Raw genomic sequence first — 105,145 nt, 5'->3', positions numbered from 1 at the left:
TTTCATGTGCCTTATCTCCCATTCATTCTTTTTTCCAGTGAAATTTTTATTTTCTATAATAGCCCTTTCCACTGTTTCTAGTCTTCTTTTACATTCTTTAAGGGCATTTTAAAAAGATCTTAATGACCCAGATAACCATGATGGTGTGATCACTCACCTAGAGCCAGACATCCTAGAATGCAAAGTCAAGTGGGCCTTAGGAAGCATCTCTATGAACAAAGCTAGCAGAGGTGATGGAATTCCAGTTGAGCTATTTCAAATCCTCAAAGATGATGCTATTAAAGTGCTACACTCAATATGCCAGCAAACCTGAGAAACTCAGCAGTGGCCACAGGACTGGAAAAGGTCAGTTTTCATTCCAATCCCAAAGAAAGGCAATGCCAAAGAATGCTCAAACTACCACACAATTGCACTCATCTCACACACCAGCAAAGTAATGCTCAAAATTCTCCAAGCAAGGCTTCAATGGTACCTGAACCAAGAACTTCCAGATGTTCAAGCTGGATTTAGAAAAGGCAGATGAACCAGAGATCAAATTGCCAACACTGGATGGATCATTAAAAAAGCAAGCGAGTTCCAGAAAAACATCTATTTCTTATTTATTGACTATGCCAAAGCCTTTGACTGTGTGGATCACAACAAACTGGAAAATTCTTCACCTGACCACCTTATGTGCCTCCTGAGAAATCTGTATGAAGGTCAAGAAGCAACAGTTAGAACTGGACATGGAACAACAGACTGGTTCCAAATTGGGAAAGGAGTACATCAAGGCTGTATATTGTCACCTCGCTTACTTAACTTATATGCAGAGTACATCACGAAAAATGCCAGGCTGGATGAAGCACAAACTGGAATCAAGACTGCCAGGAGAAATATCAACCACCTCAGATATGCAGATAACACCACCCTTATGGCAGAAAGCGAAGAGGAACTAAAGAGCCTCTTGATGAAGGTGAAAGAGGAGAGTGAAAAGCACTGGCTTAAAACTCAATATTCAAAAAACAAAGATCATAGCATCCACACCATCACTTCATGGCAAATAGATGGGGAAACAATGGAAATAGTGGCAGACTATTTTCTTGGGCTCCAAGATCACTGCAGATGGTGACTGCAGCCATGAAATTAAAAGACACTTGCTCCTTGCAAGAAAAGCTATGATCAACCTTATTAAACATAGACAGCATATTAAAAAGCAGACATTACTTTGCCAACAAAGGTCCATCTAGTCAAAGCTATGGTTTTTCCAGTAGTCATGTATGGATGTGAGAGTTGGATGATAAAGAAAGCTGAGCACCAAAGAATTGATGCTTTTGAACTGTGGTGTTGGAAAAGACTCTTGAGAGTCCCTTGGACAGCAAGGAGATCCAACCAGTTCATCCTAAAGGGAATCAGTCCTGAATATTCACTGGAAGGACTGATGCTTTAGCTGACTTTAGCCACCTGATTTGAAGAACTGACTCACTGGAAAAGACCGTGATGCTGGGAAAGATTGAAGGCGGGAGAAGGGGACGACAGAGGATGAGATGGTTGGATGGCATCACCGACTCAATGGACATGCATTTGAGCAAGCTCTAGAAGTTGGTGATGAACAGGAAAGCCTAGCGTGCTGAAGTCCATGAGGTTGCAGAGTCAGGCATGACTGAGCGACTGAACTGAACTGAAGTAAGGGCATTTTAAATAGTTTTCATATAAGTACTTCACATTTTTGGTTTAATTTACGCTTAGGTATTTTTTGTTGTTGTTACTGTAAATGGTCCCACACCCCTCCTTTTACATATCAAGAATCAATAAGGCCCTTGTGGAGAAAAGCATAATTCTGTTCTAGTTGTATGACCAAAAAAATATCATTCTGCATCTCTCTGATACCATTTCCTTATTTCCAAATGGAGATCATAACAGCATATACCTCATGGAGTGTAGTGAATATCGTAAGAGTTAATACATGTAAAACCTTTAGAACTGTGCCTTGCCCCATGACAAGCACTATGCTGGTATTAGCAGTTACAGAGATATATTTTAATATGGAATTAATTTTTTGTCCAGATCGATTTGTTTATATCTGCTCCTTTACTAAATTCCTTATATCTAGTAGTTTGTGTTGACTTAGTTTTTTGGAAATGTGTTCATAATGCATGCAGAGTGCTGCTGCAACCTCCTTTATTTACAGTCCTTCCCAGGTGGCTCAGTGGTAAAGAATCCGCCTACCAATGTAGGAGACATGGGTCTGATCCCTGGGTTAGGAAGATCCCCTGAAGAAGGAAATGGCAACCTGCTCCAGTATTCTTGACCGGAAAATCCCATGGACAGAGGAGCCTGAAGGGCTATAGTCCATGGGGTCACAAAAGAGTTGGACGTGACTTAGCGACTAAAATAATAACAGTAACAAGAAGAAATATCTCCCTACTAAGCATGATGCTGGCTTTGGGGCCTAGGTTATGTTGGGCTGTATGTTATTATGCTATGTTCCATTTTCCCCCGCACCAATAATGGGTGTTGAATTTTGACCGATGCCTTTTCAGCATCTATGGAGTTAGAAGCAAATGATTTTCCTCTCTAGGATCCCTCTCTGCTGCTGTTGCTGCTGCTGCTAAGTCGCTTCAGTCGTGTTTGACTCTGTGCGACCCCATAGACGGCAGCCCACCAGGCTCCCCCGTTCCTGGGATTCTCCAGGCAAGAACACTGGAGTGGGTTGCCATTTCCTTCTCCAATGCATGGAAGTGAAAAGTGAAAGTGAAGTCGCTCAGTCGTGTCCGACTCTTAGCGACCCCATGGACTGCAGCCTACCAGGCTCCTCCATCCATGGGATTTTCTAGGCAAAAGTACTGGAGTGGGGTGCCATTGCCTTCTCTGAGGATCCCTCTCTAGACTGAACCAAATGATTTACTTGATGCCCTAACTCATGTGGTCATGGTGTATGAGTCTATCAAACTGCTGCTGAAATCACAGTGATAATATTTTACTTAGAATTTTTGCATTAATACTTTTTTCAAGATAGCCCTTTCATTTTTCTTTGTGTCAGATCTTTCTCCTGTTTTCTTTTTTTTTTTTTTTTTTAGCTAAACAAAAAGAATTTAGAAGTCTTCTTTTCTTTCTAGGTTGTTCTCTTGCTAGGCATTAGAATTATCTGCCCTTTAAAGGTTTAGTAGTATTGCCCTGTGAAACCATGTAAGGGGGTAATTTGTTGGGGTTGGTAGCAATCTGATGATTTTTTTCTATTTCTTCTCCTATGGATATCTGTTTAGATTTTAAAACTTCAGTTTTGGTAAATTCTTTTAGAAAAGCTGCCAAATTTATCCATATGGAATTGAACAAACAGTCTTTCATTCTCCTTTTAGTTCCCTCTCTTTTTATGGCTATTTCTCCTTTATTTCTTATACTGCACATTTGCCTTTAGTACTCTCTTTTCTGTGGTTCGTATGGCCAGCACATTGTCTTTTGCCCCTGAAAACTCAGGTTGTTTTTTGTTGTTGTTGTTCTATTTGTTTTCTGCTTTCAGAAGCTGATAATCTATTTTTTGCAGCTGTAAGCAAAGGCAAAAATCCCCTTAACTATGGTGAGGATGACAACAGATAGGCACCTAGTGACAATGACTCCTTCCCTGAATGTCACAAACACTACTTACTAAAGCATATGGGGCCATAAGCACACGCAGAGATTCTCTGTGTGTCAGGGGACGGAGAATGCTACAGTCTTAAGGATTTAGAAATCTGCTTATGACTTCAGGGGGTTCCTGCATTCAACAGTCATTCAAATACAAAAAAAGTATTTCTATTGAAACTCAAATCCAGCTCATTTTTTTCCAACCATCATTTTTAAAAATCAACGTAGAATCAATCATAGGTTCCATTAATCCTTGCACCATTTAAGAAAAATAAAAATAACTGTCGGGAGAGCAAGACTGAAAAATTGGTAATTTCATCTGTATTTCCTTTTATGGCCTATTAAAGATGAATCAAGACAGGGATTTGAGTCCTGCTTTTGACACTTATACTATCCATATGACTCTGGAAAGTAATATCTTTCCTAGTGCTCAGTATGTTCATTCTCATAATAAAGAGTATTTTATTTGATAATCCTCATAAAGCCTTCCAGCTCTAACAATAGGTCGAAGTAGAATATCCCATTTGGAATCTTCTGCCCCCTGCTGGTTTTTTATCAAACTTCAGATTTTACCTTTCCAACACATAGACTCTAAGTTTTAGTTGTCTGTTTCACATATTGTGTATCTAATTTTCCTTCTTACAGTCTATTCATCTATCATCCTACTTAAAGGCCAGAGGTCTTTCTTTTAGAACCAAATATCCTCTTGAACTTTACAACAATCTTGTTACTTTTGCTGTTTAAATCTTCCTTCTCCCCTGATTTCTTTTAAAGTTTTGTTGCAATCTCCACTATTGGGATGGATTTTTGTTATTTTTTATGGTTCTATTTTTACTTTATAAAATTTGAGGCTATTTTAAATTGGTATATACAGATCAGAATTACTTTAACATTGGAATGTGAAGGACACAAAAAAGAGGAATAAACTTAACCAAGGAATCAAAAGACCTGAAAGCAGAAAACTATAAAACAGTGATAAAGGAAACTGAAGATGATTCAAAGAAATAGGAGGATATCCCATGCTCTTGGATTGTAAGAATTAATATTGTTAAAACAGCTATACTATACAAATTTAATGTGATCCCTATCAAAACACCCATGACACTTCTCACAGAACTAGAATAAATAATAGTAAAATTTATATGGAACCACAAATAACCCCAAAGTGTCAAAACGATTGTGTGGAAAAAGAACAAAGGTGGAGGCAAAATCTTTCCAGACTTCAGACAGTAATACAAAGCTACAGTAATCAAAACAGCAGGTACTGGTACAAAAACAGACATATAGATCAATGGAAAAGAACAGCCCAGAAATAAACTCACACACCTATGGTCAATTAATCTACAACAAAGGAAACAAGAAAATACAATGAGTAAAAGACAGTCTCTTCAGCAAGTGGTTGTTGGAAAAGTTGGACAGTCATATGTAAATCAAGGAAATTAGAACACTTCCTCATACCACATGCAAAAATAAAATGGTTTGCCATGACACCATAAAACTCCGATGAGATAACAAAATATTCTCAGACATAAATTGTAGCAGCATTTTCTTAGATCAGTTTCCCAAGGCAAAAGAAATAAAAGCAAAAATAAACAAATTAAAGGCTTTTGCATAGCAAAGGAAATCATTAACAAAAGACAACATACAGAATAGGAAAATATATCTGCAAACAATTAAACTGACAATAGTATCCAAAATAGATACAAACAGTAACCCAATATCAAAAAAAATCAAACCCAATTAAAAAATGCACAGAAACACTAAATAGACATTTCTCCAAAAAAGATACATAGACAGTTCTCCAAAGAAGACATATGCATGGCCAAAAGGCACATGAAAAGATACTAAACCTTGCTAATTATTAGATATGCAAATTAAAACCATAATGTGGTATCACTTCACACCAGTCAGAATAGCCATCATCAAAAAGTATACAAGTAATAAATACTGGAGGGAATGTGGAGAAGAGGAAACCCTCCTACACTGTTGGTGGAAATGTAAATTGGTATAGCCACTATGCAAAATGGTATGAAGGTTTCTTAAACAACTAAAAATAGAGCTACCAGCAACCCCACTCCTGGGCATATATCCAGAAACTATGAAAAGAGAGAGAAGCTCTATACAGTCAGCAAAAACAAGACTGCAAGCTGACTGTGGCTCAGATCATGAACTGCTTATTGCCAAATTCAGACTTAAATTGAACCAGGTAGGGAAAACCACTAGACTATTCTATTCAGGTATGACCAAAATCAAATCCCTTTTGACTACACAGTAGAAGTGACACATCGAGTCAAGGGATTAGATCTGATAGACAGAGTGCCTGAAGAACGATGGACGAAGGTTTGTGACATTTTACAGGAGGCAGGGATCAAGACCATCCCCAAGAAAAAGAAATGCAAAAAGGCAAAATGGCTGTCTGAGGAGGCCTTACAAATAGCTGTGATAAAAAGAGAAGTGAAAGGCAAAGGAGAAAAGGAAAGATATACCCATTTAAATGCAGAGTTCCAAAGAATAACAAGGAAACATAAGAAAGCTTTCCTCAGTGATCAACGCAAAGAAACAGAGGAGAACAATAGAATGGGAAAGACTAAAGATCTCTTCAAGAAAATTAGAGATACCAAAGGAACTTTTCATGTAAAGATGGGCTCAATAAAGGACAGAAATGGCATGAACCTGACAGAAGCAGAAGATATTAAGAAGAGGTGGCAAGAATACACAGAAGAATTATATAAAACAGATCTTCATGACCCAGATAATCATGATTGTGTGATCACTCACCTAGAGCTAGACATCCTGGAATGCAAAGTCAAGTGGGCCTTAGGAAGCATCACTACGAAAGAGTTAGTGGAGGTAATGGAATTCCAGTTGAGATATTTCAAATCCTAAAAGATGATGCTGTGAAAGTGCTGCACTCAATATGCCAGCACATTTGGAAAACTCAGCAGTGGCCACAGGACTGGAAAAGGTCAGTTTTCATTCCAATCCTAAAGAAAGGCAATGCCAAAGAATGTTCAAATTACTGCACAATTGGACTCATCTCACATGCAAGAAAAGAAATGCTCAAAATTTTCCAAGCCAGGGTTCAACAGAGTGAACTGTGAAATTCCAGATGTTCAAGCTGGATTTAGAAAAGGCAGAGGAACCAGAGATCAAATTACCAAAATCCTCTGGATCATCGAAAAAGCAAGAGAGTTCCAGAAATACATCTACTTCTGTTTTTTGACTATGCCAAAGCCTTTGATGGTGTGGATCACAACAAACTGTGGAAAATTCTTAAAGTGAGGGGAATACCAGACCACCTGACCTGCCTCCTAAGAAATCTGTATGCAGGTCAAGAAGCAACAGTTAGAACTGGACATTGAACAACAGACTGGTTCCAAATCGGGAAAGGAGTCCATCAAGGCTGTATATTGTCACCCTGCTTATTGCACAGTACATCATGAGAAATGCTGCACTGGATGACACACAAGCTGGAATCAAGATTGCTGGGAGAAATATCAAAAACCTCAGATATGCAGATGACACCACCCTTATGGCAGAAAGTGAAGAACTAAAGAGCCTCTTGATGAAAGTGAAAGAGAAGAGTGAAAAAGTTTGCTTAAAACTTCCCATCACTTCATGGCAAATAGATGGGGAAACAGTGGAAATAGTGACACTTTATTTTTTTGTGTTCCAAAATCACTGCAGATGGTGACTGCAGCCATGAAATTAAAAGATGCTTGCTCCTTGCAAGAAAAGTTATGACCAACTTAGACAGCTTATTAAAAAGCAGAGACATTACTTTGCCAACAAAGGTCCATGTAGTCAAAGCTATGGTTTTTCCAGTAGTCATGTATGGATATGAAAGTTGGACTATAAAGAAAGCTGAGCACCAAAGAATTGACGCTTTTGACCTGTGGTGTTGGAGAAGACTCTTGAAAGTCCCTTGGACAGCAAGGAGATCCAACCAGTTCATCCTAAAGGGAATCAGTTCTGAATATTCATTGGAAGGACTGATGTTGTATCTTTTTCTGGCCACCTGATTCAAAGAACTGACTCACTGGAAAAGACCCTGATGCTGGGAAAGATTGAAGGCAGGAAAAGAGATAAGATGGTTGGATGGCATCACCGACTCAATGGACATGAGTTTGAGTAAACTCTGGGAGTTGGTGATGGACAGGGAAGCCTTGCGTGCCGTAGTCCATGGGGTCGCAAAGAATCGGACACAACTGAGCGACTGAACTGAATTAAACTGAACTGTGAGATCCCCAGGGGTCCTTTGGCTGTCATTTCAGTATTAATAGCTTGATAACAGCCTGGGGTCGCTCATTATCCTTCAGTAGGTCATCAGTACAACCTAGCAGTAACCAGCCAATTCTGCTGCTCTCGTAGACATTGTTCTTTCCATACTTATCAAATGCCTGTCTTATTGAACTTCTACAGAATTCTTCTCCATGGGGATATTTGCCTAAGTTACCACCTATGTTGAGAGGAGCTACTCCGTGTCTGAGGTCAGGGGCGGCGGCTGAGAGTGCCAGGCTGCGACAGCACAGAACAGCCGAGTGGAGCTACCCCCGCCCGAAGCCAGGGGCAGCGGCCGGGAGGAGCAACCCCATGTCCAAGGAGCAGTGGCTGCGCGGGCGCCGGAGGGCCTAGAGGAGCTATTCCACGTTCAAGGTCAGGAGGGGCAGCGGTGAGGCGATAACCCTCGTCCAAGGTAAGGAACAGTGGCTGCGCTTTGCTGGAGCATCCATGAAGAGATACCCCACGTCCAAGGTAAGAGAAACCAAAGAAAGACGGTAGGTGTTGCAAGAGAGCATCAGAGGGCAGACACACTGAAACCATAATCACAGAAAAGTAGTCAATCTAATCACACTAGGACCACAGCCTTGTCTAACTCAATGAAACTAAGCCATGCCTTGTGGGGCCACCCAAGACGGGTGGGCATGGTGGAGAGGTCTGACAGAATGTGGTCCACTGGAGAAGGAAATGGCAAACCACTTCAGTATTCCTGCCTTGAGAACCCCATGAACAGGATGAAAAGGCAAAATGATAGGATACTGAAAGAGGAATTCCCCAGGTCGGTAGGTGCCCAATATGCTACTGGAGATCAGTGGAGAAATAACTCCAGAAAGAATGAAGGGATGGAGCCAAAGCAAAAACAATACCCAGTTGTGGATGTGACTGGTGAAAGAAGCAAGGTCTGATGCTGTAAAGAGCAATATTGCATAGGAACCTGGAATGTCACGTCCATGAATCAAGGCAAATTGGAAGTGGTCAAACGGGAGATGGCAAGAGTGAACGTCGACCTTCTAGGAATCAGCAAACTAAAAAGGACTGGAATGGGTGAATTTAACTCAGATGACCATTATATCTACTACTGCGAGCAGGAATCCCTTAGAAGAAATGGAGTAGCCATCATGGTCAACAAGAGAGTCCGAAATGCAGTACTTGGGTGCAATCTCAAAAATGACAGAACAATCTCTGTTCGTTTCCAAGGCAAACCATTCAATATCACAGTAATCCAAGTCTATGCCTCAACCAGTAATGCTGAAGAAGCTGAACAGTTCTATGGAGACCTACAAGACCTTTTAGAACTAACACCCCAAAAAAGATGTCCTTTTCATTACAGGGGACTGGAATGCAAAGTAGGAAGTCAAGAAACACCTGGAGTAACAGGCAAATTTGGCCTTGGAATACGGAATGAAGCAGGGCAAAGGCTAACAGAGTTTTACCAAGAGGACACACTGTTTATAGCAAACACCCTCTTCCAACAACACAAGAGAAGACTCTACACATGGACATCACCAGATGGTCAACACCGAAATCAGATTAATTATATTCTTTGCAGCCAAAGATGGAGAAGCTCTATACAGTCAACAAAAACAAGACCAGGAGCTGACTATGGGTCAGATCATGAACTCCTTATTGCCAAATTCAGACTGAAACTGAAGAAAGTAGGGAAAACCACTAGATCATTCAGGTATGACCTAAATCAAATCCCTTATGATTATACAGTGGAAGTGAGAAATAGATTTAAGGGCCTAGATCTGATAGATAGAGTGCCTGATGAACTATGGACTGAGGTTCGTGACATTGTACAGGAGATAGGGATCAAGACCATCCCCATGGAAAAGAAATGCAAAAATGCAAAATGGCTGTCTGGGGAGGCCTTACAAATAGCTGTGAAAAGAAGAGAAACGAAAAGCAAAGGAGAAAAGGAAAGATATAAGCATCTGAATGCAGAGTTCCAAAGAATAGCAAGAAGAGATAAGAAAGCCTTCTTCAGCGATCAATGCAAAGAAATAGAGGAAAACAACAGAATGGGGAAGACTAGAGATCTCTTCAAGAAAATTAGAGATACCAAGGGAACATTTCATGCAAAGATGGGCTCAATAAAGGACAGAAATGGTATGGACCTAACAGAAGCAGAAGATATTAAGAAGAGATGGCAAGAATACACAGAAGAACTGTACAAAAAAGATCTTCATGACCAAGATAATCAGGATGGTGTGATCACTCACCTAGAGCCAGACATCCTGGAATGTGAAGTCAAGTGGGCTTTAGAAAGCATCACTACAAACAAAGCTAGTGGAGGTGAAAGAATTGCAGTTGAGCTATTTCAAATCCTCAAAGATGATGCTGTGAAAGTGCTACACTCAATATGCCAGCACATTTGGAAAACTCAGCAGTGGCCACAGGACTGGAAAAGGTCAGTTTTCATTCCAATCCCAAAGAAAGGCAATGCCACAGAATGCTCAAACTACCACACAATTGCACTCATCTCACATGCTAGTAAAGTAATGCTCAAAATTCTCCAAGCCAGGCTTCAGCAATACGGGAACCGTGAACTTCCTGATGTTCAAACTGGTTTTAGAAAAGGCAGAGGAAGCAGAAATCAAATTGCCAACATCCTCTGGATCATCGAAAAAGCAAGAGAGTTCCAGAAAAACATCTATTTCTGCTTTATTGACTATGCCAAAGCCTTTGACTGTGTGGAACACAATAAACTGTGGAGAATTCTGAAAGAGATGGGAATACCAGACCACCTGACCTGCCTCTTGAGAAACCTATATGCAGGTTAGGAAACAAAAGTTAGAACTGGACATGGAACAACAGACTGGTTCCAAATAGGAAAAGGAGTATGTCAAGGCTGTATATTGTTGCCCTGCTTATTTAACTTCTATGCAGGGTACATCATGAGAAACGCTGGGCTGGAAGAAGCACAAGCTGGAATCAAGATTGCCGGGAGAAATATCAATAACCTCAGATATGCAGATGACACCACCCTTATGGCAGAAAGTGAAGAGGAACTCAAAAGCCTCTTGATGAAAGTGAAAGTGGAGACTGAAAAAGTTGGTTTAAAGCTCAACATTCAGAAAACGAATATCATGGCATCTGGTCCCATCACTTCATGGGAAATAGATGGGGAAACAGGGGAAACAGTGTCAGACTTCTTTGGGGGGGGCTCCAAAATCACTGCAGATGGTGACTGCAGCCATGAAATTAAAAGACACTTACTCCTTGGAAGGAAAGTTATGACCAACCTAGATATTCATATTCAAAATAGATATGCATATTCAAAAGCAGAGACATTACTTTGCCAACAGAGGTCCGTCTAGTGAAGGCTATGGTTTTTCCAGTGGTCATGTATGGATGTGAGAGTTGGACTGTGAAGAAGGCTGAGCACCGAAGAATTGATGCTTTGAACTGTGGTGTTGGAGAGGACTCTTGAGAGTCCCTTGGAGTTTAAGCAAATCCAACCAGTCCATTCTGAAGGAGATCAGCCCTGGGATTTCTTTGGAGGGAATGATGCTGAAGCAGAAACTCCAGTACTTTGGCCACCTCATGCGAAGAGCTGACTCATTGGCAAAGACTCTGATGCTGGGAGGGATTGGGGGCAGGAGAAGAAGGGGACAACAGAGGATGAGATGGCTGGGTGGCATCACGGACTCAATGGACGTGAGTTGAGTGAACTCCGGGAGTTGGTGATGGACAGGGAGGCCTGGCGTGCTGCAATTCATGGGGTCGCAAGGAGTCGGACATGACTGAGTGACTGAACTGAACTGAACTGAACTGAACCACCTATGTCTGGGGTCTCTACGAACATCCTCAGGTTAAGCAACTTGCTAGAAGTACCCACAGGACAAAGCACAGACCTGTGCTCACAACTATGATTTATTACAGAAAAAGAACACCAAGCAAATTCAGCAAAGGGAAAAGGTACATGAACAAAGTCTAGAGGAAGCCATGGAGTCACACATGAACTTAATTCCTCCAGGAAAGATGTATAATATGTATAAAATATCGTCCACCAAGGAAATTGGCCTGAGCCTGGGCATAGGAGTCCAGGGTTTTTATTGCGCCCAGCTAAGCATGCATTCTTTGCCCAACATGTACCAAAATGCATGATTCCCAAAGGAAAGCAGGCGTTCGACATAAATCCCATGTCTGTACAAACACTTCATGCAGAGTAAACCACCCTTATCAATTAAGAGAACAGGGGAACACCCATGAAATCCAAACTGCTGGACGTATGTGAACATTGCAAGCAGGCCTTGCAGATTCAAATTCAGGCCTGCTTTGACAACTCTTCTGCACACCATCTGTGACATATTTAGTAACTGATCATAACCTTGTGCCTGGGCCTATATGGACGCCACTTACCAGCCAGGTTGTCATCCTCTTCATTCTTTGGAACAGAGATGAATCAGCTCCTATTCTATTAACCAGTTTTCTTGGATCTCACTCCTGGGCTACTTGTGTTAGTCTGGATCTTCCAGGAAGCAGACACATAGACCAAGAAGGGATCAGCTATGGAACAGATTTACCAGGGGCAACACTGGTGAGGAAAAACAGTGGGGGTGCTGGGGTTGGTGGGAGGCAACCCGGCCCTGATGCAGGTAAATAAAAGAAGGAAGGTTGAGTGAAAGTGACTTAGAGACTGTAACACAATCTTAAGGGAGTCTGGCAAGACCGTCAGGTAGTCTTAAAACCAAAGTGAAGGAGTCATCTCCCTGCCAGGCTCAGTCCCTGGCTGGCAAGAGGCAGAGACTGTGCGTTAAGGCCGGGATGACCAAGTGCAGCGGCTGCAGGGCCTTTAGTCCCTTATGTTCCCTCCTGCTGAAGAGATGAGAGGTGCATTCTCCTGGCTGCTACAACCATGACTGTAGCTCTCAAAATACACCTGAAAAAGATTTATCAGACAAATATTTAGCACCAACAGCACATAATAATTTGCATTAATACTTCTCAGCTTAAAAAAAAAAAAAAAAGTTAATATTTCTCAGCTAAAAAAAAAAAGTTAATTATAAAATCCCCTAATCTAGAACACTAATTAATAATGAAAACACAAATAATCTTTTTTATTTCATGAACTGAACAATATCCTATGTAGATGAATTTTGGGGAAAAGACTTTTCCAAACTGGTGAACTGGGAGCTGACACATAGCATACAGTATTAGGACTGAATCAAAGTTACTCAATGACAAAAAAATAAAAAAGTATGTTTATATGTTCATAAAGTGACAGTGTTAGTTGCTCAGTCATGTCCGACTCTTTGAGACACCATGGACTATAGCCCTCCAGGCTCCTCTGTCCATGGAATTCTCCAGGCAAGAATACTGGAGTGGGTAGCCATTCCCTTCTCTAGGGGATATTTCCAACACAGGAATCGAAGCCGTGTCTCCCGCACTGCAGGCAGATTCTTTACTGTCTGAGCCACCAGGGAAGCCCCAAATGTTCATCATGAAGGAAATTTCTGAAATATGCTTTACATTAATTAATACTTAAGAATAAAATACCATTTTTGAGTTTTTCCTCCTGACTGACCTCAAATACCCTTGACAAAGAAATAACATTCCTACATATTTTACACCTAGTTCTTAGGTTGACTATACATGACCACATACAAACCTTGTGAGGAGCAAACTGAACAAAGTTTATAGATATGTCTAAAAATTATTAGACACAATTTAAGAACTTCTAAATTATATATGCTTAGATGATAAAATAGATGAACATCCTCTTACACAGTATCTAATTAGAAACAATTTTTTTATTATTATTATTTTTTTGGTCACACTGAATGGCATGTGGGATCTTAGGTCCCCGAGCAGGGATTGAACCCTTATACCCTGCATGGGAAGTGTGGAGTCTTAACAACTGGACCGCGAGGGAAATCCCTCATTGTCTAATTTTTATCAATGTTACCCTCAAGGACAACACTGTATATCAATTTTCTTTTTCTTTTTGCTGCACTGTGTGGCATGATGGACCCTATATCCCAGGCCACGGATCTAACTGAGCCCCTTGCACCGGGAGCATGGAAGTCTCAACCATGGACTTCACGACTCACTGACACAAATGACAGAAGCTACTGGAAATAAAGAAAAGCCTTAACATGAAAGACTTGTAAAATGTTTATTTTTAAATGAGATTAATACCATTTTAATATAGGAGAGATGCCATCTTTATTTACAGGCTAATAAAAAAATACTAAAACTCAACGCAACTACATATGGTACATTTGTCAAAAATCCTATAGATTTGAGGCCAACCCCACATGGAAAACTGGGTAGCTGGGATAGCGCATTACATAATAAGGACATCAGAAATATGCAACTTACACATGAATCAATATATTTTGTTTCTAAACATGAAAACAAAGTCTACAGTGGGGAGGGGGGGAGGGTAGAACCAGCACCAAAGAAACGCTGAGCTAACTTTTGACAACTGTTAAGTCAGCCAAAACCATTTGTTTATATTACCAAGGATCTCAAAATTTTCATGTCTTTTCAATCTGTTTTAAAGTCTCATAACCCAAATGCTGTTTACCATCAAAGTCACAGACACTTAGAACTGTAGAAGTTAAATGTAAATATATACACACATACATACAACCCTCATACTCTTGAAATTTTTTTCTCAGCTTTCTGTTTGTGTGTGCATCTGTATACTTTTTTTTTTTTTCTTTTTAACTGTAATGGCTTTGCAACAGTTCTCTCCTTATCTGGTTTTGTCCTAGAAATAAGTTTCTTTCCTACAAATGTGAAAACATAAAAACTGTTTCTCATTTAGACCTTTGGAAAGAGTCTGTAATTCTCAGTTCATCTCCCAAAGACCATATATTCTAAAAGGAACTTTTAACCAAGTACTTTCTAAACACCAGATGGGAATCTCATAGTAATCCCTGAGCAACAGTGCTCTCACATAGGCTGCAAACCAAGGTGAAGCAGGAATGAAATGGGAACTGACCTCTGTAATTTTAAACTGGAACATTTTTCATTTTGCTTATCAGCCCAAGAAGGGAGTTTCTATCATAACCATCTCATACAACCCTTTACATTACACAGCGTCCTCATAGAAATGCCAACTCAAGGCTCTTAAAAAAACTCTTTATAAACATATTAGCTCTTGAAAATCAAAAGGCTTTGGTTAATATTTCCTAAGGATTCAGTCTTAGTAGATAAAAGATACTCTCTGAAAAACTGCCAAGGCCATCCCATCCTGGATGGTCTTTTAAAAAGATAAGAATAACATAGTTTCAAGTCACAACAAAAAAGCTTTCAGATATGTGACAATGGAAATTTTTTTTGACTGAATGAATACACTGGTTAAAATCCAGTTTATAGATCTCATATCATGCATGGGGGCATGTGCTAGAGTAGGGGGAATGCATGAGGAGGAAACATTTTTCTTTTAAGAGTTCTAGCCTGTCAGGAGCAAACAATAACATGTGGCTTCCTTATTCAGTTGTACAGTTAAATACTAGTTTTTGCTCAGAGGCAATATTATGCTAAAAGGTATTTTAATATCAGTAACCACATATACTACGAAGTGCATTTCCTATTACAAATTAACGTGGTGATATACAGATGAACAAAACTACCAAAACAAACCATAAATGAGTAACAGGTAAAACATAAAATTTATAAATAGCAAAACCACCAAATAAAGTATATACATTTTGTAGATTTACCTATGAACAAATATATAGTGCATCTAGGAAAGACAAGAGAATATGTTTTGTATCACATAACATCTGAGTATTAGAAATGAGATACTGATAATACTCTAAAAGCCTTCTCCCAATTTATATTCCCTCAAATGTATATTCTTTAAAACAATGATATTGGCAAAACTATGATCTCTTCAAATGCAACGTTTCTCACTTTTCCCTGCAGGGTACAGTGGCCTGCAGAACAGCACAGAAGAGAGCAGGCACTCCAAGCTTATTCCTGGGATAAGAGAAGTAGCAAATCTAGTTTGCATATGAAAAGCACTTTAGTCAAACTTAACACTGAAAAGCCAACCAAAAAGTTATCATATCAAAACGTGTTCACTTTATCCTGCCCACCACCAGTGCCTCAGATTTATAGATTATTGGCAAATCAGTTAGTTATCAGCACTTTGAGAGAAAACTGCTGTTTGAATTAAATGTATCTCATTGATATAGTAATAAATTTGAGCTTTAACCGCCAGAAAAAAAATGTACCTTTAAGTGCTAGGACTATCACAATACAAACATGAACAACTCAAAATGTATAAAACTGCCTTTCGTGGATTCCAGAAAAAAAGCATTGGTGACTAAACATTAATAACATAATGCTCCAATACCGCGCACACAAATCAACATAATTGAGAACAGATATTTCACACTCATCTGCATTTCTTTTAAAAAACCTGAAAAGTACAATAACTGAAACTATTTCTAGTGCAGCATTGATTGATACAGGATTGCTTAAAGAAAACTATTCTGTACTGCATGAATAACATTGAAATGCAAACTCATTATAATAAATGATCATTAAGAACTGATTTAGACATCAGGAAGCACATTAAATTACAAAAAAACACTAAAACCATTCTTTCAGTTAAAAAACAAATTTAAGTCAAGCCTACATTTCTGTAATTCACTGAGTCAAGTTCTGTCCTTTGAAACATCACACTAACATTCTGGAACATACGATATGAATTCATTTATTCTCTTATATTTAAAGGCTATTCCTTGAAAAAAAAAAAAAAAATCCAGTTAGCACTGTCCTACTAAATGGAAAAGGAATCAAATAAAACAGCAGTGCTTCATTTGGTACTTCAGAGCCTAATACTATCCTTTTGGGAAACACATGCTTTGGTACTTTATAAATTTGAAGAAAATCAAAATTGCTTTTCATGCAATAGCTAATTATGGTATACTACAGAAAACAGGGAGTTTTATGCATTTAGAATTGTTCACATGAAGCCCTGAGGTACCCGCCTTTCATTTAGGCAATAAACAGCCTCCTTAAGTCTTGTATAGTCTTTGTCACCATCTTCCCTAGTGCCCCAAATTCAGAATAGTCTGATTAACAATCTTGTCTGAAGATACAGTCAATTTAATAAGACTTTTTATGATACAGACTGTGTAGATCATCTAGTTTAGAAGCATTGTCTTCTAGAGGAGTTTCACTTGAAGCTCCTAGGTCTCCATTTTCGTGTCCATCAGTAACTGCCTTCTTATTAAATCCTGAAAGAGAAAATAAGCAGATACTTCCTAATTAAAAAAAATCATACTTTTGTTGAGCAATAACAAAGTCCACTGTAACTAATAATAGTAATATGAAGCAAATAATGGGGCCCTAGATTAATCAAGACAGCAATTTCTGACAAAGGAATGCTTCCTTATAGCAGATATCAAACACTGTACAAATGTTTTTAATATTATCTACTGGACCTATCTAAAAATTATATAAAATTTCCTACCAAATTATTCATGAAATTCAGAATTGATACACACAACTGCAAGATTCAATCAGTTCTACTTAACACAAATACCTATGGAACTGTACATTTTTCTTTTACATTTTGCTTTCAAATTATTTAACTTCAGCTCACTGAGGCACATAGTAGTTTATTTACTAAATCTAACCAGTTGGTAAGACAATGTCCAGATAAAATTTAAAACTAATTTGGTCAATCTACAAAACAGATAATAGGCTTGCAAATAAATGAAAGTTGACTATGAAATCTGCTTAGTGAGCTATGAAACATGGATACATGCTAAAAAGATAACCAATGGATACATTTCTTGTGATTTGTGATCAGTTAATAGTAATGTATCCTAAGAGTATACATGTTTGGTTATTTGGGTCACATTTTAAATGGTTTGCAATTTATATAGGTGACAAGGAAACCCTTTAAAAAAGCCTCAGCTGCAAAAAGGAAGGGATAAGCCTTCTAATCCTGACCAAAAAAAAAAAAAAAAACAGAAGAAAAGGAAAAAGAAAACAAAATCAAAAGAAAAGCAGCTCAATAGTGCAAGGTTTTGGCACACTGACACAATGGTTTTGTTCAAGACGCACAGGGAGACCAAATGCGACTGCTGTCTTTGTACAGATACTTTACAACACACAAGCTCACCCAAAGGACAACAGTTCATCAGTCTACTGTAACACTCTGTGCCACAAGTTCTCAAACTTTTTGATGTCAGGATGCCTTTACGCTCTTAAGAACTGAGAACTGCAAAGAGTTTTTTTTCATGTAGGTTATTAATAGTAAGTGATGTACTGACGTTTACCACATTAGTGATTAAAACTGAGAAATCAAAAAAAAAAATACTTTGTTAAAAATGGTAATAAACTCCATAAATGTTAACATAAATATCTGTTTAGTGAAAATAATTCTAATTTCTAAAAACTTAGAGGAATGTCACAATTTTGCAAGTATCTTTAATATCTGGCTTTACATAAGACTGCTAGATTCTCATATCGGCTTTCACTCAATCAGTTAGAAGCACGTGAAGAAAGTTCACTTCACGTAGATGTGTAACTCTGAAGAGGGGAGAGTAACTTAGCCTTTTCAAGTAACTGTCAATATTCTTCTTTGATATTATACCAAATTTTACAATATAAAATCTAAAACTATATCAATGAACTTTCACACTCGGATGCATTAAAATCATTTGTCTATATTGCACTTTTGAATGGCTCTTTCACCCAAGCAGGATTCAGTAATATCACACGCTGGTCATTTCAAAAGTATTAGATCCCTGAATTATGCAACAATTGCAAAAGCTGACACATTTCATTTTACTGTATCAAAAAAATCATACTCATTAGTATCACCACCAATCTTATTAGAAAAGCTCTTTAAGTGTCAGGAAGCTGTCAAGCTCATGGTGGTTGATATGTGTTTTACAAAATTCTGATTTCCACGTGAAAGCTCACATTTTATCACTGGCAATAAATACTGTCAGTTGTTCTTGAAGTGATGGATTCACCTTGTTCATTTTAAAGAAAATGGCTACCAAATAGTCTGAACAACCATAATTTGTCATTCTTTCAAGTAAAAATTGTCATCCATGAAAAGAACGGCTAATTCAGCTAGCAAATTAATCACTTAAGTACTTTTCCTCAAGACTAGCATCTTAGTCCAGCATATAAACTCAATGCTATGCATACTTCCCACTTCATCACACAGAATAATTAAAAAGTCATATACTCGACATTTAATAAAATGAATACCTTTTACTATTTTATAGAGGATATTCTTAAGAAACTGGCATTTTCTTCTTTTTTATTCTGAGCAGATGACAAGGAAGAGCACAGTGATCCCTAGTAAAGCAGTGCTACTTGCCTTGACTCATACTAAGGCACCAACGGCTGCACCACCGTTGATTCTGTACCGTCAGTGTGAGTATCAACACACGACAACCAATGCCTTGGTAGTTATTAGTATGAAAAGCTTGCATCTCAGAACTCCCTGAAAGGTCTCAGGGTCCCCTACAGATCTATGGATCACAATTTAAGCACCACTGCTCCATATAAAAGTGCTAGAATTGTTCTTTAAAATATGTATAGATGATAGCAAAGGAACTAAACCCAACATCCTCAAGATTACATATCCTGATTCCAATAACAATCACGAGATAACAGTCTAATTACTTATTCAAATTCAGCCCGTAAAATCACTGCATTATGAGAGAAGAATGCGCATCTACTCTAAAAGGCATGTTGGCCTTTGTTTTTGTCTAGAAAACTTGAATTTTATTTATATTTCAAGGATTAGCTATAGTTTAGTAACTGCTCATATATTTGTCCAAGGTAAATCTAGAAGAACTGACATGTAAATAAAATATTGGCATAATTACTGGTGTATAATAAAGCTATAATCTAGCAAGGGAAAGCTATCTACTCTGTTAATGCTGGTTTCCCCATTATTAAAACAGTGTTACAAAGAACATCTAAGTCTTTTATATTTTTTAAGTTTATTGAGAGTAAATACATTAATTATAACGTTCACGGTGATTTTTACCTTGTAACATTTTGATTTCCCCACTTGTATCTTTACAACTAGCACCAGGATTACTACTTCCCTCTAATTCATCAAGGTACAAACGGTAACGATGTCCACTCTCATCTTCATACTCTACATTTTCATCATCAGAATCCACTTCAGGAGCCACGTAAACTACTTCAAATTCAATCTCTCCTCTCTAAAATGGGGAAAAGAAAATGAGAAAACCAAGTGACTGTAACTTTAAAAGATTTCCAAAGTCTCTGGGGTGAGAAGCAACAGTTGGGCCTCAGATGTAGCTCCTTTCAAGACAACAAATAGTGAAATTTTAGACTCTCAAGAGGTACACGTAATTTCCTTTCAGTACTACAGATCTTTCTCCTGATCAAAATATTTTCCCCAAAAGACCTAAAACAAAAAAGGATGATTATTCAATTTACAGAATTTCAGAACAAAGTGTTCAGTTTAAAAGTCATTTTGTCATTTTATACTTTACATAGTAGCAATTCAGAAAATCTATCTAATAGTCAGATATTAAAGTTGCACCTAAGGGCACCACACAAACTTTTCTTTGACTAATTCAAGAAACCTCTACACAATGATTTCTTGTTTCTTACTCAATAGGTCTCGAGCACTTCCTTAACTGTCACTGAGAGCCAGACATAGTTGTTGGTCAAGGTATTCTGTTGAGTAATAATACCAATTACTGTGTCTATTGTTCAAAATTATATCCTTCAATTCTCAGAACAACTCTATTGTAGTCCCCTGTACATGAATGAGAAACCTGAGTGAGTCCTGGAGAGGGCTGATAACTCAATAAGATGAACAAGTAAAACAGAAAAACAGAAATTGACTCCGAAGTCCTTCCTCTTTCTCCTATACTAGACTAAATGTGTAATATTTATATTTTATTCTTTAATAACAACTTCATGTTCAAGTAAAAAGTTATAGATTATTTTATATTAAAAAAATTCCGAGCTATAATTGTCACTTAATAAGAGACTACAATCACTACACAAAAGACCAGTGTTTGCAATTCTCTGAAAATTATGGCCTGCCTTTGCTCAAAAGAAAGCATGCCCTTTTTTTTTTTTTAATTGCTACCCATTAAGTCTCTTTGGTGCTCCTCTTTCCCAGCAGTTTAAGGTTATCCTTCAGAACTTTAACATGTGTTCAGCATTTCCATAAAATTTTGTATCTCATGAACTGCCTGTTTATGTCCCCTTTGCCTCAGCAGCCATTCATCCCACTCTTACACTACAGGATGCCAGCCAAGTTGGACTGAGAAAACATCAACTTAAAGAGACTAGTGCTGCATTCTTAAATCTCCCTTATCAGATAATACTTTAAAAATAACACTTGGGGAGTTGGTAAAAGCAGTGTGTTAGTCGCTCAGTCATGTCCAACTCTATACGACCCCATGGACTGTACTATCCATGGAATTCTCCAGGCAAGAGTCCTGGGGTGGGTAGCCATTTCCTTCTCCAGGGGATCTTTCCAACCCAAGAATTGAATCTGGGTCTCCCACATTGTAGTGGTCTTCAGTAAAGTTCTTTAGATGACAGAATCAGGTCTGTGGTAGCTGTCATGTAGAAAGAGATTTTAGGTTTAATATGAGGAAGAGCTTTCTAAAAATCAGCAGTCTAAAAAACAATGAAATAGACTGCATTATCACCAACAAGTCCTCCCTTTAATACTGAATACAATTATTTCCCAGGTGGCACAGTAGAAATGAATCCCCCTGCCAATGCAGGAGATGCAAGAGACGTGGGTTCGATCCCTGGGTCAGGAAGATCCCCTGACATAGGAACTGGCAACCCACTCCAGTATTCTTGCCTGGAAAATTCCATGGTCAGCGGAGTCTGGTGGGTCCATGGGGTCGCAAAGAGTCAGACACGACTGAACATGCAACACACACACATTCATTTAGTGAAACTGTAGTTATTTATGCATCAAGTAGAACTGAACTAAATGAGCTAGAAATTCACTTTCAACTCTGAAATTAAAGTCTGCTCTGGCATACTATACTGATGATCCAATGAACATCTCAATGTACTAACCAACACCTCTCTAATTCCCTTATACCTATTCTTGAAAGAAAAAACAAAACATTTTTTACATCTTAATTTTTCTGGATAACAAATATGACTCCTGTATATGAATCTCAATTCTTTAATCTATTTGTTCTGCAACCTTGAGTAAATTAATTTCTAAGCACTTTATTTCACTCATTTTAAATAAGAGGGTTGGTTAAAAGATTTCTAACAATGCTTGACTTCTAACATTCAGGACTGTAAAATCAATCTACTTCTAGCATTGTTTTTTCTATAATACTTCATATCTATATAGTGTTTTAGTCATTAACGATGTTTTGCTTTCCAAGAACCAAGTCCTGTTCTGAACACTTTATATGTATTAACATACTTAATCCTTCCAGCTCTCAGATGAGGACACTGCAGCACTAAGGACTTAAGTAACCTGCTCAAAGCTATACAGCTGTGAAGAAGAGCAAACAAAATCTTTTTCAGTAAATCTGGCTGAATGTTTTCTAAAAAAGGGTCAAGTCAAAGGAAACTAGTATCTATAGATAAACACTTTACTACCTGAGAAACCTCCTCGGGAAGTTATCATCTATTCAATAGACTCAAAAAGGAACAACGGAGAGATCCAATTTTAATTATATAAAGGGAACTTACCTGCTGGGAAAGAATGGTTACAGCTTCTTTATGCTTTGTGTCCCGTAGGTTAACTCCATTAACAGCCAGAATAGCATCTCCAACGTGCAGCCCTCCACATCTATCAGCAGGTTGCCCTGGGTGGATCTCAGAAATGAGGATTGGAACACCATGTTCCTTTCCACCCTAGTCAAAAAAAAAAAAAGCAGCGAACTAGTTTACCTTTGTATGCTGGTAAGTTGCTTCAGTCATGTCCAACTCTGTGCGACCCCATAGACGGCATAGTAGCACACTATTCTGATAAAATATTTTTCTAAAAACATTTCAATAAGCACCTATACTGTCTCTATAAATGCTGAGTGATATCCTATTTGCTACTTAGGTAATGGTAAATCAAACTATCATGAATATCAAAGAGTTACCTCTAAGTAAAATGATTAACGTATATGTGCTTTTTAAAATGCATTACAGAATTAAAAAAAAAAAGAACCCTGAAAAACCGAAAGAACAATTGGCTTAACTCTCTTAAACATAAATATTTTATGTATTAGTAGTCCATAGTATTATCAGATTTTATCAAAATCCCAATGAACCATAAGAAAAAAACCATTATTTATGTTCCACAAAAATAACTATAAGATGAATCTGAATGTCATAGATGTTAAAATGTGAAAAAATATGCAATGCAAAATTAATGAAATATAGCATTTGGTACCTTTCACTTTCTAGCTGTAATCATAATTATGTGTGTGTCTTATTTCTCTTACTAAACTTATGCTGTTTGAGGGAAGTATACTCAAAAAGGTAGGTATATTCAATAAAGATCTATTAGATAAACTTTTTATTATAAGAAACATTTCTACAGTAAATAATACAATACCAGAAAGTAAATAAACTTCTGCAGTGCCTAAGTATAAAAAGCCAGCTTATTTATTGATTTGGAACAAAGCACTGAACAGCAAAATGCTCTGCTGCTGCTGCTGCTGCTGCTAAGTCGCTTCAGTCGTGTCTGACTCTGTGTGACCCCTGAGACAGCAGCCTACCAGGCTCCCCCGTCCCTGGGATTCTCCAGGCAAGAACACTGGAGTGGGTTGCCATTTCCTTCTCCAATGCATGAAAATGAAAAGTGAAAGTGAAGTCGCTCAGTTGTGTCTGACTCTTAGCAACTCCATGGACTGCAGCCTACCAGGCTCTTCCGTCCATGGGATTTTCCAAAATGCTCTAGTTATACGTATTTCAAAATAGATTGCTCTCAAGAAGGCTGTCCAAGACAACTGTTTGTAAAGGAATCAACATTTAAAAAGAGGAATACTTGGACCTAAGAGCCAGTGAAATCTGACAGCCAAGAAATGAGACAAGAGAAAGACAGCAAATACTTTAGAGAAAAGAACAATACAATCTGGGGTCATTTAACACAGAAGAAAACAGTCCTATCCAATCCCAAAGGCTCTTATAGGCATCACAGGATGTGGTGCAGAACTATGATATGAGTCATAATAAAAATGATAAACAATGACTACTGAAAACATACTTTAAAGTAATACTTAACACTTATTAGGAAGATTTCCATACCAAAAAAAGAAAAATGTTTACACAAAAGTGCTATTACCCATGGGGATAAGTTTAGTTATTTAGAAAATATATTCAGAATACTTTATTTCCCAGTGATGTTCAACAAAGGAGTGTGATTATACTAGAGAAGTGTAGAGAAAAGGAGACTGGAAGCACTACTTCTTACTGTAATTGAAATGCCAAGGCCTTCATGATCTTCCTTAAGGAGGAGAACTTTTCTAATTGGACCAACACCTTGGCTTTTCTTTAGAGAGTCTTGATCCTTGTTGGAGGAAAAAAAAAGAAGAAAAAATTAGTAGTACTTAAACTATATACCATATAGAGTAACTTGCTTTTAGAAATGTTTATTGTTTTCCTGTAATGGATACACAGTATAATGTTAAGAAAGTAATTAACAGATAACATGAGAAAGCAAAAATAGTGGTTCTATTAATATAGTGAATGTACATGATTTTCTCACCCTCTTGTTAATTAATATTTATATATGACATTACAAAAGAAACTACTGCCATGAACTGATAAACAATATCTTTAAGAAATAAAAGGAGGTAACTTTATCTTCACTGGAAAATTGCTTTAAGATCTATACCCATTTCAACTGATTTATAGAACTGAAAAAACAAAATGTCAATTGGTCATTAACTACTTTTTCATTTCTTTGAGCTCTGGAATCTACCTCTTAATTAAAGGACCTTGCTCCACCAATAATTCTTTCTCTGGTACCTTTACTTTTTCCCTCTCTCTACAAGCTCCTTCCCCAAAATAAAAAATGTCAAGCCTCACCAAGCTATAAAACACAGACCACGTACAAACACAAAACATATAAAAACCCTTAAACCATCCACAATCTTGGTTACCTTCTATCCACCCTCCATCTTTCCTGAACCTTTACACAAAGTTAATCCTCACTGTAGTTACTTCCTTGCCTCCCATATTCCGTACTCCAACCTGTAATTAGGGTTCTGCTCCACCTGCTCCACCGAAGCTGTCTTCTCTGCAGTCACTGGTAACCAATGTGGCTGCTTCCAATGAATACTTTTTAGTCACTGCCCTTTTGAACCCTGAAGAAGTTGATACTGTTCACAGTCCCCTCCCTGAAACCTCTTTTCTTTGGTGTCCATTACACTTTGGTGTACATTACATTACATTGGGTGGACTTGGGGAGTTGGTGATGGACAGGGAGGCCTGGCATGCTGCGGTTCATGGGGTCGCAAAGAGTTGGACATGACTGAGCAACTGAACTGAACCATTACACTACTTTCCTAGAGAGCCCATATCTGACAGCTCTATCTCAGGCTTCTGTCTTTAGTGATTCATTTCCTTCCCTCACTCCTTAGTGGTTTCCTTCCATCTTCTTACTTTCTATATACTTTTCCTGGGTGACTTAAATCAATCCCATGGTTTCAAAAGACGATTTACCTAGTAATCTTCAACTCAAGAGTTCTCTCTAGAATTCTAGAGTCATATATATAATTGGATATAACCTGGCTGTCCCACTGGCACCTCAAACACTACATGTCTAAAACTGATATCATCTTTCTACCAACACCTTCCTTTCCCTATATTTGGTTTATCAATGCATGCCATCATCTCACTTGATTGCCCAAACCAAAACTCTGACTTTCCTTCTTACTCACCTACTTAACCAAAAGCAATTAGTCACTAACTCCTTTTGATTCTAATTCTCTCAAACCTGTTCCTCCTCTGATCCCTTTCTCCTCATTATCTTTCTAAATGTATTCCCCTGATTTCAACTAGGCCCTCTTCCAATATATCCTCCTCACTACCCAAAGCAACTGTCAAACAAATGCTAAATCTTATTAAGTCCACTATTTTATTTGAAAATCCCCTGACCATCAGGTTAAGATTCAAATGCCTTTATTTAGCATAAGATAACATTTATCATCTGGCCACTGCCTAGAAGTTAATGGGAACCAAGAGAACCCCAAAGAAGACAATGGCATAAGTGCTTACAGCAATCACCACTCCTCTCCCATGAACACCACATACATATCAATTCTTCTTACAATTATCTTTTCAAAGGCAACAAATAATTTTACTATTCGAGGCCAGGCTTTACCTGACACTAAAATATGTGATCCACTGGACAGGAGTTAGATATGATTTTATTATATTAAGGCTTATACCATTAGGCTGCTGTTGCAGTGAAATTTAATAAATTTTTATGTAGGTAGAAAGAAAAGCTCCTATACAGTGGTGGCTACAGAAACAAACAACTGGACACAGATCTCAAATTCCAGCTTAATCCAAAACCAAACAGCTATAAATGTTAGCTTGGAAACAATATATAAAGCTAGTTACCAAGAGTCCCCTTATAAAGAACTACCCCCCGATTTTTGCCAATTAATCAACACACTCTGCTAAGCTTAGAACTTCTGTAAACATGCCTAATCAAGATCCAGGAAAATTCTGAAATATGAGCTGAAGCAACATGCATCTGCTATCAATAGTTCAGTGTCTTCAGAAATACCATTTTTGGGGTATTAGTGTAGGAGCTATATGGGCAGCTGAAACCTTAAATATGTATCTATTTTAAAATAAGTTTAATCCCACTTTCACTTTTAAATAAAGGTTTCAAATTCTACTAGAATTCTTAAAAATGCAAAGGACTTGTGATTAAAGAAAGGACAAGACTGAGTGAGAAACAGCAGCAAAGCAAACATACGTGGCCTGGTGGAGCATGCATCGGTCGCTTCAGGTCATTGCGTCCTCTACAGGCTCTGATCACAGTTTTGTGACGATGCAAGTGTATTTCAGCTTCCAACTGGTTCCAAAGCTTATCATGAGCAGGTCCCTTCATATCTCGTCCAAGTAGCTGTATTTGTTGGACTCTTCATTTGGGAAAAGAATTAATTCAGTTAGTTTTTCATTATACATATATATGTATATATATATACACACATACATACATACACACATATACATAAATATATATAAAGTGTTCAGAAGAATTACTGAACACAAGTAGCTTTCACATAATTTAATTTAGTAATGAAACTAATACTCAGGAATTTCCTGATGTCTCTCAGATTTATAAAGACACAATAACTCTGAAAAAGACAGGTGTCTTCAAGGGAAAACTAGTTTTAAAAAAAGAATGACTATGACCTTCTTTAATCACATACCTAGTTCATATACATCTTAGAAACAATTTAGGAGGCTAATGTCAACATGTTTCATGTCTTCCCTGCAATCATACTAGTCCTCAGATGAGGCTAACTGTACAAAACATTTTTCCAATGACAGTTTCTTTTTACAAAATGATTACTTTTTTAAATGTGGTAAAATTATTAGAAATGTGTACTCTGAGATAATGTAAATTATTTTTATTTGCTCCACATCAGTTCTTAATACATTAAACCAACAAGCAGAAAATTATTTAGTAATAGTGAATCACCAGAGTTTGTGAATAATTTACCATAAAAGTTAATGAAAGCAGAACTCTATATTATGATAAAATCACTGTCATTCCAATATGTTTTTGAGGGACAAGAAAGACTGGGTTTCAATGGTCACACAAAGAATTCCTACGAAAGTCCTGCTGTACGTGGGAATATCATCTGTTATGGTGTGAAGACAGGAAATGGTGAAAAGTATAGCTCTATGAGTTGTTAGCATTTCACAGTAATTTACTAGCAGTGTGTATGTCAACCAGAAACACCTATTTAGTATGGCTAACTAAATCTGCAACATGTAATGCTATGAAGTTAACAACAGTAAGCTACAATCAACCATAAAATCACTCTTATATAAAGATTAATATATTGTTTACTAAAAGAGATAAAAGTCCACCTCTGTAACTATGCACTTAGTCACCTAAGAGCTCAAGGGTACAATGGTACCCATTTTCCACACACCTTCCTGCCAGTTCCTTATCCAAGTATTTGGCAGCCAGTCTTGCCCCATAAACTTCAGCCTGGAGAACAGCTATATGTCTGCGAAGGGCTTCATTTTCTTTTCTCAATAACTTCACTTCAGCTTCAAGTTGAGCTTCTTTCATTTTCTCTTTTTTGTTTGCTTCGAGCTCTCTCTCCTATTGCAATTTTTAAAAAAAATGCAATGAAAATACTTTCAAGACTCTCTAGCAATAGACCATGCTCCTTAAAAGACACAAAAGCACACAATCTATGATACCAACGATGAAAGCATATGATAAAAATTACCACTTTATTTCTATAAAATGGAGCACAATGATTTGGATCCAGTTTTTTTCAAAACTAATACCAGAGGTGTTAGAACCACTTCTAGGTAAGATAACATAGCTTGAGGCACCCTGATCCTGAGGATACTAAGATTAGTAGCCTTCTCTGAGCACATGTTATCATATACTAATAGTAATGGCTTCAATGGATAATTGAATCTACTCTCTACATTCAAAATTACTCTAAAACTAGACTAAAATAATCACTCTGGTGACTGTGCCCAAACATTTCATTAACTTTAATGCAGCAATTCTATAAACTATAAATTTGGTTACAAAGAGAAACATTTTTAAGCCCATTTATCTTAGAGGATTGTAAGAAACTTACAATGCTTAAATTAGAACAGATACTCCAATTTTTAAAAAACATTTTATGGTAATGGAGAAATGCTGGTAATAACTGCATTAAAAATATTTACACATTAAAAAATGTCTATACAGAGAACAGACTTATGGTTGCCAAGAGCGAGGGGGAGAATGAGAGGGACGGATGGGGAGTCTGGCGTTAGTAGATGCAAGCTATTGCATTTAGAATGGATAAACAACAAGGTCCTACTGTGCAGCACAGGGATCTTTATCTAACCTCCTGGGATAAACCACAATGGAAAAAAACATAAAAGAGTAAATATATACATGTGTATAACTGAGTCATTTTGTGGTACAGCAGAAATTAGCACAACATTGTAAATCAACTGTACTTAAATAAAAAATATAGCTTATGGGAAAACTAACTATAGATAAGTATATCCATGATGCAGATTATCACTGAACTTTGGGATCTGGAATGGATCATCTATTTGTCCAAATGTTAAAGTGACTGAAGAACTGTTTTCTGAGAAAAAATACTGGCTTCACTTGCCTACTATGAGGTTGGATAGATATCCATTTTTATCTCTCAAAAAAGGATGCTATCCTCTGCTTCACTTAGTAGATAACTCATATATATGAATTTATAGGTGTCAGCCAGAGAATATAACCTTAAGGTTTTTGCCACCAAGTTTTTATCACCAACAAGAAATAATTTTCAATATACTTTCAAAGTATAAAGTACGGTGTACCTACTCCTATACATCAAGGGTTACAAATGTAAATACCTTTGGGATCCAAGCACAGAATAGGCAGGTAGGTACAAAGGAAAGCGGAGGGGAAAACAGAAGGTAAAAATCCTGCCTAAAGACAGTCAAATTCAAATCTGAACTCACAGACATACACACAGTATGACTAAATAAACCTTTCTGAGAGTTGGATGTGGGCCCTGAGAGATCTTTTAAATGTTATTTTTGGATCAAGAGAACCATCCCAAATTTGAGTGGAAGTGTTTACTGACTTCGAGCACTATTTTCACAGATTCGTTAATTTACAGAATCTATAAATCCTGTGAAAATGTAGTTATGTTTACTGATGACATGCAGAAGACACTGCTCACTACACCATGTCCCCTTTAGGAGATTTAAATAAAGCTCCACCTCAGCACCAGGAAGAATGCTTCTCTTGAGTGAATGGCACAGGATATTGTTTCTAATATTCAAGTAGTGAATACTGTAATTATTTCCCTTTTACTATAAATAATAAACTGAGAAGAGAAGGAAATGGCAACCCACTCTAGTATTCTTGCCTGGAGAATCCCATGGACAGGAGCCTGGCAGGCTACAGTCCATGGGGTTACAAGAGTCAGATGCAACTTAAGAGACTAAACCACCAGAGAAAGACTACCCTCAATTTGGCAGCAAGTGACAACTGTCCTTAAGATTTCTTTTTTTTTTCCCCTGATAGAAAAAGAAGACACTTGGAAAATGAAAATAATAAATTTTATAATCAAATGTAAAAAAAAAATAATAAACTGAGAAACAAATGTAAGCAAACTTTTAACAATTAATGGAATATATTTTGATACTAATTTTGATGTCTGCTTTGATCTACTGTTTTAACAAAAGCATATCAATATACAATATATTTAAACATCAATATATGATATATTCAAATACAAGGCAGTGAGTACCACCATCTTAAAAACAATAAAAAAAAAATAGCCTAAAATGAATGACAATTACCAAATGTTGAATATACTTATCACTTCCTTGATTAAACTTTTGTCATTACGTATGTGATAAGAAGGAAGATTAGCATGCTTTTTCAACTTCTATAAAAAGACAAATATAACAACCAGAACACAATTGTCTAGATTTTTTCTTTTTAATTTGAAGAACTAATAATCTAGAATCCTTCTTTTACAACAACTTTGGAACTCTTAAAATCTCAATTTATTTCAGAATCTCTTTCCTAAAAGGGCAGGTTATCAGTTCCAAAAGAAACCACGGTTCGGACAACATGAACAAAGTCTTTTTAAATGACATTTATGGAGTTTAACGCTTTTGTTTCAGAAAAAAAGAGTTCCTAGAAGACCAAAAATTGTTTATGGGCTAAGTAAATTTTATGTTGAGGATTATCTACTTACAAACTTTAATGAGCTATTAATACAATATTTATGAAATACGAGAAACATATTAAGTCACTACTTTGCTTTAAAGATTTAAACTCCTAGTGAATCAGACAAACTCTCTAGCCTGAAATGAACAGATGCAAGCAAAAACAGGACTAAGAACACTGAAGTTAATCACTTTTAGATTTAAAGGAAAGAATTTTGTTTCAGTTAAGCTGTTCATCATTAGATACCAACAAAGAAGTTAATTTTGTATTTTGATATCTACATGCTATATTTCCAAATGAAGAAAAGTCATATGACTACTCAGAACCTGATTAGGCTTAGGTAGTGGGAAAAATATTAAGAATTTATCTATACTGTTATTTTCTAAGGAAAATTTAATAAAGGGTTTCAAAATTCAATTGTTTCAAAGGCCACACAATTATTCTCAAGACTGCTGAAAAGTTGTAACACATGCAGTGGATGAATAAGAAACCAACATGCACATTCTTTCTCTGGGAATAAATTCAAATAGAAAAGGAGGAAAGAGCTAGGCCTGCACAAGGAAAACCAATTCTTCTTTTGAAGCAGTGGTACAAACAAATTACAAAGCTCAGAAGTTGTCAAAAAGTGATGAGTTCTACAAATAATAGCAATAAATCACAAACAAAAGAAAAATCTTTTAATAACATGAGGTGAGAAAACAGCAATGGGCTACTGACTGAATTTTTCAGGTATTGGCACATTAAAAAATTATCATCATTAACATCACTTTCGGATACGTACAAGGTGACAACATGTACTATGCAAAAAAAGCACTAAGAACACTTCAGCATAACATATTAAAGCAAAACAGAAATGGTATACTTACCAGCTCCTCCACAGAGGGGACAGACTTAAGATATAAGAAAAAAGTTTTATAATTAGAAAAACATCAAACAAACTTATTTAGTGGTACAATCATTACAAGGAAAATTACTATATGTTGAGTATCACTTGGGTCAAGTTCATTAAAATAAATATATTTGCAAATCCATAAGCAATGCTAACCGTACAGGATTAATTTTTTTTTTGTTTTATCCAAACTGATTAACACACTTGGTTCAATGTCTTTCCACTAAAGCACCATGTTTCCAAACTAATGTTAACATGTCAGATGAATTCTATTCTAGTGAAAATGTACATTGTTTCTGAATGTTAATATCAAATATTCCAAAGCAGCAGTTATGAATCTGACTCATCTCAGTTAAACAAAACACTAACAATTTATATTAAGAAAATTTCAAAACTTAAAAGTACTTTAAGAGAATGTAAATATTCATTTAAATAAATTGTAACATATCAGTCTTAGAAACTAATCAACCAATTAGACAGAAATACCTGAAAATGAACAAAACTTTAAGCTGCACTGTTGTCATCATCACACCATCTTGTCTCATCCCTCTCCCAAGCTCTATATCTTATTTACTGCTGCGTTCCCTAGAGTACACTTAATATACATGAGGCTAAATCAAAATGAGATTTTGAAAAAATTCTCTTTAAACAACCTACACTGATTAAGAGGGCAATAGTTAATTATGCAACACTTGTAAAAATGAACATTATGCAAACATGAGAAAGCAGTGGCAGGGAAAACACTTATATTAAGAGCAAAATAAAAAATGTGCCACTGGCTGACACCCAACTCCATTTTCCTCCATTTTCTCCCTTATTAAAAGAACTCAGATTTTACTGGAGGTGGTCATGTGACCAACTAAGGGACTGATATGCAGCTAGGGAAGGCCAATGAGACAGCTAAACAATTGGCAAAAAGCTGAGGAGGATTTCATGAAAAGGTCATTAAAGAAAATGAACACAGCTAGGAAGCACCGTTTTCCCCTTAGATTTTGGAATGCAAGATCCTGGAATGCAGGTAGGAAGAAATCCTGAAGGCAGAAACCATGAGCTGAAGATGACAGAGCAGAACAAAAGGAAGCTGGATCCCTGGCATCTGTGGAGCTGCTCTACCAGCTCTGGACTGCCTATCTCAAGGCTTCTTCAACTGAGAGAAAAGACTGATAACGTGGACTATTTAAGAACAATTCTCATGTTACTTGGGAATCTGTTTTATATGTAGCTAAACTAAATCTTATCTGATACAGAAGACTGGCAAAAAAAAACCTGCTTACATGTTACAATCACAAATAACTTTTAAATATATTTATATGGATCTTTTTAAATAGGAATAAGATTCTATTCTGAGTACCAATTGGTTATTGATGTTGTCACTGGTCATCTCCAGGTAATGAGATCAAGGATGATTAAGACCATCTTCACATTTCCTATATTTTCCAAATTTCCCAGGAGCACACACCAATTTTTATAATTAAAAAGCCTCATTAAAGACTGTCCTTTTCACCCTCTAAAATGCACATAAGTATGTGTTATCCTCTAAATTACTTACCAATTTTGCCTTAATGGTACCAGAGTCAACACTTTGGCCAGTTTTAGCATGAAGCTGAAGCTGAATAGAGTGCAACTGTAAAAGTTGATCATGTACTTCTTTCTCCAATACAACTTTCTCTGCTTGGGTCTCTGTCAGTTCAGATTTCAGATCCACCAACTGTGCCTTAAAAACCAGCAACAATAGCAGAAATTAACACAGCACTGTAAATCAACTATATCTGAATTTAAAAAATTAAAAAAAAAAACAGCAACAATAGAAAACATTATGTTTAGTTTTCTTTATTTTTGATTATATTATTCAAGAATGACACAGAGAGACTACTTGCAATGAATAGATGAACACTGGAAGACCACTATTTGACCAAGCTATAGGATATCCACCTAAACTGACATAAAATCAACAGTACAAGCAAGATATTTGAGTGGAAAGAGAACCCTACCATAAACAGTATCTCTTAATAACACAATAGGCTAGTTCCATTTTACTTTGCTCACTTTAAGAAGGCTTTTCACTGTTTCACTTTTATCTGCAAAGTTTATGAAAATACACAAGTATGGGATGATTCATCATCCTATTGAGATAACATGTGCTATAGTCATTTACTAACATTAATAGTATGTTACAGGAGATGCTGAAGCTCCGATACTGTGACCACCTGATGCTAACAGTCGACTCACTAGAAAAGACCCTGATGCTGGGAAAGACTGAGGCAAAGGAGAAAAGGGTGGAAGAGGATGAGATGGTTGGATAGCATCACTGACTCAATGCACAGAGACTGAGGAAACTCTATGAAGTGAAGGACAAGGAAGCCTGGCATGCTGCAGTCCATGGGGTCACAAAGAGCTGGACACAACTTAAGTGACTGAACAACAACCAATCACCAATCAGTGGAGAGCCCAATCAGTGGTGCCGCCTTCACCTCAGTGAATATTGGTTCAAATCAGCCTAACCACCATCTAGCAGTTATTTTAGGTGCTTCTGTACAAACTACTGAGCTACAGTGGGTCCAAAGACCAGAGTTAACTGCAAGCTAGAGTTAACTGTTACAGCGTAGCAGAACCACCCATCAGAACCACTTAGCTATTCAGTCTGAAGTTTTCCATTTTTCACAACTGATACACTGTTGTACAATAGCACACAGGATATATCCCTTGTGTGTGTTTGATCTTTCCAGCTTACAAGTAGATGAAAGACCGAGGCAAGGCCTTAGTTTTCTATTTAACATAAATTTTACCACTAAGCATCTCAAAAGCCAAGAAGCATGCTGGCCCAATGAGTTAAAACTGTGGAGAATACTTTCTAAATTATAGTTGATACTTATTTATGCCCTTGAGAAGTTTTCTTATCAACTGAGGTAATAAATATGCATTTGAACCAATCAAAAAAAAATGTGGCAAATTACAGATATATTTAGAATTGGTCAGGTCCTCAGGAATTCAAAGTAAAGGAAGGTTTAAAGGTTAGTGAGGGAAAGAGAGCTTTGAAGGGCTTTGAAGTTCAAGGACAAGAACAAAATAGAAGCAATAAAGCAGACAAGAGATGAGAAGACCAGCAAGGACAGACCAAGACTAGAAGCAATACAGGTAAACTCCCTGAGCATAGAGACCAGAGGACAGGAGTCTATTTCAGTCTCCCAACTGCACCAACTAGTGCCTAGTATATAAAAGATGCCCAGTAAGTATCTTTAAGTTGAAACAAATTCTAATACTAGCCTTGTGATTTCAGATAAATCATTCTGTCTCAAGTTTCCTTGGTTTTAAAATAGTATAGTATCCACTAGGTATAAATAAATAAGATATAGGATATACTATAGAACAACAAGGAATATACACAATATTCTAACTTTAAATGGAGTATATAATCTATAAAAATGTCAAATTGCTATGCAGTAATCTGAAATTGATATAAATCAACTATACTTCAATAAAATTTTTAAGTACATAAAACAGGAATAATACCTATGCTTTGACTATTTTCATATTATTAAACGTATATATGAAAGCACTTATTACAATATGAAGACGTTATCAGTAAGATTAAGACTATTGAGTGGACTGTACATGAAAGACTGGACAAGGCTGGAGAGGAAAGCGAGGCTAGATACAACAAATGGCTTTGATTGATAAACCAAAACTGAGACTGAATCTGACAGGAAATCACAACATGTTCCTAATGACATTTTGTTTTTGTTTTTAATAGCATTTTGAGATATAATCCACATAAAATTCACTTTTTAAAAGTGTACAATTCAGTGATTTTTAGTATAATCACAGAATTATGCAGCCATCAACACCATTTAAGCCTGGAACATTTTCTCTCAATGACATTTCAGCCACATGATATTTGCAGGTAAGGAGGTGAAGACAGGGACACTAGCAATACCCTACACAGATTTATATGGAATACAGTTCTAATGTATACCTAGGAAGGAAACTTTTGGGTCACAGAGTATGACTGTGTTAAACCTCAGCGGAAAAGGCCAGTTTTCCAAATGACTGTAGTAAATGACATGCCTCCCATGTATGATAGTTTTAGAACCTTGCCTTCATTCAGTATTGTCAGTCTTCTTAATTTTAGCCATTCTGGGAGGAATGTAGTGGCATTTCATTGTGGTTTTAATGAAAACTTCTTGATTACTGCCACAGAAGCTGAACCACTTTATATTCCTACCAGCAATAAATGAGGGTTTGTTGACAGAAGTTTTGCATATTTGTTTTGTCTCATGCTTCTCCAGGGCTTCCCTTGCAATAGTTGGTAAAGAATCCGCCTGCAGTGCAGGCGACCTGGGTTCAATCCCTGGGTTGGGAAGATCCCCTGGAGAAGGAAACAGCTACTCACTCCAGTGCTCTGGCCTGGAGAATTCCAGGGACTGTATAGTCCACGGGGTCACAAAGAGCTGGACACAACTGAGCGACCTTCACATGCTTCTTCAGGGTCTCTAATTATACTAATATGAATTACTCTTTCCCTATCTTTTATATCCACAATTTCCTCTTACATTCTTTTTGTTTTCTTCTTGCTATACTTACTGTATTGCCTATTTTTTTTATGTTCCTTCCAAATTAGGCTCCATTCTAAAATAATTTTCCCCTATTTTTCCCCAAAGTTCTGCAAGTATTCTTTTTATTACTTTATTTCTGAGTTTTCCTATCTCTGAATCATTCTGGTCTATTCACAGATGAATTAACATTATTAATTTCCTTTAGTTTATATTTTACAGTTTCCAATTGATTTGTAGCCTTATCTAACATGCTTTCATTGTCTCTTGTCATATTCTATTTATTTCTATCTTTTTTGCATATAGTACATTTATATGGGGTTTACAGAAAATCCTTTTCTGTTACTCATGTTGAAATGAAATGGGTTTTCATATAGCACCTGTCAGGGAGGAGACTTCCATGTGGGGGTTTAAGGTGAGCATGGGTAGCTTTCCTAGCTTCAGGTCAGTGGGCTACCTCCCCTGGTCTTAAAGTGAACTTAAAACCATGGCCTCTGTAGCCAGAACCACTGTTTTGAAATCAGACACCTATGTATGTATTCCATCCCTAACTTGAATATAAACTCTCTTCCCTTCAGACTTCATGTTTCTGCCCTGCACAAACAGGATTCTGTTTTTTAGCAATGTTTCTTTACAATTGGACCTTCTTTCTCAAAAGCGGTTTGTGTTAGAAATTTCTGAGATTCTTCGAGTCCAGCCCAGTACTCTGTAATCTTCTTCCTGCAGCTTCTTTGTGTGTGCCCGTGGTTGTTTTGCATTCCTCTGCAATCTGGAGGCAGTTTTGCCAGTTGTTCTCAGGCCCTCTGCTCAAGTTTCCCATCCAAAGGGATGTCTTCTCCTTTGGAGCTCTGGTAGTGACTTCTGTGTCGGGGCCCCTTGCTATTCATTCCTTCTGCCACACAGGTGCTCAGTCACATGATTTGTGTGGGTCCTGTTGCCTCAACCCACCCATGTTCTGGGGCTTATGAGGACACCCTCTCCATCTAGTTTTGCTTAAGAGGCTATGACTGGATTTCTTTTTTCGTAATTCTAGTTCTTCTGTTTTTACAAAAGCTGTTTTAAAATTTAAAACTTAATTCATTGTGATCTTTCTCAGACCAGAAATCTTTATCTTACATTTTCACTGCAACAGAAAAGCTGTGATGGGCTAGATCAGTACTGCCTAAGATAAATTTAATATGAACCACATGTGTAATTTAAATTTTTCCAGTAGCCACATTTAGAAAAGTAAAATTAAACAAGTGAAATAAATTTTTATAATATAAACCTAAAGGTTTAATCAGATTTACAGTCAGCTTTCTGTATCTATGCATTCTGCATCTACAGATTCAACCAACTGTGTATTAAAAATATTTGCTGGGGGAGGGGGCGGGGGGAAACGTCAGTAAGTTCCAAAAAGTAAAACTTAATTTGCTTCATGCTGAAAACTATTTACATAGCATTCACACTGTATTAGGTATTATAGGTTAACTTAGAAATGATTTAAAATACATGGGAAGATGTATTTTATGCAAATACTGCAACATTTTATATAGGAGACTTTAGCATCCATGGATTCTGGCATCTGCAGTGGAGGGGCTGGGGAGGCCTGGAACCATCCCCTACAAATACTAATGAATCAGTTCAGTTTAATTCAGTTCAGCCGCTCAGTCGTGTCTGACTCTGCGACCCCATGAATCGCAGCACGCCAGGCCTCCCTGTCCATCACCAACTCCCGGAGTTCACTCAGACTCACGTCCATCGAGTCAGTGATGCCATCCAGCCATCTCATCCTCTGTCGTCCCCTTCTCCTCCTGCCCCCAAACCCTCCCAGCATCAGTCTTTTCCAATGAGTCAACTCTTCGCATGAGGTGGCCAAAGTACTGGAGTTTCAGCTTTAGCATCATTCCTTCCAAAGAAATCCCAGGGCTGATCTCCTTCAGAATGGGGTTGGATCTCCTTGCAGTCCAAGGACTCTCAAGAGTCTTCTCCAACACGACAGTTCAAAAGCATCAATTCTTTGGTGCTCAGCTTTCTTCACAATGGTACTTAAATGTTTGTGGCAAGAAGTACATTATGTGTTTCAACAGGTATGTATTGTCTGGTTTTCCTGTTATGATATATGTTTCAAATAAAAAACCTCATTATTTATTAAAAGCTGAGCAAAACTTCTGGCATTAATAAAGATACAAAGAGGCATAAGTGGTATTCATGAATTAATTTAGCAGGATATCTTGGGATAATGTGCATGCATGCTAAGTCACTTCAGTCGTGTCCAACTCTTCGCGACCTCATGGGACTGCAGCCCACCAGGTTTCTCTCTCCATGGGGATGCTCCAGGCAAGAATACTGGAGTGGGCTGCCATGCCCTTCTCCAGGGGATCTTACCGACCCAGGGAAAGAACGTGGGTCTCCTGCGTCTCTTGCATTGGCTGGCGGATTCTTTTCTTGCTGAGCCACCGGGGAAGCCCTAGGTTAGCAGATTAATATTCAAAAGACCTCCATACTACCCTGTTGTTCCTGTAGTATGGAGGTCTCTTGAAAGTGGCCTACTATAAACATGAACTCTTCATTAAGTGAAACAATTTCTCAAGAGACTGCTCAACTTTAAAAAAATGAAGGAAAAATTCTTTACAAAGCAAGGATGCAGTAACAAAATTCAAAGCCCAAGTTAATTTTTTTGAAACAGTGTTTCAAATTGACTCTAAATTTAGTAATATTTAAATAAGTCTTGTCTATGATATAAGCATTTTAGCTGCTAAGAAAAATTAGTGATATATTTTATGTGAGGATTATAAATTTCCATATTTTATTCAATGGCTACCCTCCTAATACAACAGGATTTTATAATCAAAGAGATCTTAGAGAACATAAAGGCTACGATTACGATGACTACTATTTAGATAACAAAACCAACGCCTATCAAAACTGATTTTCTTTCTATGGCTATCCGAACAGACAGTGGTAGAACAGCCCTTTGAACCCAATCCTTACTCCTGGGGCAAGGAAGCAGATGTGTTATCAAGCAGTTAGCTATAAGGAAAAAATGTTTCTACTGCTACAATACCTGTTTAACTTACTAACAATATTCACAGTTACCACAAAACAAGCATTTACCTACCATATGGCAGGTGTACATGCACCATGTGTCATTTGTAATTCTTATCATCATTCTTTCTCTCTCTCCTTTTTTAGTAGTTAAGGAAACTGGAAATCAGAGTTTAAGCAATTTGCCCAAGATCACACAGCTAGTAAATAAGACTCAAAACTAGCTTGACCATAAAAAAACACCTGAGCATCTTTCACATCACTAACCTTGGCCACGCAATAACCAGGAAAGAATGAAAATTAAAAAATAAATAGTTGATTTCAACCTTCAACTCTTCCATTTCTACACTGATATCTTAAAAAGTCTTTTAAAAAGCAAAATCAAAACCAGTTATATGTAAGACTACCTTACATATAGACTTTATTTGGGATTCATTCTTTTCACTTTCCTATATCCGATTTTGGACTCATTTGTGGGAGGAAAAAAAAAAGCTGACCATCAGGATATTCTTTACCTAGAACTCATAAAGAACAAAAAGACTTCACTCTAGGATGATCTCTAAGCCTTGGGTCCTTGACTTTCACTTAAAGGTCATTAAATCAACCAATGGTGAGATTTTTCTAAGGCAGTGATTCTCAAAGATAGTCCCTGGATCTCCATTATCAGCTAGAATGGAGTGGGGAGATGTATGAGCATTCTGGGCATATTCTGCAACATAGGAATGCAGTATTCTCAGGAATGAAAAAGACAGAAAGACGGTGTACCTAAATAACTTCTTAGGATTTTTTTAGGATTATCATTACCATTCATTTGTATATGTAGTCATTACTATTCTATTTCTTACCTCAAATTATTTTCCATCAAGTTAATTCCTTTCTAATTCTTAACTACTGGATTCCATTCTGTGGCACCAAAAATCGAAGCAATTTTTTATTCAGAGTTTCCTATTATTTCACACTGTCTAGACTTTAATCCTCTGTCCACACAATTCTGTAAAAATGTACAACAGCTGTATTTTTTCTTTCTAGATGTAAGCTAGTTTCTATTTAACTGTCTTATGGATAAAAAAGGCAATTACTTTACCTTAAGCATCCCCCCAAATCTCCTGTTCTGGGGAGGATTAAACTAAGACAAGAAATAAGCAAATATCCAACAGCAGGGAACTTGGATCCAGGTCATTCATTACTTTGGGCATTTTGTACAGCTCTTTTGATACAATTATACAAAGTCTAAGCTAAGAATATAAATTAAAAATCTGGTAAAACATTTTTATTTTGCACATGAAGCATTGAGGTCCAAAGAGATTAGGTGAGTTGTCCTAAATTACAAACTGTATGGGATTAAAACTCAAGACCTCCTGACATCCTTTATAATTCTGGCAGTAATAGGAAAGATGGAAAGGAAGGAGTCCATGAGTTCCAAACGAGATCAAATCCCAAATTTCAGAATTAGAGCTCTAAGCAAGAGACTACTCTGAACATACACCACGTAGCCAGCCTCACACCTCAAACATCCAGATGCATGTGCACACACACATACACAAACACACGTGTAGGCATGGACAGGCATGCACACGAAAGCACACACACTCAGAGTGGTTCTTTGTAAGAATTACAAAGAAAACAGTTGACTTCAAATAGCAATTTGACTGTTATGAACCATAGCATACAAAGCTGCTGATAAAGACCACATTTCCCTGCAAACGCTTCTATACTTTGTTTTAAAATACGTGTATAAAATGTAATTACATCAGTAAAAAGAAACAATTATGCTTTTAAATGCATGTTTTTACTATTTGAAAATGCAATTTAGGATGAAAGTACAGATTGGAATTTAAATCTCTAGCAATAACACCATTTAATGTCAACATCTAAAATTTATCATCTATACCCACCTACTTTCCTCAAAGGTTTTAAAGCTCATAAGATCAATCAAACAAATGTAAAAAGTAAAAACCATACACTGATGGTGGTATATGACTGGTAAAGATAAAAGCCTTACTACAGTTTATTGAGTATTAAATATTGAGCTTCTTATTAATAGGAGAAACTTTACAGATCATATAACTTTACTTGCCTCATTTAAACAAACAATGCTATTTTGTTTGTAAGACTGTCTTTTTCCCCCCCAGGGTCTAAACTTTTAAAAGAATCTATCATTCTTTATACAAAAAGTCATAAGCTACCTGACAGACAAGCGCATCATTGCTTCACATGGCCATTTCCCCTCTGTGACAACAATCAAGGGGATAATGTTACTAATGAAAGCATTTTGATCCATTCTCTTTCTTTTCTACTTCTTCAAAAAAGCCGAACAAAGTATTACAGCTCATTTAATTTAACCCACACCTTTATAAAGACTCTTTCTCTATTTTCTCTTTTCTTCCTGTAACCAGGATTCTTGGCGCTGCTCTAATATCCAAGATTATAAAAAGCCAATGAGTCCTGTTTTAAAGCAAAGACTGTGACCAAACAGAAAATATATTCAAAGGTTAAACATGAAGATGTTAACTCAAGTATAGGAAATAATATTCTCTCTTTTAATTATATATCAGCTCTTGAAATAGTATGTTCATTTGGCTTACAAAAGTTCTGTGAGAAAACTCTACCTCTCTGCTGCAATTTCCAATCCAAGCATAAAGACCACTAACTTCATCTGTCATCATTTCTCCGCAAAGTATTCTACAGCTATTTTTAGTCTCCCACATCATCACACATTTATTCAACAAGTATTTATTAAGCACCAATATACACCAGGCAGTGGGCTAGGCCCAGGGGATACACTGCTAGATGAAACAAACATGGATCCTGCCGTTCACAGCTTACAGTGGCCTTGCGCACAAGGCGGCTCATACAGAAAGTGAATGACGTATATGATAGCATTAACCACGTGCCAGGCACTGTTGTGAACAAACTCATGTTTTAATTGTCCTAATCCTCACAATAATCCTCAAAGATACTTTGTTGTATGAAGGGAAGTGAAGCAGAGAGATTAGGTAACTTGTCCAAGGTCATTACAAAGTCAGTAGTAATACACATAATTAAAAGCCATAATAAGCTGTCTGAAAGGAGCTAAACAAAGACAATTAGTGGGGTGGGAGTGTATGGCTATCCTTCTGGGAACACTTCTGGGAACAGCTGCAGTTATTATAAGAGCAGCAGTTCTCACTGGTCTGTGTGACCATTTCAGAGCCAAAACTATTTTCATAATAATAAAGTATTATTTGCCTTTTTCATTGTGTTGACATTTATTCCAAAGATGTTAAAGCAATAATGACTAGAAGGCTGACAACATGTCAAGACAGCGGCACCAAACTGCCAGTAGTCAGTGAATGCTTCACTAACAGGCACTCCCAGTACAAAACAAAAAGCATTTCACAATGTCCCAATAAAGCAGCAAAATTACCAATTTCTAAAAATCTCAACCCTTGAGTAAGTTTTTAATGTTCTGTGGGATGAAATGTGAAGCATGCATAAAGCATCCCTGATGCTTCCCTGATGGCTCAAATGGTACAGGAGACCTGGGTTCAATCCCTGGGTCGGGAAGATCCCCTGGAGGAGAAAACGGCAACCCACTCCAGCATTCTTGCCTGGAAAATTTCGACAGAGGAGCCTGGTAGGCTACAGTCCATGGGGTTGCACAGAGTCAGACACGATTGAGCAACTAAAACCTGCCTTTTCATTTTCAGTTTGCTGCATGTCAAACTATGTTTTCTCAAGAAAAAGCACTTATGCAACTGCTTGAGTTGCAAAGCTGAACACTTTTTTCTTGGAACATCATTTTTATTTGAAAGAAGAACAAACTGTGGTTATTAAGATTGATATATCTGGCAGACATGTTCTTAAAGATAAATAAAGTGAATCTGTTATTCCAAGGAAAACAACTGACAGCATTTGTTGCCAATGGTAAAAATTTACACTTTCAAGTGAAAATTAGAATTTTGGAAAATCTGAATCCAGCACCATAAACCTGACAGCTTCCCAATATTTAAATATTTCTCATGTGATTGGAGATATTAACAAATGTGATTTTTTGATATTGTATTGAGGTGTGTCCACATTTGGAAGATCTGGATAACCCAGCAAACCAATGTTTTCAAAATGACCACACACAATGTTAAAATCATGCCTTGGTAAAAGATTCATTCAAAGGCTACAAAGACAGACCAATGTATTTTAATGTGACGGTATATAAAAAGTTCACTGATAGATTCATACTCCACATTGTAACTAACCTTTAAGTAATTACCTTTTACTATCAAAGAATATCCACAATTATCTGAAATAGCTATTAAAATACTGCTCCCTTCTCGAAGTATTTATCTCTGTGAGGTCAAATTTTCTTTCTATAACCAAAACCACATATCACAACTGTCTGAATGTAAAAGGGAATACAAGAGTCCAGCTATCTATTGAGACAGATTTTTTTTTAATGTAAAACAATGCTACTCATAATTTGGGGGGAAGTATAGTTATTTTAATTAATAATTATATTAACACACAATGGGTTTACTGTTGCTATTTTTTTAATATATACATTTTATTGAAGTATAGTTGACTTACAATGTTTCACATGCACAGCAAGATTATACATATACATATGTATATATAGTTATACACATACACAAATATTATCTTTGAAATTATTTCCATTATAGGTTATTACAAGATGTTGACTAGTTCCCTGTGCTATATACTGTTGCTACTTTTAACTGATATAATACTGGGTTGGCCAAAAGGTTCATTCGGGAAACACTGAATGAATCTTTTCAGTTCTGTTCAGTTCAGTTGCTCAGTCATGTCTGGCTCTTTCTGACCCCATAGACTGCAGCATGCCAGGCTTCCCTGTCCATCACCAACTCCTGGAGCTTGCTCAAATTCATGTCCATCGAGTCAGTAATGCCATCTAACCGTCTCATCTTCTGTTCTCCCTTTCTCCTCCTGCTTTCAATCTTTCTCACCATTAGGGTCTTTTCCAATGAGTTGGTTCTTTGCATTGGGTGGCCAAAATATTGGAGTTTCAGCTTCAACATCAGTCCTTCCAATGAGTATTCAGGACTGATTTCCTGTAGGATTGACTGGTTTGATCTCCTTGCAGTCCAAGGGCCTCTTAAGAGTCTTTACCAATACTACAGTTCAAAAGCATCAATTCTTCAGTGCTCAGCTTTCTTTATGGTCCAACTCTCACATCCATACGTGACTACTGGAAAAACCAGAGCTTTGACTAGATGGACCTTTGTTGGCAAAGGAATGTCTCTGCTTTTTAATATGCTGTCTAGGTTGGTCATAACTTTTATTCCAAGGAGCAAGCATCTTTTAATTTCATGGCTGCAGTCACCATCTGCAGTGATTTTGGAGACCCCCAAAATAGGCTCTGTTTCCATTGTTTTCCCATCTATTACCATACAGTGATGGGAACAGATACCATATCTTAGTTTTCTGAATGTTGAATTTTAAGCCAACTTTTTCCCTCTCCCCTTTCACTTTCATCAAGAGGCTCTTTAGTTCTTTGCTTTCTGCCATAAGGGTGGTGTCATCTGCATATCTGAGGTTTTTCCTGGCAATCTTGATTCCAGCTTGATAAATCTTTTGGTCAACCCAATAATTAGTTTTCTCAGTTTTAATTTCTATTACAGTAAATACCAGTAGATATAACCTGTATTTCTTTTTTTCCTAAAAAGCTCTCTGAGAACCTTATAATTGTAGAATGTAAAGGAGTCCTGAGACCAAAAAGTTTAAGAATTATTGTTTTAGTTTCTGAAAGGAGACCCATGTGGACTGGGCCATACAGAAAAAAAATCAGAAGAATAAGATATGACACTGGAGAGCTATCCAGAGATCAGATCACAGAGAGTTCATCAGTGATAAAGAGTCTGAATTAACTCAAAGTACAATTGAGGAATTTAAAACAGAATTATATGGTCATATTTATGTTTTTTAAAAGGCAGCTATGTGTAAAATGGGAGACAATGTGACTGAATTAGAGTTAGGGGATCTGAAATGGAAGAAAGCAGATAAATCTGTGGTGTATTTTTAAAAGTTAAAGTATTTTAAACCTCAAAATGAAGTTCCAAACAATACAAAAATGCTTTCAGTTTTCATTTTAATATAAAGAATTTAGTTGCTCTATGATCAAACTGGAGGTGGAGTGAAGAGAATGAACCTACCCAATATATTAGAAACATTACCAGTACACTAAATCCATACTCAGTACTCTAATACAGTGATGTTTAAAGTTACTTTCAGTCAGTTTCAACTTGTTCTTAAAATGGAACACCATGAAATAGTAACTCAGAAATCATATCTTTGTGACTGATTCAGTCATTCAATACTGTGGTGGGCACCATCTTAGACACAATGGATAGCAGACTTGTCCAGAGAGACACCATCCCAGCTCTCAGGAAACCTGTATTACAGAATGATTACTGGTAATCTTTGAGGATTCATGGTAGAACAAAATGAAGTTGTTTCAAATGATTTACTCATTCAAATAAACATTTGTAGAGTATATATAGTGTGCCAGGATTTGGAGAAAAAAAAATGATAAGACATGGATTCTGCCCTTGAGGATTTTACATTTAATAGAATGAGATTAAAAATACATCTCCAATTATGATGTAAAGTGTTGTAAACACCTGTACAGAGGCATGTGTGATATACCAATTCAAGAAGAAACAAAGGGAGTCAGAAAGAAGGGAATGCTGAATGGAGATCAGCTAATACACAGAGAAGGGAAAGGTCTGAGATATGAAAACCCCTAGCTGGTGAGCTATGGGGTCGCACAGAGTCGGACACGACTGAAGCGACTTAGCAGCAGCAGCTGGTGAGATACGGAGGCAAGCAGGTCAGAAAGGTTGATATTTAATGTGTGAGTTCCAAATTTCCAAAAATTGTCCCCTTTAAGGGGCCAATTCTGTAATCCACATATATAAGTCAATTTGATAACCACACTGAAAGGAATTATTTACTTTTCAATATGGTGTGGGAAGAACCATGGAGAGAAAAAACTACCAACCAATTTTCAGAAACCAAAATGGATTCACAAAGGGATACTGTTACCCTCAAAAGTCAGCTTTCACAAGCATTTGATAGTTCAGATAATTTCACCTACAACAAAACCTTGACCTTCAAGGAGCTTACTTTACAGAAGTAGAGAAATGTGGCAACCACTAGTTACAGCCCAATGTAACAAATCTTATAACAGCTTGAGTTTCAAGGTGTTAGTCATAAGGCTTGCTGGGTGAGGAAAGCCTTCAAAACAAATGGTGATGTAAGCGGTGTCTTGAAAGATGAGGGTGTTTGATCCTGTAGACAAAGGGGACAGAGAAGTTACTATACACAAAAGTCTATGCCGAAGTAGAGATGCCAAAAAAGAGCAAGCCTATTTAGAGAAAAGAAATTAGACCAGTTTTACTGAGGGACAAACAGCTAACAAGGGGTGAGGAGAGATAAGGACTGACAGACTGAGCACTGATCAATGTGCCAGAGTATGAATTTCAGCCAGTAAGTGATAATGTGCCTGCTAAGTCACTTCAGGCGTGTCCAACTCTGTGCAGCCCTATGGACAGTAGCCTGCCAGGTTCCTCTGTCCATGGGGTTCTCTAGGCAAGAATATTGGAGTGGGTTGCCATTTCCTACTCCAGGGGATCCTCCCAACCCAGGGATCAAACTCACGTCTCTTATGTCTCCTGCATTTACAGGTGAGTTCTTTACCACTAGTGCCGCATGGGAAGCCCAGTAAGTGATAAGGAGGTATACAAAGAGTGTGACAGAGTCAGAGCTGTCTTTTTTGATATGAACCTTAATATGAATCACTTTAGAATGAATTTTGGCAACGAAAAGATGATTTGGAGGGGTTAAGAAGTAATTAGGAAACCACGTTGCTGTGTTGTGCTTAGTTGCTGAGTCATGTCCAATTCTGCGACCCCATGCACTGTAGCCCACCAGGCTTCTCTGTCCATGGGATTCTCCAGGCAAGAATACTGGAGGGGGTTGCCATGCCCTCCTCCAGGGGATCTTCCCAACCCAGGGATCGAACCCAGGTCCTTCACATTGCAGGCGGATTTTTTATTGTCAGAGCCACCAGGGAAGCCCAGGAAACTATGTTGCTGTTGCTGCTGCTGCTGCTGCTAAGTCACTTTAGTCGTGTCCGACTCTGTGTGACCCCATAGACAGTAGCCCACCAGGCTCCCCCATCCCTGGGATTCTCCAAGCAAGAATACTGGAGTGGGTTGCCATTTCCTTCTCCAATGCATGAAAGTGAAAAGTGAAAGTGAAGTCGCTCAGTCGTGTCTGACTCAGCAACCCCATGGACTGCAGCCTACGAGGCTCCTCCACCCATGGGATTTTCCAGGCAAGAGTACTGGAGTGGGGTGCCATTGCCTTCTCCGGAAACTATGTTAGGAATATGCAAAAAAGGATAAAGTCTCCTAAATCCAACCCATTCTCTTTCCTGCCAGTCCTGCTCCGTCTTCTGGATTCCTTACTTCAGTGAATGGTATCAGTCTTCTATGGTTGTCATAACAAATTACCACAAACTAGGTGGCTTCAAAGAACAAAACTTTATTTTCTCACAGCTTAGGATGCAGGAGCCTGGAATCCAGGTACTGGCAGGGCTCATGACTTCTGGAGACCCTGAAAGAGAAACTATCTCAGGCCAGTCTCCTAATGCTGTGGCTGTTTGACTTGTATGTCTGTCCCTCTCTATCTCTAGACTCCATCCTCACATAGCCTTCTTCCCTGAGTCTTGGTGCATCCTCTGAGGATAATCTGTCACAATCTGCTATGACCTTATCTCTATCCTTACATTAATTACATTTGCAAAGACCGTATTTCCAAATAAGGTCACATTCTGAGGTTCTGTGTGTAGACATGAATTTGGGGGGAAGCACCATTCAAGCCACTGCAGGTATCAACCAATACATTTCCCAAACAGAAATGGGATGTCACCCATAATCCTTTCCATCTACATGATTATCAAATATGGCTTATACTCCTTTAAAGATTATCTTCTCTTCTTCATCCCCAGTACCATTTTCATTTCAGTAACACTCTTGCGTGTATAGCAAACTTCCTGCTATGGCACTGAATGAATGCAATTATTACTCTCATTACTATGTTTGTATACCTGGAGAAAGTCATACAACAGGGCAGACTGGCTGTACCGTGAATTTATGGTAACTCTAAATTACCTCAGCACTGCCTGGCTTCCTTCTATCTGACTGGCCAACTTGCTGTCACACTCTTTCATTACTATTTCAGATTTTGCTCACTCGGGCTTTTACTTTCAACCACTTCCAGTTGTTGTCCCAGGCTGCTATTGTATACAGAATAAAGCCGCCATCACACAAAACACTCCCTCCTGCTTCTGTGCTCATCATCTCTTCTTTCCCTTTAAGTGTAACAGCTGTCTTTGCAATATGACATCAGTCTCTCGACCTGTATTCTGACCCTCATCTTCATTCAGAAAGCTTACTGCTACTGATAATCCCCCTCTTTCCCTAGAATATCCAGATTTTCCCTCAGCTAGATGCTGCTCATTGGCTTGCAAACACGTTTAACTTTATTTTTCCATTAAAAAAAGTGAAAACAGTATGTCCCCTGAACTCCGCCATCCAGCCACACTCAACTGTTTCTGGTTGCTTTTCTCTCTACCTCCTTTCCCAACCAGAGATAAATGTGTTTTTGGAGAGATTGGTTTTTCGTATTCTGTAGTCCTGGGCCCCTTACTTAATCCCTGTAAAATGGGAATAATAAACCTACACCACATGACTTGTGAGAAATAGGTGAATCAATATACACAGAAGACGTAGGACAGAGCTGGGCCCATAGTAACTGACCAACAGTTAGCAATATAGTCATTGCTGATAATATCTCATATCCTTCCATTTATCCAGGCAACTGATACCGTGGAATCATCCTGAATTCCCTCATCCCTCTGTTCCAACCCATCCCTAGGCTCTGTTTATTTTCACTTCTCAAATCTTTCTTGTTCTGAACACTTTCCTCTGTCTCTGCTATCCTACTTCCATCATCTCACATGGATCAGAATTAAGAGCCCCCAATGGTTTTCTGCATTTATTCATTTTATTTCCACAAACTCTCTCCTTATCACAGCCAGATTGAACTATTCTAATTTCCTATCTGAGATTCCTAATCTCCTGAGATTACCACCTAATTTAAAATATTTCCCATTGTTATGATAAAGCCCTCAAATCTACTACATGGTCTAGAAAATCATAAAGATGTAGTCCCTATGTACTTGTGCAAACTTCTTTTGCCCTCTGCTTATAACACATATCAACTCTCAGTTCTTCAAATGCATTAGCACTCACCTATCACCGCTGCTTTCCATTTCCTGCTCTCTCTACTGGAATGCTGAATGATACTCCTCTTTCTCTTGGCCTAATTAATTCTTACTCATCCTTTATGTTTTAACCAAATGGTCACTTCCTCAAAAGAAGCCTTCCTTGATCTCCCAGAACAGGTTCTCATTACTCTATGTTCCTCAAAGTTGGAATTTCGCATTTATATGATAATTATTTCAACAAATTCCCCCAATAGAATCCAAGTTTCATAACAGTGATGACTATATCTGTTTTTGCTCTCCATTGTATACCAAGTGCCCAACACAGCACATGGCACATAGCACTCAATAAGTATATATTGGATCAATATTAAACTTCAAGTTCAATGCTGCAAACAGTCCCACTGCTTGTTTAAAAACAAAATACTTCTGCACTAGTCTAGAATGCTGCCCAGTTTATCCAAGTATGGAACATGGCACTAGAAACTAAATATGAATGGCCTTGGGCAAAGGGAAATCAATGTAGTAATTCCTGAAAAGAGCAAGGATGGGGAATTCCCTGGTGGTCCAGTGGTTAGGATCTGGTGTCCTCACTGCCAGGGGCCTGGGTTTGATCCCTGGTCAGGGAACCAATATCCCTTGTAGACAAAACAAACAAACAAAAAAGAGCAAGGATGGACAAGTGAGAATGGGGGCAAGATTTTTTGGTGGGGGCAAAGTTGGTTACTATTTGTGAAACCTACCATGTTATGGCACTACAATTGTTCATGAGCAGTTAAAAGCCAATGTTAAATAAATAACAATGAAACTGATGCACTTAAAAACAAAAGAACAAAAACAGAATAGCTTTAAAGCAGTAAAAGGACAGTATATCAGTTCATTTTCAATGAAGCTCTAGATGGCTCTGGACAGTAAATCACTTTAAAAATGATACTGACTCAGCAATTGCTGAGGGAAAGGAGGATGTGAGAGAAGATGTGCTGTGTAGCTGTTATTTTCAAGAAGAGGTGAACAGGCAGAAAACCCTGTTTCAAGGCAGAGAGGTAAGTTTTCGTAAAGCACAGGATGTTGACCTTTGTTCTACCCCAACACCTCCTCCTGCTGCTCCTGTTACCACTACTACTGCCCCAACCAGGACCAGTGACTCCAGCACAGCTGTTCCCAAGTGGCTCACCATAGCAGGGATTCTCAAGCAGGTGGGAAGTATAAGGGAGACGTGAGTGATTAAAAACGGCACTACCTCAAAATATTCTCAATTCTTTGCCCTCCCCTTCCCCTCTCTCCAAATACAACTTCTGGAAAAAAGCGGTCATATAGATGCAATTTATATATTTCTTTTAAGTGCAACCTCTGATTTTTTTTTGTAGCAGAACCGTTTCCCTAACTACTATATTAATATTAAATTAACTACCTAAAGACAATAACTTAGCAGAAGAAGGGCAATCTGGAAGGATGCTCAATTTAAATCTAAGTTACTCTTGGAGGTATCTGTTTCTTGATTATAAAAATATTTCATTACAGTAATATACTTTAAGTACTAATTTCTAAAACCACCGAAATTTGGTGCACGTCTGGTGCACTATATCAGACCATAAGTGACCTCAAATATTATGTCTTAATGTCCATATCCTTAAAGCAATAAAATGAATTTAATTCACTTACTAAAAAATAAAACAGGGCAAGAAAGTGTGAAATCTTTGCTAAAATTTCAAGATCTCAAAAGATTGCTAAAGGTACACAGGGCAACCTCTGAAATTCTGCAGATGATACAACGGCAGATCTACTTTGAAAGGCACTACTGACAACGTCTCTCCTCAGCAACACAACTGATTCCATGAAAACTGTAGAAACTGTTAAACAGAGAAACAATAACCTTACAAAGAAGTCAACTGTAACTGAAAAACCACACAAACAACCCCTATTTTCTAAAATCTTCAAATTAAAAGCTTCAAGGATGGTAAAAAAAACACGCTCACATTGTGATGGGCTAGCATTTCTTGTTTTGAGAAATAAAGCCACCTTCTAAGCCAGGACATGGAATCAGAATACATAATTATGATTTCTGAAAAAGAAAATGCGTAATTTAATATAACTCTAAATATTCATTTAAAATATTTAAAGATGAAAAAACTGAGCATCACCTGCTCACAGAACAATCATTTCTCCAAAATTAGATTTTTAAAATCTGACATCAAAACATCAAAGTTTCTATAAGTCACTTAAAAAATGAATTAGATTTTGTTTCATTTTTAAAAAACCTGTTTATCCTCAATGTGTGTGTGTATACTCACTCAATTGTGTCCAGCTTTTTGCGACCCTATGGACTGTAACCTGCCAGGCTCTTCTGTCCTCAGTAAAAACTCTCAGTTTTATAGGATGAATAGCAAAAGCTACTAAAGACCATCAAATGCAATGTCACTACCTGAATAAATAATCATCTTCTAGAAACTACAGCTGAATCAAGAAATCAAGAGACATTTTCACAGATGTAGATGAATAAATGATTAGCTTTATGTCAACACTTCCAACCCTTTCAAAAAGGATAAAAGAAATTAACAGTTCTTTCAGTGAAGAAGAGCCACAAAATCTCCCATATACAATTCTATGCTCATCAAAGATAAATTATACTACCTTTTTCATGATGGACAGGAAAAAGAAAGAATGCTAACTAACTACTAAGCAAGGAGAGAATGCATTTCTGATATTCTATTGATCTGGATCCAGTGGGCACTCTCAATCATCACAACTGATAGTAATGATTTCTTAGGAAATCTAATGTCAAAGAGCTTTGCATATCATTTATTATCCTATTTTTATCCACTTTAAAATGAAAGACCCATTATCTTATTTACATTATATAATTAAAAAATGCTCTTTATATAATAATGTTCATCTATCATGATTTCTAAACATTGTAAAAATGTGCTATTTTTCTGCAAAACATGGTAGGTTTTTTGGGAATTACTACTACTGCACTCACACCCACAACCAAGATGAGAGATTTAAGCAAATGATCGCTCTTCACACACTTTCAAAAATAAATCCAGACTTTGGGAAATGTAGTAAAGTACAGACACAACCTCAATATTAGAAGTCATCTGAATAACCGTAGGGCGCTCTGGAGGTATCTGCCTGTAATTTAAGGACTAACTGTAAACTGAGACAGACATTGATCCTGTCTTGTTTATCCCTTTTTCCTAAGAGCTTTGATCAAACTCCCCTAAATAGTTCACGCAGGCAAGTAATAGCGCTGTCTGTGTGCAACAATGAAAACTGACCTGAAATAGTCCAAAATAATCAGGACTGGTGATATACAAACTTGCAATGTGAAAGTAGATCTAAAAATTCAAATGTTAAAAGGTGAGCTAAAATATTCTTATGACAGAGCACCTTTGAGCTTCTGTTAAGTCTTAGGTTTCTTAACGAAAAGGCACAAGTAGACAGGTGTAATTAGTTCCTGTTTCCTCCTCATAAAGATACCAGGAAGGTGGCTTTCAGGGCCCCAGAAGACCTACATGTCAACCTACACACCTATTCCTGCTCTCACCTCACCTCACTCTTTTCCTTAACACACACTCACTCTCCCGTCACATATAAAGCCCAGGTGCCCCAGTTGGCAGTTTTCACCGGTGCGTTAAATGAAGTCTGATGGCTGGAGCTGAATGCCACTCCCTCGAGGGCTCAAGGCTCACCTCTAGCTTGTGGTTGATTTGGGACACAGTCTGGGCTTTGTGGCAAAGCTGCGCAAAGCAGGAGCTGAGGCTGGTCATCTTCTGTCTCCCCTCATAAGTGATGTCCGCCTGGTCCGGATCAATCTCGCCCAGAAGCAGATCCACATCCACGAAGGCCTTGTCGAACTCCTTCTCCAGCACCTCCAGCCACCGGAACATAGATACTCCGCCAGGGGAGACCCCCACGGCGCAAGAGGCTCCCCCTGAGCCCCCTCCGGCCCCTGCCGGGCATGGACCGCCCGCCGACATGGCGCCGTCCAGGGCCTCCCCCGACTGCTGCTGACCCCGTCGTCCACCCCGCGAGAGGAACTGCTGGGACTGCGGGAAGCCCCGCGCACGCACGCTCCGTCCGTCCCCTCTCTTCCCCTCGCGTGGCTAACGCCGGCAACGAAGCCCCAGAGGGGCAAGAGCAGCAGAGCAGAGGCGGCAGCGGTGGCACACGGAAGACGCGGGCCGTCCCACCTCTCGGCCCGCCCCCGCCGCGCATGCGTAGAAAAGACCTAAGCAGACGCAGCCCGGAGAAACGAAATAGGCGGGGCTAGGGTGCGACCTTGGCCTATGAAAAGCCTCCGTTTGGGACCTGCCTGTCAACGGCCATATTGAGAACTGGCATACTCCAGCTTGAATCCCCGAGGCATGGAGACGCATGGTGTGGGGTTCCAAGTTGGAAAGGCCCGGAGAAGAGAAGATGTCCACGTCGCAGAGGGAAACAGCTTCCACCCCTTTGACTTCATAGTGGGCAGGAACCGTTCTAAAGTAGTCCGACAAAGTTGCCGCGGTAACATTCTGTGGCAAGGAAGAGTGAGAAAGGGCCGTGTGAGCATGCGCAGTGGCCACGTTTTACCTTTTGCAGTCCAGTTCCTGTTACGGGTGATGTGGGTGGGGTGAGGTGGGTGGACACACTTGCCCAGGCCTTAAATTCCGGATGGAAATTGCCTAGAACTGCTACTTGAAGGACAGCGGCTCACCAGGTGTTGCTTAATTAAGAGGAGTCCTTTCCTCTTGTGATTAAAAGTCAGGCAGCCTTGGGTTCAAGTTTTAAGTCCTATCCCCTATTCCCTGTGCCATCTTTGTTGTATTTTTTAACCTCAAAGCCTCAGTTTCCAAATTTTATTTCTCTCAGTAATAAGGTAAAATGCTTAGCTTCAGTGCTTGGCACTTGATATTCCTTATTATCACACCACAGGTTATACATTTCCAAAGCAACTACCTAAAAAGATGTTCTTATTTTAAAAAAAAAAAAAACACCTTGGATAGTGTTCGTACACGTGACATTGCAGTGAAACAAAATTATGAAGATTTACATATTCATAGGCAGATTGACGGAGAAGGCAATGGCACCCCACTCCAGCCTGGAAAATCCCATGGATGGAGAAGCCTGGTAGGCTGCAGTCCATGGGGTCGCTAGGAGTCGGACACGACTGAGCGACTTCACTTTCACTTTTCACTTGCATGCATTGGAGACGGAAATGGCAACCCACTCCAGTGTTCTTGCCTGGAGAATCCCAGGGACGGGGGAGCCTGGTGGGCTGCCGTCTATGGGGTCGCACAGAGTCGGACACGACTGAAGTGACAGCAGCAGCAGCAGGCAGATTGAATGCAGAGCCCTGTTGAGGCATCAGGAACACAAAAATGAATGAGACGTGACCCTCCCATTAGCAGAGCACATAGCTACAACTTTAATGTGAATTTTGGGAGTGTTGAGCAGCTGTTCTTTACCATTCCACTTACTCACTCTCAACCCCCTTCCAGCCCAGTCTTGAAAAGGAAGGAGAAAGTAGTCTGATACCGTAGGCTGGTGAGAACTCTCTCTCATAGAAGATATTGCCTAAGGGAATATTTCACTGGCTAACTACAGACTCTCCCAGTTAATCTCCATCGAAGTCTGCGCTGTGGGTCCCTCACTAATGCCAGTGAGGAATAAAAAATCATGGCTTTAGCTTGCCATCTGGGTCAGGGCAGACTGTTCAACATATCAGTCAATAAAGTTTTGTGGCTTCAACAAACTTGGCTAAGCAAAACTACTCAGATCCTTTCCTTGAGCTTAACTAGGCACATTCACACAGGTTTTACCCAGAAATAATATAAAACTAAGATTTGCATTTCCCACCCCCCAATCTCTGCTCCCAAATTAACTTAATTTTTATCTGCAAAATTTGCAAGAACATCATTACTACAGCCACCAAGTTCCCAGCCACTTTCCCTATTCATAGTACAGTTAGCAATCCCATTTCCAGGAATTTAATGTTAAGTTGGGGTTGAGGGGCCACATACACATGAAATCACAATAATAGATTTTAGTTATTGAATACATACTATGTGTCAAGCGTTTTGTTATTTGCTTTGCTTCTTTGACTCTCACGAAATCCTGGGAGTTAGCTGTTCTCAGTTTTTTATAAATGAGTCACAGAGAATTTAAGTATCTTGGTATATACCTAAAAATCCACTGAGGTGAGATTTCAATCTAGATGTCTTTTTCTCCAAAGTCTTAGCCGTTAATCATGGGGTATAGAAGGATGCAGAAATCCATTTCTTCATGTATAAGTTAATAAGTTGGCAAATCAATCCCAAAGCTTCTTTAAAAAAAAAAAAAAAATTCCTTCCCAGTTATAAGCCATATACAAACATTAATATATAAGAACTGTTTCCCAAAATTAAGTATAATACTCATTTTCTATTGCTTTTTGTTGTTGTTGTTCAGTCACTAAGTCATGTCTGACTCTTTTATGACCCCATGGACTATAGCCCATCAGGCTCCTCTGTCCCTGGAATTTCCCAGAAAAGAATATGGAGTAGGTTGCCATTTCCTTCTCCAGGGGATCTTCCCGACCCAGGAATTGAATCCGTGTCTCCTGCATTGTCAGGCAGATTCTTTACCACTGCATCACCTGGGAAGCCCATTCTATTGCTTACCGCTTTCTTTAGTTTATAGAAACTACACCTGAAAATAAATTAAAAAAAATATTCAGCTTCATATTGTATGGGTAGAACCAAAATGAATTTTAAGTATTAATATGTATCCAGTGCTCTGATCCTTGGTGAATACCTCCATTTTCAGGACTGAAGAACCCGACTCCACTTCTGTGTACAGTTTTTACAACCACTCCAACAAGTCACACCGTTGTGACTCAAAACACTGTCATCTCATATTGTCCCTTCTCATTACGATGCTGTGTAGCAGCTTCCTCATCCCTATGTGCTGCTCCTTGGTGCTACGTGACTATTTCAAATGCTCATGAGCACCCTTTTGGTAGACGTTATCTTTCGCCCACCTTGATTGGGGTTCTGCACTTTTCCAAGTCAAAGCCTACCACGGACGCGAAACACCTGGTTTGATGTGCTCGTGCTGCCATCTGTTGTCAGTGCGCTCCATCTACACGTGTTGCTTTGTGTTGGTCTTTGAAATTGTATAGAATCTCAGTATTTGTGGGACTGAATTTCCTGGGATAATAAAATCTTCATACTTCTATTTGCAATTGCATTGGCAGAAAGTTCTAAAAACTGTTTCATGAATCATGTTTATGTGATAAAAAAAAAATGTCTTATATAACTTAAATGTGACAGTCTTGTTTTAAGAACTTATCCCTACAGAGTTTTACCATAAGGTGTTACTAAGAATACAGTGGGGGACTGAAGAAACAGGGGAAAAAGGGAAGATGTTAAAGATTTCTTTGGTGGGTAGTGGTAATTAGCTGTGCGGTTAGTATAGATTTCAACAGGCAGATTCTTTAGCATTTGAGCCACCAGGGAAGCCCAAACATTAATTAGCACATCATTAATTGCAAAGGCACTGTAGTTGAATGGACTTAGAAACCTACCTTGAACTGTAGAGGGAGACTACCATTTATTGAATGCTACTGTGTGCCAGGCCCTTTACTAAGCTTCACATGTTTCAGTTATTCTCCAGTAATCCTACCAGCAAAATAAAAAGGTATTAAGCACCATTGGTCACTGGAAACAGTTGTATAATGAATAAGGGGGAAAATCCACTAGCATTTTACTTGAGCAGTGGGAGGAAAGTACATACATACTCATATGTATTATTTATATTTATGCATATTTGCTAATAATTTGAAACTCTCTGATACACATACTGAAGAAGTTTGGGCATTCCAAAGTGACTTATTAACCTCATCCTCCTGGTTATTTCTCTTTCATACACAAATGGAACAACTGTTTGCCCTCTTGTTTTTAAAACTTGAGAATTTTGGTGCAGTGATGTAGGATTAGCTCAGAAACCTCTCCCAAAAAGAACCTTCTTTTTTTTATCTCATGTGGAGCTGTGGACATGTTCCCCGTCTAGTTTCCTGCAGATACCTGTTACAGCATTTACCATACATTTTTTGGCAACAATAATGGTATCTTGCTTATTTTTGAATCCCAGATCCTAACACAGGGTCTTGAATCTAGTAGGAATGCTGAAAATATGTGTGATCAGTTCAAAAATTGAGACGTTACAATAGTCTACTTAGAAAATTCTAAAGACAGTCACTTTTTAAGACATACCTTTGACACCTGCTAGAGAGTAAAACTAAATATATGTTCATATTAGCTCAACAGTTAGGAATATCTATAAAATATATGTTCCTTTAAAATCCAAGGAATATTTTTCCCAAGCTAAAGAGAAAAGTTCATTTAACAGTGATGGATGATTTCACTAATAAACCCAGCTCAATTTAGGCTTCAAGAATTATTTTACTTACTCTATAGTTTAAATTTATAAGATACTAATTTTGTATGGTGTACCCAAATCTAAAACAAAACATAGCAAAAAATAATTTTTAAAATTCCTATTATTTTTAATGTTGTTGTACTACCCAAAACAACCTAAAGATTTAATGTGATCCCTATGAAATTACCCATGACATTTTTCACATAACTAGAACAAATAATTAGATAATTTATGTGGAACCATGAAAGCCCCATTATTGCCAAAGCAATCCTGAGGAAAAAGAACAAAGCAGGAGGCATAATCCTCCCAGATGTCAGACAATACTACAAAGCTACAGTAATCAAAACAGCATGGTATCTGCACAAAAGCTGAAATATGGATCAATGGAACTGAATAGAGAACCCAGAAATAAACCCACATGCCTATGGTAAATTAATCTTCAACAAAGGAGGGAAAAATACACAAGAGGGAAAAGACAGTCTCTTCAGCAAGTGGTGTTGGGAAAGTTGCAGAGCCAGATGCAAATCAATGGAATTAGAACATACCCTCACACCACACACAAAAATAAACTCAAAATGGCTTAAATACTTAAATAAAAGACTTGACCCCATAAAACTCCCAGAATAGAACATAAGGAAAACATTCTCTGACATAAATTTTAGCAATGTTTTCTTAGGTCAGTCTCCTAAGGCAATAGAAATAAAAGAAAATGTAAAAAACAACAACAACAACAACAATGGGACTGAATCAAACTTAGAAGCTTTTGCACAGCAAAAGAAACGGTTAAGTGAAACAAAACAACTGACAGACTGGGAGAAACTACTTGCAAATGATGCAAATGACAAGGGATTAATTTTCAAAATTCGCAAATAGCTCATACAATTCAATAACAAAAAAAAACAGTTCAATCAAAAAATGACTCAGTTCAGTTCACTCAGTCGTGTCCGACACTTTGCGACCCCATGGACTGCCGCACACCAGGCTTCCCTGTCCATCACCATCTCCCGAAAGCTTGCTCAAACTCATGTCCACCAAGTTGGTGATGCCATCCAACCTAAATAGATGCCATCTATTTAGACTGGAAGATCTAAATAGACATTTCTCCAAAGAAGACATACAGATAGCAATAGGCACATGAAAAGATGCTCATCATTGCTAATTAATAGAGTAATGTAAATCAAAGCTACAATCAGGTACCACCTCATGTGAATCAGAATGGCCATCATTAAAAAGTCTATAATAATAAATGATGGAGAGGGTGTGGAGAAAAGGGAACCCACTTACATTGTTGGTGGAAATGTAAATTGGTGCAGCTACTATGCAAACAGTATGGAGGCCTCTTAAAAAACTAAAAATAGAGTTGCCATATGACCAGCAATCCCACTCCTGGGCATATAGCCAGACAAAACTATTACTTGAAAAGATACCTGTACCCTTATTTTCATAGCAGCACTATTTATAATAGTCAAGGCATGGAAATAACCTAAATGTCCATCTACAGATAAATGAATAAAGAAGATGTGATACATCTCCAAATTTGATATATGTAATACATATATCAAATATATATATATATACACACACACACATACATGGCTTCCCAGGTGGCACTAGTGGGAAAGAACCTGCCTGCCAATGCCAGTGCAGGAGATGTGAAAGACACAGTTTCAATCACTGGGTCAAGAACATCCCCTGGAGAAGGAAATGGCAACCCACTCCAGTATTCTTGCCTGGAAAATCCTGTAGACAGAGAAGCCTGGTGGGCTACAGTCCATAGAGTTGCAAAGAGTCAGACATGAATGAAGCAACTCAGCACACATGCATGTACAGATACATACGATGGAATACTACTTCTCCCTAAAAAGAATGAAGTAGTGCCACTTATAGCAACATGGATGGACCTAGAGATTATCATATTAAGTGAAGTAAGTCAGAGAAAGATAAATATCATATATCACTTACATGTGGAATGTAAAAATAAATGATACAAATGAACATACCTAGGAAAGAGAAGCAGACCTACAGACACAGAGAGCAGACCTGTAGTTGCCCAGGGCGAAGGGAAATGGAGGAGGGAAGGATTGGGAGTCTGGGATTAGCAGATGCAAACTATTATTTATAGGATGAATAAATAACAAGCTCTTACTGTAGAGCACAGGGAATTATGTTTAATATCCTATGCTAAGCCATAATGGAAAAGGATATGAAAAAGAATATATGTAGGTATAACTGAATCACTTTGTTGTACAGCAGAAATTAACACAACATCGTAAATAAACTATATTTCAGTAAAGTTTACAAAAATCCATATTACTATATTTCTATTCCCTTACATACTCGAAGACTCGCTATAATTGCTTTCCCACTGTTACCTGATCTACATTCTTCATTTACCCTCTCCCACAGCTCCAGGTTTGGGTGAGCACTATCTAAAACCGCCATTTATCAACAATGCTATCAGAGTTTACTAATCATTGATTCTTCCTCATTCATCCACTGGCAAGTTACTGTTTACATCTCAGATGGTCAGACTTTACAGATCAGACAGACTACCCCCTCATCAGCCTGTTGTTTATATTTCTTTTGGATTCGTTCCAAAAGGGACCCAAAACAATTGGATTCTGAACACCATTTAACGTTAATTATCTTTTTTATAATGTATATTTAAAAGTACAAACTTTTTTTAAATGATCTCATTAGAATTTTTATAGCCTTCTAAATGAACAAGTCAAAAAGGTATAGTAAACAGTTACGCAAAAAGCCATGTCACAACCATTGTTAAAAGTATAATTTGTATGACCCTCAGGTGGTTGCAACTCACTCAAAACTCTTGACTTTGTGGTCATGATGAGCAAAAATGAAGGTGAAAAGACTTCTAGTGTGGACATTTGTCACTAAAAAATGGGGGGCTGTCCATATTTGAACCCCAGGACTTCCCTGGTGGCTAAGATGGTAAAGAATCTGCTTACAATGCAGATCAAACCCAGGTTTGATGCCTGGGTTGGGAAGATCCCCTGGAGAAGGGAATGGCAACCCACTCCAGTATTCTTGCCTGGAGAATTCTATGGATGGAGGAGCCTGGTGGGCTACAATCCCTGCGGTCACGAAGAGTCAGACACGACTGAGTGACTAACGCTTTCCTTTGGTTAGGTTTCCTTATATGGCCAGAATACTGGAAATTTAGTCCTCCTTCCCTAATGACCTGAAAACATCAGATAACACTTTCCCAGCTCTGTGACAGCTAGAGCATAGGCATATGACCCAGGTTCACCTAACCAAAAAATCATCCACCTGAAATTTTTAACATGCAGATTGTGATGCAGGGATGGACAGAATTCTTGCTGATAGGGAGGACAAGGTGAGGGAAGCAGCATCCTTTTGCAGTAGCCACAGTGTCAGCAAGTATATCCAATTTCCTGTTCAGTGGTGAAAGCAAGGGCATCTATGTTGTGTGGACACTACACTGAAGTGTATGATTCTGGCTGAATACATGCATGCATGCGACATCGTTTCAATTGTATCTGACTTTTGCGACCCAGTGCCATGCCCTCCTCCAAGGGATCTTCCTGATCCAGGATTCCAGGGATCGAACTTGGGTCTCTTGCATCTCCTGCTTTGGCAGGCGGGTTCTTTACCACTAATACTACCTGGGAAGCCCTCTGGGTATATAGCCTTCCTTTATTCTTGTCCACTTTAAAATCTGGTTCTCCAAGTTTTCCTACAATTCACTGTGCTACACAACTTCCTTTCAATAATTCCTTTTCTTCTTAAATTGGTCAGAATTTGTTTCCATTGCTTGCAACTAATAACCTAAACAGATATAACTATTTCTTTATTTTCTTTGGCCACACGCAGCTTTTGGAATTTTAGTTCCCCAACCAGTGGTGGAACCTGTGCCCTCTTGCAGTGGAATCACAGAGTTCTAACCACTGGACTGCCAAGGAATTCCCACAACTGTCATTTATTAAGACCCGCTTTTTGCCATTTCAAAGCCTAGGCAGAGAAAAAAAAAATGGAAAAAAAGGTTTGTTTTGGAGATAGGACTAAAGTTTCTTTTTTCCTCCTCCTTGCTTCTTTTTCCAAATTTTCTTTTACTGAGCATTGCTTTGCTATTCGAAAATTCTAAAAATTAAAAAAAAAAATCTATTCTATTCTAAAAATTCTATTACTGGACAAAAGAAATAAATAATAAAGCTTCTTGAAAATCAGAATATTGACAGAAATCTCTTATCACTTCCTGTCTCTGATAGTAAAAGAAAACAGAGGACAAACAATTAGAAAAGAGGTGTAGAAAAAGTCTTTTGGGAAAAGCACACAAAATCCTTACTCTGGAAATAGAATGAATTGATTAGTACAGCCAAGAAACTTTTGCCTTCGATATGATAATTGTAGCAAAGTAAGGCTGAAGAGGAGATCAGAGAAGATTTTCAATATTAGGAAGGGTTTCTAAGAGCAATCTGCTGAAGCCACATGGGGAAATTTAGGTCTTCCACTTTGGGGGAAAGAGTTTCTCTATATAATCTTTTGCTTAAAACGCTTTCAAATTCCTTCAGCAGGGATGAACACAGCAAGACACGAAGTCACAACTGTGGGGCCCCCAGGACATAGGAAGCTTTCCCTCACTGGTAGGAAATCACGACCAAGTTCCTCTGAAAACTAAAGAACTTTTCTTCCAGTATTACAAACAAACAAAGATAATAGACCTAGTGTGATGTTATATTTTCATCCGAGTCAGTAACATTTTTGAACAACAAAAATATTTTCTATATGTGATATGAGGGTGATCAAGTGACAGATGAATCAAACAAGTTACCTGTGGCTCTAAACATCTCTCCATTGTACCCCCATTGTTTCACTAGCAATAAAATACTGAAACAACAATAATAAATAGAAAACCTGTCTATTTTCCCATACTGGTTAATGTGAGGAGAAAACACCTGCCCATTGCAATCCCACAAAAATGGTTTTAATACAGGGTCACAGAAAATTCAATGGTTTTATAGCCCACTATAAAACAGCTCTTTGTCTTTTCCCCCTAATTCCCGAGTGTCACATTTAACAAAACAAGGAAACTACAGATAATAGAGGTGTTTGCAGATTAGCCTTTCAAGCCATAAATAACATAGGGTTTTGCTCACCTACAAATATTAAGGCAGCTTATCAATGTTTAAGTGCCTTCCTCTTTGTAATAGTTGCTAACATTTTAACCCAGGCAAATTGGGAATTTTTTCTCTCCTGTCTTCTTACATTGACAGAGTACACATTCATAAGGTTCTATGATCAGATTTCACGGTATAAAAAGTGAGGCATCGCCTGAACACGCGCCTGCTACGTGAGAGGCCCTGTTTTGGGAGATGAGTCTGCTCTACGCTTTCCTTGCTCTGCTCTCTCTCTGCTATGGTCTCGATCCTCACTGTCCTGGACGATGCAGCTGCGACTCAGAGCAGTCGGTGCAATGCTACAGGCTAACGGAGGTGCCGTCGGGCATTCCTTCCACCACCAAGAAGCTCTACATCAGCCATAGCAAAATTCAACACCTTCAGGTAATCACTCATTCTCCTGCAACTGTATTTTGTGAGACAGGGTGAAGGGGTGACTGTGGGGTTGTTAAACTTAATGTAAATAATCGAAACTTAAAAGCGATGATTATGAAATTGTGTCGCTGTACTAGCTACCTGTTTGCTCTGTGTAGTGAGATGGGTATATGCCTCTGGATATTTCATTTTAGTGAAGGAGCCCCCCCCCATAATGAAATAATATTTTGTTTTAGTTTTTTAAAATTTTTAATTATGTTGTTGCAGAGTAAAAGTAGAGTAATGATTCTTAACAAAAAGAGTTTGAGAGCATTGGCTTCTTCATGTCCCCGTTTTAAAGAGAATTTGGGTGAAAAAAACATACTTTTGTTTATGCCATAGAAGGCAGATGATACTTAGAACATTATAAGGCTATCAAGATAAACACAGCATGTGAGAATTATTCATACAAACCCTACAAACCAGCCGGGCATTAATGTCTTTATGGAAACTTATACAGAAGAAATACACGTTTTTGTTTTGCCACATTACTGAAATTCTTATTCTATGTGCTTTTATTTTTTAATTTATTTTTAGTTGATCTATGTGCTTTTAATTATGGCTTTTATTTTCATGCTTTCCTATTCAGAGGGCACTTGAAAAGAGTGCTATAGATCTGTCTGACTTGTATAACATGAAGAAACTTGTTTTTGACCTTTGGTATTTTGAAAGGTATCAAGAGACGAGATACCTCATTTTAGTTTTCTCACTAGAGATAGAATTACCTTAGGCAAGCAGTTAAAAAAAAAAATCGCTGGACCTTATTTGTTACTTTTATGACATGAGAAGGCTGGATTAGATTGGGGATCCCAGGAATTTTCTAGATGGAAAATTCTATGACTCTCTGGTCACTGCTTCCCCCTCATCAATCCAAACCTTAAGATAAGGAAATACCTGTGTATAATCCAGATGCAGAGAGTCAGCAGGGGAATGTACTTTTCCTTCAAACAGAGACACCTCCCTGTCCCCCTGTTTTATTTGGTCAAGAAATTTTAATGTAGGTGCACACAAACCCTGCGAGTTTGAAATATGTGGCATGGTATTTATTTCGAGGTTCAATAAGCACCACTGCCTAGTCGTCATCTGTTTACTTTCTTCTTCTAATTCAGTAGTGCCGAATGCCTGTCAGGTCTCAGCATTCAAGCAAGACACCTGGTTAAAGGGCAAAATGCTTAAATATTTGTCCTGAGGACTTGAGATACTGAGAGGTGGAGTGTCAACGAAGCCTGGTAATGATCCCCCACTGCTGCTCTGCAGTCAGTAAAATGAAATTATGTCCCTCATCAAACTCACTTACTGATTGAGTTCATTTGTCACTGGTTTAGGTTCACTGAACAGCAATATTGATTGGTTTAGGTTCATTGAATAGCAATATTGCCATTTCCCTGACTTTAACCTAGTTAATTATCTCTAGAAAGGACTGTTTGCAGCAGAAAAGTTGAAGAAAGAAAGGACTGTTTGGTGAAGGAAGTAGAAAGTTCTGAGCAATAATACTTTTCTTTTCCCTTTTAAAAATCCTTCAGGCTTTAAATGACCATATTTTACTTGCATTTAGTGAATGCAATGTTATTCTGTTTATCTGGTTTGAATTATAGAATTGGGTGCCTGTATTTTAAACAAAAAGACTTAAAATGGATCTACAGATTAATAACAATATAAACTATATATATATATACACACACACATACACGTACATATATATACATATATAACATATATATGTATGCATGCACAGCATGTTTATATATACATATATATGTGTATATATACCACAATTTTAAATGTTTCTATTACTTGTTCATATGATTCAATTGTCTTTGGGTCTGTGAATGCTATGGTTGAGACTGGAGATAAAAGATGAAAAATTCAGTTCCAGGAGTTTCTTAATGGCCTAGTGGTTAGGATTCTAGGCTCTCAACTGATGTGGCTCAGGTTTAATCCCTGGTTGGGGAACAAAGATCCTACAAGCCACACAGTACAGTCAAAAAGATGAAAAAGTATTAAAAATTCACAGTTTCTGCCCTCAAGAAAAGAAGTTTTATTCATCCTTTTATCTGTAAAAATCCCTGCTTCTTTGAGGTGCCCATCATCAGACAATAACACTCTGTTTGTTCCTCTGTGAGTTTTATACTGTGCCCCTGTCTCTTTCATCCTAAGTCTCCTAGTCTTCCTCTCCATCCTAAGTTCTGCATCTTTTGGGGTGCCTTTAGCGTTCAATATCCTAGTCCCACACTTCCTTGAACTCACAAAAATTATCTATCTACATTTTCAGTTCTCCACAGCTGTCTACTCTCTTGTTTATATCATAATCCTCTTTATACCTGAAATTTTTCTAATCAAAAATCTTGAATTCCCAAATGTGCTCTCTTGTCATTATCTCCTTTCTATTCAGCTGCCACATGCTGCACTTATCATTCTATCTCATGGAGACGTCTAATCCTAGATCTACCCACATTCTCTCAGATATCAGTTCATTTCTTATTTATCTTCTTTCCCTACCCCTTCCCCTTTTGCATCCCACAATTGTCACCCTATGGACTGTAACCCGCCTGGATCCTCTGTCCACAGAATTCTCCAGGCAAAAATACTGGAGTGGGCTGCCATGCCCTCCTCCAGGGATCTTCCTATCCCAGGAATTGAACCTGTGTCTCCTGTGGCTCTTGCATTGCAGGCAGGTTCTTTACCAATTATCTCAACACTTATTCAGCAAAGCCTCAGTCTCTATTTAATATGATCACTTTCCTTTGTTTCGCCTATACCTGGACAGCTGGTGCTGCTGGAGAGGATCATATCTGGTGTCATACCCAAGATAACTTTTACCAAACCCAAGGTCATGACAATGCATGCCTGTATTTTCTTCTAAGAGTTTTACAGGTTTAGCTCTAACATATAAAGGACAAATAGAAATGTCTTTGGGGTTCTCCAGTGACTCAGTGGTAAAGAACCTGCCTGCAATGCAAGAGCCACAGGAAATGCAGGTTCAATTCCTGGGATGAGAAGATCCCTGGAGGAGGGCATGGCAACCCACTCCAGTATTCTTTCCTGGAGAATTTGTGGACAGAGGAACCTGGCAGGTTACAGTCCATAAGGTTGCAAAGAGTTGGACACGACTGAAGCAACTTAGCATGCATACATAAATGTCTTTCTGGTGGCAGTCAATGAAAAGAATTATTTACATATATCTTTTGTGGAAGAGAAGAAGGTACTTCAAATTCTTCTTGTGTAAGAAATGTATAGGGACTTCCCTGATGGCCCAGCGGGTAAGACTCTGTGCTCCCAATGCAGGGGTCCTGGGTTTGATTCCTGGTGAGGGAACTAGATACCCGGTGCCGCAACTGCAGTCTCAGTGCCGCCCTTCAGTTGTGTCTGGCTATTTGCGACCCCATGGCCTGTGGCCTGCCAGGCTCTTCTGTCCATGGAATTTTCCAGGCAAGAATATTGGAGTGCGTTGCCATTTCCTCCTCCAGGGGATCTTCCCTACCCAGGGAATGAACCTGCATCTCTTGGGTCTCCTGCATTGGCAAGCAGATTCTTTACCACTATCCCACTTGGGAAGCCCCCAGTTAAGACCTACCGCAGCCAAATAAATAAATACATATTTTTTAAAAAGAACTATATAGTTTATCAACAAGGGAGAGGTTATGAATTCTTTTTATATTCTCTCCATACTTTCCAGAATTTTTAAATTTTTTACAGAGAACAAATGTTGCTTCGATGATCAGGAAAAATTCCAACATCGTTTAGAAAACGCCTTGCTGGCTTGGTTCACATATGTCTGAGGCAGTCACTGTGAACGTGTCGGATTCCTGCGTACATTTGACCTAAACAGAGCCTAAGGAAGTCCTGTGACCCTCTAGTGCTTGGAGGGGGAGCTTCCCAGAACTGAAAACTGAAACAAAGCCTTTTCATGGAGAGACCAGCAGAATTGGCCCCTCTGCTCTGTTTCATTTTACTTGGCTTGCTTTTTTTTTTTCTTTAACTTTTCATATTATAACTTTTATCTCCATAAGTATTAGGTTCACCAAACTGTAAAACTGTGATGGCAGGAATTTTACTTAGCTAAGCTTTCTAAGCCTGTTTTTCTTTCTTTCCCCCTAAGCCTAATTGTTAACACCAAGCCACACGTGCCTTGCTTTTTCACCAATGTTGACAAATGGCCAACAGTCCCAAGGTTAGCTCCAGGGCACAAGCATCTCTTTCCACATCTCTTGAGCACAACCCTGCTCAGCCCACGGAAATGGAAAAAACAAGTCTGGCAGATTTTTTTTGCCTTTGTCAGCTCTGCAAACTCAACTGATAAGTTGAAAATCAATGGGTGTCTTTCTCATTGTGGCACCAGAACTCTATACACTTCAGCTAAATTCATGTTATAAACAGTAAAGTTAAAAATATATGTGTGTTAACATTTCTCCAAAAAAGACATACAGATGGCTAACAAACACATGAAAAGATGCTCAACATCACTCATTATCAGAGAAATGCAAATCAAAACCACAATGAGGTCACATCTCACACCGGTCAGAATGGCTGCGATCCAAAAGTCTACAAACAGTGAATGCTGGAGAGAGTGTGGAAAAAAGGGAACCCTCTTACACTGTTGGTGGGAATACAAACTAGTACAGCTACTATGGAGAACAGTATGGAGATTCCTTAAAAAAACTGGAAATAGAACTGCCTTATGACCCAGCAATCCCACTGCTGGGTGTACACACCTAGGAAACCAGAAGTGAAAGAGACACATATACTCCAATGTTCATCGCAGCACTGTTTACAATAGCCAGGACATGGAAGCAACCTAGATGTCTGTTGGCAGATGAATGGATAAGGACGTTGTGGTACATGTACACAATGGAATATTACTCAGCTATAAAAAAGAACACATTTGAATCAGTTCTAATGAGGTGGATGAAACTGGAGCCTGTTACACAGAGTGAAATAAGTCAGAAAGGGAAAGACAAATATTGTATATTGACACACATTATGGAATTTACAAAGAAGATGGTAACGAAAACCCTATATGAGAGACATCAAAAGAGACACAGATGTAAAGGACAGACTTTTGAACTCTGTGGGAAAAGGTGAGGGTAGGATGATTTGAGAGAATAGCATTGAAACATGTGTATTACCATATGTTAAATAGATGACCAGCGCAAGTTCGATGTATGAAGCAGGGCACTCAAAGCCAGTGCTCTGGGACAACCCAGAGAGATGGGGTGGGGAGGGAGGTGGGATTTTCAGGATGGGGGGACACATATACACCCATGGCTGATTCATGTCGACGTATGGCGAAGACCACCACAATATTGTAAAGTAATTAGCCTCCAATTAAAATAAATAGATTAATTTTTTTAAATACATGTGTTAGGGTAAGATAAACCTGGATTGGAAGCCCAATCTTTTCACTTCCTAGCAAGAAATACTTGGACAAATTGTTCTGCCTTCTTGAGCTTTAGTTTCCCTCAGTGAAAAGGGAATAATCATGTTTACACACAGAGCTTTGTAAACATAAGCATTGTATGTGTCAGTTCTAGTGACATGGATGAACCTAGTGGCTGTTATACAGAGTGCAGTAAGTCAGAAAGAGAAAATAAGTATTGTGTATGAACACATATATATGGAACCTAGAAAAATGGTAATGATGAACTTATTTGAGGGCAGGAACAGAGAGCAGACTTGTGGACACAGCAGAGGAAGAGAGGGTGGGACAAGGGTGAGAGAGTGGCACTGACACATATACACTACCAGATGCAAAGCAGATGCTAGTGGGGAGTGGCTGGATGACACAGGGAGCTCAGCCCGCTGCTCTCTGATGACCTAGACAGGCGGGCTGGGAGGGAGGTTCAAGGAGGAGGAGACATAAGTATACTTAGGCTGTTTCAGTTGTTGTATGGCAGAAACCAACACAAAAGTATAAAGTAAGTATCCTTCAATTAAAAGACAAAAGATAAGCATAGTAAATATTTAGAAAATGGTAGGCCATTTTAACTAATAATCAGTTCAGTTCAGTCGCTCAGTCATGTTCCACTCTTTGTGACCACGGGATTGTAGCACGCCGAGCCTCCCTGTCCATCACCAACTCCCGGAGCTTGCTCAAACTCACATCCATTGCATCGGTGAGGCCATCCAACCATCTCATCCTCTGTCATCCCCTTCTCCTCCTGCCCTCAATCTTTCCCAGCATCAGGGTCTTTTTAAATGAGTCAGTTCTTCGCATCAGGTGGCCAAAGTATTGGAGTTTCAGCTTCAGCATCAGCCCTTCCAATGAATATTCAGGACTGATTTCCTTTAGGATTGACTTGTTGGATCTCCTTGCTGTGCAAGGGACTCTCAAGAGTCTTCTCCAACACCACAGTTCAAAAGCAACAATTCTTCGGTGTTCAGTTTTCTTTATAGTCCAACTTTCACATCCATACATGACCACTGGAAAAACCATAGCTTTGACTAGACGGACCTTTGTTGGTAAAGTAATGTCTCTGCTCTTTAATATGCTAAGTTGGTCATAGCTTTTCTTCCAAGAAGCAAGCTTCTTTTAATTTCATGGCTGCAATCACCATCTGCAGTGATTGTGGAGCCCCTCAAAATAGTCTCTCACTGTTTCCATTATTTCCCCATCTATTTGCCATGAAATGATGGGACCAGAAGCCATGATCTTCGTTTTCTGAATGTTGAGTTTTAAGCCAACTTTTTCACTCTCCTCTTTCACTTTCACCAAGCAGCTCTTGAGTTCTTCACTTTCTGCCATAAGGGTGGTGTCATGTGCATATCTGAAGTTATTGATATTTCTCCCAGCAATCTTGATTCCAGCCTGTGCTTCATCCATTTTACATAATGTACTCCGCACAGAAGTTAAATAAGCAGGGTGACAATATACAGCCTTAATGTACTCCTTTCCCAATATGGAACCAGTCTGTTGTTCCATGTCCAATTCTAATTGTTGCTTCTTGACCTGCATACAAATTACTCAGGAGGCAGGTCAGGTGGTCTGGTATTCATATCTCTTGAAGAATTTTCCACAGTTTGTTGTGATCCACAACAAAGGCTTTGTCATAGTCAAAAATCAGAAGTAGATGTATTTCTGGAACTCTCTTGCTTTTTTGATCTTCCAATGGATGTTGGCAATTTGATCTCTGGTTCCTCTGCCTTTTCTAAATCCAGCTTGAACATCAGGAAGTTCACGGTTCACATATTGCTGAAGCCTGGCTTGGAGAATTTTGAGCATTACTTTGCTAGAGTGTGAGATGAGTGCAATTGTGCAGTAGTCTGAGCATTCTTTGGCATTGCCTTTCTTTGGGATTGGAATGAAAACTGACCTTTCCAGTCCTGTGGCCACTGCTGAGTTTTCCACATTTGCTGGCATATTGAGTGCAGCACTTTCACAGCATTATCTTTTAGGATTTGAAATAGCACAGCTGGAATTCCATCACCTCCACTAGCTTTGTTTGAAGTGATGCTTCCTAAGGCCCACTTGACTTCACATTCTAGGATGTCTGGCCCTAGGTGAGTGATCACACCATTGTCATTATCTGGGTCATGAAGATCATTTTTTGTACATTTCTTCTGTGTATTCTTGCCACCTCTTCTTAATATCTTCTGCTTCTGTTAGGTCCATACCATTTCTGTCCTTTAATGTGCTCAGCTTTGCATGAAATGTTCCCTTGGTATCTCTAATTTTCTTGAAGAGATCTCTACTTTTTCCCATTCTATTTTTTCCTCTATTTCTTTACATTGATCACCGAGGAAGGCTTTCTTATCTCTTCTTGCTATTCTTTGGAACTCTGCATTCAAATGGGTATATCTTTCCTTTACTCCTTTGCCTTTTGCTTCTGTTCTTTTCTCAGATACTTAAGGCCTCCTCAGACAACCATTTTGCCTTTTGCATTTTTCTTGGGGATGGTCTTGATCACTGCCTCCTGTAAAATGTCACAAACCTCCATCCACAGTTCTTCAGGCACTCTGTCTATCAGGTCTAATGTGTTGAATCTGTTTGTCACTTATGCTGTATAATTGTAAGGGATATGATTTAGGTCATACCTGAATGGTCTAGTGGTTTTCCCTACTTGCTTCAATTTAAGTCTGAATTTGGCAATAAATTCTGAGCCACAGTCAGCTCTCTGTCTTGATTTTGCTGACTGTATAGAGCTTCTCCATCTTTGGCTGCAAAGAATATAACCAATCTGATTTCGGTATTGACCATCTGGTGATGTCCATATGTAGAGTCTTGTGTTGTTGGAAGAAGGTGCTTACTATACTCTGTCAGCCTTTGACCTGCATCGTTTTGTACTCCAAGGCCAAATTTTCCTGTTACTCTAAGTAGCTCTTGACTTCCTACTTTTGCTTTCCATTCCCCTATAATGAAGAGGACATGTTTTTTGTGTTAGCTCTAGAAGGTCTTATCGGTCTTCATAGAACTGTTCAACTTCAGCTTCTTCAGCATTACTGGTCAAGGCATAGATGGATTACTGTGATTTTGAATGATTTACCTTGGAAATGAACAGAGATCATTTTGTCACTTTTGAGATTGTATCCAAGTACTGCACTTTGGACTCTTTTGTTCACTATGATGGCTACTCCATTTATTCTAAGGGATTCTTGCCCACAGTAGTAGATATAATGGTCATCTGAGTTAAATTCACCCATTCCAGTTCATCTTAGTTCGCTGATTCCTAAAATGTTAATGCTCATTCTTGCCATCTCCTGTTTGACCACTTCCAATTTGCCTTAATTCGTGGACCTAACATTCCAGGTTCCTATGAAATATTGCTCTTTACAACATCGGACTTTATTTCCATCACCAGTCACATCAACAACTGGGTGTTGTTTTGGCTTTGGCAAAAGTAATCTGTATTCACCTGATAAAGGGAAAAGGTTCTCTATGCTTAATAACATAAAGTGACTATTCCCTGGATTCAGTTAAGAATATGACTGGTATTTACTATGTAGGCTAGTCTATATACTTTATAAATAAAAATGGAGACAAATTGAAGCTCCCACACCACACTTTTTCCTCAAAGAAACTGTCCATTCAGATTCACGTTATTTCTGAGACTGGCTGCATAGTCAGCAGTCTTTTTAGGGTTTGTTGTCAAGCAGATAGAAGTGGAGGCATTTGCAACATCAAGGTCTTTTTTTCGGGACATCAACAGTCCCAGAGGTGCAAATCTATGTGTAGAGTCATTTGTGACCTAATATGAAAGAAAGCCTAGAAAAAGGCAATTTAGAAGGAAGAATAGATTAAACACCCTGAGTCTTGGACAGGTCATTTATTTTATTTTTATTTTTCAGCCTCATCCCTTCAGTTCAGTTCAGTTCAGTCACTCAGTCATGTCCGAATCTTTGCAAGCCCATGGACTGCAGCACACCAAGCTTCCCTGTCCACCAACTCCCGGAGCTTGCTCAAACTCACAACCATCTCATCCTCTGTTGTCCCCTTCTCCTCTCACCTTCAATCTTTCTCAGCATCAGGGTCTTTTCCAATGAGCCAGTTCTTCACATCAGGTGGCCAAAGTATTGGAGTTTCAGCTTCAGCATCAGTCCTTCCAATGAATATATAGGACTGATTTTCTTTAGGATTGACTGGTTTGTTCCTCTTGCAGTCCAAGGGAATCTCAAGAGTCTTCTCCAACACCACAGTTCAAAAGCATCAATTCTTCGGCATTCAGCTTTCTTTATAGTCTAACTCTTACATCCATACATAACCACTGGAAAAACCATAGCTTTGACTAGATGGACCTTTGTTGGTAAAGTAATATCTCTACTTTTTAATATGCTATCTAGGTTGGTCATAACTTTCCTTCCAAGGAGCAAGTGTCTTTTAATTTCATGGCTGCAGTCACCTTCCGCAGTGATTTTGGAGCTCAAGAAAATAAAACCGGTCACTGTTTCCATTGTTTCCCCACCTATTTCCCATGAAGTGATGGGAACAGATGCCATGATCCTCGTTTTCTGAATGTTGAGCTTTAAGACATCTTTTTCACTCTCCTCTTTCATTTTCATCAAGAGGCTCTTTAGTTCTTCTTCACTTTCTGCCTTAAGGGTGGTGTCATCTGCATATCTTAGGTTATTGATATTTCTCCTGGCAATCTTGATTCCAGCTTAAACCTTCCCTTATATGGAAGATTTGTACTATATAATCTCTAAAATTTCTGCTTTTCTAAAAATATGATATGTGTCCAGATCTTGTTTCTTATTTGAAAAACATTAATTATAGACCACAGGCAACAGAAAATGTATTAGAAAATGATGAGTTGAGGAAGAAAGGGCTTTGGAGTTCTGTAAACCTTGTTGAAATTCAAACTTGCAGGGTTATGAAGAGAACTAATGATAACATGTAAAAAAGCACATGGAACTTGTAGATGCTCAACAAATGCAAAAACAAAAAGTACTATTCTTGGGAGTATGACTAATTAATGCATCTGATTAATCATTAAGAAAATATAAAATGTTAGCAGCAATATATAAGCCAAGGCAGCTGCCAAAAATTTTATGATTAAAAATATTTGTTTATTGAATTTTTAACATGAGATTCTTCAACTAGTATACCATTTTAGGAGATGCTTTAAAATATACCATAATTCACATCACAGGTCCTCCTGTAGTATAATCACATTTAACAAACATGTGCTGCAGAATTAACCCACTTTGAAGGTATTAACCATATACTGGTATTACAAAAGGGTTCAACTGCACAATTAAATCAACATTTAGAAGCTGTAGACAGTAAGACATAAAATCGTGCATTGAAAATTCCAGCTTAACTGAATTCTAAATCAGGTTGAAAATTTTGTGAAGATTTATCACGCTGAGGAAAATCTGGAACAATTCTTCATTTACCTAAACATGATTTTACTCGAGAAACAAATACCAAAAATTACATCATCCTAAAAAGGAGGTAGATGTCAAGCTAGGAGTTTGGAGGGTTTGTGGAAAGATAGGGGTGCTTAAACTTGCAAACCATGGAGAAAGTGTATCAGATTCCTAAAATCGAGGAGAAGAATTGCATTAGGTCTGGGGTATATGCATGAATGGACTCCTTGCTCTACAGACATGGAGACACGTGTATCCTATTTGTTTCTTCATGAATCTTTTTCATCAATGAAACAAAAATTGGGGAGTGGGAACAAGGAGACTAGTTTTCCAAACTATAATATACTTGAAAATGTCTTTCTGATAGGCCCATCCAACTGATAGCAGTATCTAGGACATTAATTTTTTTTTTTACTTTTAATGCTTAAAATTGTTTAAATGCAATTTAATAATTTTAAACATCTAGACAATGCGAAATGTAGATAGATAATGAAAATTCCCTATAACCTTACCTTCTAAGAGTTAGCAACTCTAGTTAACAGCTTGGTGAAATTTCCAGATTGTTTCCTTTTTGGCTGTTACAAGATGATGCAACAAAGAACATCCTGTCGCACACATCATTGTGCAATTTGTAAGCACTTCTACCTAGCAGTAAACTTGCTGGGTCAAAGAATACACAGCACTAGTTGGCCAATTTTATGTCTATCAATAGTGTATGAAAGTGCTTAAAATATTTTAGACCTCTTACACTGCTGCTGCTGCTAAGTCGCTTCAGTCATGTCCAACTCTGTGCGACCCCATAGATGGCAACCCACCAGGCTCCCCCGTCCCTCTAGCAGTTGTGAATAAAAATGGTCAGGACCTGAGTTTCTATCTTTTTCCAAGAGATAATTTAAAAACACATGGAGACCAGCCTGTGCTCTGTGATGACCTTGAGGGAGGGAATGGGGTGGGGAGGGAGGTTCAAGAGGGAAGGGGTATATATCAGATCAGATCAGTTGCTCAGTAGTGTCCGACTCTTTGCGACCCCATGAATCGCAGCATGCCAGGCCTCCCTGTCCATCACCAACTCCCAGAGTTCACTGAGACTCACATCCATCGAGTCAGTGATGCCATCCAGCCATCTCATCCTCTGTCGTCCCCTTCTCCTCCTGCCCCCAATCCCTCCCAGCATCAGAGTCTTTTCCAATGAGTCAACTCTTCGCATGAGGTGGCCAAAGCACTGGAACATATATGTATATAATTATGACTGATTCATGCTGTTGTATAGCAAAACCAATACAATATTGTAAAGCAACTTCCCTCAAATTAAAAAAAGTTTTAAGTAATTCTAGTAATAAAATAAAATAGATACTGAAGGAAAAAGCTGAAGTATCATTAGTATTGAATGAAATCGTATATGCCTTTTTAAAAATAATAATCCTAATTTACTGCTTTTCTCCTCTTTTCCCCATCCCTGCTTTTTTTTTTTTTTTTTAATAGCTATCTAACTTTACCCAAATGTTAGCGCTAGAAGATTTTCTTCTGCTGGCCAGTGGAACAGAGTCAGTAGAAAACGACACTTTCAAAACTCTGAGTACTTTGAAGACCTTGGAACTCTGGAAAAATAAGTTAAGACGGGTCCCCCATGCTCTCCCGGCCAGTCTTGAAGTGTTAAAACTAAATGATAATTCAATATATGTCCTTCACGGATCTGATTTTGAAGGACTGAAGAAATTAAAAATCCTTGAACTGAAAAACAATCTGATCTCTTCTATCTCTCCCAGCATGCTCTCCTCCCTTGTCAGTCTGCAAAGCTTGATGTTAGACGCCAACAACATCGAGAATGTGGAGGGACCCTTGGCACTTCCCCATCTGAAACATCTGAGCATGGAGAATAACAAGCTACATCTCATACCAGCTAGCTTCTTCACTTCCCTTCAGTCTCTGCAATTTCTCAGTTTCAGTAGTAACTTTCTGACTAAAATTCCTGTTAACCTCCCCAAATCTTTGCTCTCCTTAAAAATGGAGAGAAACCGGCTCAAAGCGGTGAGGTTTCGAGATATGAAACACTTAGAGAATCTTTCCCACCTTTACCTGTCAGAAAACTCACTCTCTTCCATCGAGGGGGCACAGCTCCTTGCCAATTTAACCACCCTTGAGGTGTCCCAAAACCAACTTCAGACGTTGCCCCTCCGACTACCAGCCCGGCTACAAAAGCTGGATATCAGCAATAATCTGATTCGGAAAGTTACCGCGCAAGATTTCCGGGACCTCCGAGATTTGAAACACTTGTTTCTGGACAACAACATTGTCAGCTTGTTTGAAGCTGGAGCCCTGCAGAAGTGTTCCCAGCTCTCCAATCTGGCCTTGGAGCAGAACCTACTCCTGTCTATACCTCTGCGGTAAGTGAGCTTTATCATCTGTGGAACTTACAAGAGAAGTCTTCCAAAGATGGGGCACCTAAGTACATTATACAAGAAAGAAAAGTAGCCCAGGTAAATGTAATTTATCTGATTAAAGCTATCCAAGGGTTCAGAGGCAGAAGTTTTAAACAAGGGTTTGGAATCTCCAGCCCTCAAGCTGACTCCTACACTAACTTACCTTGCCTGTGGGACAAGATACCAACAGGAGATCTATATTAGAGATCTGTATTAGAAGCAACTGCAGCTTCAGGGAAGTATGCTAACGAACATCACAGGGGGCTATTACTTGTAAAAATGTGTTCTGGTTTTCTAAGCTATGGCCTGGATCCAGCAACAGGCGCACTAGGCATGTGCTTAAGGGGGCCCATGCTTAGTCCTGTCTGACTCTTTACAACCCCATGGAGCGTAGCTGCCAGGTTCCTCTGTCCATGGAATTTTCCAGGCAAGAATATTGGAGCAGGTTGCCGTTTCCTACTACAGGGGATCTTCCCGACCCAAGGATGGAACTCGTGTCTCTTGCATCTTCTGCATTGGCAGGCAGATTCCACTGCACCATTGGGAAGCAAGGCATGTGTTTAACACTAGCAAAGCAAGGACCCCAGGAAAAACTGAGGGGGAAAATGTAGTAAGACATTTATATTTTTAAAAGCATTGAAATAGTTTATAAGGGAAAAATCAAAACCTTGAAATCTAACATTGTATTTATTTTGAATTATGTATTTAGGAGCCGTTTGTTTTTCTCAGTGCTGTGGGGTGCTGCTTAGTTTTCTGTGGGCCTGTTTGTGAGTGTGTGAGTCAGTTTGTGTTGGTCTTACCTTATGTTTTCAGTTGTTTCTTCTATTCTCTTTCTCTCACACACACAAACACACATACATCCTCATACTCTGGCACTTAATAATTTTCTTCCAAATATCCCTACTTCTATCCCCAACCCACTGTACTTGTTCCCCTCTAACCAAAGTCATAATCTGTTACTAATATGTTCATGTTAATTGACTCTATTTAACTTTTATCCCATGTTTCACATTTTAAAGTAGAATAAAAATAGAAGAGTAAGTACTATTATTCTCCTTAAAAAGATACTATGTTGTTTATTAAACAGCAGATTCTTTTTCTTTGTGGGGCGGTGGTCTTTGTGGGTCGGTGGGCAGGGTGTGCAGGGGTGGGAGTGTTCTAGACACAACAGCCAGTACAAAGGCTCTAAGGCTAAAGCATGTGGTCAGTATTTCAAGACTCTCATTCTTAAGACCAAGATCATGTCATCCGGTCCCTTCACTTCATGGCAAATAGATGGGGAAACAATAGTAACAGGGGAAATGGTAATGGGGAATGGTTCAGTTCAGTTCAGTAGCTCAGTCGTGTCCGACTCTTTGCGACCCCATGAATCGCAGCACGCCAGGCCTCCCTGTCCATCACCAACTCCCGGAGTTCACTCAGACTCACGTCCATCGAGTCAGTGATGCCATCCAGCCATCTCATCCTCTGTCGTTCCCTTCTCCTCCTGCCCCCAATCCCTCCCAGCATCACAGTCTTTTCCAATGAGTCAACTCTTCCCATGAGGTGGCCAAAGTACTGGAGTTTCAGCTTTAGCATCATTCCTTCCAAAGAAATCCCAGGACTGATCTCCTTCAGAATGGAATGGTTGGATCTCTTTGCAGTCCAAGGGACTCTCAAGAGTCTTCTTCAATACCACAGTTCAAAAGCATCAATTCTTCAGTGCTCAGCCTTCTTTACAGTCCAACTCTCACATCCATACATGACCAAAGGAAAAAGCATAGCCTTGACTAGACGAACCCTTGTTGGCCAAGTAATGTCTCTGCTTTTGAATATGCTGTCTAGGTTGGTCACAACTTTCCTTCCAAGGAGTAAGCATCTTTTAATTTCATGGCTGCAGTCATCATCTGCAGTGATTTTGGAGCCCCCAAAAATAAAGTCTGACACTGTTTCCACTGTTTCCCCATCTATTTCCTATAAAGTGATGGGACCAGATGCCATGATCTTCGTTTTCTGAATGTTGAGCTTTAAGCCAACTTTTTCACTCTCCACTTTCACTTTCATCAAGAGGCTTTTGAGTTCCTCTTCACTTTCTGCCATAAGGGTGGTGTCATCTGCATATCTGAGGTGATTGATATTTCTCCCGGCAATCTTGATTCCAGCTTGTGCTTCTTCCAGTCCAGCGTTTCTCATGATGTACTCTGCATATAAGTTAAATAAGCAGGGTGACAATATACAGCCTTGACGTACTCCTTTTCCTATTTGGAATCAGTCTGTTGTTCCATGTCCAGTTCTAACTGTTGCTTCCTGACCTGCATACAAATTTCTCAAAAGGCAGATCAGGTGGTCTGGTATTCCCATATTCCCATGGGGAATGGTAACAGGTTTTATTTTCTTGGGCTCCCAAATCACTGCAGATGGTGACTGCCGCCATGAAAGTAAAAGATGCTTGCTCCTTGGAAGAAAAGCTCTGACAAACCTAGACAGAGTATTAAAAAGCAGAGACATCACTTTGCTGACAAAGGTCCGTATAGTCAAAGCTATGGTTTTTCCAGTAGTCAGGTACAGATGTGAGAGTTGGACCATAAAGAAGGCTGAATGCTGAAGAATTAATGCTTTTGAACTGTGATGTTGGAGAAGACTCTTGAGAGTCCCTTGGACAGCACGGAGATCAAATAAGTCAATCCTAAAGTAAATCAACCCTGAATATTGATTGGAAGGACTGATGCTGAAGCTGAAGCTCCAATTCCCTTTGGCTACCTGATGTGAAGAACTGACTCATTGGAAAACACCCTGATTTCTGGGAAAAATTGAAGGCAGGAGGAGAAGGGGATGACAGAGCATAAGATGGTTGGATGACATCACCGATTCAATGGACGTGAGCTTGAGCAAACTCTGGAAGATAGTGAAGGACAGGGAAGCCTGGCGTGCTGCAGTTCATGGGGTTGCAAAGAGTCAGACATGACTGAGTGACTGAACAACAACATTCTTGTTATTTAAATAATTTCTCTACTATATTTTCAATTACTGCATGCTTCTCCAAAAAATATGCATCAAGTAAAAAGTCACAAAACAGGTTAGGGAGTAACTATCTCACCTAAGGATTCTCAGCAGGCTCTGACAGCCATGGACAAAACTGTGAACTTGGTGAATTTTTCTATTCAGGTGACTTTTAGAAAGCATTTGGGGAAGTAATCCTGCTAAGTTTAATGAGTGAAAAGTAGCTTAATTATTCTTAATTACTTCTGACAGAGTATCTGTGTTTTAATAAGTGACTACAGAAAGCACAATGCTTTTACCCAACAGAATGTATAATGGGTTTGTAAGCCTGCTGCTTAAAACTCAACATTCAAAAAACCAAGATCATGGCATCTAGTCCCATCACTTCATGGCAAATAGATGGGGAAACAATGGAAACAGTGAGAGACTTTATATTTTTGGGCTCCAAAATCACTGCAGATGGTGACTGCAGCCATGAAATTAAAAAACACTTGCTCCTTGGAAGAAAAGCTATGACCAACCTAGAAAGCATATTAAAAAGCAGAGACATTACTTTACCAACAAAGGTCCATCTAGTCAAAGCTATGGTTTTTCCAGTAGTCATGTATGGATGTGAGAGTTGGACTATAAAGAAAGCTGAGTGCTGAAGAATTGATGCTTTTGAACTGTGGTGTTGGAGAAGACTCTTGAGAGTCCCTTGGATTGCAGGAGGATCCAATCAGTCCATCCTAAAGGAAATCAGTCCTAAATATTGATTGGAAGGACTGATGCTGAAGCTGAAACTCCAATACTTTGGCCACCTGATGCGAAGAACTAACTCATTTGAAAAGTTTCCCACCTGATGCTGGGAAAGACTGAAGGCGGGAGGAGAAGGGGACGAGAGAGGATGAGATGGTTGGATGGCATCACTGACTCAATGGACATGAGTTTGAGCAAGCTCCAGGAGTTGGTGATGGACAGGGAAGCTTGGTGTGCTGCAGTCCATGGGGTCGCAAAGAGTCGGACACTTCTGAGCCACTGAACTGAACTGACTGAAGCCTGCTGCTGCTGCTGCTCAGTCGCTTCCGTCCTGTCCGACTTTGTGCAACCCTATGGACTGTAGCCCTCCAGGCTCCTCTGTCCATGGAATTCTCCAGGCAAGAATACTGGAGTGGGTTGCTATGCTCTCCTCCAGGGGATCTTCCCAATCCAGGAATTGAACCCAGGTATCCTGCGTTGCAGGCAGATTTTTTTTTTACCACTGATCCACCAGGGAAGCCCTTGCAAGCCTGAGCTAACCCTAATTTTCAAATCTGATTTCACAATTGAATTATCTGGATAACTTTTAAAAAGCCCATTCATGCCTAGACCTCACTTCAAACCAGTTACGTCATCACCCTAGGCATCAGTATTTTTAAAAAGCTCCCCAGATGAATTTAAGGCATAGCCCAGGTTGAGAACTACTGGGAAAGGACAATGAGGCAAGTAATGAGCGACCAGGGGGTAGCTCATGGGTATGCCCATGAGGCATAAGTGAAGCCACACAGCTCTCTACTCTGTCAGAGAACTTGGCCTGTGTTCTTATAGAAAGTGATTTTTAAATTCCCCATCATGACCACCAAACCCCTACTCTGCAATTTTTCTTTGAACTGGAAATTTGGAAGGACCCCAAAAAATTTTTCCGTGGTTTCCCTCCTATAAAGAATTAAAGTACATCTGTGGCGGATTCATTTTGATATTTGGCAAAACTAATACAGTTATGTAAAGTTTAAAAATAAAATAAAATTAAAAAAAAAAAAGAATTAAAGTACAATACTATCTATTCCTTGGGCTTCCCTGGTGACTCAACCATAAAGAATCTGCCTGCTAATGCAGAAGATGTGCATGTGTTCCCTGGGTTGGGAAGATCCTCTGGAGGAGGAAATGGCAACCCACTCCTGTATTCTTGCCTGAAAAATTCCATGGACAGAGGAGCCTGGCAGCCTACAGTCCATGGGGTCGCAAGAGAGTTGGATACGACTGAGCGACTCAATCACAACTTAGAATTTAGACTACCCAGAACCTGGGTCTCACTTTTTGCTGCTTCTCATTTCACCAGTCTGCAGCTCAGGGAACAAAGATAAGTTACACCACTCCTTCATTATTCACAATTTGGATAATTCAAATCCAGAATAGCTTTCTACAACCTAATGAAGCCAGTTAGCATTTTTTTCTTACACTCAAGTGCCATCTACTGAAAAATGGGGGTGTGCCTCTTTTTACTCTAAGGAGGGATATTGCCCAAAGAACAAACAGCATTTCTAGACACTTGTTTGTCTTAAAATCAGGGCTACATTTTTATAGAAATCAGACTTATAAAGACAAACTATATCAAAGAAATAAATGACTGCCAAAAGATCACAAAGCAGGAATTTACTGATTTCTCTTATAATACCATTTTGATTATCCATAATAACATGAAAGAAAAAAAAAGATACTTCTAAGAACAGGTACAGTTTTTTGCTACCCAGCTGATAATTGAATAACTGTGTTTGTTTAAAAGAAAAGCTTGGCTTGCTCAATGTCTTTAGTTAACATTTTTATGTGACTTCTGTGCAGTGAATACTTGGAAAATCAGAAGCTTTAAAGAGCTAAATAACTGGGACTTCCGCAGTGGCCCAGTGGTTAAGACTCCACTTCCAATGCAAGCGGCATGGGTTCAATCCCTAGTCGGGGAGCAAAGATCCCACATGCTGTGAATGTGGCCAAAAAAAAAGAGCTAAATAATTTACCTGAAGTCGCATACTAGTAGATAGAATAGCCAGAGTTAGAACTCAAAGTCTTAATAAGTAGACTTGACTCTTGAGTTTACTGTATCTTTCCTCAGCTGCTGTGCCCCTTGTACCCTCAATAGTTCCAGAGCCTTGGTTGCCACATCATCACCAATTAACAGTCCATTTTTACTTGGGGAAAAAAAAAGCTACACACAGATTTTCTGTATAACTTTTAGAGATGTAAGCTGGATAAGCTGGTGTGTGCACAAAGTTACATTCTCTCAGGGATTAATTTCAAACTGAATTTAACTGTGGATATCAATTTGAAAATTGTTAATTGTATTAACAACAGACTTATTAAGAGAAAATGTCTTTGCAGAAGCTTATACCACACTGTTAAAATGTATGAAGTGATTTTCCCTGGTAAATTAACCCATTTTGTTAGGTAACTTTAATTCCAAATTTAAAAAAAGTCACTTTAAACAAGCATGACTTTAAAATATTCAAAAGCACAAATACTTATGTATGTATATATATTATATGATTTAGGAGATGAATACAAATATAAAATATATAAACATAAATATATACAACTATAAAATGTAAATATCAAAGAAAAAAACCAAGGACAAAATTTAGGCTAAGTGCCAGTAACCATGGGCTTCCCTCGTGGCTCAGATGGTAAAGAACCTGCCAGCAATGTGGGAGACTAGGGTTCGATCCCTGGGTTGGGAAGATCCCCTGAAGAAGAAAATGGCTACCCATTCCAGTAACCTAAAAGATTAACCTTTTAGAATTAAATTCATCTAAAAATAACACTATAACAAACAAAAGGTAATATTGTTGTAAAATATGGTTAAATTCATTTGTTTCTTTCTCTTTGGCATAGCAATCATATGACTGAGACCACCATAAAAAATTCCAGTGAATACTAAAAAGCATGAAATAGAATACGTTCCCACAGCATGGAGATAGCATTTGGGTGGTGTTTTGCAGGACCTTTTTTCCCATAAAACTTTTTTGCTTATTGTACTTCATAAAGAGAATGAAGTGAAGTGGCTCAGTCGTGTCCGACTCTTCGCGATCTCATGGACTGTAGCCTATCGGACTCCTCCGTCCATGGGATTTTCCAGGCAAGAATACTGGAGTGGGTTGCCATTTCCTTCTCCAGGGGAACTTCCCGACCCAGGGATCCAACCCGGGTCTCCTCGATTGTAGGCAGACACTTTACCGTCTGAGCCACAAGGGAAGCACTGAATGGAAAGCTGTTGACTCACAGAAAGATTTTGACTTCACAACGGTGATCCTTTTTTATTTTTATCAATAGTCATTAGCATGAAATTTTTCAAATTGGTATCCACAGTTAAAATTTTTTTTTCCTGATTATACAGCAATACCTGTTCAAGGTTGAAAACTTTGTGTGCTGAGAAATAAAGGAGTCATCCATAACTGCTCAATCAGAACCCATGTCTAGCCATAAGTTGTTTTTATGTATTTCAGATCAGTCAATTTTGTCTTCTATTTTCCCCATTTAACATTATTGGGTAGCTTTTTTCTCTCTTTTTCTGTTTCTTTTTTTTTTTTTTTTTTTTTTATAAATATCACCATGGACCCAGAGATCTTAATTCATTCAGTGAGTTATGGTTATTTATAGTTGCTAGTCTCTTTTGATGCTCAAATTTCCTTAATAGGAGCTTCTCCAAGCTGGTTCCTGTGTTCATGGGACACAATTCCATTATCTCTATTAAAAAAAAAAAATTGCGGTAAAACACTAACATAAAATTTACCACGTTAACCATTTTAAAATGTACAATTAATATTAAGTATATTTGCACTGTTGTGCAACCAGCGTCCAGAACTTTTTCATCTTGTGAAACTGAAACTCTGTACCCATTAAACAGCTCATTTCCCCTCTCCCCTAAATCCCTGACAACCACTATTCTACTTTCTGTTTCTATGAATTTGACTACTCTAGACATCTTATATAAGTAGAATCATACAGCAGTTATCTTTTGAAGTGAAGTGTTTGTCAGTCAGTCGTGTCAGACTCTTTGTGATTCCATGGACTGTAGCATATCAGGCTTCTTTGTCCGTGGAATTATCCAGGCAAGAATACTGGAGGGGGTTGTCATTCCCTTCTCCAGGGAATCTTCCTGACCCAGGGATCGAATCCGGGTCTCCTATATTGGAGCAGATTCTTTAACGTCTGAGCCACCAGGGAAGTTATCTTTTTATGACTGGCTTTTTTTCCCACTTAGCATAGTATCCTTATTCATGTTGTAGCATGAGTCAGAATTTCCTTCGTTTTAAGGCTGGATAATATTCCATTGTAGGTACTTATATTTTGTATTTTGCTTACTCATTTATCAATCAATGGACATTTGGATTGCTTCCACATTCTAACTATTGTGAATTTGACATGGGAATATAACATGGGTACATAAGTATCTCTTTGAGAACTTCCTTTCAATTCTTTTGAGTATATACACAAAAGTGGAATGGCTGGATCATATGGCAATTGTATTTTTAATTTGGGGAGGACCACCATACTGTTTTCCATATCATCTGTACTGTTTATACTCCCATCCACAGTGCACAAAGGTTCCAATTTCTCCACACTCTTGCTAACACTGTATTTTTGGAAAGCAGCCATCATGATGGGTGTTCCACTAATCTCTGAACACTTCATTGCATTCTGGTTCAGATGTTCTAGCTTACTTTGCCCCAGACATGGAATTAGCCATTTTTTCAAGATTTTCACTGGAGGAGAAAAATATATGAATATAAAATAGAAGAAATCAGAAGTTTAGAAAATAAGTCCTATGAGAAAGGGTTAAAGACCAATAGGTAAGACTCAGGTTTGTACTTTAAATTAACTTTTCAAAATAAAGCTTGTTTTCTAGCTTCAGAGGGAACAGAACGGTGCAGCAAAGGTGGATGTTGCTCAGTCTGAGTTGCCTCGACAGTTTGGAATGACGGTCACAGCCTCCTCTCACATCCTGTTTCCATGCTTTTTCAGGCTCCCAGGAACCTTAGCCAGGCTGGACCTAAAAGGCAATGCCATCCAGGATATTGCTGAGAGGGAGGTCAAGGATCTGAAGCAGCTTCAGGTTCTAAACCTCAGGAACAACAAGCTTTCCGCTTTAGACCTCAAAGCCCTGGAGGTGCTGCCTCGCCTCCGGCACCTGTATCTGGATGGAAATCCATGGAATTGCACCTGCAGTCTCCTGAGAGCCAGGGAGGTCCTGAAGGCCAAGGGCACAGATGTGAGGGGAGGACAGTGTGTGGCACCAGCTGAACGACAAGGGGAGAGCTGGATGTCTTCCAAGAAGATCATGAAGCAATGTGAGCATCACTTACATCTGACCGAGAAAAGCAAAGAGACCAAAAAGAAACCAAAGCTGGAGGAGCACGCCAGCATCAGAATCAATGTGGATGATGATTATTATGATTATGAGATAGATTAAGGATGAGCTTTGTTTGCAGTTTAGAAAAAGGTTTTGTTTCTTTCTTTCTTAAAAGTAGACGTCATTTTTAGAGCAGTTTTAGGTTCATAGCAGAATCGAGAGCAAAGTACAGAGATTTCCTGTATACCCCCACCCCTACACAAACATAGCCTCCTGCATTACTACATGTCCCACCAGATGTGGAACATTTATTACAGTTGATGAACCTGTATCAGTGCATCATAATCACCTAAAGTCCACAGTTTACATTGGGGCTCACTTTTGGTGTTGTACATACCATCAGTCAGTTCAGTCACTCAGTCATGTCCAGCTCTTTGTGACCCCATGGACTGCAACACGCCAGGCCTCCCTGTCCATCACCAACTCCCAGAATTTACTCGAACTCATGTCCATTGAGTCAGTGATGCCATCCAACCATCTCATCCTCTGTCATCCCCTTCTTCTCCCACCTTCAATCTTTCCCAGCATCAGGGTCTTTTCCAATGAGTCAGTTTTTCTCTTGAGAGAAGACTTTTTTTGAGAGTTCAAAAGTATCAATTCTTCTGTACATACTATGGGTTTGGACAAACATATAATGACATGTATTCACCATTATAGTATCACAAAGAGTAGTCTCACTGCCCTAAAAGTCCTCTTTGCTCCACAAAAAATGCTTTTTAATGTTCAATCTCTTAAGCAGAAATATATAATACATTTAGATATGCAATAAGTTTAAATAAGTTTTTCTCTTTTTTTTTAATGAATGAAATGACAGTTAAGTTGAAATGACGGTTAAGATAAGTTGAGGTGGGAGGAGTAATGTAGAAAAGATCAACGTTCAGAAGAAGATGTAAATTCCTACCATGTTAAAAGTAATTTGTGTTTTATACTGAAACCTAGACAAACAGTAATGCCCAATAAAATCGCCATCTAACTTCCTGCAAATTGAGCAGATCGTTTTCTCAAATAAAAAGTGATGATTTCGTATATGAAGCTGGTACCTAAAGGCCTATACTATACACGTTTGCTTACAAGAAATAAAAACGGACTCTGACTTGAAGCAGGAAAGAATTTATTGAAAAGATTGGGACTAGCTCACAGAATCAAAGGAAAAACTGGAGCATATGGTAAGGATGGAGATCAGGTCGGGCCCCAGGGAAAAGAACGTAATGGCGAGTCCCTGAGCTTTTTCAGGGTTCTCTCTGCAGAACGAAGTGTTCCACTATTATCAGTGTTATTAATAGCTCCCCTCTTCTCAGGAGTCACATCCTCAGAGGGAGAGACTAATTGTTCTAGCTTGAGTCACATGTTTGCCTTTAACTAAGGGACAGAAGCCAAGGCTACTTTGACAGCCTCCCCACGACCAAAGGGAAATCAGAAAGGGAAATGTAAACTGGCAGTGTAATTCCCGCAGATGTCCCTATACCAGGCTTCCTGAAAAGAGCATGCTTTAGTTACATTCGGTTTTCTCCGGGGACCATAGTCTCTGCTGTGCCTCCCTTGTGATTATCTGCATGCATTTGAGAGCTGCCTGACAGAGGATATAGGTGTGACTGTGGGATAATTTTCTATCAACCTACCTGTGAAAATGTGCTGTGTGCTTAGTCGGTCAGTCATGTCTGAATCTTTGCGACCCCATATCTGAATCTTTGCGACCCCATAGCCTGCCAGGCTCTTTTGTCCACGGGATTTTTCAGGCAAGAATAATAGAGTGGGTTGCCATTTCCTCCTCTGGGGACTTGTGAAAATGATCTACTTGCAAATAAATTTAAAACCCCATCAAAATCAGCTGCTGTTCTAAACAGTAAAATTTATCAGCTATAGTTTTCTACAAAGATTTTCATGAAAATTACAAAGAAAGAAACTGTAGCGATTGAGTGGATGAGCAAAGATGCCCATAGGAAGCTAAAACTTTCTCCAGAATGCTATGTTTTAAGTTAATCTTTTGGCAAGTTTTGCATTACTTGCTTTATATCCATATTTTCTTCTCCCCAGATCTTTATAACATTGATATTCCTTGGAGAAGAGCCTACTAATATTGTTGTTTCTAGTACTCCTTGACACATTGACAGGTATCCCAAATACATGTGCACAGATGTGCAGAAATCAGGGAAGTCATATGGGTTTCCTTGCTATTGTGTGGAGCTTCAATTCTTCTAATGAGTTAGACCACAGTTCTCTCTAACAAAGATGAATGATGCTTAATGTGTAATGATTTATATGATTTATAAATGATTTATACTCGCTGACTGCATGGATATTGATAATCAGAAGTCTCACGCAATGAAGACCTTGAGAAAGAATCTAGTCTTGTACAGGTGAGGGAGTTCAGGCTCACAGGGGTGAAGTGACTATTAAGTTCAGTTGCTCAGTCATGTCCGCCTCTTTGCAACCCCATGGACTGCAGCATGCCAGGCCTCCCTGTCCATTACCAACTCCCAAAGTTTACTCAAACTCATGTCCACTGAGTCGGTGATGCCATCCAACCATCTCATCCTCTGTCATCCCCTTCTCCTCCCGCCTTCAATCTTTCCCACCATCGGGGTCTTTTCAGATGAGTCAGCTCTTCACATCAGATGGCCATTGTGACTATTGGGTCCTCACATATAGGAAGTGGCAGAACCAGAACTTGATTGCATCCAGGCGTTTTGACTTCAGTCCATTACTCTTTCTACTATAGCATTCAAAACTACGTTACGATTCCCTTAGCACATTCTACTCACAATGTCTCAAGTGGTAATAGATTCAATAAAGTATCTGTATTCATCTGCTTGGGCAGCTGTAACAAAATACCACAGGCTGGGTGACTTAAGTAACAGAAAAATCTGTTCTGGAGGCTAGAAGCCCAAGGTCAAGGTGTTGTAAGGGTTGGGTTTTGGTGAGGTGTCTCTTCCTGATTAGAAGAGGACTGTCTTCTCACCATGTCCTCACATGGCTTCTTCTCTGTGTGCACACACATGGGAAGAGAGATATCTCTGACATCCCTTCTTCTTATAAGGACACCAGACCTATTAAATTAGGCCCCACCTTTGTGACCTCAATTAACAGTAATTAAGGGCTTCCCTCGTAGCTCAGTTGGTAAAAGAATCTGCCTGCAATGCAGGAGACCTGGGTTTGATTCCGGGGTCAGGAAAATCCCCTGGAGAAGGAAATAGCAACCCATTCCAGTTTTCTTGCCTGGGGAATCCCATGGACAGAGGAGCCTGGCAGCCTACAGTCCATGGGGTCGCAAGAGTCAGACACGACTTAACTGACTAAACCACCACCACCTCCCTAGAGGTCCTGTCTCCAAATACAATCACATTGGAGGTTAAGGCTTAACATATGAAGGAAACTTAGGACACAATTCAGTCCACAACAGTATTTATCTAACTTTCTATCTATCTACCTACCTACCTATCAATTTATCTCAATTTCTGACTCTTGATTAAGTTTGTTGATGAATTAACATAGAAAAGGATAGAAGGTTGAAAGGTCAAGAAAGGGAAATTCTAAGGCCCAATTATTACACATTTACACTTACTGTACACATTTTAAAAGATCAGACAGTTATGTATTAATCATGGAAAACAGCTAGTGACCAGGACTGAGATATAAGATGAGTGAAATTGGGAAGGAAAGATGAAATACGGAATATAAGAGACTGCTTCAACTGGAAGGTGAGTGTAAGTGGAGCTGGAGAAGGGGTGGTCATCCTAGCGCAGGGCACATTCAATGCCTAGGAAAGAATTACTTGGTAGATGAAGGTAGATAAACTGTCAGAGACCAGTTTTTACTCTGTTAATTTTCAGTGCCTGTTTCCTCATGCATAAGATGGGGATTACATACAACCTCCCAGAGTTAGTTCTTTCGAATTAAACCTAATATATGGAAAAAAGATAACTCCATAATTTGCAAATCTTCCTCTCTCTACAAATGGAGACCTTGCTCTATACCCCAACTGGCAATCATATGGTGGCATTTGTAAATGGCATCTGTCCACTAGGGCTTTGCAGTGGCCAGCCATGTATCCATACTGCAGGCCCTTCTCTTTCCTTGCTAAATCCTCCCAACAATTCAAAACACACCTGTTTGGTCCTACCAAGCCTCAGAACCAAGCCACTCACTGCCCGATCACACTCCTCCTACTGGTTGCTCCCTCAGTAATACAAATCATAGTGGCAGCCTATGTAAAGCCTATGTAAAGGTGCAATTTTGGAGAAGACGATGGCACTCCACTCCAGTACTCTTGCCTGGAAAATCCCATGGGCAGAGGAGCCTGGTGGGCTGCAGTCCATGGGGTCACGAAGAGTCGGACACGACTGAGCGACTTCACTTTCACTTTTCACTTTCATGCACTGGAGAAGGAAATGGCAACCCATTCCAGTGTTCTTGCCTGGAGAATCCCAGGGATGGGGGAGCCTGGTGGGCTGCGGTCTATGGGGTCGCATAGAGTCAGACACGACTGAAGAGACGCAGCAGCAGCAGCAGCAAAGGTGCAATTTAATGCATCTGGTAAGGGTTTGACTGTTCTTAGATGAAAGACCAGTCTCCCGCTCAGCCCTTGGGGAAGGCGGTAAGAAGTTCATCCTGGTTTGGAACCTGAAATGGAAAGACTGAAGTGAATAATTTGAAAATGACGGAAAGAGGGCACCAGTTTCTCCTTTCTGACACACACTCACAAGGTCACATGTGAATATACTGCTTTTTATCACAGCTGATATTTTCATTCAGGACCATTTCTAGTTTCGACTCAGAATTGCTTAGAATTCATAAACTTTACAGAGTTTTTCCTCACAGACTTTATACATTTCTGTTATGCCATATGTGTAATAGCAGGAAAGTGTGGACTTGTATTCTTTTGATGTGTAGGATTTCAGTCTGTGCTGTGGCAAAGGGGCTCCTAAGTCTTTTCAAAAATCTTTGGTTCGGTTACATCTGTGAATGCCTCCCTCACTTCCAAAGGAGGAGACTCATAGAGAAACTGGTTTGAGATGGGAACTGTGTCCCCATTTTAGACAGGAACTAGGGCTTTCCAGGTGGCTCAGACGGTCAAGAATCCACCTGCAGTGCGGGAGACTGGGCTTCAATCCCTGGGTCAGGAAGATCCCCTGGAGAAGGAAATGGCAACGCACTCCAGTATTCTTGCCTGGAAAATTCCATGGACAGAGGACCCTGGTGGGCTACAGTCGATGGGGGTTGCAAAGAATCAAACATGACTGAGAGACTATCACACACACACACACACGTTTTCAAGCCTGATGCTGAGAAAACCCTTCTTCCTCTGAAAGTCGCTCAGTCGTGTCCAACTCTTTGCGACTCCATAGACTGTAGTCCATGGAATTCTCCAGGCCAGAATACTGAAGTGGGTAGCCTTTCCCTTTTCCAGGGGATCTTCCCAACCTAGGGATTGAACCCAGGTCTCCCACATTGCTGGTGGATTCTTTACCAGCTGAGCCACAAGGAGTGGGTAGCCTATCCCTTCTCCAGCAGATCTTCCAACCCAGGAATCGAACCAGGGTCTCTTGCATTGCAGGTGGATTCTTTACCAGCTGAGCTATCAGGGAAGCCTCCTCCTCTGAAGGTGTCCTTTTCTTTCTCTAAAGGTTTGTTTGTTTATTAGATCCCATCATAGAAAAAAATCCTCTGGTATTGAGGCTGTAGCCAAAAATGTTCCTTCTCATAAAACAGCTGTGTGTGTGTGTGTGTGTGTGTGTGTGTAGGTGGTGAAGGTTGGATATGGGCATCCATTGACATTTGACTGTTTCATCCCTTTTATATATAGGTTATATAGAATTCACCAGCCCTGAGAAACTGAATAATAATAGTAATTTTTGTAAAGTTCTAGCTTAACCAGGAGTCATGGTTCAGTTATATCATTCATTACTTGGTTAATTAGATATTTAGCTCTTCAGTTCAGTTAAGTCACTCAGTCATGTCCGACTCTTGTGACTCCATGGACTGAAGCATGCCAGGCGTCCCTGTCCATCACCAACTCCCAGAACCTACTCAAACTCATGTTTATCATGTCAGTAATTGCCGGGGTCCAGCCCCGATGGATCCAGGGAATTTGAAGCAGGGACGGTGTCGGCGAGGATCAGGAAACAATTTCTTAATTAAATGTTAATTAAGGATATAAAGAGTGGTTAAATAAGGATAGCTCAGTGAGAAAATTCAGTGGAGAAAAGAGGCTGAATAACTTGGTTTCTGTGGAAAGCTAATAAAATTCCAAGGCTAGGAATTTACGTCACCTACGTACGCCGCAGGCGTCCTCCCATTCTTCCGAAGGAGAGGAGACACTAAGGCCTCCCCGGTCAGATCTTAGAAGCCCAGGCATAATTAGTAGGCTTGATGAGTCTCCACGCTACAATTCAGCCAGAAGGTGAGAGAAAGAACGACATGGGGAGATGAAGTTTCGGTGAACAAGGCCCGCACTTTATTTTCCAAAGTAGTTTTTATACCTTAAGTTATGCATAGAGGATAATGGGGGAAGGGGTAGAGTCATGCAGTAAGCCAGGCTTTCTTCCTGCAAACTTATCATATGCAAAAGTTTAGGTGATTTGCATCATCTTCTGGCCCGGAGGCCTGTTAACATTTTAAGACCCTTTCTTCAGAAAACTTATTTTTCTCTAAAGGTGATTAGTCAGGCGCCACCCTCCAAAAGCATTAGATAAAGTTGCATTCCTATAGGGCAAAGGTGTGGTGGGCTATAACAAGAAAAAGAATTAACTCAAGGGTCCAAGGTTACAAACATTAAAGCTACTACTTACACCAATTATATTAATCAATACACTGCCAAGGACACAGTAGGTAAGGGATATGGAACCTTAGCAGCAAACATTGGCCCAACAAGTGAAAAACCCTTCACCAATACAATTTCTAATCAATCTTTTAACTGCTCAAAGGAATCTGTATTCAGACAGTTTAGAACATCTCATGCCTCTCACAGTTGTGAACTAAAACACTCTTGTCATGCCCAGGACAGCGCCCCCCCCGCCCCCCGTAAAGTCAGAGGTGTAGGTGAGAGCACAAAGCAGTAAAGTAGGCATGATTTTGGGGGTAGATGCTCGAGAATTTCCAGGGGGACTCCTGAGGCTCGATCCCACCTTTGCGTATGCCGAGCCTCCTTCCTCATGACCTTTGCCACGGGCGGAGTTCCTCATGCTGGCTCCCGGCAAGTAATGCCATCCAACCATCTCATCCTCTGTCATCCCCTTCTCCTCCTACCTTCAATCTTTCCCACATCAGGGTCTTTTCAATTAAGTCAGTTCTTCACATTGGGTGGCAAAAGTATTGAAGTTTCAGCTTCAACATCAGTCCTTCCAATGAATATTCAGGACTATTTCCCTTTAGGATTGACTGGTTTGACCCTCTTGCAGTCCAAGTAACTCTCAAGAGTCTTCTCCAACACCACAGTTCAAAAGCATCAATTCTTCAGCTCTCAGCTTTCTTTATAGTCCCACTCTCACATCCATACATGACTACTGGAAAAACCATAGCTTTGACTAGTTGGACCTTTGTTGGTAAAATACTGTCTCTGCTTTTTGATATGCTGTCTAGGTTAGTCATAACTTTTTTTCAAGGAGCAAACATCTTTTAATTTCATGGCTGCAGTCACCATTTGCAGTGATTTTGGGGCCCGCCAAAATAAAGTCTGTCACTGTTTCCATTGTTTCTATTTGCCATGAAGTGATGGGACCAGATGCCATGATCTTGGTTTTCTGAATGTTGAGTTTTAAGCCAACTTTTTCTCTCTCCTCTTTCACTTTCATCAAGAGGCTTTTTAGTTCTTCTTCACTTTCTGCCATAAGGGTGATGTCATCTGCATATCTGAGGTTATTAATATTTCTCCTGGAAATCTTCATTCCAGTTTGTGCTTCATCCTGCCTGGCATTTCACATGCTATACTCTCTGCTGCTGCTGCTGCTAAGTCACTTCAGTCGTGTCTGACTCTGTGCGACCCCATAGACGGCAGCCCACCAGGCTCCCATTCCTGGGATTCTCCAGGCAAGAACACTGGAGTGGGTTGCCATTTCCTTCTCCAATGCATGAAAGTGAAAAGTGAAAGTGAAGTCCCTCAGTCGTGTCCAACTCTCAGTGACCCCATGGACTGCAGCCCACAGGCTCCTCCATCCATGGGATTTTCCGGGCAAGAGTATTGGAGTGGGGTGCCATAACCTTCTCCTTGTACTTTCTGCATAGAAGTTAAATAAGCAGGGTGACACTATACAGCCTTGATGTACTCCTTTCCCAATTTGGAACCAGTTTGTTGTTCCATGTCCAGTTCTAACTGTTGTTTCTTGACCTGCATACAGATTTCTCAGGAGGCAGGTCAGGTGGTCTGGTATTCCCATCTCTTGAAGAATTTTCCACAGTTTGTTGTGATCCACACAGTCAAAGGTGTTGACATAGTCAATAAAGTAGAAGTAGATGTTTTTCTGGAAATCTCTTGCTTTTTCAATGATCCAGAGGATGTATGTACCCAAATGAAATAACTACTTTCTTTACAAGTCAGCCAGAAACGTAATGTTTTCCCATCAGTAATTGTGTAGTGAATGCTAAAAATTGGATGTTTGCCAGATTATCAGTCTGAAACCTTACGAGATGGTTAAAGTGTCCAACAGCACAGTTTTATGTGGAACTGATGTCATTCCAGTAATAATAATGGCTTATCTTAACATTCTGATTGAGGCATATTATTAGCACTATCTCTGAGCACTAGGATTGCCTATATTCTGGATGGTATCTGGTTTTGACAGAAAAAAGCTGGTATGATGGATTTCCCTATCTTTTTTCTCTCTAAGGAAAAATACTGTTTCTAATATTCTCTGTAAGCTTTCACAAAACACTTTTTTAAGGAACCTAATATAGAGGATTTTGGAGAAGGAAATGGCAACCCACTCGAGTACTCTTGCCTGGAGAATCCCATGGATGGAGGAGCCTGGTGGGCTACAGTCCATGGGGTCGCAAAGAGTCGGACACGACTGAGCGACTTCCCTTCCCAATATAGAGGATTTAATTTAATAGATGTTATTCAATGTTCAAAACAGTCAGTGACAATTGCCTTAAGAGTGTTCTTATCCAAATCTGTTTTAGTTCCTGGAAAATACTTAATATATTCCCTCCTTCTCCCCTCCTCTCTCCCCACAACACATATCCTCCCAAGCTCCCTGACCCAGTGTTGGATCATTGTTATTCAGGCTTACAGTATTCATTTCTGCTTTAGGACTTATCAATCTCTTTCCCCCCCGCCTTTTTTAGAAGTCACAAATGCCACTGAAAATAATACTATCTGAATAGTCAAAATATAGTACATGTATTATATGAAGAGGGCATGCTAACTCATGTCCAACTCTTTGTGACTCTATGGACTGTAGCCTGCCAGGCTCCCATGTCCATGGGATTCTCCACGCAAGACTACTGGAGTGGGTTGCCATGCCTTCCTTCAGGGGATCTTCCTGACTCAGGAATGGAAAGTGTGTCTCGTAGGTTTCCTGCACTGGCAGGCAGGTTCTTCACCACTAGCACCACCTGGGAAGCCCATATGAAGAGTGGTTCATAATAATTATGCACTTGGAAATGTAATGGAATTCAAAATAAGATCCCTGTGTTACAACTATGTGTTTTTTTAACGTAAAGGTTACTTTCTATTTACAGTGGTTACAAGATATTAGCTGTATTTCCCGAGTTATACAATACATCCTTGAGCCTATCTTACCACTCAGTCACTAAAAAAAGCATAGAATTTGGCCATTTGTGGCAACATGGGTGGACTTGGAGGGCATTATAGTGAAATAAGTCAGACAGAGAAAGATAAGTCCTGTAGGATATCACTTATATATAAAATCTAAAAAATACAACAAATCAGTGGATATAACAAAAAAGAAGCAGACTCACAGATACAGAGAACAAACTAGTGGTTATCAATGGGGAGAGGAAGGGGTAGGGGTGGGAGGCACAGACTTTTGAGTGTAAGATAGACTATGTGTATTTTTACTTAAAATTAATACCAACAGATTATTTTACAAAGATTAGTTCCTTTGAATGGCATATAAGCTTATCAGCAATGTTTATAGATACTTATTTCTAATCAGCATTTATCCTCAGTCTTTACATGTGGCCAGTCTGACTGGTGAAAAAAAAAAAAATGTATCTTATTGTTTTGATTTCCACTCTCCTATTAGTGAGGTTGAGTATGTTTTTAAAATATTTGTTTGCCTTTGCATTTCCTCGTTTATGACCTGTTCATATACTTGACTCATTTTTTAACATTCAGTTCTTTGTTTTTTTCCTAAAAATCAATGTGTTGGGTTTCTTTGTATAGCAGAGATATTCTATTTTTTCAGCTATATTACTAATATTTTCTCCCAGACCATCATTTTTCTTTCAGCTTGGTTTATGGTATCTTTTACCTTACAGAAAATTTTAACCTTTAGATAGTCAAATTAGTCAATCTTTAATATATAAAGTATACACATATATGTATTGCTATATATATACATATACATACACTAAGATATATTTTAGTGTGTTTACATGTAATATATTGTATGGTGATGGTGGTTTAGTCCTAAGTCATGTCCATCTCTTGGGACCCCATGGAGGGTAGCCCGCTAGACTCCTCTGTCCATGGGATTTTCCAGGCACGAATACTGGAATGGGTTGCTATTTCCTTCTCCAAATATATTGTATATATGCACATATATATAGAGTGTATATATACAATCTGTATCTATTTCTATGTTATAGATATATTACTATGAAACATAGTGACCTATATTTCAGTATTCTGCATTACTTAGAAATTATCTATGGAACTCAAATGGATTCATCACTTAACCCTATTTAATATTATTTTCAACTGCTAAAGTTAACTAAGAGTCTTAGAGATTTTATTTAAAATGACACACTAAATGTTGACATAATAAGTTCATCAGAATTTATATCCAGCTGACCCTTGAACAACATGGGTTTGAACTGTGTGGGTCTACTTTTATATGGATTTTTTTTGAACTGTGTGGGTCTACTTTTATGTGGATTTTTTTCAACAAATATATACAGTACTACACAATTGGTAGTTGGTTCAATCCACAGATGTGGAACTATGGAAATGGAAGGCCAACTATGGGACTTGAGCACTGTCAAATTTTGGTTCCATGGTAGGTTCTGGAACCAATCCCCCATGGATAGTGAGAGATGACTAGAGTTCTAAATTGTTGAACATACAAGTTTACATTTTTCCTGATTTCCACATTATGTGGTGGTAAACTTATCTAATCAATAACATGATATGAAAAGTTCAGGAAGTTCAGATTAACTAGTTTCTCTATGAGAAGACAAATCCAGGGAATAAATTTACAGATTAAAAAAAAAATTCCAAACTGTCAAACAAGGATAATTTCCCCAAGGATTTTGGATTCCTGTATAAAAATGATTATGATTTAGCAGTTTCTGTGAGAAAGTGATTTTTTTTTCCCATCAAAAGCTAGTACATAGTTCACTTTCTTTATGTTCTTGAAATTCTAGTAATATTAGATTTATGTGAGTACTTCTTAGCCTCTGTAAACCAATCAGAATAAAGCTCCTTTTACTAAAGAGAGTTTATAATTTAACTCAGGTGTTGGCCAACCTTTCATGTAAATGACCAGATAGTATAAATTTTAGATGTTGTGTTCCATATGGTCTCTGTTGCAACTACTCAACTCTGACAGAGACGATTCATAAATGAGCGGACATGGCTACCTTCCAAAAAAACAACCACAAAAAACACGGTGGTAGACTTCCAGTTCACAGTTCAGCATACAAGGATGTGGAAGTTGTAACAACAAGTGACAAGCTAAACAAACTGAACAAATCAACAACTCTTCTTAGATCCACAAGAGCAGTGAGGTCACAGGGCAAACTGGTGCCCCCAAATTGAAGAGACAGTCAGCAGAAAACAGGGAATTACAATTTATTGGAGCTGATGCCTCTGCGGGAGCCGGGGCTTTGGTAGGAACACCTGACCTGTGACTGATGAATTGCTGGAGGCTCAGAGTGGACAAGTCTGAGAATTAAAAACTCCGGGGGGGGAGGCCCAGATATGCGGAGGCCCCTCTTTTTGTGAGTTTTACCTTCAGGAACTCAACCAGGTTCACAACTGAATACTAGAGGAATAGTCCCTCTTACTTCTGGCAAGAGGAGGGGGAAAAGACGATTTTGAAATGTGCCAGAAATTCTACTCCTAACAAGACCTGCTCTCAACAGGCTATTTTGCCAGAGCCTAAACTGTTGGGGTTTTATCAGAACCTGACTGACCTGGGGGAAGGGAAATACTCAACTCCAGCCCACTCCAGCCTTTCACATGGGGGAAGGGAAATACAGTTGGCCCTCTGTATTTACCAATCCCACATCCATGAATTTAACCAACTGCAGATTGAAAAAAAAATTTTTTTTTAATTCAGAAAGTTCCAGAAGCAAAACTTGATCCTTTGCTGCACTCTGGCAACTATTTACATTGCATTTAAATTGTATTCACAACTATTTACATAACACAATATGCTACTGGAGATCAGTGAAGAAATAACTCCAGAAAGAATGAAGGGATGGAGCCAAAGCAAAAGCAATACCCAGTTGTGGATGTGACTGGTGATAGAAGCAAGGTCCGATGCTCTAAGGAGCAATATTGCATAGAAACCTGGAATGTTAGGTCCATGAATCAAGGCAAATTGGAAGTGGTCAAACAGGAGACAGCAAGAGTGAACACTGACATTCTAGGAATCAGCGAACTAAAATGGACTGGAATGGGTGAAGTTACTCAGATGACCATTATATCTACTACTGTGGGCAGGAATCCCTTAGAAGAAATGGAGTAGCCATCATAGTCAACAAAAGAGTCTGAAATGCAGTACTTGGATGCAATCTCAAAAACAACAAAATGATTCGTTTCCAAGGCAAATCATTCAAAATCACAGTACTCTAAGTCTATGCCCCAACCAATAATGCTGAAGAAGCTGAAGTTGAATTGTTCTATGAAGATCTACAAGACCTTTTAGAACTAACACCCGAAAAAAATGTCCTTTTCATTATAGGGGACTGGAATGCAAAAGTAGAAAGTCAAGAAACACCTGGAGTAACAGGCAAATTTGGCCTTGGAGTATGGAATGAAGCAGGGCAAAGGCTAATAGAGTTCTGCCAAGAGAATGCACTGATCATAGCAAACACCCTCTTCCAACAACGCAAGAGAAGACTCTACACATGGACATCATCAGATGGTCAACACCGAAATCAGATTGATTATATTCTTTGCAGCCAAAGATGGAGAATCTCTATACAGTTAGCAAAAAAAGACCAGGCGCTGACTGTGGCTCAGATTATGAACTCCTTATTGCCAAATTCAGACTTAAATTGAAGAAAGTAGGGAAAACCACTAGCCCATTCAAGTATGACCTAAATCAAATCCCTTCTGATTATACAGTGGAAGTGAGAAATGGATTTAAGGGACTATATCTGATAGACAGGGTGCCTGATGAACTATGGACTGAGGTTCGTGACATTGTACAGGAGACAGGGATCAAGACCATCCCCATGGAAAAGAAATGCAAAAAGGAAAATGGCTGTCTGGGGAGGCCTTACAAATAGCTGTGAAAAGAAGAAACGTAAAAAGCAAAGGACAAAAGGAAAGATATAAGCATCTGAATGCAGAGTTCCAAAGAATAGCAAAGAGAGATAAGAAAGCCTTCCTCAGCGATCAATGCAAAGAAATAGAGGAAAACAACAGAATGGGAAAGACTAGAGATCTCTTCAAGAAAATTAGAGATACCAAGGGAACATTTCATGCAAAGACGGGCTCAAAAAAGGACAGAAATGGTATGGATCCAACAGAAGCAGAAGATATTAAGAAGAGGTGGCAAGAATACACAGACGAACTGTACAAAAAAGATCTTCACGACCCAGATAATCATGATGGTGTGATCAGTGACCTAGACCCAGACATCCTGGAATGTGAAGTCAAGTGGGCCTTAGAAAGCATCACTACGAACAAAACTAGTGGAGGTGATGGAACTCCAGTTGAGCTATTTCAAATCCTGAAAGATGATGCTGTGAAAGTGCTGCACTCAATATGCCAGCAAATTTGGAAAACTCAGCAGTGGCCACAGGACTGGAAAAGGTCAGTTTTCATTCCAATACCAAAGAAAGGCAATGCCAAAGAATGCTCGAACTACCGCACAATTGCACTCATCTCACATGCTAGTAAAGTAATGCTCAAAATTCTCCAAGCCAGGCTTCAGCAATACATGAATCATGAACTTCCAATTGTTCAAGCTGGTTTTAGAAAAGGCAGAGGAACCAGAGATCAAATTGCCAACATCCGCTGGATCATCGAAAAAGCAAGCGAGTTCCAGAAAAACATCTATTTCTGCTTTATTGACTATGCCAAAGCCTTTGACTGTGTGGATCACAATAAACTGTGGAAAATTCTGAAAGAGACAGGAATACCAGACCACCTGACCTGCCTCTTGAGAAACCTATATGCAGGTCAGAAAGCAACAGTTAGAACTGGACGTGGAACAACAGACTGGTTCCAAATAGGAAAAGGAGTATGTCAAGGCTGCATATTGTCACCCTGCTTGTTTAACTTATATGCAGAGTACATCATGAGAAATGCTGGACTGGAAGAAGCACAAGCTGGAATCAAGATTGCCAGGAGAAATATCAATAACCTCAGATATGCAGATGACACCACCCTTATGGCAGAAAGTGAAGAGGACTTAAAAAGCCTCTTGATGAAAGTGAAAGAGGAGAGTGAAAAAGTTGGCTTAAAACTCAATGTTCAGAAAACGAAGATCATGGCATCTGGTCCCATCACTTTATAGGAAATAGATGGGGAAACAGTGGAAATAGTGTCAGACTTTATTTTTGGGGGCTCCAAAATCACTGCAGATCGTGATTGCAGCCATGAAATTAAAAGACGCTTACCCCTTGGAAGGAAAGTTATGACCAAGCTAGATAGCATACTCAAAAGCAGAGACATTACTTTGCCAACAAAGGTCCGTCTAGTCAAGGCTATGGTTTTTCCAGTGGTCATGTATGGATGTGAGATTTGGACTGTGAAGAAAGCTGAGAGCCAAAGAATTGATGCTTTTGAACTGTGGTATTGGAGAAGACTCTTGACAGTCCCATGGACTGCAAGGAGATCCAGCCAATCCATCCTAAAGGAGATCAGTCCTGTCTGTTCTTTGGAAGGACTGAAGCCTTCTGAAGGACTGAAGCCTGGCTGTTCCTTGTAAGGACTGATGCTGAAGCTGAAACTCCAATACTCCAATACTTTTCGCTACCTCATGCGAAAAGTCGACTCATTGGAAAAGACTCTGATGCTGGGAGGGATTGGGGGCAGGAGGAGAAGGGGACAACAGAGGATGAGATGGCTGATGGCATCACCAACTTGATGGACATGAGTTTGGGTAAACTCCGAAAGTTGGTGATGGACAGGGAGGCCTGGCATGCTGCGATTCATGGGGTTGCAAAGAGTTGGACATGACTGAGTGACTGTACTGAACTGAACTTTGTATTAGGTAGTAGAAATAATCTAGACATGAGAAAGTGTATGGGAGAATTGCTTAGGTTATACCATGCCATTCCATATAAGGGATTGAGCATCTGAGGATTTTGGTATCCATAGGTGGTCTTGGAACCAAACTCCCATGGATATTGAGGGATGACTTACCCAACTCTTGCCCACTCTAGTACTCCCAAAATGAAATACTCAGGCATAAATCTAACAAAGTACATATGAGATATCTATGAGAGAAACTACAAAACACTGATGAAAGAAATAGAGGAACTAAATAAATGGGGAAATATATTCCATGTCCATGTATTGTTGTCGGTGTTCAGTCACTCAGTCATATCCAACTCTTTGTGACCTCATGGACTGCAATGCACCAGGCTTCCCTGTCCTTCACTATCTCCTCGAGTTTGCTCAAAGTCATCTGTTGAGTCCGTGATGCCATTCGACATCTTGTCCTCTGTCGTCTCCTTCTCCTGCTGCCTTCAATCTTTCTCAACATCAGGGTCTTTTCCAATGAGTCAGCTCTTCGCACCAGGTGGCCAAAGTATCAGCTTCAGCATCAGTCCTTCCATTGAATATTCAGGACTGATTTCCTTTAGGATGGACTGGTTGGATCTCCTTGCAGTCCAAGAGACTCTCAAGAGTCTTCTCCAACACCACAGTTCAAAAGCATCAGTTCTTTAGTGCTCAGCCCTCCTTATGATCCAAGTCTCACATCCATACATGACTATTGGAAAAACCATAGCTTTGACTCTACAGACCTTTGTTGGCAAAGTAATATCTCTGATTTTTGTACAGCAAGATTCAATATTGTTAAGATGTTCTTCATAACTTGATCTATAGCTTCAGTGCAATCCCAGTAAAAATCCCCGGAAGTCAATTTTTTGATATAAAAATATATCCAAATATGAATTTACTAGATGGACAAGAGAAAACACAGTGAACCTTGTTTATGGCAATGACTTTTTAGATAGTGAACAACACTATGATCCAATCATAAAAGAAATAATTGTCATATAAACACAATGGAATACTACCCAGCCATAGAAAGAATAAAATAATGCCATTTGCAGCAACACAGATGGACCTAGAGATTTTCTTTTTTTTAAAGAGATTTTCATACTAAATAAATAAGTCAGAAAGAGAAAGACAAATACCATATATATCACTTACATGTGGAATCTAAAATATGACACAAATGAACTTATTTATGAAACAGAAATGGACTCACAGATATAAAAAACAAACTTATGCTCACTAAAGGGGAAACAGGGTTGAGGAAGAATAAATTAGGAGCTTGGGATTAGCAGATGCAAACTACCATATATAAAATAAATAAGCAGCAAGGTCCTATTGTAATAGCACAGGGAACTATATTCATCCTACAATAAACCAAAAGAAAAGAGTATAAAACAGAATATATATGTGTCTAACTGAATCACATTGCTGTACATCAGATACTGACACAACATTATTAATCCACTATACTCCAAAAAGAGAAAAAGAATGTGGAGCAACAGCAACTCTTAATCTTAAATGATGGGAATGCAGTATGGTATAGCCATTTTGAAAGCTAGAGATACTCTAACCACATGATATAGAAATTGGGAAAGGAATACGTCAACGTTGTATATTGTCACCCTGCTTACTTAACATATATGCAGAGAACATGATGTGAAATGCTGGGCTGGATGAAGCACAAGCTGGAATCAAGATTGCTGGGAGAAATATCAATAACCTCAGATATGTAGATGACACCACCCTTATGGCAGAAAGTGAAGAACTAAAGAGCCTCTTGATGAAAGTGAAAGAGGAAAGTTGGTTTAAAACTCAACATTCAGAAAACTAAAATCACAGCATCCGGTCCCATCACTTCATGGCAAATAGATGGGGAAACGATGGAAACAGTGACAGGTTTTATTTTCTTGGGCTCCAAAATCACCGCAGATGGTGACTGCAGCCATGAAATTAAAAGACGCTTGCTCCTTGAAAGAAAATCTGTGACCAACCTAGATAGCATATTAAAAAGTAGAGACATTACTTTGCCAACAAAGGTCCATCTAGTCAAAGCTATGGTTTTTCCAGTAGTCATGTATGGATGTGCGAGTTGGCTATGAAGAAAGCTGAGTGCTGAAGAACAGATGCTTTTGAACTGTGGTGTTGGAGAAGACTCTTGAGAGTCCCTTGGACAGCAAGGAGATCCAACCAGTCCATCCTGGGTGTTTATTGGATGGACTGATGCTGAAGCTGAAAGTCCAATGCTTTGACCACTTGATGTGAAGAATTGACTCATTTGAAAGGACCCTGATGCTGGGAAAGATTGAAAGCAGGAGGAGAAGGGGATGACAGAGGATGAGATGGTTGGATGGCATCACAGACTCTATGGACATGAGTTTGAGCAAGCTCTTGGAGTTGGCGATGGACGGGGAAGCCTGGTGCTGCAGTCCATGGGGTTGCACAGAGTTGGACATGACTGAGCGACTGAACTGATAAAGCTAGTAAAAAGACCAGCGATTGTGAGGAGCTGGGGGTGGGGGATGTGAAGGATACACAGGTAAAGCACAGAGGATTTTTAGGGCAGTGAAAGTCCTCTGTATGATACCATAATGATAGGCACAGGTCATTATTCATTTGCCCAAACCCACAGAATGTACAACACCAAGAGCAACTTGTAATGTAAACTATGGACTCTGGGTGGTAATGTATGTTCATCACTGGTGACAAATGGAGCAGTCTGGTGGGGCTGTTGTCATGGAGGAGGCTGTGCATGTGTGTGCGCAGGAAGGGATGGGAAATCTCTGTTCCTTCCTCTCAATTTTGCTGGGAACCCAAAACTGCTCTAAAAGTAGTCTTAATAATAATGCAAAATATAATAATGTCTTATGGGATATAAAACATATGTGCAAGTAAATACATCACACACTTGCAGGAAAGGCAGGAGTGGGTGAGCGGGTTTATGTTGGTCCAGGTCCTCTAAAAGCAAATCATGAGACTGGAGTTGCCACGCCAGAGAACCGTGAGGTCATGGCCTGTGAGGAGACATAGAGAGGAAGCTGGGGAAGGACAGGAGAGCTGTCGGGTCAAACTGTGCATCTCACGTGCTTCTCACATGCACATGGAATATTTATCAAGATTGACTACATGTTAGGTCAAAGCAAGTCAGATCATGGAAATCATTCACAAAGTGTTTCTTAATGTGGTAATTAAGTTGCCTCCCACTCCAGTATTCTTGCCTAGAGAATCTCATAGACAGAGGAGCCTGGCCAGCTTCAGTCCAGAGGGTTTCAAAGAATCGGACACAACTGAAGCGATTTGGCATGCATGCAAGCGTTGCTTAATTTCCAAGCATTTGGGAGCTTTTTCTTTGTTCACAATGCTTGGAAATTAAGCAATACGTTTCTGAAAAAAGGCATGCTCAAAAACATCATGTTGGAAATAAAATATTTGTAACTAAAAGATAATGAAATATTATTCATCTGGAATGCCAGAAGGAATGGAGTTTGTTGTTGCTGTTGTTTTACCTTTTACGTAGACTATTTCAAACACATTAAAGTGAGAAGGGGACCCTCAGTACTCTCTGCTCTATTTTGCTGTGAACCTAAAATTACTCTAAAGTCAATTAAAGAAATAAATAAACATGGAATCGGGCAGACTTGGTCCATGGTCATGGTTTATTGACCCTTAGTCTAAATTGTTAATATCCTACAGACAATGGAGGAACATGTAAAACTGCACCA

The 105,145-nt window shown here is 39.0% G+C and overlaps 2 protein-coding genes across 3 annotated transcripts; one reads left to right on the top strand and one right to left on the bottom strand.

Annotated features, from left to right (window-relative positions):
- Positions 1 to 13,988: 13,988 nt before the first annotated feature.
- GOPC (golgi associated PDZ and coiled-coil motif containing) lies at positions 13,989 to 53,718 on the bottom strand. 2 transcript variants are annotated; one of them, XM_055535083.1, is made up of 9 exons: positions 53,216 to 53,718; positions 33,190 to 33,354; positions 31,618 to 31,641; positions 27,981 to 28,156; positions 26,789 to 26,954; positions 24,269 to 24,364; positions 22,552 to 22,716; positions 19,874 to 20,054; positions 13,989 to 17,087 (listed from the first exon to the last, which is right to left on the bottom strand). In XM_055535083.1, exons 1-9 carry the CDS (start codon positions 53,501 to 53,503, stop codon positions 16,957 to 16,959), a joined length of 1,392 nt encoding a protein of 463 aa, XP_055391058.1. In that variant the 5' UTR covers positions 53,504 to 53,718; the 3' UTR covers positions 13,989 to 16,956. The 2 variants fall into 2 exon arrangements, with proteins under 2 accessions (XP_055391058.1, XP_055391059.1); XM_055535084.1 differs by lacking the exon at positions 31,618 to 31,641 and having other exon boundaries at positions 53,216 to 53,717.
- A 194-nt stretch (positions 53,719 to 53,912) lies between these two features.
- LOC129619758 (nephrocan-like) lies at positions 53,913 to 86,898 on the top strand. The gene is made up of 4 exons (XM_055535082.1): positions 53,913 to 54,032; positions 63,182 to 63,469; positions 75,785 to 76,686; positions 85,453 to 86,898. Exons 2-4 carry the CDS (start codon positions 63,281 to 63,283, stop codon positions 85,898 to 85,900), a joined length of 1,539 nt encoding a protein of 512 aa, XP_055391057.1. The 5' UTR covers positions 53,913 to 54,032; positions 63,182 to 63,280; the 3' UTR covers positions 85,901 to 86,898.
- The last annotated feature ends 18,247 nt before the right edge of the window (positions 86,899 to 105,145 follow it).

The sequence above is a fragment of the Bubalus kerabau genome, chromosome 9, assembly GCF_029407905.1.
Source record: "Bubalus kerabau isolate K-KA32 ecotype Philippines breed swamp buffalo chromosome 9, PCC_UOA_SB_1v2, whole genome shotgun sequence".
NCBI classification, from domain to species: domain Eukaryota; kingdom Metazoa; phylum Chordata; class Mammalia; order Artiodactyla; family Bovidae; genus Bubalus; species Bubalus kerabau.
Note: the sequence above shows the minus strand (reverse complement) of the source record. Positions and strands in the feature narration are given on the sequence as shown.

What these genes read in the sequence shown, in the direction of transcription:
- GOPC (XM_055535083.1), bottom strand. Translation starts at nt 53,503, where the DNA reads ATGTCGGCGGGCGGTCCATGCCCGGCAGGGGCCGGAGGGGGCTCAGGG. An exon ending in AAATCAACCACAAGCTAGAG is followed by an intron (nt 33,355 to 53,215) that starts GTGAGCCTTGAG and finishes CTGGTTTTTAAG; the next exon opens with GCACAGTTGGTGGATCTGAA. An exon ending in TCCCCTCTGTGGAGGAGCTG is followed by an intron (nt 28,157 to 31,617) that starts GTAAGTATACCA and finishes AAATTGCAATAG; the next exon opens with GAGAGAGAGCTCGAAGCAAA.
- LOC129619758 (XM_055535082.1), top strand. Translation starts at nt 63,281, where the DNA reads ATGAGTCTGCTCTACGCTTTCCTTGCTCTGCTCTCTCTCTGCTATGGT. An exon ending in GCAAAATTCAACACCTTCAG is followed by an intron (nt 63,470 to 75,784) that starts GTAATCACTCAT and finishes TTTTTTTAATAG; the next exon opens with CTATCTAACTTTACCCAAAT. An exon ending in CTCCTGTCTATACCTCTGCG is followed by an intron (nt 76,687 to 85,452) that starts GTAAGTGAGCTT and finishes ATGCTTTTTCAG; the next exon opens with GCTCCCAGGAACCTTAGCCA.